General features: G+C 48.3%; 1 protein-coding gene across 1 annotated transcript; it reads right to left on the reverse strand.

Annotated features, from left to right (window-relative positions):
* Positions 1-17,531: 17,531 nt before the first annotated feature.
* Positions 17,532-106,218, reverse strand: SMAD6 (SMAD family member 6). Its single transcript, XM_080678419.1, has 4 exons — positions 104,530-106,218; positions 96,507-96,563; positions 92,801-92,878; positions 17,532-18,494 (listed from the first exon to the last, which is right to left on the reverse strand). Exons 1-4 carry the CDS (start codon positions 105,344-105,346, stop codon positions 17,953-17,955), a joined length of 1,494 nt encoding a protein of 497 aa, XP_080534545.1. The 5' UTR covers positions 105,347-106,218; the 3' UTR covers positions 17,532-17,952.
* Between the last annotated feature and the right edge of the window lie 37,961 nt (positions 106,219-144,179).

The raw sequence follows: 144,179 nt of genomic DNA on the forward strand, positions 1-144,179 counted from the left end.
CAATGTTTCTCTCTCTCTGTCTTTCCCCTCCCTCCCATTCTTTCTCTAATAAAATAAAATAGATTATACTTTTATTTATTTCATAGAGGAAGGGAGAGGAAAGAGAGACAGAAACATCAATGATGAGAGAGAATCATTGATCGGCTGCCTCCTGCACATCCCCTACTGGAGATCAAGCCTACAACCTGGGCATGTGCCCTGACCAGGAATTGAACCATGATCTCTTGGTTCACAGGTCGGCGCTCAACCACTGAGCCACACCAGCCGGGTGAGGATGAGTGTCTAGAAAAGGCACTGCTTAACCCAAAGGAATGTCCAGGATTTCAGACACAGGAAGGCAGGCAACATTGCAGCTGACAAATAACACATAAGGGAGCCCTGAACAAGGCTCTGTGTCTGACTGGCCCTTTCCACTTACTTTCTTTCCATCCCATGCCCTCCATCAAGCCTTTATTCTCTCCTCCTCGGCCATGTCTCACATCTCATCACTGTTCACAGCAGTACCTCCAGTTTTCCACAGCCCTTTCCAGCTCCCGGGTTCGTTTGTTCCTTGCAACGAGTCTGTTGAGCAGGTCTCAGATCCATTTCACAGATGAAGAAACCAAGACCCCACATATGGGGAGAAGGTGGTAGTGAGCCCAATGGCTGCTTCATGCTCCCTCAAACTTCTAAGCCTCCCAGCCACATGTCCAGAGCCAAGGCACAGGCGAAAAGGCGTGAAATGCTGCGGACCCGGGTCTGTGAGGTACGTGGAAGAACCCAGCACCTTGGGTGCGGGAAAGGTAGTGAGGTGGCGCTTAGCACTGGAACAAGAGTCGGACAAACTGGTTGCAGCTCAGTACCACCACTTGCCTGTGTGACCTTGGGCAAATGCTTGACTTCTCTGAACTTTTGCTTCCCATCTGTAAAGCAGGCATCATCCCACTAATACTAAAGCATTGCTGTGACGTGCAACAAGAGAACTGAGGGCGTATTAGCTATCTACTGTTGTGTAACAAGTTACTTTGTCTTTCGAGGGACTACCCCCAAAAACCCATCAGCCCAATCCATCCTGTTTGTCAACACTGCCGTTCAGGGGGCACTCTTCAGCCCCAAAGGGTGCGTGAGCAATGGGCGTGGGGTGGGGTAGATGTCCAAAAGTGCTGCTGACAGGTATTTTGCATGGGAAGTGCAGGAATTGGGGTCACCTCATGCTATTTCTCATAACTTCTCGGTTTGGGGGAAGGCTAAAGGAAATGGCAACCAAATCATGGTCAGAGCTGTCTGGCCGGGGATGACTAAGCCAGCAGTCAGCTAAATGTGGGAGGGCTGCCCGGGGCGCTGTCCCCTGTGAGGAAGGCCCTGACATCTAAGGTGTTCCCTCCCCAGCTGCTGGGTTGTTACTCTTCCTAAACGCCACAAAAGCAGTGTGTTCCCTTCCAGTGGCTATAACTTCACCCTTTCCCCAGTCAACCCCCACTTATATACAGAACTTTCTCCCAGAAGGATTGGGCACAAGAGTGACAGGACTTTTTTTTTTTTTTTTTTTTTTTTTTAATGTAACCAGAATTCCGTTTGAATCCTCTTTTGACCAGACTAGCAAGCATAGTTGGCATGAATGAGGCTAGCCATTCAGGGAATGCTCAGGAACGGTAAGGGAGGAGCCTCAAAGTTTCAAAGTAGGCCTACATAAACTCCACCTCTCTCACCCCGCTCGTGACATCCACACAGGAGGTGGCCCAGGGTAGATGACCTCTTTCGGAGGACAGCCACAATCAATGACCAAGCTGCCTTCCTCAGGTGTGCGGACCAAGAGGAGGTGAAGGAGATGGAGTTGAGAACTTTGACTTGACAAGACCATCCCTGTAGATGGCAGGGAGCAGGGAAGGTCATCAAATACCGTGACTGTCGTCAGCCCATCGTGGATGGGCTGCGTTAAACAGCACGCCGTGATCAGACCGTACGTGATCCAGAAAGCTGAAAACACGACCCAGGTTATTTTCCAGGGCCACAGTGTTGTGGCTGGAATACGCTGAACAGACTGGACAGCCACACCATAACCTGAAAACATGTCAACAGCAGAGGGGCCCCCACCCATAGCCACAGAAGGGGTCAGAGTTCCAAAGCAGTCCATCTGCTTTAAGCAGGCAGGGGCCGTGTCACTGTGAGACAGTCAGGTCAGCTTTCGGCAGGAGTCACAGCAGTGTGGAAACATGGAGTCCTTTACTTGTGCATGTCTCTAAGGGTACGGGTATGGCTACATCTGCTAGGATGACAGGTCCAGGCAGCAATGGGGGAGGGCATATGCCAGTTGGTCTCATAAGAGAATAAACGCCTACAATGGGCACCCATAGGAGTGACCCACACAGTTCAATCAGCAGCCTCAACTCATTCCCACAGATTGTGACCCTATAGAGGGTGTTTTTAGTGTGCCAGCCTGTTTTCCAAGTGGCAGACACAGCAGCCAAGTCATTGGCTATACCCAAGAGACAGTACAAATATAACAAGCTGCATCAAGGGTAGGGTTGGCTAGAGCTGTGAGAACAGCCCTGATTTCTGTCCACTCAGAAAAGTGGCCATGCCCGTTTTTGGTTCTGCAGATCTGACACCAAGGTGGAATAGACACAGCGGCCTAGTGGACACCATCAAGACAAACCCAAGCCAGAGCAGAAAGAGCCCTAATACTAGTCCATTCTTCACCTATGTTTTCCTCTGGGAGGTTGTCTCAGGGAAATTTCCCCAAGAAGATCAAAATCCCTTCCAGCTGCCAGGACTCGCAGTCCTTTTACTGTCATCTCCAATGGATCTAAAGTTGGCATGACAAACTGCCAGAGGACCTGAGCCATCATTCTTCCTTAATGGCACGCCCCTCCCTCTTGTCTCCAAGTGAGCCCGCCGAAGTTCTAGTGACCCCTCAGGTGTCTGCCCACAGCCGTCGTAAATTTCCCTCTAATCATGCTCAGGGTGGGTGTCCATCTTGGTAACTGCTATCTGAAAAACAGTAGCATCTCTGCCGACCCAGGGCAAATCTTCGTGTTAGTTTGCTGCAGGTGAAGAATTGAGGCTGGCCTCTACATTGGTGAGGAAGTCCTCCCACCAAGAGGTGAGTTAGGCCGAAACCGGTTTGGCTCAGTGGATAGAGCATCGGCCTGCGGACTGAAGGGTCCCGGGTTCGATTCTGGTCAGGGGCATGTGCCTTGGTTGCAGGCACCTCCCCGGTGGGAGGTGTGCAGGAGGCAGCTGATTGATGGTTCTCTCTCATCGATGTTTCTAACTCTCTATCCCTCTCTCTTCCTCTCTGTAAAATAATAAATTTTAAAAAAAAGAGGTGAGTTAGCCACCACCAGGGTACCATTTGGACAGCTGTCTTTGAACCTGCTTCCCAGCACTCAGCCTGCAACCACCTCCCCAGCTCCTCCTCATGAAAAGACAAGAGAGCCATTTACTGCCCACTTGGTCATACAGTCTGGTCAACATATTTGCTACCGATTTCCATGGACGTCCCTCAAAATGTCATTATTTGGCCTGTGAGGTCCTCAACATTCCTCTTCCAGAAAGCCCTGTCTCTGTCAGCATTTCATCTGCATCCCCAAAGCTGTCAAGAACTGTGAAGGATCTGAGATTTCACCCAACTGCAAGGTAACAAGCTAGCCTGCCCCGTTCCCTGGAAGCTGGCAGAAGACACAGACTCTGGGACCGAGACAACAGACTTCTCTCACTCATGGCACAGCCAGCAGCATGAGCATCCTGCTGCACTGTTGTTCCTGCAGTGCAAAGAGAGACAGCTGACACCGGTGCACTTGGTGGAGTGCTTTATGGGAGGGAAACCTTAGCTTAGGGAACTCAAATCTTTTATAATAGGCAGTAAACGTGTCTGCCCTTTGCACCAGAGGGAAACACTATCTCTGTCTCCTAAGGCTGTTGGCTACCATATATCCTTGAAGATATAGCCCAGAACACAGGCAGTCAATACTTCTGCTTGCAAGACTTGCCGAGAGGCCCATGGAGAATTGTCTCCCAACATTACAATCGTTCTCATTTGGTCCCTCCATGGTAGAGGACACCATCCCCATTTTACAGATGAGAACACCAAGGCCCAGAGGAAACACATAAAATGCACCAGTTCATACATTGAGGAAAGTGGTGGCAGCAGGATTCAAACCTATGTCCACAGGCTTGCACTTCTCTCCAGAGCTGACCCCTTCATCCTCATTAGCAGCAGCTCAGGCATAAGGCTGATGGAAGAGGTGGGGCAATTTCTCTGTACAAAGTTGGTTTTCAGTGGCTTTGTGGACTTTAGCTCCCCAGTATCTCTTCTTTCCCTAATCACAGCAAATTCAAGGACAGACTCAACTCAAAAGGCTTTGGCTTCTCATAGTCACTTGGGAGCCCACCCCTAAGGCCTAGAAATTATCACAGAAGACTCTGATGACATCATCCACTTGGGCTAGGGCAGTGGTCGGCAAACTCCTTAGTCAACAGAGCCAAATATCAACAGTACAACGATTGAAATTTCTTTTGAGAGCCGAAAACCGACTTCTGCGCATGGGCCACAAAGTTTCAATCACACTGTACGTGCGTGCCCGCACGTGGTATTTTGTGGAAGAGCCACACTCAAGGGGCCAAAGAGCCGCATGTGGCTCGTGAGCCGCAGTTTGCTGACTACTGGGCTAGGGCCAGACCAGCCAGAACCCTCCACCCTTGAGGAGCACCCTGGGAATCTCCAGAATCTGACTCATAACAGGATCCCAAACATGTGGACTGACAATTTCTCACTTTAAACCCCATGTGGCTCAAGCTTGTTCTTCTTCCATGCAAGCTGTGGCAAGAGCTCTCCTTAGCACGGCCGGGTAGGGTGTGTGGCAGGGATCCTGGCTGTGGGCCCAGGTGAGCCAAGTGACCCAGAGGTCAGCTGACCTCAGCTCCCCACTCCGACTTCAGATCCCCAGAGTAAAGAGGGCCCAGGAGCCAACCAGGGCCTGTCACCAAGGCAGATCAGGTGCCACTCGACTTTCTGGAGATCTAATGTGTTTTTGGTTGTGTGTGTTTTCTGATGTGGTTTTGATGCTCATTGATATTATATTTGGGACAGCACAAAGCAGGGGATTCTTAAAGAGTCTAAATAATTGTCATCATGACCATTAATAACAACCATCCTAGTTCCACAGGTAGAGCAGGAAAGGAAAGAAGGAGCAGGGGTGGGGGTGGTGTGGTCATTTTCAAAGGGTCTGCTTCTAATACAATACTTAGAAAACATCAAAATGCTGCCCATTTTATACAACTTAAGGAATCTGGCCAACACTGGAAGAGATTTTTTCTCTACAAAAACTCATGAATAGGTGTTTTTTTTTTTTGGTTACGATGTTAAGGAAAGTGCATCTTGGACTTGCCTGTATGTATGTTTGTGTGTGTTTTTTCTAGGCATCCCTAAAGCTTCATTGTGTCCATTACTCAATTATCCTATATAATAAAGAGCTAATATGCAAATGGTCATCGCGCCCTTACACCCTCGCACCCTCGTGCCCTCATGCCTGGGCCGGAGGACCTGAGGCCGTGCCCACTGCCCTGGTGCCGGGCCAGGGGACCTGAGGCTGTGCCGGGGGGACCTGAGGCTGCGCCCCCCCGCCCAATGCCAGACCAGGGAACCTTGAAGCTGTGCCCCCCACCCTGCGGGACTTGACAGGGGTGGGGCCAGCCGGGTCTGGGTCTAGTGTGATTTTGAGGCACTGCGGGTGGGCGGGGACTTGACTCCGGGTCCCGTGGCACATCCCATACTCTAACAGGAGGGAGATTTTCATATACATTTTACTAATTTTCTTTCATCTCTGACATTTCTATTATAGAGAAAGGGCAAATAGCAATCCTATCTAATAAAAGAGTAATACACAAATTGACTGTCACTCCAAGACACAAGATGGCCACCCCCATGTGGTCAAAGTTAACTGCCCCCATGTGGACACAAGATGGCAGCCACAAGATGGCCTGCAGGGGTGGGTAGTTGTGGGCAGTTAGGAGTGTGACCAGGCCAGCAGAGGAGGGCAGTTGGGGGAGACCAGGACAGCAAGGGAGGGCAGTTGGGGAGACCAGGCCTGCAGGGGAGGGCAGTTGTGGGCGATCAGGCAAGCAGGGAGGGCAGTTACGGGGGACCGGGCTGGCAGAGGAGGGCAGTTGGGGGAGACCAGGACAGCAAGGGAGGGCAGTTGTGGGGGACCAGGCTTGCAGGGGAGGGCAGTTGTAGGCGATCAGGCAAGCAGGGAGGGCAGTTAGGGGGGACCGGGCTGGCAGAGGAGGGCAGTTGGGGGAGACCAGGTCAGCAGGGGAGGGCAGTTGTGGGCGATCAGGCCAGCAGGGAGGGCAGTTAGGGGTGACTGGGCCAGCAGAGGAGGGCAGTTGGGGGAGACCAGGCCACAGGGGAGAGCAGTTGTGGGGGACCAGGCCTGCAGGGGAGGGCAGTTGTGGGCAATCAGGCAAATAGGGAGGGCAGTTAGGGGGGACCAGGCCGGGAAAGGAGGGCAGCTAGGGGAGATCAGGTCAGCAGGGGAGGGCAGTTGGGGGGAACCAGGACTGCAGGGGAGGGCAATAGGAAGGGGGAACCAGGCCTTCAGGGGAGGACAGTGGGAGGGACCCAGGCCTGCAGTGGAGGGCAGTTGGGGGGTGGGCCAGGCCTTCAGGGTAGGACAGTTGGGGGGACCAGGTCTGCAGTGGAGGGCAGTTGGGGGGGGACCAGACCTGCAGGGGAGGGCAGTTGTGGGTGATCAGGGCAGCAGGGAGGGCAGTTAGGTGTGACTGGGCTGGCAGAGGAGGGCAGTTGGGAGGGACCAGGCCTGCAGGGGAGGACAGTTGGGGGGGACCCAGTCCTGCAGGGGAGGGTAGTTGGGAGGACCAGGCCTGCAGGGGAGGACAGTCAAGGGGGACCAGGCCTGCAGGGGAGGACAGTTGTGAGGGACCCAGGCCTGCAGGGAGGGCAGTTGGGGGGAACCAGGCCAGCAGGGAGGGCAGTTAGGGGTGACCAGGTTGGCAGAGGAGAGTAGTTGGGGGAGACCGGGTCTGCAGGAGAGGGCTGTTGTGGCAATCAGGCCAGCAGGGAGGGCAGTTAGGGGAGGGGGGTCCAGGCCTGCAGGGGAGTTCAGTCGGGGGGGACCAGGCCTGCAAGGGAGGACAGTTTAGGGGGGGAATCCAGGCCTGCAGGGAGGGCAGTTGGGGGTGACCAGGCCTGCAGGGGAGTTCAGTTGGGGGGGACCAGGCCTGCAAGGGAGGACAGTTTAGGGGGGGAACCCAGGCCTGCAGGGAGGGCAGTTGGGGTGACCAGGCCTGCAGGGAGGGCAGTTGGTGGCGATCAGGCCTGCAGGGGAGGACAGTTAGGTGCGACCAGACTGGCAGGGTAGGGCAGTTAGGGGTGACCAGGCCGACAGGGGAGGGCAGTTAGGGGCAATCGGGCTGGCTGGGGAGCAGTTAGGCATCGATCAGACTGGCAGGGGATGATCAGGCTAGCAGGCAGAAGCAGTTAGGGGTAATCAGGCAGAGGCAGGCAAGCAGTTGGGAGCCAGCAGTCCTGGATTGTGAGAGGGATGTCCAACCTTCCATTTAGGCCCGATCCCAATGGGTCGGACATCCCTCAAGGGGTCCCAGATTGGAGAGGGTGCAGGCTGGGGCTGAGGGACACCCCCCCCCCCCCGTGCACAAATTTCATGCACTGGGCCTCTAGTTTTAAAATATTACCTCTAATTAATTCCCTTTTTTTAATTTTAATAAATCTTTATTCAGATTATTACAATTGTTTCTCCTTTTTCCCCCCATAGCTCCCCTCCACCCAGTTCCCACCCCACCTTCTGCCCTTACCCCCCCCCCCACTGTCCTCATCCATAGGTGTATGATTTTTGTCCAGTCTCTTCATGAACCCCCCATACCCCTTTCCTCCTGAGAATTATCAGTCCACTCCCTTTCTATGCCTCTGATTCTATTATATTCACCAGATTATTCTGTTCCTCAGGTTTTTAATTCACTTGATTTTTAGGTTCACTTGTTGAGAGATATGTATTTGTTGTTCATAATTTTTCTCTTTACTTTTTTCTTCTTCCTCTTCTTTAAGAATACCTTTCAGCATTTCATATAATACTGGTTTGGTGGTGATGAACTCCTTCAGCTTTTTCTTATCTGTGAAGCTCTTTATCTGCCCTTCAATTCTGAATGATAGCTTTGCTGGGTAGAGTAATCTTGGTTGTAGGTTCTTGCTATTCATCACATTGAAAATTTCTTGCCACTCCCGTCTGGCCTGCATAGTTTCTGTTGAGAAATCAGCTGACAGTCGTATGGGTGCTCCCTTGTAGGTAACTAACTGTTTTTCTCTTGCTGCTTTTAATATTCTCTCTTTGTCTTTTGCTTTTGGCATTTTAATTATGATGTGTCTTGGTGTGGTCCTCTTTGGATTCCTCTTGTTTGGGGTTCTCTGCGCTTCCTGGACTTGTAAGTCTATTTCTTTCACCAGGTGGGGGAAGTTTTCGGTCATTATTTCTTCAAATAGGTTTTCAGTATCTTGCTCTCTCTCTTCTTCTGGCACCCCCATAATTCTGATGTTGGTACGCTTGAAGTTGTCCCAGAGTCTTCTTACACTATCTTCAACTTTTTGGATTTTTTTTTTGCTTTTTGCTTTTTGCTTTTTCGGTTGAGTGTTTTTTGCTTCTTTGTATTTCAATTCTTTGACTTGATTTTTGTGTTCCTCTTGTCTGTTTTTGGGTCTCTGTATAATATTTTTTATTTCAGTCAGTGTATGTTTAATTTCTAGTTGGTCCTTTTTCATATCTTCGAGGGTCTCGTTATATTTATCGGCCTTTTCTAGGATATTCTTAAAAAGCCTTATAACCGTGGTTTTGAATTCTATATCCAGTCGTTTGTTTTCCTCCATTTCTTTCGTTTGTGATCTGATTCTTTGACGCCGCATTTTCACTGCTTCCCTGAGTTGGTAAGGTAGATTTGTGTGTTAGGTTTCCAATATGGCCCAATGGGTCTGCCTCCCCAGTTAACCTGAGGTGGACACTCTTGGTGCACCCCTTTGTGGACTGTGTGTACAGCCTTGTTGTAATTAAGTCTTTATTGTTGCTGGTATCACTGGGAAGAATTGACCACCAGGCCAGTTGGCTGTGAGGATCAGCTGTGTCTATGCTGGGAGAAGTTCGGTGCTGGAGACAGCCTTATAGGATTAGACTTGCCAAATTGCAATAGGCTCTGTGCTCAGCTTGGATGGGGTGGAGTCTCAGTCTTGGCTTCCTGTGAGCCTTGCCCTTGCGCGCACGTGCACGCCTTCAGACCTCTGCCTTCCCGGCTCCCGAGTCTCCGCCCGAGAGTCCAGACTCCCCCCGTAAAAGCGTGGGTCCCCAGGAGCTCGCCCGGAACTAGGGTTCAGTGCAGTCAGAACTGGGGTTCAGTGCGGTAGGGGGCTTCCTTCCCCCTTTCACCAGAGAAAGTCAGCCAGGCTCTCAGCCACCCTTCCTCTCTGCGCGCACAAAGACCCTTTGCCGTACCTCCAATTCTCTGTGAGCTTTTCTCTTTCCTTCTAGTTGTAGAATTTTCACTCAGCCAGCTTCCCTGTGGTTCTGGATGGTGTCCGTTCTGTCTTTTAGTTGTAGTTTTGAAATTGTTGTGCGAGGCAGCAGTTTAGGTGCTTACCTATGCCGCCATCTTGGTTTCTCTCCTAATTCCCTTTTAATGTGCATAAATTTTGTGCACTGGGCTACTAGTAAGAAATACAGTAAAAAGCAAAACTTGTATTTTTTAAATTTCCAATTAATTTGCTGGTTCAAACAAAATTGACCCAAATAAAATAAAATAAAGCTGTTGACAACATATTTTAAATTGAACAGATGCTAGATGTTACCACTAGCCAGGCGCTGTTCAAACTGCTTCACAAATATAAACTCATTTAATTTAATGTTCCTAATTACCTTATTTTTATGCCCATTTTAACAAATGAGGAAACTGAGGCTCAGATGCCTTAAATAACTTGCCCAGGGTCACTTAGCTGAGGGCATAGCCTCCAAAGCCTGTGTGCTCAGCAGCCATCAAAGTCAAGTTCAGAAGTGCTGCCATTAGCAGGATGGGAAGTAGGAACACCAGCTCAGGAACCAGAGAGATCTGGGTAGAATCCTCGTTCTGATACTTAGTTGCTGTGTGACCTAAGGCAACTTGCTTAATTTCTCTGAGTCTCATCTATAAAACAGGGTAAGGATTAAATGAGATGATACAAAGTGCCTAGTATAGTAGTCCCCACTTATCAATAGAGGGTATGTTCTAAGACCCTCAGTGGATGCCTGTAGATAGTATGGAACCCTATATATATTATATTTTTACCTATACATACATACCTATGATCAAGTTTAGTTTATAAATTAGACACAGTAAGAGATTAACAACAATAACTAACAAAGATATAGAACAGTTATAACAATATGTTATAATAAGAGTTGTGTGAATGTGGTCTCTCTCTCACAATAACTTACCGTACTGTACTCACCCTTCTTGTGATGATGTAAGGTGATACAATGCCCAGGTGATGAGATGAAGTGAGGTGAATGATGCAGCATTGCAACCTAACAACCTAACATAGGCTGCTAGTGACCTTCTGACAATACGAAACAAGCACTTTTCGACCTCTCTTTGGCGTCCAAACTGCCAGCGTCGCGACCTTGCACTTTGGGGCTATTATTAAGTAAAATAAGGGCTACTTGAACACAAGCTCTGTGGTACTGCTGCGGTCAATCTGATCACCATGGTGCGGGCAGCGTAGAGCGGAGCCGGAGACTCAGGACAGACAGGTGATTCAAGCCAAATGCGGGACAGAGCAGGACGCGCAAGATTGCAGCACCACTCAACACAGCTTGCCTTTAAACGTATGCATTGTTTACTCTGGAATTTTCTATTTGATATTTCTGGACCATGGTTGACCACAGGTAAGAAGCCACAGTGAAACTGTGAATAAGAGGGACTACTGTATACAAGTTCCCCAATAAATAACTGTTATTATTTTCGCTAAACGAAGAGTTATATTTCTAATGGTTATCCCAGCTTCTCTCAGCAGGTCCAACATGAAAGTGCACTCTAGCTGCCACTCTTGGAACAGACTTTTGGGTGAGGGGCGGGGCCTCTCCAGGGCCCTTAGGCTCTCCCAGAAGGCACCATCTAACCATCTGGGTTAGCTATTTTGTTTTTGAGGGAAAATAGAAGCCCAGAGGAGGAGGGGGCTCCCCCAGGTCATTCAGGTCTCCCATGGTGCTCCAGGGAGTCCAAGGAAGTCACATTAAAAACCACCTCTCTCTTGGGCTCAGCACATGGCCTCCGTCCCAGTCTCATGTTCAGAAATTATGGGCATTTTATCTACACTTTTACAATAGTCAGCAAGGCTGCTGGGCTGTTCCAGCCTGTATCCCTAGTGATGGTCAGCCTAGACTGGACACCCCTTCCCCAGCACCCTCTGCCAACCCCCAATAGGGCCAAGATGACACACAGCTTCCTCTGGTCTATCAGGGCTCCTGGAAGTCAGCAAAGGCCTCAGAATCCCAGGGTGAAGAACTTTAAAACTTTCTCTTCATTTGCCTTTATTGAAAAGCACAGGGAAGCTGGGCTGGCGTGGCTTGTGGTTGAGCATAAGCCTATGAACCAGGAAGTCAAGGTTTGATTCCCAGTCAGGGCATATGCCCGGTTGCAGGCTCAAACCCCAGTGTGGGGCATGCTAAAGGCAGCCGATCAATGATTCTCTCATTGTTGATGTTTCTCTCTCTCTCTCCCTCTCCCTTCCTCTCTGAAATATATATATATAAAATAATAAAAGTGTAATATGCTAATTAGATCAGACGTCCTTCCAGATGTCCTTCCTTCCAGACAAAGCTGCAGGGGGCGCAGCAGAGGCCCCCAGCTGCGGTGGCAGACGGGGGCTGGGGCCAAGGCCCTTGCATGAATTTCGTGCACTGGGCCTCTAATATATATATATATATATATATATATATATATATATATGTATGTATATATATATATGTATATATATATATGTATATATACCCACACACTGGGGCCCAGTGCACGAAATACATGCACTGGGGGTCGGGGGGTCCCTCAGCCCAACCTGCCCCCTCTCACATACTGGGAGCCCTCAGGGGATGTCCTACTGACAGCTTAGGCCTGCTCCCCTTTGTGGGAGGTGACCGGGCTGATCAGGGGAAGGCACCAGCCCCATCACCCTGCTGCTGCAGCCACGGCCAGTCACCACAGCCACCAAGGTGTTTTCATCAACAAGGACTCCAGTCCCTTCACCATGAAAAAATGACAACTTTCTTTAGGCATTTTCAAGATGTGTCTTTCATAGGATATGACATTTCTTTTATTTTTTATTTTTATCCTCACCTGAGGATATGTTTCCATTAACTTTTAGAGAATGTGGAAGAGAAAGGGAAAGACAGAGAGAAACATCAAAGTGAGAGGAACACTTTGATTGGTTGCCTCCTGCATGAGCCCTGACCTGGGCCCTGGCCAGGGAGAAGCCTGCAACCTAGGTCCATGCCCTTGATCAGAATTGAACCCAGACCTTGCGGTCAGCAGGACAAGGCATTACCCACTGAGCCAAACCGGCTAGGGCAGGATATGACATTTCTTAGCCCTCCAGCAGCAGACCTTCGTTTTTTTCTCCAGAAGTGTGGTGGAAAAATTCTAGATCACCTTTTTGGATTCTTATTACCCAAGTTACTAAGAATATTACCAGTGGCATACAGGAAGCTTAGCCAATGAGCAGTCAGAAAAGGTGTTTCCTCTGGCCGAAGCTTTAGGCCTGGACAGAGGACCCCCAGCTCCCTCTGATTGCCGGCTCTGCCCCTGCCCAGGCCTAAAGCCTCTGGCCCAGGCTTTAGGCCTGGGTAGGGGACCCCCAGCTCTCTCCGATCACTGGCTCTGCCCCTGCCCCCTCGGCTCTGATCGCAGGCTTGGCCCTGCCCAGGAGCCCCCTGGCTCAGGCCCTTCCCAGGCTGCTCAGGGCCCACGCGGGGCTTACCTCAGAGTGACCTGGGTGCCAGGATGTTCCTGGGACCCAGGTGCTGGGTGCCTATGTATGCAAATTAACTTCCATCTTTGTTGGGTTAATTTGCATAGTCACTCTGAATGGCTATGGGTGTAGCGGAGGTACAGTCAATTTACATGTTTGTCTATTATTAGGTAAGATATATAGCACATGGAACACAATGAGAATGTACTCAGTACCACAGAACTGTACACTTAAAAATGGTTAAAATGGCTAATTTTATGTTGTGTATATTTTATCACAATAACATAAAAAAGCATAAGGAAGATGAAAAGGTTCTAGAGATGGATGGTGGTGATGGTTGTACAACAAAGCTAATGTACTTAATGCCATTAACCTGTACACTTAAAAATGGTTAAACCAGTTAATTTTATGTTATACTAGAGGCCCAATGCACAAAATTCATGCAAGGGACTCGGCCCTCGCAGCCCTGGCTTCATCTGGAAGGTCGTCCAGGTGGTCATCTGGAAGGTCGTGTGGACGTTCGTTCTGCTGTTTGGTCTAATTAGCATATTATCTCTTTATTATATAGGATGTATTTTACCACAATCAAAACAAAACACACAAGTGACCTGCACCCCTGCCCTAATTGCCTCTCAACTGCTTTGCTTGGGTCACTGCTGGTTTCACAGAAGACTTTGCAGCTTTGCTGAGAGGACAGCTCTGGAAGGAGCCCCAAGTCTTGGGTTTGGCTCCCATCTGCCACGGCCTTGCTGTGTGACGCTGGTTAGCACCCTGCCCTCTCTGGGCCTTAGTTCTGTGAGTAATGGAACTAGATGCACTCTAAGAGCCTTTCCCAGTATGGATGTTCTCTGACTCTGTGTTCTAAATTATCAAAGGGACACCACCCCCAACCAGGAATTCTTGCTACCACACTCTTGAGAGGGTAGAATAAGGCTGCAGAAGATGAGCTCCCAGAGCCCAGGGCCTGAGGATAGGGGAGAGGGTGAGGGTTCTTAGGGCCTGTAAGGAGAAGCCAGCTGGGGGTTGTCATGGAGACACAGATCCTAATAAACACACACACACACACACACTGTGGATGCCTGCTTAGTCCTTTAGCATTTACAAAACACACACCCACATCCATTACATCCATGACCCTTTCATTCCACAAACACGCAGGGGCCCAGGACCACGGGGGCAAATGGTACATGAGACATCGCTGGCTTCCAGGAGACTCCCTGGGAAGAGAAAGGGGCAGCGGTGTGGTCAGTGCTTGGATTGGGCAGGTTGGGGCACAATCTGGAGTAGGGGCAGCTTGGACAAGGACCTGGGAGAGCGAGAGACAGGGAGACAGACTGAGAGACAGAGAAGTCTGGTGTTTGAAGGGGGTTGGCAGGTAGAGCTGGGGCAGGGTCAGATTCCATTAGAGCCACTCTAAGAGGTAGTTCCTTATCCTGAGGGTACAGAGAGTCGTCGGAGAGGTCATGGTCACACAGAAGAGGCACACTGTCGGATTTGAGTGCAGACCACCACTTGGGGTGGAGGAGAGTGACTTGGAGGAGGCAGGAGGGGCAGGAAGGCCCAGTTAAGAAGCCACAGCAGCTGTCGGGGGGACCGGGGCCGGGGGTGGGGGTGGCCCTGGTGTCATAGACTGGGGACATGCCAGTGGATCATGACCCTACTTTCCCCCTGAGGAAACGAAGGACTTCACAGGTAAGGCAATTGCCCAAGTTCATCAGCTTTTCTCACCCTCCTGAGCTGCCTTTCAGGCCCCCAAATGGTGAGCGCTCCTGAACACTTCATACATGCCAGTTAAAGGGGAAATAACGGAGAACACTGCACAGAGGTTCTTGTGAAGAGTAGATGCATAGAAGACCCTTAGCACAGAGGAAGGGCTCACAAACTGTGAGTGTTATTATCGACTTGAAAAGAGAAAAAAATTCAGTGGCTCCTAGCCCCTCCCCAAGTAGCTGGAACAGCCCAGCTCTGCTCAGTGCTCGAGGACCAAGGCCTGGAGGTGCACAACAGCAGAGGGAGTTGTGCCTCCCAGGAGGGCCAGGCGCACGGGTGGCAGAGTGAGGGAGTGAAAGGAGTCTGGGCTGCCAGGGAAACCAGGACAGTTTTCCATGATAAACTGTGGTCCAAGAGGCTTCACTCTAGAAGGAAACGATGTCCTCTGCCTGGTGGGCACCTCTGAGAACCTGGGAGATGGGGAAGGGATGTCACCTCCTGGTCTGCATGAAGTAGACCCTGTGGCAGGAAGCAGGGAACCTGGTCACATCCCAGCATCCATGATCACCTGGCTTGAGATAAGCACTTCCCCACTTCAGGCCTCAGCTTCCTCGTCTATAAAATGGGAGTGTTAAGCTCTGTCCCTCTTGTTCTCGGATGAAGGGGAATTATCACTTCCATGCAGAGGCATTGTGGTGTGACTGGCTGCTTCCTCTAAGGGTAAGGAGTCTTTGTCAGGAGCCTGGCATTAATGGGCACCGTACTTTAGGGAGCCAGACAGGGTACAGGGCTCAGGTGACCCATTCCTGCCTGCAGCCTGGCCCACCTCGGGGAAATCCCTTTAGTTTAGCTCTCATCAGCTCACTGGCCCACTCAGAAACCAGCCCACCTGCCTCCTGAATACCAACTATTCTCACCTTAGCATTTGTGGGCCCCCAGCCTCCCTTCCAGCCCTGGCCCTGTATTGGTAACAGATGGTAGGCACTAATGATGAACCAGGTACGATGTGATGGGCTTAATTCTTCCAATTCACACCTACTTCTCAGGTGGGAATAATTTTATTCTCTGAACACTGAGGCACCTTAAGAAGTCTCTGAAGTCACTGTAAATGGTAGAGCTGGAATTTGAATGCAGGCATGAGTACCTGAAGTCGCCCCTCTCCTGCCTCATCTACACAATGGATGCCTCCTGGTTTCTGCCACTCCTATGGTATTGCCCCTTTGCTCCTGCCCCCGCTGCCACTCCTAGCCTGTCAACTTGCCTGAAGCACGAGTCTCCCTGGGAGGCCTCCGCTCCCTTTCCTCAGCACTCCCAGGGATCTGGCTCCTTATTCAGTCTTGCCTGGGGATCCTGCTGTTTGAGCCCGAGGTGCTTCCACGGACCCCACCCAAGGGAACACCAGCGAGGCAGGCATCCCGGATGAGCATCTTCAGGGCAGTGTTCAGTGAGGTGCCCTGGCATGTTCAGCTGTCAGCAGTAACCAACCAGCCCACAGGTACTCGTGCGCCTTCGTATGGGGACAGGAGTAACAGGGGTGGGGAGTCTACTGGCAAATCACTTCAAGAAACCAAGTGAAATGATACATTTTTTTGGACACAAGTGTCTATGACCCCCACCTCTTGGCACTCACACTCTTTATAGTCTCTTCCACGTTAGCAAGAATGGTTTGTGTGATCAGCAGAATATGCAGGAGTGATGGATTGTCACTTCCGAGATACAGTTGTAAGAGGTGACAGCTTTGCTCTTGGTCTCTTTCGGGTCATGTGCTCTGGGTGGCCAGATGGAGAGGCTTCCACGGTGAGGCACTGAGGCCTCCAGCCAACAACCCCAGGAATAAGCTTGGAAAGGGGTCCTGCAGCCCCCACTACACCTCAGATTACCACCACCTCATGAAACCCGGAACCAGCATCACCCAGCTAAGCTGTCCCACATTCCTAAAGCAGAGACTGTATGAGATAATAAATGTTAGCTGTTTCAAGCTGCAAAGTTTTAGGATAATTTATTTTGCAGCAATAGAGAAGCCACAGGACTTCTCAGAGCATTTACTATGCTGTGTAACTCACCAAGAAAGATATACTGTACAATGGAACACTCCCCTTCTTATCTGGCCAAGGAGGCTTTCCTTTCTGAATTTTCTTCATCAGAGAAAACTGATGTAATATGGCTCTGGTCCTACAGTGAGATGCAACTTCTAATCCAGATCTGCCTCGTGAGTGAGCCATTACCCTTCCAGAACCTCAACTCTTCCCTGTTATGGAGTAAAAAGAAACCACCTGCCTTTGCATAACTCATGAATGTAGCCCCAGATGTGCAGATGCTGAGCTACTTAGAGGTGGGTGGGAGGGCGGCTTGGGGAGGCCCTACGAGGAGCGTAGTTACCCAGGGTTCTACATGGTGGTGAGTGAGCCTAAGGCCCACCACCTGCTTTTCCCCTCACAGTGAGATGCAGTGTTCTTCCAGCTTGTGCATGCTCAGAGACGGGAGGTGTGGGCCTGAGTCTCCACCATCAGACTGGAAGTTCCTCTAGGCCAGAGAAGGAGCCTCCATCATCCGCCTGGGATGGGGCCCAAATACTCCCCACTTTCCCTCCTCCTCCCCATCCTGTGGACACACCACAGCCATGGGTAAGAAGGAACAACAGAACTCCTGTGGCCTTAAGAGTAAACATGCCCTTCCTCCCTTTTTTAGTTTATTCCTTCTACTCTTTATCTGGTAAAGGGATCGGTCAAACTTCAGGATGTCTGATGGGTCAGAAACCCACTAATACCATGCATGTCCCTCTTTGTTAAAAAGAAGACAGTTTAAAAAAAAAAAAAAACCTATAATGCGAATACTTTATTATCAATGAGTGACTGGTATTAGCATTTTGTCTGGGCATTAATATTTCAAAAACCATACACCAAACCCAGGCTTTTCCACCTAGCTCTGCTGTATCATTTTCTTAAAAAAAAAAAAAGAAGAGGGAGGAGGAAAAGAAAGAAAATATATCTGTATTGAAAGAATTATAAGCCAAAGTGCGTCTTTCTTGTTTTGTCCATATACACACATTGCACAATACATAAATAATTACATTGTAAAAATGACTCCATAATTACAAGTATAATATATATTTCCATATAATATATAAAACTTTATATTAAATCTAGGTAGATGATATTTGGGGGGTTTCGTCCGTGGGGGCTGTGTCTCTGGCACTGGCCCTCCTGGCAGTGGGCAGATGTGGCCGGGCCACTCCGCTGCCGCTATCTGTGGTTGTTGAGCAGGATCTCCAGCCAGCAGGGACAGGAGGTGATAAACTGCCGGGAGTAGCAGGGGCCCCAGCCCTTGGCGAAGCTGATGCGGACGCTGTTGGGATCGTAGGGGCCGTCGGCGGCGTCGGGCTCGGGCCCGTGCTGGAGCAGGCCTGAGCGCTCGAAGTCGAACACCTTGATGGAATAGCCAGGCGGCACCTTGCGCACGACGAGGGCGCGGCCGCCGGGTGCGTCCAGCGTCGGGGAGTTGACGAAGATGGGGTGCTCGCCTCGGTTGTAGGCCCACACTCCGTCAGGCTCCTTGCTGAGCAGGATGCCGAAGCCGATCTTGCTGCGTGTCCGTCGCACCGACTCGCTGCGCTGTTCCAGGTTGAGCTGGCCCAGGCAGAAGCCGCTGCCCTGAGGTAGGTCGTAGAAGATGCTGACGGCCTGGTCGTACACCGCGTAGAGGCGGCCCACACGCGTTCGGTGCTCCCAGTATGCCACGCTGCACCAGTGGCTCGGCTTGGTGGCATCCGGAGACATGCTGGCGTCTGCGGGGCAAGCACAGGGCACAGGATGTTAGTTATTCAGGCTAGGGAAGCGGGTGCAGAGGTGGCACTCCTGCCTGGACGGTGGGGGTTGGGTGGTGTTTCTAGCAGTCAACACAGATGTCAGCACATACTGTGTGCCAGGCTGTCCTCGGAAATTTAACACACAGGAGGGCACCCCCTCAACACACACACACACACACACACACACACACACACACACGCAAAGTAAAAACAGAGGTTATGAATGTACAGAGAAAGGCAAGGCACCTACTGTGTGCTAGGTGTTGTGGAAACACAAACATGAACCACATCCAACTCCTGGCCATAAAATTTCTCAAGCTGGCAAGAGGTGGAAAAACACCCACGCACCCAAAGGAGGGACTGGACCTTGAGCGCCTGCAGTGTGCACATGACTTCACTGAGTCCTCCAAACACTCTACTGAGGAGGCCATCTTCTCCTCCTTTTACAGAAGGATCCAAGACTGCAGGCACCAGCAGCCTGTCCACGGCCATGCAGGTAGTGAGTGGCATGGCCAGGATTTGAACCTAGTCAGTCCAAGCCTCCACCTGAACAGAGCAGGGTTAAGTATTAGGGGGCATAATCACCACTCAAGGGGACTCAGGCAGAGGAGGTAGGGTGGGGGAGTTGGCCCCCAGGGACCCTTCTAGCCCAGAATCGTAACTGCCCGACTGCTCCCAGCCTGGCCCTTGGGCAGTGTGCCCAGTTCCCCCAATGCCCGCTACACCCTGCCACTCGAGTTGGCTCTCTGGCAGAAAGTGCCGGTTTTCACCAGAACTGCAGCCATCTCTGAGAAAGAGAAGGTGAAGGTCTCTAAAATGCTAAAGAAAATCACTCCTCAAGGGCTTCAGAGTTTGCCAGCTCTCACAGTTGTGTGCTGTGTCTCTCTGGGCCTCACGTTTCCCCACAGACAACAAAGGGGTGCCCTGTAGGATGACTGGCATCCTTTCTCCCTCCAGCCTGGGGCATCTGTGTGTGTCTAGGTCCGTGGTCGGCAAACTGCGGCTTGCGAGCCACATGCGGCACTTTGGCCCCTTGAGTGTGGCTCTTCCACAAAATACCACGGCCTGGGCGAGTCTATTTTGAAGAAGTGGCGTTAGAAGAAGTTTAAGTTTAAAAAATGTGGCTCTCAAAAGAAATTTCAGTCGTTGTACTGTTGATATTTGGCTCTGTTGACCACTGAGTTTGCCGACCACTGGTCTAGGTGAATTTAAGTTTTCTGAGACCAGACCACACACACACGCTGGAGTCTGCCTTGAAGCGCAGCCCCATGCTCGCTGCTCTCCTGTGTGGGCAGCTTCTCAGATTCAGAAGCCCTTTAACATCTGCTCTTTCCTTTGAGCTCACAGCTCTGAGGAGCAGGTGGGCACCCACGACTGCCTAGTCAGGTGACATGTTCCCACACGGGCCCTGGCTGGGGCTTTCGCTCAGAGGGAGAATTCTGTTGGAGGCCTGATGAGAACACAGCAAAGGCGCTCTATGGCTCCTATTCTCCAAGAGAAACTGATCAAAGTCCAACTAAACCTGAGAGAAAAAACCTGCTAACAACTTCACTGAGGAGCCTGAGTGAGGTCAGCTCTGACAGTCAGCTCAGCCCTACCCACAAGCCCCAGAGCAGCAGGGTGACAGGCCCCCCAATTACTCCTCCTACGTGCGAGGAAGCCCACCTAGCTACCTAGCAGGAAACTGTCTGCCTGAGGGGCCTCCCATAAGCTGACAGCTCTGCTGTGGCCTTGGGCTGGGCACAGCCCCAAAGGGCATGCCCCTCATTCTATGACTGGCTTCAGGTCCCAGCCATAGGTCCCCAGGCCAGCTCCTGAGGAAGCATCATTTTACCTCACATCCTCCATCCAGGACCCTCATGGTTCCAGCTGATTGTCATGTGGGGAAAGAGGCCCTACTCCCTGCCCTCAATGACCTGCCCTTTAGCCAGTGGACAGACAACTCTATCCCATGGTGAATGACCAAGCTGTGGGCACTAGGTCAGTCCCAGCAGGTGGGCAGCCAGGAACACCCAAGCCTTTGCCCCTCTCCATCCATCCACCCACCCATCCATCTGGCACTGGTTGGGAGTTCCCAAGCACCTCCCAGCCTGGCCATCAAACTCCAGCACTGACATTCTCACCAAGGCAAGAGAGTTATTATAGTGCTCTTGGCAGAGAGAGGTGAAGAAGCAAAGAAGCTATGCCTAGAGAACTCTGGGCAATACGACAGGCAATAGGAACCCCTGAGTGCCTTCCATGAGCTAGGCGCCTTCTGCACAACAGCCCTGGTTCACCTCTGTTATCACCCCATTTCACAGGCACAGAAACTGAGGCCCAGGGAGGTGCCCTAACAGGTCGAGGGCACACACTGTTGAGTTCTGTAGCCAGCATCAGTTCCAGGCCATACTCCAGAAGGGAGTACTTCTCCATACTCTGGGCAGACTCCCCCCTAAATCCCATGCACACTGAACAAGTCCCTCCCTTTCCCTAAGCCTCAGTTTCCCTATCTGTAACCATGACTATTCTCATGGTCTATGTGTCCTAGAGGTGCTTACCCACAAGCCTATGAGTCACTCCACCCTACCCCCCAAACAAAGGTCCTTCACTCCCCAAGGACTCCCTGCAGTGTCACCAAGTGAGGATTACTGCTATCCCCCTTTCACAGATAAGGCTCAGAAAAAGCCACCTCTGCCCCAGGGTGTAGCTGCTCCATTGTACAAGAGAAAGAAGCAGGTTCACAGAGTGTGGGGAGTTAGGGTGAGGATAATAGGACTGGGGTGGGGGTGAGGTACTTCCTCTCTCCCATCTCCCATAAGGCTTTCAATCCAAGGCCAGATGGGACTTTCTGTCCCCTTCTCCACCAGCCAACCCAAATGCCCCCTGATCATCTGCAACCCTCTCCCTCCCCACCCCCCCCCCACCCCCGCCCCAAATCAAGACCTGTGTTCGTGGCTTTACCACAGTGCCCCTCACAGGAATGGTGAAATGTGCTTGGGGACAAACCTCACAGAGCTGCCCTAGGGCCCAACCTGCCCCTGCCCCAGATCTCTGGCTCAGGGACACTGCCTGGGCCAGGTCTCACCTCCTACACTCTGGTTGAGCAGACTAGGTGACATCTCATCAGGCTTGGGCTCCTGGCCAAGTCTTCCAAATTCCAGGAGATGGACTGAGGCCTCAGAAAAGCCCTCTCTGACTCCTCCCTCCTGTGCAATGACAGGCTCAGCCCCTCCCTTGGCCTGAGCAGGTGTCACTGCCCCTGGCTAGGCTGGACTCTCCAATGGGAAGGGGTGGGTCTCAGTTCTCTCTGTGTCTGTCCCAAGGCTGCATGTATCCCTACTGTGCTCTTGAAGCCAAGAAAAGGGAAAGAAATAAAATACATCTCAAATGTCGGCACACTGTCCTCACCCCCATCCCCACCCCCGCTACCCCCATCAGAATCCTGCTCAGCAGGTGGGGCCCATGGCCCGGGCCGAAGGGGATGGTGGGCAAGGACTTAAGTTGCAGGTCTGATCTGAGAACAAGCCAATAGGTGAGCCAGCACCATGTTCTGGGGAAATCCCCATTCCCATCCAGCTCTTGGGGACTCGGGGCTCCAGAGCTTGAAGACCCCTTGACAGCATCTTATCCAGGGAGCCCCAATACTTTGGGCTTTCACAAACTAATACACTGTGTAACAGAGAGGTTGGGAATGTCACAGGGTTACCACTGTTTTATTTTGCCACGACATTAAAAATCCCCAAGACCATCTCTACTATCACTAGCACAAAAGAAAGTGTAATTTGCCCGGCCAGCATGGGGAGGTCATGGTTCGATTCCCGGTCAGGCACATTCCGGGGTTGCGGGCTTGATTCCCAGTGTGGGGTGTGCAGGAGGCAATGGGTCAATGATTCTCTCTCATCATTGGTTTTCTATCCGCCTCTCCCTCTCCCTTCCTCTCTGAAATCAATGAAAAAAATATATATTTTTAAAAAGTGTATCTTAACACTAACAAAATTACAGAAGTATAATTTGATACTAAAAAAAAAATCAGGAATTTTAAAGTTAATACATTTAGATCAGCAATTTTCAACCGATGTGCTACAAGGATTTTTAAAACATGCAATACCCGACTATTTAGTCAGGGGCACTGACCTATTTTCCTTTAGATTGTCAAATAAACAAAATGACAATAGCCAACACAACAATAGCCATCCGGTGTGAATGCCCTGTCTTGAACCATATAGGTCATATAATAGAGTTGCATATTATTGATCACATTGCATAATAAGGTCGCATCTGATTGGTTAATTCTTGGTACTAGAAATCTTTATATACAAGTATAGGCACCTGATTTTTTAAAAAACTCACTTTGGAGCAAAAAGGGAAGGTAATTAATTACTACTATTATTTTTTTTTGTAAGTCAATCAAAATTATACCTATTTTGGGTATATTGGGTATATATGTATATTTTTGGTGTGCCGCAGTATTTTAGTAATTGATTTATGTGCGCCATGAGATGAAAAGGGTTGAAAATCACTGCATTTAGATTATAAGAAATTTTCTTATTTCTTTCATCATGGACCAATAAAAACTTAGTCCTAAAACTAGCCGGTGTGAACCACTGATTGAGTCCAATGTCCTTGTGCCCCAAAGATGGTGCTCCTGGGTGCAGGGTGTCTCACCGAAGGACATATGGTAGGGTGTGGCAGACGGGGACTAGAACTTGAAACCCCAGAATTCTAAGCTAATGCTTGTCACATGATCTAAGGTTTCAGAATTGCGATAGACCGCATTGAGGCAGACCTAAACTAAGGCTCTCACCACTGACTACATGTGTGGCTGTGGACAAGCCTCAGTCTCCCCATTTGGAAATAGGCTTATCCATAATTGAGTGCCTCACTTACACAGTCTATCTTTGGGTTTTCTGGAAACTCCCGGCAGCAGATCAATTGGATGCAGAAAGAAGCAGCTGGCTGTTTATTGGTCCCAGCCTGACTCTTCAGAGACCAGGGATCCCTAGGGGTGTTGGGAGTCATGACCCACCCACAGTCACCACCATGGGAGGTTACAATAGGACCGTGGACAGCAATGCCCTTTGCAAACTGTTAAGGTTTAGCTTCCAGCCTGGGTATTCAGAAGCAAAATAATGAAGCAATGAGTAACTAAATGTCTAGAACAAAGGTGTACTGCTGTGGCACTATTTCACTGCACACACGTACATACATACATGTGTGTATTCATATCTCCTGCAGTGTCTGACAGAAGCTGGCACGCTGTCTTTGAGTGAGAAGGCAGGCGCCCCCAAACTGATGCAAAGCCCCATTCCGCCCACCACACCACACTTCCCATCTGCAGCCTGAGCTGCCACTCGGGGTGCAGGGGGACAGTCCCTTGCAGAAGATCTTTTTCTCCTCATGGCTCCAAGGCTGCGGTCTAGCCATCAGCCTAATTAGGAACCAGCTCCTTAATTGCAAATAAATGCTGGGGAGTCAGACTCGAGTGAACAACATCAAAGATGACCGAGCTCTGACCGAAACTCCTGCTCACTACCCCTGCTCAGGGCCTGGCCTAATTCCCAGCCAGACTCTGGGTCCTGGCTGGGACGGTTCCTGGGGGAGGAGGAGAGGAGAGGCGCAGCCTGGTGCTCATCTGCCAGGAGTCCTGTAGTCAGGTGACCTGCCTCCTGACTGATCAGGAAGGTAACCTCCTTCTCCTGGCCTCAGTCTTCCCACCGAAACAGTCAGCTCTAAATTTCTGTGATTTAGTGAATGTTCACAGCAACTCTACTCATAATCACCCAATCTTGGAAAACTGCCCAGATGTCCAACAGAAGAATGGATGCTACAGACTGAACATTTATGTCCCCTTCAAATTCACATGTTGAAATCCTAACCCCAGTGTGATGGCATTTGAAAAGGTGGGGCCTTTGGGAGGTCATAAGGGTCGTGAATGGGATGAGTGCTCTTTTATAGAAGACATGCAGAGAGCTCTCTAACCCTTCAGAATGTGAGGAGCAACAAGAAGAAGCCATCTATGACCTAGAAATGGGCCCCTACTATACACCAAATCTGCTGGCACCTTGACCTTGGACTTCCTAACCTCCAGAACTGTGAGAAATAAATGTGTTACTTAAGCCACCCAATAAATGTGTTACTTAATACCATATTCAATAAATGGTGTTAGGAAATTTGGACAAAACAAACAAACTAGACAACCTTCTCACACCATATACAGGAATAAACTCAAAATGGATTGAAGACTTAAATGTACCACTCACAACTATAAAATGCCTAGAAGAAAACATAGGCAGTAAAATCGCTGACATTTCTCTTGGCAATATTTTTTTCTGATATTATCTCCTCAGGCAAGGGAAACAAAAGAAAAAATAAGCAAACAGACTACATCAAATTAAGAAGTTTTTGCACAGCAAAGGAAACCATGAACATGAAAAGATAGTCTTCCGAATGGAAGAACATATTTGCCAATGATATATCTGATAATGGGTTAATATCCAAAACTTATAAAGAACTCATACAACTCAAATACAACAAAAAACAAACAAACGAACAGAAAGGACCAATCCAATTAAAAAATAGGCAGAGGACCTGAAGAGACACTACTCCAAAGAGGACATACAGATGGACAATAGATATGACAAGACACTCAATGTCACTAATCATCAGAGCAATGCAAATTAAAAACACAATGAGATATTACCTCACACCTGTCAGAATGGCTATCATCAATAAATCAATAAACAACAAGCATTGGTGAGGATGTGGAGAAAAGGGAACCATTGTGCACTGTTGGTGGGAATGCAGACTGGTGCAGCCACTGTGGAAAACAGTATGGAGTTTCCTCAAAAAATTAAATATGGAGCTGCCATATGACCCAGCGTTTCCACTTCTGGATATAGATCTGAAGAAACCCGAAACACCAAATCAGTAGACTATATGCACCCTTATATTCACTGCAGCATTATTTACAACTAGAAGGCTGGTGCATGAAAATTCATGCACTAGAGGGGGGTGTCCCTCAGCCCGGCCTGCCCCCTCTCACAGTCCGGGAGCCCTCAGGGGTGGGAGGTGACCCGGCGATCAGGGGAAGGCGACGCCCCATCACACCTCTGCTGCTGCCACTGCCAGCAGCGCAAGCCTTGGCCTGTCCTGGTTACCTGAGCCTCAGGCAGCCCTGGGCGGCTGGGCAGCTGCCATATGAGGATGCTTGCCTATGCCTTGGGCATCAGCTGGGCAGCTGCCATCCAAGGCTTGCCTGCGCCTTGGGCCGGCCCTGGGTGGCTGGGGAGCTGAGGGGACTGGGGGACTCGGGAGGCAGGCGCGCAGCAGGGCTGAGGGGACTGGGCGCCACCGTCTTTGAGGGTGTGGCAGTCAATTAGCATATTCCCTCCTTATTGGCTGTGGGTGCTGCCATCTTTAAGGGCGGGGCAGTCAATTAGCATATTCCCTCTTTATTAGATAGGGTAGCTAAGATATGTAAACAACCCAATCAACAGACAAGTGGATAAAAAAGTTGTGGTACATATATACAATGCAGCATTGGTCATAAAGAATGAAATTTGCAGTGCCATTTGGTTGAGTGCTGTCCTGTACACAGAAGGAAAGGATGCTGGTCGAGTCCTGGACAGGGCACATACCTAAATTTCAGGTTCAATCCCTGATTGGGGCAGGTACAGAAGGCAAACAATTGTTTCTCTCTCACATCTATGTTTCTCTCTCTCCCTCCCTTCCTCTCTATAAGCATGTCTTTGAGTGAGGATTAAAAAACATAAATAAATCTTACCATCTGTGACAGCATGAATGGACCTAGAGGGTATTATGCTAAGTGAAATGAGACAGAGAATGACAAATGCCATATGATTTCACTTATACGTGGAATCTAAAGAACAAAATAACAAATACAATAGAAACAGACTCACAGATACAGAGATCAGACTGATGACTCTCAGAGGGGAGTGGGGTTGGGGGGCTGGGTAAAAAGGTAAATGGATTAAGAAGTACAAATTGGTATTTACAAAATAGTCATGGGGATGGAAAGTACAGCATAGAGAATGTAGTCAATAATCTATATATATAAAAGCCTAAGCGACCATTACAATCGAACGACTGGAACGACCGGTTGACCAGTCGCTATGACGTGCACTGACCACTGGTAATCAGTGCACTCCCACGGGGGGGCACTGCTCAGCCAGAAGCCAGGCTCACGGCTGGCAAGCACAGCTGTGGCGGCAAGGAGCCTTTCCCGACTCCACAGCAGTGCTACTGAGAGGTGGTAGCAGGCCGGGATGAGTGCGAGCAGTGTGGCGCCTGGCCCCGGCTCAGGCTCCTCCCTGGCCGCCTGCAGCTTGACACACTGCTACATCCCTTGGGGGATGTCGGACTGCCAATTTGGGGATCAGGCCTAAACTGGCAGTTGGACATTCCCTGAGGGGTCCTGGATTGCAAGAGGGTGCAGGCCAGGCTGAAGGACCTCTGCCCCCCCCCCCACTGCTACATGCACGAATCTGTGCACCGGGCCTCTAGTATTGTAATAACTATGTATGGTGCCAGGTGAGTACTTGAATCATCAGGGGACCACTTTGTAAAGTATACGATTGTCTAACCACTATTCTGTACACCTGAAACCAATACAAAATAATATTGAATATAAACTGAAATTGCAAAAGAAAAGTTAAAAAGAAAACGAAACAGTGAAATAAAATAAAACCCCCCACAAAGAACAAGGTACATCCATACAATAGGATGTGACTAACCTATAAAAAGGAACAAACTACTGAAACATATAACAATGCATATCAGAAGCCTAGGTTGCAAACAGCCCACAGAAGTGCTATTTGTTTCCATGTATATGAAATTCTCAAATAGACAAAACTAATCTATCGTGATAGAAATCAGTACAGAGATTACCTCTGTGGAGTAGGGATGATTGGGAAGGAGCATGAGTGGGTGGGGTGATGGAAATGTTTGATATCCTGATTGGTACAATGGGAACTCAGGTATACACACTGTAAAAAATCATGACCTATACACCTAAGAGCTGTGGATTTCATTTAGGTATGAGGCCATGAAAGAATTAAAATTAAAAAAGTAAAATTGTTCTGCCCAGGCCAGCTCCAGTCATGGAGTAGCTCAGCCCGGCTCTGCGGTCGCCCCGGGGACAGCCCTGTTTCCAGGCCGGGCAGGGGTGGCTCAGCTTCCTGGTGGTGCCCACATTCCTGCCACCAGAGGGAGGTGGATGGCTGTGGTGGGCTGGAGGAGACAGGCTCACAATAGGCCCGCTCCCCTAAACTGGAGCCAGCCCCTCCAATGGTTGGCATTCCTTCCTCTTGGCCGCTCTGCCCAGGGAGGGTGCTTTGAGCCCAACATGTAATTTTGTGGGGGTGCTGAGGCACCAAGGGGGCTAAGTGCAGTCTGGGGGAGGCGGGGAGAGCTGAAATCCCAAGAAAAGCCTTTAGCTTCTTCGAATCAGCAGTTTTCTGTCAAAACAAAGGGCAGGAACGTTCCTGTGTGCTCCCCCGTGGGCTGCACGCTCCAAAAGCTTCAGCACACGCGATGCAGCTTGTTTTCCTCTTGATTCCCCCCTTTCCATTTGGCCAGACCGCCGTGGCCTCCGCCATCCTGTGAAGGGAACCTAAGACGAGCCGAGATTGTGTCTGATCCCTTAGACTCCAAGGGAGCGAGACATAAAGGCTCAGAGTATTTGCAGGAGGCCAGCCAGAGTCCTCTTGGTCTCCAGGGTCCTGGCCGTCCACCTCACCCCATGCTCCTCTATGTTCACAGCCTTTGCCGCTGCCTCATACCCGACTTGGGCCACAGTAGCCTCCCTGCCCCTCCCAGGTCTGGATGGAAAGGGTAGGCCCAGCCACACCTCAATGAGCAGGAAGCAAGGGCAGAACAGACCCAGACCCCACTGAGAGCTGAGAAGGAAGATTCAGAGACAGAAGCTCAAAGAGGTTAGTGACTTGCCCTGGATCATCCAGCAAGTTGGTGGCAGAGCCTGAGAGAAACCCAGGGCTGGCTTTTCCAATCCCCTTTTCACAAGCCAGGCTGGGCCCTCCAGTCCCCCTGGAAAACGCCTTTCTTCTGTCCCCCGTCATGCCTGTGGCTTCAAGTTCCAGTCCAACCGGCAGCTTTTTCATCCATGGCTCCTAGGCCTGGGAATAATTACATGGCCCTGCATCTGGTTAACCTAACACCCCTTTAAAAGCCTTGTTTGCCCATTAGATAAGTAGTTTTTGTTATCAAACTTAAGGGGGGAAAAAAGGAATTTCCACTTAACCTTCTTTTGTCATTTTAAGCTGCAGAAATGGCTTCAGGTTTTGCAGTGAGTCCAAAGATGCAGCATTAATTAAAGGCTTTTTTTCTTTGTTAAGGGAGGGCCCTTTATTCACTGGGCTCCGGCAGTAAAAGCAGAGAAAGAATGTACACAGGCCCCATTAATGGTCAACAGCCTTAGACCAAGCCTCTCTGCTGAACTCTTTCCAAAAGCAGGGCCCAGCTGACAGGAGTTTCCTCTTATTTGCTCCCGCCCCCCCCCCCCCACCCCAACCCCCCACCTCAGAGCCAGCACCTTTGGCTCCTAGAGGAAGCCAGGCTTCCAAGAGGAAGTTCCTAATCGGTCATTACATCACGGGCGGTCTGGCCACCACTGCCGCCTACACAGGGTCCACCTTGGGGGCTCTTCCAGCCGCTGGTCACCTGAGGCCAAGGATTTTGCTTACCAGACAGTCAACCAGCCACAAATTTGCTGGTGGCGGGGTTTACCCCCAAGACAGAGAGTAAACAGAAATGCAAAAGTAGAATGTCAGTGAGCAGAGGAGAGGAGGAAGGCCAAAAATGGTGCAGTCCATGTGGCCAGAATTCACTGCAAATGCAAAAACTGAGGCCCAAAGAGCTAAAATGATTTCCCAAGGTCACAGCAGAAATTAGCCATGGCTAGGACCATCGGTTATCTCCTGCACAGGGCTGGATTAATGTGGGCCCAGGAGCCAAACTGCCTGCATATAAAGCTCAGCTCTGCCACTCACCAGCTGTGAAATCTTGGGCAAGTGACTTCACCCCTGGGGCCTCAGTGTCCTAATCTGTAAAATGGGGATGCAATCAGTGCTTACTTCAAGTATGTCTAATAATGCCTGGTTCAAAAAAAAGCACTCCATAAGTAACAGCTACTATTATTTTTACTAATATTATCACCACTGTACACCTACCTCTATATATTATTTGTGTAAATTATTTACTAGATTGATTCAGCTTTTATAGTTTCATAAGGGTATTCATATTAGGTAATAATACCTGCAAAGATAACATGTACCAATGGAGTTGAGAACCAAGGGGAAATTATAACAGTAGTAGTAGTGGTGGTGATAATAAAACCAACCAGCTAATAATAATAATAATAGTAATAATAATAATAAGTCAGCTGACATTTAATAAACCTTTACCAAACACCAGGCAGAGTATGAAGCACTTTAAATGTACCATCACGACACACTACTCATCTTCTCAGTCATTTCCCATTTTAAAATGAAGGAGCTGAGGCCTGAAAGTCACGTTCCACATCCACAGTCCTCAGCTAGGAAGTTGCGAAGCTGGGATTTGAACTCATGTTTATCTGGGCTTAGAGACAGGGACCTTCGCATTACTCCCCTGGGTGCAACCTGTGGTCTGCAAAACCCCAAAGGACCGCAGGGTCAGAGCACAGGGACAGTGCTATAATAACACAGCTATGTCCACTCCACGCCGGCACATGGAGGCTCCATAAAGACTGGACAATAAAAGGGGTCCTTGGGTGTGGCCACTACCCACACTCACTACCCATGCTCGATGGCCCCTACACAGCCCTGCAAACACATACACTTCTTTGGTTTTTCAGTTTCACCTATACACTCCACGCTCCCATCACCCCTCCAAAACACAAGCAGTATCCAAACAAATCCTGTGCTACAATAACGAATGAAGATCTTGGCAGCTAATCCTGGCTGAGTCACTGGAGGGTGGGAGGTTGCTGGGTGCTCTGTGCTCTTCATCAGTTCTCCCTTCCGAACTCCCCAAGCCCATTCTGACAGACCCCAAGGCAGAGGCCAGCAGCTGTGCAGCATGGGAATCCAACTGGCTGGCCTGACTCTGAGCCCACTGTGTCCCCTTTGTGGTGCCTAGTCGGCTCCCTCTGCTATTTTGGGGCGTCCTCAGAGTCCCTGGCCCAGAGGGGCTTAGGAGGGATACAGACAGAAGGACAGTCAGTGGCTACCCAGATGGGCTGTAACTGGCCTTCTGTAGAGAGAGCCTGCAAGCCCTGCTAGAAGGCCTTGTCCTCAGCCTTGGCGCCCTGACCCCAGCCTGCTCGGCCCCATATCTCCAGTGGAACAAAGTGGCAGCCTGGGCCAAGGTGGTAAGGTTCCCACTCTTTTATCTTGTGCCGTATTCAAACAAATCCTGAAAAGATGAACTCATCTTGCAACCTGACACAAAACAAGCATTAGCCCAGGCCCTAATAGGCAGACCTGGCGGAGGAAAAAACCTGGGGCCCCGCTTCCATCAGCATCCATCTCACTCTGGAGCCCTGGCAGGATTGTTCCAGCTTCCCTGGGCCCAGGGACCAGTGGATTTTCTGCGTAGGCCTTGGTGTGTCCTTCTTTTCATTACATACATCTTTCAGAAAGGGTGCAAGAGATAGAAACATCAATGATGAGAGAGAATCACTGATTGGCTGTCTCCTGCACACCCCCTACTGGGGATCGAGCCTACTACCTGGGCATGTGCCCTGACTGGGAATGGAACCATGACCTCCTGGTTTATAGGTCGATGCTCAACCACTGAGCCACATCGGCAGAGCTCAGTGCATCCTTCTTAACACCGCAGGCAGCTACGGCTTCTGAGAGCCACATTGAGGCTGCCAAAGGACTGACCTCCCCCATCACAGCTGATGGATCAGACTCCACACCAGAAGCACTGGCAGGCAGGTGGGAGAATTCTCCTTCCTGTGCGCTGGGAGGGAAGGATGGTGACAAGTGTCTGAGGGAAGAGAAAGTGATAAACAGCTTATAAAATCAGCCCACATTTTTAGAACCAGTTTCAGCAACAAAAGGCTTCACTGAACTTTGCTCCCATTCCGAGTCCTCTTCTGTTTTATCAGAAAGTCAGACTCAGTGTGTTTGTTTGTTTTCCTACCCAGAGACCCTCTGGCCCCAGGGGTTGGGAAAGCCTGGCTTTTCATATTGGGCTGGGAAAGAGAAGTTGATAAAGCTGAGGAGCTTGGTCCCCAGGAAAGAAGCTGCATCGGCAATCTGTGAGAAGGGAAGGGGCTCCAGATCTTCCCTGCCTGGGGGTCTGCACTGCTGATGGCTGAATTCCTGAATTCACTCACAAACCAGGCCCCTGGCTGGTCTTCTGGGTGCTTAGCTGAGTCTGGGTTTTCATCTTAGGCTTTAAGTGCCAAAGTTCACTGATTCAATCCAACTTTGACTTCCCTGCTGACTCCAAGACCACAGAGAACACAACTGGCCCTTTGGGAGTTCAGATGGGGACAGCCCAGGCACGAGGGTCAGGGATGGATCAGGTCGGTGGCAGATAGCAGCGTTGTGCTTCAAGGAACATTCCTGCCCTGCAGGTTCCCAGAGTTAGGACAATTTGGGGCACTTCAATTTTTCTTTTATTTCCCCAATACAATTTGAGTTTCATTAGCAAACCTCCTGCCTCAGACTTCTACTTGGACCCAATATAGAGCCATAAAAGCAAAGTACCTCAAAATTGCCCTCCATCAGCCTGTCTCAATTCTAAGCGACAGGAACCCACCACAGTAGTACACAAACATCCCAGTGGATGACGGGGTGAGGCCCCCACAAATCCCTGGCCTCGTCATCTCCTGTTATCAGGGTCCCTTAGCTCTCTGTGCCTTTAACACCCCACTCTGCGTGTACTTTGTCCATCCCACTGTCTCTGGATCTGTAAGGCTCCCCAAGACCAAAGGCAGCAGAGAGGTGAACTGGTGCAAATCTTCACAGCTCTGTTACTACGGGCAGGCGACTGCATCTCTGAGTGCGGGCAGAAGGGCAGGGGGGGGAGGGGGGAGTGCAACAGGGCTCTTTGTTTAAAAATCATCCAGAATTTCAATGGTGAAAGCGGAGCATTAAATTGAGGGGAGGCCCCTCTGAGCACCGGCCTGAGCGAGCATGTGCTGCCTACCTGGGAAGCAGGCCCTGCTCAGCACTGGTTTCCTCGCACTTCATACTTCACTCAGCGGGATGGCAGAGGTTAGTAAAGGGCCCAAAACAGTAACCAGCACTCAAGGAATATGAGCTTCCTCCCCTGTTCCCCAGTGTTTTCAGAGCTTACTCAACCGACAAGACCCCGATGTCACCTCCTTTGAAGAGCCTTCCCCAGTCCCTGGGTCTGAATCTCCTCTGTGATATTCTCACTGATGCTGTCATCGGGAGGGTGTGTCTCCACCCCACCCACCTGGGAGCAGGCCGGCCTAAGATTAGGCTGCTTTCACCTCTGCCCCTCCTCCCCTGGGACAGGTCGCTGTGCCGCCTGACAAGGGTGCTCTAACAATGGGAAGTCATCAGGTTTTCCCTGTGTTTGAAAAAGGCCCAGCAGCAGTACTGTTCCCATTCCACAGATGACACCACTGATGCTCAGAGGCCAGGACACTGAGGCAGCGAGGGAGAAGCAAAAGTCCCTACTTTGCTGGTCCTCATGATGCAGGCTGGCCTATGGAATACAAGATGAGCTCACTATATGCAAGGTTTGTTTCAGCGGCTCAAAAAAAAAAAAAAAAAAAAACACCACCTAAAGCCTACAGTCATCTCCTCTGGCAATGGAGGTGGATTTCATTTCTCTGTTTTGCTATGTCTACGAGGGTGAAGGGAACAGGGAGCATGTCTCTGAATGGAAAAGCCAAAGAAGAGTGTGGGGGGCTGGCTTTCTTGTTTGCAAAGCTCTCAAAAATACGCCTCATCTAACACTAGCCTGTTGTTACTTACCAACAAGACAGTATCCTGTGACCTTTGAAGTCAAAATACACCTGCTTTATTTACATTAAAGATGCACTTTGGGATAAACAACCCCAATTAAAGTCCCAGAGGTAAAGAAATTCAATTTTAAAATAAACCTTGCATTAAATCATTTCCTTTAAAATATCCTTTTATAACACAAAAGTACATATTCCACGCCAGTGAATGCAGACTTCTCCACGTGGGACTTTCTGAAAGTAAGGGTTGCTTAGATCATTCTTGTGTATTTCTGGAACACACGGGAGTACTTTATAATAACCAGAAAGCTAATATTGACTGGAGAGATCATTAAGCCACAATTAAATACTAATATTTGCTGTAAAGAATGCAGTGACATAAAATTTAAATGTTCCATGCAAAAGTGTTGCAAAATGACCCACGGGCTTGGCAGAAGCTCACCCCTGTGACCCTCGGTGACCCCGTCTCCTGTTTGTGGCTGTGCTACTGTGCACAGTTGAAGCAGCTAAAGCTGCTCGGGCCATCCTCGCCCAAGTTCCAAGATGCCTGAAAAGGGATAGCCTGTTTGATCTGGGAGGGAGGTGCAGAGGAGAAAGGGAGCCCGCCAGTCCATCAAGTCCCTCAGGCTAGTAGAGAGATGCAGACCTGAGCTCCATGCCTCAACCCCAAGTCCAGTTAATGCCTTTCCTGACAGGGTTGAAAAGTCTCGGGTCTACTTACAAAGCAGCATACACCTGGTGTGCATGGGCCAGCAAACATTAGCAGAGATTTGCTAAGTAATGATCCTGTTTATAAAGTTGTTGGAGGTACCCTTTCCAGTTATCCTATGGGAATCCAGCTGCTATTGAGCATCATCCATACATTTAACCCCGAGGACAATCCTAAAAGGCAGATATAATCTTACAAAGGAGGACATGAAGGTGCAGGGAGATTAAGCCCCTTGTCCAAGAACACACAGCCAATTAGGAGGAATGTGAACCCAGAGCAGCCAGGCTCCACAGCCACTCTTCCTTCCATTCCTCCTTGCAAAGTGTGTCCGGGTAGGCACTAAACTTCCAGCCTATACCTAGTCACAGCAGGCAGTCAGTACAGCCCCTCTCCCACGGGTGTGACTCGCACCTCCTCCACAGAGGCTGGCGCCTGCCATGCTGCCCCCCACCCTTTCCTCCTCCCTTCCCAGCAGGCACAAATGGCCCTACAGGCCCCCGGTCTGCATTCCTGGAGCACAGGCCCAAGTTGGGGCCACTAAGGAGGATCCCAAGTAATTCAGCCCATAAATCATGGCCATTGTGAATTTCCCTTTTAGCCACAGGCAAAGTCAAACTTTCCCTTCCCCCACTGTAGTTAACCACTCTTTGTTCACTGTATCTCTCCCAGCTCCGCCTGGCTGGGGGCCAGCTCTCAATTATTAATTAATCTGGGAGGCACAGGTTGCATTCCTGGCCACCTAACCACTTCCTCCTCAGTGGGGAACTCACAGGCCAGGCCCTTTCAGTTACATCAAACATCTCACAACATCCCAGCCCTATCTTGTGGCCATAGCTGCAATAAAGGACACTTAAAACCAGTTTAAAGTAACAGCAGAAAATCCAAATACTCAGAAGCCTCCTTTCCCAAATCCATCCCACAGGGCCAATCCAACATGTGTGCCATTATCATCATAAAACCACAACATGCCTGTTTCTGGAAGTCAGTGAAATGGGGATCCATTCCCCTGACCTGCGCGAGTGTGTGTGTGTGTGTGTGTGTGTGTGTGTGTGTGTGTGTATAGGAAGGGGGTACCTGGTACACCCTCCCCCCTGATACTTCTCACTAGCCACAAAGGGAGACACCAAGATTTAAAACAAAGCTAAGAGGCAAATCCAGAGGCCAGGCGGGGGAGCTCCTGTCTCTAACTTCATGGCTCACTATCCTCACTGGGTGAAGAAAACGACAGGCAGCTGGTGAGCAGAGGGCAAAAGCGAGGCTACGGTTGAGTTCAGGGTTATTAAAGTTGTTGAGGTGTCTTCAGGGGTAGTAAGGAAAAGGATGGACGTGTGAGCCCCTCTATGTCTGGGTCAAGTCTCTGGGAGGCCTTTGCATGGACAAACACCCACAAGAAATATGGGATCAACAGAACTAGGTGACCTGCCATGACGTGAAAGATAGCGCCGTCCCCCCGCCCAACCCCGCCATCTCACTATCCTGGGACCACACTCATGAAATCAGAGCACAATTTTCCTAACATCAGTGCTGAACCCTTGGCTAATATGGGGTAATAAGTAGGATCTTTAATTCCTAATTAGAAGTAATGCTAAAAGGTTGATGTCAGTGCTAGCTGGATGAATGTCAAAGGTAAGATATAACCCAGTGTAGGACAAAAATGATAGAAGGAATTTATCAGATCATAAAAAAGGATAAATGTTTGTTACTGGAAATTGCCATCAAGTATCCCCCACCAGATCCATACACACCCTACCCTATGTAAACCTCACCTGGAGTGTCCACTGAGCCAGTCAAGCCCAGGGACTCAAACTCTTAGGGTAACAGTCCAGGAAAGACCTTACAAATTTCATGCTTTATCTACCCTGCAACAGGTCTACTTTTGATCTGGTAAGACAAATAACTTGTCCCCCAAGTCTTCATATAACACTGACACTCTTGTTTTTATCTTTTAAATATATTTTTTATTCATGTCAGAGAGGCAGGGAGAGGGAGAGACAGAAACATCAATGATGTTTCCTGCACGCCCCTTACTAGGGTCGAGCCCGCAACCTGGCATATGTACCCTGACTGGGAATTGAACCGTTCATAGGTTGACGCTCAACCACTGAGCCACAGGGGCCGGGAAGCACTGAGGCTTTTGGATAAAGCACTCATACTGCCAAGATAAATTATTGTACACATATAATAAAGTACCATTAATTAGGACTCATAAATCCAGACTGTAATAATTCCGAAAGCAGCTGGGTTCAAGTTAAAAAAAGTTTTGATAAACAAATGCAAAATATAAACAAGGTTCAGGAGAACTGTTTATCCTACTAGCACTGTATAAACAATGGGCAAACCAATTACAAATTGCTCTTATCTGTTCACTACAGCAGATCTCCGAATGACCTCTAACAGTTAGCATCATAGTTTACAGTATTTGAAAATCCCAAAACGTGGTTTATGAGACAGTATTCTTCCCAATCATCCACCCAATTCCCCTGAATTGGTGAGGAGTCACCGAGTTGTCAGGGTCCCTTTCAGTGTATCTGGAAAGGAAGCCGCCTGGATGGCTGAACCTCCAGTGTCCCCGGGACCTCCAGGCCCTGCGGTGGCTGACCAGGAAAGACTGGTAGCCCTTGGCTGCTCCAGCACACCAACATGCCACCAAGTTATCTCTATACCCACCTTAAAGAAGCAGCGTTTCCTAGGGCATTTGACCAGGGCACCCAGCCAACTGGGGCATCTCCAAGAGAGAGGCCCCTCAGGCGTCAACTGCAGTAGATGAACTAGGGACGTTTATGGCCTCCTTGGTGATGTACAAATTCGCCAGGCCCCATGTTTTCTCCCATGGAGAAAGCGACACTTACAAATCCAGGGGGTCAATAATGCTTTTGGAGGAGCAGGCAAGGTGAGAGGCCCACAGACAAGCTTGGGGAGTGTGGGGTGGCAGGAAGAGGCCCCAGGCAAGTGGGGAAGCCAACCATCAAGCTGAGAGGGTGTGTTGGTCCTGGCCTGCGAGGGACAGACTGCAAGGCCACAGAGGTGGGCAGTGGGCCAAGCTGGAAATACCGAGGGTTGCTCCAGCTCGAAGAGAAGGCCCTGCCAAGTTGGGGAGGCGGTACTGATGGGGGAATGGCAGGTTCCGGCTGGGCAGGTCCCCAAGGCCACCGAGGCAGGAGCAACCGCCTGAGTCTTGGGGCACGTGGGGGCTGGAGCCATGCCAGGGAGACCCAGAGCCGCCAGTCTCCCCGGGGTGCCTCTGTCCTGGCTCTACCCCGAAGCCTGCCAGCACAAGGACCCCTGAGAAAGGCAGAGCCTCTCCAAGTGGCACTGACCTTGGGCAGGGAGTCAGAAGATTATTCACCCTCCACCTTCTAATTCGTGGGCATTTCAGACATCTTCTGTATTACTAAGATCCACTGGGTGACTGAAGCAGCCTCCGAAGTGCTCCCCAGGCTTGTGTCCCTGGGGGAAGACTCTTCTTGTGAGGCAGGGAAGCCAGGTGTCCTAGCAGATCCTCTTCCTCCCTCCCCTACCAACTCCTTTAGGCTTCAAAAACTGCTATCAGGTAAGACCAACAAAAGCACTGAGGCCAGGCTGGCATGGCTCAGTGGTTGAGCATCGACCCATTAACCTGGAGGTCAGGGCACATGCCCAGGTTGCAGGCTCAATCCCCAGTAGGGGGCAGCTGATCAATGACACTCTCTCATCGTTGATGTTTCTATCTCTCCCTCTCCCTTTCTCTCTGAAATCAATAATAAATAAATAAATAAATAAATACACACACACATGTGTGTGTGTGTGTGTGTGTGAGTGTGTGTGTGTGTGTGTGTGTGTGTGTGTATATATATATATATTTAAAACACTGAGGCTGGGGCTTGTCACATCATGCATCCTGCCACCAGATGGATGTTCTGCCACATACACCACGGGTTTTGTAGTTGACCCACAGTTTGATCAAAAGGATCTTTTCTGTTCATATGGAATCTGAGCATCCACTTGGTTCAACCCTCTCCCTCCTCATGGCTTTTACTATAAAACGGGCACACCGACTCACTCATTTATAAAGACCCACCAAGAACCACAGCTTAGCAGGTCATTCACATCAGAATCTGACCATCTCTACCTTTCCGATGCGCCCCCTCCTGACTGCTCTGACCCAGCCACAAGAACTGCTCTGCCCAGGCCTTGAACACATGGAGCTCCACCCTGAAATGCTGGGAGCAAATTCCCTGAGGGGAAAGAGTGGGTAGGATGTTTTCAAGAACCACTCATTGTGGGTTTGGGGTCCAGCCAACAGAAGTGCCACTGAGATGCAAGAAGAACATTTGTTTAGGAGGCACCTCTCTCATGCTCACTAAATGCCTACTGTGTGCTAAGCACCTCCAAAACCAGGGGATGGAAGATGGAGGGAGAATAATCTTCTGGCCCAGAGGCTGGCCCTGACTCCTTGCTCCAAGTCAGTGACACTTGGAGGGGCTCTGACTTCCTCAGGGGTCCTTAGGCTGACGGGCTTCAGGGTAGCGCCAGGACAGAGGCACCCCGGGAAGACTGGCGGCTCTGGGTCTCCCTGGCATGGCTCCAGCCCCCACGTGCCCATAGGCTTCCTGGAGGAATTTAATCCTGTGGTGAGGGAAGTGCTGGAGGCTGAAGTCAACAGAAACGAACAGAGATGTCAAAGGAAATCAAAGAGAGTCTTATTTTTTTAACCATCATTCCTTCTGGTCAGTTCCAAATTATTTGGTGGGCTATACACATATATTTTCTCCCCCAAACAAAAATCGCCCTCCCTGAGATTTCCAGTCTGAGGGGACTAAAAGAAACAGCATAAATATTCTTTGTAGGGGGCCTATAGGAAATGGGCACTAGCCTGGGCCTGTAGCTAACTGCAAGCCTGTGGAAAGCCCCATTCCCTGTGAGTTCTGAGGGTCATTTCCCTACTCCCATTCAAAAGACTCTGTCACCTGGGGAATCCACCCACCACCCCAGTAGGTCATGTGAATATCTTAGAGTTGAGGGTGAGAGAGGCATGCCACTCTTGGATTGGTAGAAACTGAAAATTATAGGGTGTTGTGGAACATACTCAACAGCAACATCATGTTTATTTCCTAAAGAAACTTAGGGGAATCTAAAAGATTCTTGGGGAATTGCTAAATGTCAGAGCTAAAGATCATTCAGCCCAACCTCCTCCCTTTACAGAAAGGGAAACTAAGGCTCAGGGAGCAGAAATCACTTGCCAGAGCCCAGGGCCAGGCCACACAACTAGGGCTCCCATCTCTTGAGGAATGACTTGGTCCTTGATACCACTGGGCTCAAGGAACAAATAATGCTGATGAGTCTGACCAACATGAATTATTTTTGCAAAAGAGCCTGTTTGTTGGTTCTTGTGGGTAGCAGGGAGAGAGTCCTTCTTCCATCGCGTCGGAACAACTCCCCGCCTCTGCCTGAGAAGTGACCCGCCCCAGCTGGCCAGCACCACCACAGACTCTCAGGCAAAGGATGTGCGTTGCAAAAATGGGGCAAAGTTTCCTATTTTGAAGATAACATTGTAAGACACAGGAAGTCTGCAAGCAGAGCCTGCATTTCCAGAAGGTCTCTGCACACCCATTCGCAACCACGTCCATTGTACAGGGTTTCTAGAGACCCGAGGCTGGGGGTGGGGAGGGAGAGGCGGGGACAATGCTGGGAAGGAGCAGCCCAGGTGAGAGTCCAGAGAGGACTTTCCAGTTCCCCAGACTCACTGGGCCTCCCCCAGGCTGGGCTTCTTTAACAGAAAGAGAAAAGGGTTAAAAGAGCCAGTGATTCCCATTCCCCTACTTTCGGCCCTTGAGTCCAGATTCCCAGGCCCCACCCCTGGAGATTCTGATTCATGGTCCTGGGTGGAGCCCAGGAATCTCTGTTTTTAACAAGATTTAAGAGGCCCCTTTTCTGGCTCTGATATGTCACCATCCCACAAGTGAAGGGTTCAACAGCCTGGCATGTTAGCGAGAGAGTTGGCTTCCTCGAGGGAGGAATGACAGGGGCAGGAAGGAGACCAAACCAAATCGACTTCCTAGAATGAGACGGACGTGGCGGTCCCAGCGCCAGGCCAGGAGACCAGCAGGGAAAGCGACACTCTGGAGCCACCACGGATGGCCCTGCCTCAGTGTGTCTGGGTGTGTTTGAGGACAGGCCTTTTGGACAGTGTGCACCTCTCCATGAGATTTGGAATCAAGGACCTCAGTTCAAATCCCAACTTTGCCACTTTCTAGCTGTGTGTCTCGGAAGAATAGCCTTAGCCACTCTGGGCCTCAGGTTCTCTGTCTGTGGAATGGGATTAAAAGCACCCATAACAAAGAATCGTTGGGCGGGGACTACCCTGCTAATAATAGCTGACATGTCCTGCAAGCTCGCCATTTACTAGGTACATCTAGTTCCCGCAACAACTCTAGGAGGTAGATGTTATTTAATTACTTTTTTTTTACACCCCAGTGACCAGATACTACATAACTTAATAAGTGATCATCCCAACGATTGTCCCATTTTACAGATGAGGAAGAAAACTGAAGCCTCCTGACCAATCCAAGGTCACCCACTGGTGAAGAGGGTGGTACTGGGGCTCTCAAACATTCAGTTTGACTTTTCTGCAGCAGGCAGGGTGGCTCCACAGATGCTGCCTTCCTTCCACAGGCACTGCCTAGAGCAGCCTTGGGCAAACTACAGGCCGTGGGCCGGATCCGGCTGTTCTATCCGGTTCTCTTGCTCTCCCCTCCACTCCTTTACTTTGAATTTATATTAGTTCACACAAACACTCCATCCATGCTTTTGTTCCGGCCATCCGGTCCAGTTTAAGAACCCATTGTGGCCCTCGAGTCAAAAAGTTTGCCCACCCAGAGCTTATGCTGCACACAGCACTGTTCTCCTGGGGTGCCAGACACACACCTCTGCCCTCAGAGCTCCAAGCCCAGGGCAAGAAAGAACACAACTGCAAAAGAGCATTATCAGTAAGGAGCAGGGAGACAAGGAAAGGCAGGCTACCAAACCCACCTGGGGAGGACAGGGGAGTGCCATTACAGAAGGCGTGGAAGGGATGGGGAGGGAAAGTGCTGGTCCCAGAACAGCCTGGGCAAAGGCACAGGGGCAGGAGAAAACAGCGTGCTGCGGCCAGATTACAGAACACGGAAGTGCTCATGGAGAAAGAATAGTCTACAGAGGGTGAATAGGGCCAGACCAGTGGGAGGCAAACCGCGGCTCACGAGCCACATGTGGCTCGTGAGCCGCAATTTGCCGCTCTGTTGACTAATGAGTTTGCTGGCCACTGGGCCAGATCATGCAAGACCTTGGCTATCTGACTGGGTCTGAGCACTTGTGCTGTGTAGTATGCGCAGGGAGCCATGGAAAGGTGCTGGGCAAAAAGGGTCAGGGCCCAACCAGTACTACATTGTTTCATGGGTGCACATTCCAGCTGACCATTAGCTCATTAAGGATAATGGTCCTGCCTACAACTGGGTGTGATTAATACTAAAAGACAAGTGAATCTTAGAAGTGGGAACTCTAGGACAGTGCAAAGCACCCAACACTCAAGATACATATTTTTTTTTGCTAATAACAGGAACAAGACAGGGATATCGGCTTTCACCACTCTTATTCAAGAAAATACTGAAAGTCCTAGCCACAGTGATCAGACAAGAAGAAATAAAAGGCATCCAAATTGGAAAGGAGGAAGTAAAACGGTCATTATTCACACAGGACATGATATTGTACATAGAAAACCCTAAAGACTCCACCAAAAAAACTACTAGATTTAATAAATGAATTTGGCAAAGTAGCAGGATACAAAATTAACATCCAGAAATATATGGCGTTTTTATACACCAATAATGACCTCTTAGAAAGAGAAACTGAAAAAATAATCCTATTTACCATTGCAAAAATAAAAATAAGATACTTAGAAATAAACTTAACCAAGGAGATAAAAGACCTGTACTCAGAAAACTACAGGGCATTGAAAGGATAGAGGAAGATATGAACAAATGGGAGAATATTCAGTGTTCATGGATTGCTAGAATTATCATTAAAATGTCCCTACTACCCAAAGCAATCTATAGATTCAATGCAATCCCTATTAAAATACCAATGGCATATTTTATAGATCTACTCCAAAAGTTTATATGGAACCAAAAAAGACACCTAATAGCCACAGCAATCTTGAGAAAGCATAATTTTATTTTGTTTTGCCCTTATCTTTATTTGTCAAGCCCATTTATAGATTACTCTAGTTTAAAAAAAAAATTACTGAAAAGGTGATCAAAGACCTCACATAGTACAGTGGGACAAGCATCTATAAATACACACCTACCAACAAGTTTACAGTGTTCTTAATTCTGTCTACTGATCTGTCAACTTTTGAAAGCACTGTGTTATAAAGTCCCATTCTTCTGGGGGTTTCTCAAGTTCTCTTTTTATTTCTATTTGTCTTTGCTTTAGATATTTCAAAGCTATGTTGTTAGGTATATGAAAATCCTTGATTATTATATCTTGCTGAACATTTTAGCTTTCATCTATGCCAGGAGTCAGCAAAAGCCAAATTTGGCCCACCACTTGTTCTTGTAAATAAAGTTTTATTGGAACAGTCAAGCTCATTTTTTGTGTGTGCTGTCTGTGGATGCCACAATGGCAGCATTGAGCAGTTTGGACAGAGACTGTACAGCCTGTAAAGCCCCAAATGTTTACTACCTGGCCCTTTATAGAAAAGCCTGACAACCTTGATCTATATAAAATGTGCCTCTTTGTTCCTTTTAATGCTGTTGTGCATTAATAATGCTGGAATTATTTTACCTCCTATTAATATTACTGCACTTGCTTGCTTTTGTTTAGCACTGACTAGTTTATCTCCCCTTCCTCCATCCTCTTTAGTTTCAACTGTCTATGTAATTTTGTTTAGGTGTCTCTCTTCTGGAAATCCAGCATGTAGCTGGATTTATAGAAACACAGCCTAAGAGCTGTTGTCACATTTACTGTCACCAATGTCTGGACTTGCCATATATATTTTTAAATCTACCATGCTTTGTTGATTTTTCATCTTGTTGAGTTTTAGACTAGTTAACTGTACTGATGGGTAAGAAAAAGAGGCTTCTGCTTTATCAGTACATCTTGCATTCTATAGAAAGAGAATATAACTATTACTTGTATAAAGGCATACTACTTTATATTTAATAATAAAAAGGAGAGTTTTAAAGAACCAAGAGCCAAGAATATACAAGGATCTGTATGACGAATTCTTCAGTCAAAAAAGTTCCAGTCACACTTTCCTTCCCACCACCTCCACCCGCAGACACACACAAAGACAACAACTTTATATAAATAGAGTTTATATAACATGGAGTTTGCTTCAAGGAGTGTCCCCGACCTTCTCAGACTAACCAGAAACCAGCCCCTCTGGCCACGGGAAACTGCTCCCTGAGGTCACCAAGCGCGCCCAGGCAGCTGCCCCCCCTTCCTGGCCCCAGCCAGGCCAGCTCCACGTTTACAGAGACCTAATCCCCAGTGCCCAGGCCCATCGCGTTCCACCAGAGGCTCTGTTGTCCTGCCAGCACTTCCTTCACAGCTCGGCGGACATTCCGGCATCCAGGGTGTGTGTGCGGAATGCAGTGCTCGGGGCAAGCCCAGCCAGGGCGCCCTCCAACATAGAGAGGCTGCCCCCGCTCTCCCCGCAGGCCCCACCTCCAGAATTTCCTTTAGCCTTTTCCAGTTATGTCGGGGCCCGGCAAGACCTCCAAGAGACTGGGGATGAGGCCTGAAAGGGGCCCGAATTAAGATGAACCAGTCCCCAGCCTGGGAGTTAGGGTCAGACCCATCCTGAGGGGTTGGATTCCTCTCAGCAGCCATGAGCAGTGTGGCCCTGGGTTCAGGCTCTTCCCTAGCATGTCTCCTGCCATCTCTGGGCCTTTACCCCGCTAAGCTAAACCATTTGCCCACTCTTTCCTGACTCCAGTCCCTGTCGTTCCGGGTGACTCCTCGTTAAGGAAAGGGTGGCTGCAGGAGGTGGGTCCCTAACCAAAAGGGAAAGGGCATTTCCTGCTATGTCTGACATGGGTCAGGGGCACCAGACTCTCTCCTCTCCTGTGCCACCCTGGGTGTCAGAGTTGGCAGTTTGCGAGGTTTTTACAAAAGCATTCCCTGGACACGTGCTATGCTTCATACCAGCCCTTCCGACACCACCCTCTCCATTAGATCCTTACAACAACAGGCAAGGACGACACTATCACCTATGCTTTACAGGTGGGGAAACTGAGGCTCAGGGAGGTCACACAATTTACCCAGGTCACAGAAGCTAGTCTCATGACTCTCGGTGGGGGTCAGCGGTTCCCACTATGCCATAGCTGCCTCCGGTAGACACAAAGCAGAACTTCCCTCCCAACATGAGGGTCAAACTCAAAGCTCCCTGGGAGGAGGAGAAGGTCTCTTCACAGGGAGAAGAAACAGCAAGAATACCCGCAGCGCTCAGTTCGGTCCACAGGACCCAGCTTATATACCTCAAGTCACTCACTCTGTTCCTAATTTGCTGTGTGACTTAGGCAAGTGACTTTCCCACTCTGACCCTCCATTTCCAAAACAAGGGTGTTAGACTGTAAGAAACTCTGGTGTCCCTTCCAGCTCCGTCAGCCCAATTCCACCCATTACTAAACCTGACTAAGTCTCCACTGGAAGATTCTAAAGTGTACGGGACCTCTCCTCCTTGAGGGTATGTGGGATGGAGGGGAGGGCAGACAGAGCAATGGAAAACAAATATTTTCAAGGGATGGGAGTAAACACCGCTGTTGGCATGGCAGAGCCGGTGGAGTTGCTGAACTAGAATCCTGAAACCGTTAAAAATAGGAAAAGAAACGGTACAGTTCACATATTTTGCAAAGCTAAGTTAAATCAACATCTGCAAAAAATATCCCCCTTAAACGGAATAGCAGGATTTCATTAAGTAAATTGCAAGTTGGCAAAAATTCTGAAAGAAAGGGGAAAAGCCACGGGCTGGCCTGTAATTTAAACCCTATTTTAACTGTGACAGCATGACTGCAAAGAGCTCCGTTTCCAAACGAAAGGAAAAAAATAAAACCTAAAAAAAAAAAAAAAAAAAATTTTTTTTAAAGGGCCTCCTGCACTTCTGGGCACGCCCCTCCCCCTAGCTTCCACAGACCCACAATATTTTCAGTAATTATAACGTTACCTAGTTTTCCCATGGATATAACAAATGAGGGACAGAAAGAAGGGGGAGGTGTGGGGAAAAGAGAGGAAAAAGTGAGCACACAGACAAAGTCACCATTGTCACCTCTAATTAGTTTTTTTTTACCAAAATGGCTTGAAGCACAGAACTCTGGGAATCTTTTCCTTCCTCCAGTAGACCTTTCTGTTTAACCCCACTATGGGTTCCCCTCGCTTGAAACCCCATTCTGTGGTGGGAGCCAAGCCCAGTCCTGCCCAGGAATGTGGGAGATTACTCCTAACACCCCCACCCCCACCCCACCAACCCAGTGGTTCTCAACCTTTCTAATGCCGCGACCCTTTAATACAGTTCCTCATGTTGTGGTGACCCCCAACCATAAAATTATTTTCGTTGCTACTTCATAACTGTAATTTTGCTACTGTTAATGAATCGTAATGTAAATATCTGTTTTCCGATGGTCTTAGGCGACCCTGCTAGCGACCCACAGGTTGAGAACCGCTGCTGTAGAGCCTAAGACCATCGGAAAACACAGATATTTACATTACGATTCATTAACAGTAGCAAAATTACAGTTATGAAGTAGCAACGAAAATAATTTTATGGTTGGGGGTCACCACAACATGAGGAACTGTATTAAAGGGTTGCGGCATTAGGAAGGTTGAGAACCACTGCGTAACCTCACCATCCCCACTGCATGGACACCTCCTTAGTCCCTCACTTCCGGCAGGTCTCCTTTCTGAGCCTCAGTTCTTCATCCTTAAAATGGGGTGTTAACAGCAGCACCCTGCCCAGGCAGAGCTGGGAAATCGTTTGTGAGCACCTTGCAAAACACAAGAGCACCCGCAAAGCCCAGGGATGCGCTGTGTGTGGGCTCTTCCACCTGGAGCCCAGGTAGGACCATGACTGCAGGCAATCAGATGGCTGCAGTGGGAACTTCATGGACTGCTAAGTTACTGCGGACATGGCCTTTAACACTTAGAATCCTGCCTTTCATCCTCTACCCAGCATGCCACCTTTCCCCTCTGAAGTTCCCTTGAGGGTCACCCAAGGATGACCTTAGCATAATAATGTCCTCATGGATCATTTACTTGGTTCTTGAAATTTGTTCTCTTAGTTAGCAGGTGGAATACCCACTCCCCTTTCTCCCCCATACAGAATCTTACCGTTAGTCCCAGGATCTAAAATAGGGAAAAGTAGCCCAGCTGATGTGGCTCAATGGTTGAGCATCGACCTATGGACCAGGAGGTCCCAGTTCGATTCCTGATCAGGGCATATGCCCGGGGTTGTGGGCTTGAGCTCGAGTGTGGGGCATGCAGGAGGCAGCCAATCAATAATTCTCTCTCTTCATTGATGTTTCTATCCCTTTGTCCCTCTTCGCTTCCTCTCTAAAATCAATAAAAAAAAAAAAATTTAAAAATAAAATAAGGAAAAGTTCAGCAACTACCCCATCCCTCATGCTTTGTAGCAGCACCTGACAGAGTTTGAAAACCACAGATCCAAGTTGTCTCCTCTCCTCTCCTCCAAAAGGGGAACTGAGGCCCAGGTACAGGGAGTAATCATGGTTTGTTGGTTTCAGGGCAGGTGGGGTCTACCTGGTTCCTCCAGGTAGTGAGCAAACAGGAATGTCTGTCAGATTCCTAGCCTGGTGGTGACTGCGTAACAGACAATGATCCTTAGAGCTGGGCCATGATCCCCACACCCCTAAGGAGCTTCTGAAGAGTAAGGACTGTGCTGAAACTAATAAAGAGAGCTCCTTTCTGCACACAACTGATCTGCCACCAAAATCCATAGATGAACTGAGTAAGTGTACAGTCCTTATAGGCCCAGAGAGGGAAAGGGGCTTGCCTAAGGTCACAGAGCAAGCAAGTGGCAGAAGGGGACTAGGGACAAGAATAAAGCAGCCTATCCCTAGCCCCAAATGAAGTCATACCTCCTTGATGAGGTAAAACTCCCTGTGCCCCCAAACCACAGAGCCATCCCTCCCCCGGCCCCCTGTTCCCCATGCTACTTTTGTAGGGAGCTATAAGGACTCATCTTGTCCCTTGCACTATTGTCTTAAATGGCCTTCTAAGCCCTGAACTGTTTCCTTAAATTGATATGTGCCTTTTCTCTGAGTCTCAGTGAACCCACCTGTAAAATGGGGATTATAACAAACTATACTATACTCCCCTGACACCCCTACTGTTACAAGGATTATGAAAGACACTCTTTGTAAAGTGCCCAACTCTGTGCTGAACAGCTAGTAGGCACTTACTCTGCACCACACTACAATGCCCAGCATAGAGGGCACCCATCTGGTAACATCACTGCAGAGGGATAGAAAATAAAATGGGCACATGCATTATTGAGCCCCTACCAAGTACCACCAGTTGTACAGCACAAGAGGCATGTGGATGAACTGTGTGTGTTGGTGTATAACCAGAAGGGGGTCAGGGAGAAGTGGGTGTGATCTCTGCAAACTACAAACCATGGCCAAGCCTTTCTACAGCCCAACAAGAGCCTGCCCACTCCCAGGCAGTGTCACCTGCAGCCTGGCCAACGCTGACCTTTCTGTAAAAGTTTGAACTCAACCCCTGCCTTCAATGAGAGCACAAGCCAGCAGCCAGCCCACTTAGTAAGAGTGGTGGCGGCTGAGGGTGCCAGGAGAACAGTCAAATAGAGAAAAGGAGGGATGAGAGGTGCCCCCTTGTCTCTGAGGACCAGACAACAGCATCACCCATTTATGAAACATTTACTATATGTGCATAACTCGTTCCTCTGAGGTAGGACTACCATTATCCCTACTTTTCCAGAGCAGGACAAATGAGACCATGACCACCAGTGGTAAGTGTGGCAGGGCTGGCATTTGACCCAGAGCTTGAGCCCCCAACTCCTTCCCCCTCCAAATGCTGCCTTTCAGGGCCTCTGATGGTGAAGGCAGGCAGTGCCAGGAAGCTGGGCCAGGAAATGAAGCCTCAGCATCACCCAACTGGTGCTCCTTCCCTTCCCCACAAATCAAAATAGCGATGAAGCCCCTGTAGAAAAAGAAAAACATCTATACTAATAATCTATACTAATAATAGAGGAATGTGCAAATTGTCTAGGACACCATCACAGCAATGACTGAACAGCAGGCTGCATGGGGCAACCAGGCCAGCAGGGGGGACAGTTAGGGGCAACCAGGCCGGCTGGGAGGAAGGGGCAGTTGGGGGCGACCAGGCCAGCAGGGGGGCAGTTGGGGGCGACCAGGCTGGCAGGGGGGTTAGTGAGGGATGACCAAACGACTGAACAGCAGGCTGCGTGGGGAGACCAGGCCAGCAGGGGGGGCAGTTGGGGGCAAGCAGGCCAGCAGGGGGAGGGTAGTTGGGGGTGACGAGGCCAGCAGGGGGGGGGGGCAGTTAGGGGCAATCAGGCCAGCAGGCAGAGACGGTTAGGGGTGATCAGGCTGGTGGGGGGGGGCAGTTAGGGGCGATCAGGCAGGCAAGCAGGTGAGCAGTTAGGAGCCAGCAGTCCTAGATTGTGAGAGGGATGTCCGACTGCCAGTTTAGGCCTGACCCCCGGGATTGGGCCTAAACCGGCAGGTGGACATCCCCCAAGGGGTCCCGGATTGGAGAGGGTGCAGGCTGGGCTGAGGGGACCCCCCGCCCCATGCACAAATTTTGTACACCGGGCTTCTAGTGTTTTCATAAATTCCTCCTCAAGTTTATGAGGATCTTTGGGGTGGGAGGGCCCGCGTTGTACAAGGCAGGGAGTAAGTACTGGATCCCGTTAACTATCCTATTATGGCAGAGGGCTAGCAGGTCCACATGGTCACTCCTATCCAGGGATCAACATGAGTTCTGGTCCAGTCCCATGTGACTTTGAGCAAGTCACTTCCCTTCTCGGAGCTTCATTACCCTATCTGTAGAATGAAATCTTGAGCTGAGTGACCCCTGATATCTCAAGCCCATGAAGCAGGACCCTGAAAAAAGGCCACCCAGGGATTTGGGAGAGGAGCAAGCATGCTGAGACTACCCTGGCCATACCTGCTTGCCCTTGGTGCATGTGTCAGAGGCCTCCCAAGGAAGCTAAGGCAGGAGGAGGGGAGAGGTGGCAAGATGGTGCCAGAGGGGCAATGCTGAGGTTCTGGGATCAAGGAGCCTCTGGGAATCCTTAAAGACGCCCAACTCACTGAAGGCCCAACTCTACCCAGATCCCGCAGTGGGGATAACTCAGGGCAGGCTGGGGGGTACAAGGCTGTTGGCACTGAGATTGCCTACTCCTACCCTGTGCACACCCTCTTATGGGACTACTCAGCCTCATCACCTTTTGCAGTTCTCAGATCCCAAAAGTGCTGGGAAGATCTGCTCAGGCCTTGGGGCCTTTGTGCCAGGGGTATGGGAGGCTGCAGAAGGTGGAGGGAAGACAAGGGGCTTTGAAACCCAATCCAAACAAGCCATCTCCCTTCTCTAAGGCACAACGACCTCACCTGCCAAATGGCAATAATTACACAACCCTCCGGGCCTGTCTGTTGTAAGAACTCGATAAACAACATACGTAAAGCAGTGTACGTGGTATGTGTTTGGCAAATGCTACTGTCATCCCCCTGCATCTTCTCCTTTGAGTGTCCCTAGTCAGCGGTAAACGTCACCTCCTCCATGAAGCCTTCCCACACTTACGTAGGCAACTTCTGCTGCGATCCCACAGCAATCTGTTCAGCTCGTTAGTATAGATTTCTGAAAATGCCATTTTTCACTAAGTGTCTACTTCCATTAAACTGCGAGCATTCTGAGAAAAGAGGCTTGACTGGTGGAGTGACCTGAGACCATCTACCCTAGTGAAAGAACTCAGAGCAGAGAGGTGATGTAACTTCTAGTAGTGACCAGCAAGCCAGAGGTGCCCTTAACTGACCCACTAGAGTCCCTTGTAGGGCAGAAGAGATCACTGCTCTGGAAATCCCAAGGCCCAGGCAAACTTCCCGGGCCTCAGTTAGTCCAGCTTGAAAATGGGTGATACTACTATTCCTTCCAAGGTTTTCCTAGAACCCAGTGAAAGCTGGGTTGTAAACCGCTTTTATAAAAAGGAACCATTAAACGTAAGGGATTTTTATTATGTTTATAAGCAACTATAATAAAATGTATTCTACACAGCAGCCTCCTATGGAAGGAGCAGGAAGAAAAGCAAGCTGGCCATGAGGAGCCCGGCTGGGGCTCTGGTTGTCAATAAATCACTGTGTGCCCTGGCCATCATCCCAATACACCAAAGGTGGCAGGTTTGATCCCCGGTCAGAGCACATACAAGAATCAACCAATAAATGCATAAGTAAGAGGAACAACAAATCTCTCTCTTCCTCTCTCAAATCAATAAATAAATTTTTTTAAAAAAAGTCACTGTGCGACCTGAGGAAGTCACTGGTGTCTCTGGGACCGTTTCCTCTTCTCAACAAAACAAAGGTTTGAGTGGCTGACGGCCAGAGCCCCACAAGCACTGATACCCATGCCTAGCACTGAGAATGCGGAGGACACAGGCCAGAAGCTCCAGTTCTGATGAGTCTAAACATCTTGATGCGACCACCTGCTCCAGGCGGGTGAGTTCCACAGCCGGAGAGCATGGCTGCTGTACCCTACCCCGGGGCAGGCTCTGCCGTTTGCTTTGACCTTTGACACACAGCTGTCATGTTAGGAAAGCAATGTCGCCCAGGGACTCAGGAGACCCTAGTCTTGGTCTTAGCTCCTGTGGGCCTCCGTTTCCTACTGTGAAAGAGGCAGTGACACGCATGGCATGTCGGGAGGTCTACGGAAGGGTACCGTATGTGTGATCAGCTTGTAAGGGATGGGAGTGGGAGTAGCCATTTCTTGAGCATCTATGTGCCAGATACCAGGTGAACTATCCTTTAATTTCAGGGTCACAATAAGCCAGGCAAGGTAGGTTCGGTGGCTTCCTCAAGGCCAGACTACCCACAGGCCCTGACGTCTGATTCTAGAGCAAAGTGCAGAGCTGAGGTCACCACCATCATCCTCTGACCACCCACAGAACAGAACTCAGCAACTGGCAAAGCATTTTCCCCCAGAGAACCTCAAACACAGGGCCTGTCTCACGCTTACTCTGCAAAGGGCAGGGGCTTGTCAGGCTCTCTGCTTAGAAGAAACTACTGCCCTGGGAGGCCAGTGGCAGGGATCTCTGGGCCACTTGGGGCCAGGCATGTGGAGGGCGCTCGGTCTTCCTTCACCAATTCAGAGCATGACCCAGCTTTCAAATACCAACACCTGCTTTTGTCCGAGGACAATCCCTGACAGCCTGGAAGGGCCAGGAATAAGTGCCCAGGAGTGGTGAATTAACACCCCAGCTCCCTCACCCCTCAGAGGGGACCATGCTGAGGTGAATTACATTGTTTCCCAAAGTTCCCAGCAGGCTTTAGCTCCAAGTGCCCCCAGAGGTAACTGGCTTCATAATGCTCCCTGCACTGGTCTCCCACTCCTTCCCTTCCCTACGCTGGCCCCCTGCTGTTTCCTGAGTCAACCCCCTGTCCCAATAAACTGTGCATCCAACTTTTTGTCTCAGGGTCTGCTTCTAGGAACACCTAGACTAAGAATACCTTGCCTTGGCACCAAACAAATAGTAGCTTACAGTAACTGGTCCCCAGCCCAAGCTCCTAGAGACAGGAGGTGCCACAGAGCAGGGGCTGGGTCTCCTCCCCTGGCCTGGGCACAGGCTGGCTCCCAGGAGGTGCCCGCAAATGGAGCAAAATGAACTTAAGATGCCTCATTCACTGAGGACTCACTGGCCACATGGAACACTCATCCTGTCCTGAGGAGCCCCCAGTCTGGCTGGGAGATGAAACATAAAACAGTTCATGAATATACTCAGAAAAAAGGAGGTATTAGGTACCATGGGTTTTTCCTAGGCATCTAGATAAAAAGGTCATGATTCTTACTGAGAAATGACTGCCCAAGGTTACACAGCTCTTCTGTCTTATGTGTGAAAACAGATTACAAGCCCCTCGAGGGCAGGGTTGAGAGGCCCGTGTCTCCCACAGCAGCTCACAGCAGGCAATCAATAAAGGGCCACTGGTTAATTTTTAAGGAAAGACCTGGAGTCCTGGCTGTGGTGAACCTTGAAGGGAGTGCCTGTGTTGCTTCCCATGTGTACACATTAACCTCGAAGAACAGCACCTGGCCAAGTTTGAAAATGTGCTGCAGACCCATGATCTCCTCTTTCTCACAGATGCCAAACCCAATCTGTCAGCAGGCCTTACCAGCTCCGCTGTCCACACACACAGACCCAGACACGTGTTCTCTAGGACACGGTGTGAAGGCCCCCTTCAGCAGGTATCAATCCAGTCCACTCCCGAACTTACAATTGCCAAGTCCCTAGATCCTAGAGGATTCAATGAGGTAACCACAGCTACCCACCCCCTCTCCGCCTCCCCCAGCACATGGCCCAGCCCCAGGAGGTGCCCAATGGCCACTGTGTCCCTACCCTCTGGATTCCTAGACCCGGAAGAGCAGCTACTCCAGTAATCTTTAACCAGGAAGGTACAACCTTGGCGCCCAGAGAACCTGCTGAATCAGACTGGGCACCAAGCATGTGTGTTGTGTCAAAGTTCTCCCAAGGCTCTCATCCAAGCCCCTTGGGAGAAACTGAGTCTCAGCGAGGGGTGGTGACTAACCCAGGGTTCCAAAGCTAACACCATACCCTGGCAAACACAGCATTTGGAAAAGCACATCGTATACAGGCCTCTCCAGATAGCTTTACAAGGAAACTCCAGTCCAACTGCCTTTTCCTGACATCTCCGGTAAAAGTGAGTTAGGGCACAGCAGGGAAGGGGAAAAACCCGGGGAGGGGCCGCGGTTTGCCCCCTCCCCCCAGGAGCCCTGCCATCTAATGAAGCAAAGAGAACGCTTCAGGTGGCAGTTCAAAAGCTCAAGTTTTAAAGATGAAAGTATGCGATTCAATTAAATGTTTAAGTAGTGTTTTCTCATACTAAATCACTGAAACATTTGTGCATTCCTTGAATTTCTCAGGGCACTGTTCATTTTTATTTATTGTTGTAACCCAATGCCCTTAGCAGCGTGAATGGTGCTATTCGAAGGAAACTTGTTTTGCAACGGGGAAAGTTGTCCCAGGTCTCTTAAAAGGTTCATTATGTACGTGGTAACTCTGTTCTATTAATAATCCCGGACTATATAGGCAGGGCTTACTTTCCATTTAGCATTATATTTTCCACAATTCTGTAAACAGCTCCTCCACACAAACCCTTTTGATATTTAATTACTCCCTGCTTTTTTCCTAACCACTCTTCTCTCTGGGCCTACTCCTTATTTAAAAAAAAAAAAAAAAAAAAAAAAAAAAAAAAGGAAAGAAAGAAAGAAATCACCAAGCACACACATTTTTTCAATTAAGCCATGTTTGGTGCCAAAATATATGGATTGCACTAATAGCCATAAGTAATCTTAAGGTCTTTTCCCCAAAATATTTTGATTATTTTACAAATCCCCCACGGAATGTGCTCTTAGGGTGATTTATGGAGTCTAGGCAGGATCCATCACTCAGGGAGGGGTCTGGCTGCAATGGAGCAAGTTAGGATATGGGGTTAGCTATGTGTGCCCCCCAAATAATGCTAGGGCAAAGGGGAGGGGGACCCAGATGACTTTCAAGACTTTTAGGCCATCTCTGCAGGGGAGAGAAGGGTGAGTTAATGGTTCCTACACAGGACAGATGGCTGCAGTCAGCCCTCTAAGGAAACAGTGGTTGGATCAAAAGTGGCCGCTCCAAAAAACTCCCGATGTCCATTGATCCCCAAGTCACCCACTTCTGCCTTGCATTCTAAGGTCGGGTGTTTTGCTCATCCTCTATCAAAGGTACACTGCTCACTTTTCAAGTTTTAAGAAGTGCATGTGACTAAGGGAAAAACCACGGTGGCCGAGGAAGGCTGACCTGAAATAAGAACTACCAGGAACATTGTTCAGGGGAAGCAGCAATGCTGGTGGGCAGACAGGAGGTGCCGATGGCCCGGTGGGCTCTGTCAACAGCATCTCTATGAAGTCCCTGACCATGAAGCCCCTCAACCCCCCAGGGAACACCCAGCAGATTAGGTCACAGATCTTCAAAGACCAAATGGGGACTGTTTGGCTGGGTCCTGCCTCGGGCAGCTGAGGAGCTGACCAGGGGGCCCAAGTCAAGAACAGACTTATCAGCAGGGGCAGATGAGGCTCTCAAGGGAAGGGCCGATGTGGCAGCAAGGGCCAGGCCTCTGCAGCCAGAATCCCAAGGCCCATCCACACCCCAATGTCTCATGACCTCGGCAAGGCAGGCAACCTCATCAGCCAAGCCTCAGTCTTCCCACTTGCCAACTGGAGTTAAGAATTTCTGTCTTCCTGCCTGGGCCCTCTTATGGAAGATCAACTGGATTGTTCTTTGTAAACTGAAAGTCAGGTCAGAAAGTATTTTGTGTATTGGTATTGTCATGCCAATAACTGACATATTAAATGCCCAAATGCATAGTATCTCTCAGAAAGTAGCTTAAATGTACCCTTCCCTTATTTACACTTTGGAACAAGATTAACCCTCAGAGCCAGTATCTTCAGATTCCAAGAACCCACCCCAACCCCCAACTCTGGGGTACTCAGTTCTTCACACTTAATGCTGGTTAGAATGTCCTGTGAATCTACCCTGGGCGGACTTCCTGGATTCACTAGGGCAGTGGTTGGCAAACTCATTAGTCAACAGAGCCAAATATCAACAGTACAACGATTGAAATTTCTTTTGAGAGCCAAATTTTTAAAATTTAAACTTCTTCTAACGCCACTTCTCCAAAATAGACTCACCCAGGCCGTGGTATTTTGTGGAAGAGCCACACTCAAGGGGCCAAAGAGCCGCATGTGGCTCGTGAGCCACAGTTTGCCGACCACTGCACTAGGGGATCGTCATAACCATTCACATCAGAAGCCAGAAGCCAGCCCTCTCTGCATTACCTGTCAGCTACTGTCAAATTGAACCTGAGCAGTTTAATTATCATACCCAACAAGAGCATGAAATCAGCAAGAGCCAGAAGTGGCAGTCACTGTCTGAGCATCCCACATAGCAAGAGGGTGTCCCAAAATGACATTTTCCCTGAATGAGCCAATAACTTTTTGTAAGCAAGTATGCACAGATCCCAGTCCCCAACACCCCCCCTCCCCCGCCAATACCAGGAACTCCCCCTCCCACCCCAGTGCAAATCCAGAGAGGAACTGGGAGCCTCAGTGTCAGCAGCAGGAACAATAAGCTGAAGTCAGGGTCCTTGAGGATGTGCAACAAAGCTGGATCGCTGGGAAGGGAGACCTTTAACTTCTAGAAACTACACACGTCCCATCCACACATTGTCCCACGTGCTAGGAGAGAGCCCTGGGGTCGTGTGCCTGTTAGGCGGTCCCAGGTTTGTTGAGGCCAGAAAACCCCCAGGCTTGCACGCACATATGTAATAGTGCAGGACTCACCAAAGCTGCACAGCTGCAGCTCCCTTTCTCTCTGCAAGTCCAGTATTTGTCATGCAACCTTCTCTCTCACCTGTATGACAGAGCTTGGGGAGGCCCTGAAGGGGGCAGGCCCAGGCTGGTGAGACCAGTGCCAGCCAGCTCTATCTGCCCCCTCCCCGCAACACCTCCAGCTGATTCACAGGGAGCCACGGCTTCTTATCAGGGCCCGCCAGCCAGGCACCAGCACACATCCCTGCTGGTTGCACCTTCCTCCCAGAGCAGGCCTTTGTCTCTGGCTCCAAACTGGCTGCGGGAAGTGGGGCGCAAGGGAGGGGTGGGGGTGCCACAGGGCCCTGGAGGCACTGCAAGGGGCCTCCTCACCTGATGCCACGGGATACTCACCTAGACAGAGACAAGCAAGGAGGAAAGGAACTTGAGAGGTCATCCAACACCCACCCACTCTGTGGCTGAGCAAGCTGAGGCCCAGAGAGGGAATGGGACTTGTCCAAGGTCACACAGCAAGCTGGAGGTGGAGGCTTGGCTGGAGCCCCAGCTTTCCTATGCTAGGCTGCTCTGTGCCATGAACCCTGAGCAAGTAGCTGCACTTTTCTGGTGCTCAGCATCCTCACCAACAAAATGGATTCAGCACTCAGATCTTGAGGACACAAGTCCAAGATGGGAAAGTGTTCTGACCAAGTAAAAGTGCCCTCCTGGAGTGGGAAGCCCTTCTCTTAACCTAAGCAGAGGGGAAGTTTAAGGAACCAAGTAGAAGGGAACAGAACAGAAGGGAGAAGGAAGCCATCAAGAGCTGTTTTATTGTCAGGCCCAGGAAATGGGTGGGGTGGGGGAGTCAAGATGAGGGGTAGAGGCGTGCCAGGCTAGAGGCTGCAAAAGAAGGGCCTCCTGGGTAAGGGATGGGGTGGAGGGACTGAGACTGGAGCTCAGATTTTGAAAGCAGGATGTTTGGCTGGGGCCTCTCCTCTCAAATAAACAATCCACAATCTTATTCAAAACAGAGGGGTCACTGCTGGTGAAAAGCTGGATCACCTTATTTCCATATCCCCTCCCCAGGGACATGACACCAGCCCTGCTGAGGGGTGGGATGAGAAGCAGTGGCAGGGATCTGGCTGGGAAGCAGCTGTCCTTGGCCCAGAGGTCACCTGGGGGAGCCCCTATCTTGCTGGATGTGTGGGGCCAGAGTCTTGCCAACTGACACCCTCCTGACCAGAGGTACCCAGATTCTTGGCCTGAGAGCCAGAAGGGGGCCCTGAGAACAAAATCTAGTCCCTTAAGAAAAATGAGGCTCAGATAGTGAGGCAACTACCCCGGTCACACAAGAACAGGGTATGAAATCGACACCCAGACTCCCTGTCCAGTGCACTACCAGCATCAACAAGAAGGGTAGAGGATGTACAAACAGCAAAAAGACTCATCCCATTTTCTTGGGTGATCTGGACCACTCCTTCATCACTTCCTTGGAGTCATTTGTCTCATAGAGCATTCATCCTGGGTCCTAGCCAGTATTTATGGAAAAGGGACGCTGTTCTAGGCTCGGGGTGCAGCCAGCTGTGAACAAGACTCAGGCCCTACTTCAAAGCACTCACGTAGACTTCCACTGGTAACAAGCTGCTTTTTGTTATTCAACAATATTCACCACACTTCTGGTCCCCCGAGCACTGCAAGAGCACTGAACCAGATGCCAGGGATGGAGGTGGCTGAAGCAGTGGGGCCCTGCCCACAGCCTCAACTCCCAGGTCCTGGGCTCACACTCCTGTTGCCTTTCAGGTGTCCAGCATCTTCCCCGTCCAAGGAGGCTGGGAAGCAGTGAAGTCTCGGCTCTCCTGCATGTTCCCACATGGCCTGACCCGAGGCAGGCCGAAGAGCATCCACTCAGAAACTGGGAGTGGACTATTTACCAAATGCCTCCCTTCCTCTGGCAGGAAGTCGCTCCCAGCATGGTGGTTTTTATTTTTTTATTTTTTTTTTCAACTCTTTCTGGGCTCGTGGTTTGGAAATAGCCAAGGGTTGTGAGTTACGAGATCCGGGCCCTCTCCTGCACGGCTGCTGGGAGAGAAAACGGATACAGCCTTTCCGGAGGGCACTCTGACCTTAGTGTGCATGGCCTTTGACCTAGCAGTCCCACTTCTAGGAATTTATCCTAAGAAGTAACCAGTGATGCACGAGGAGATGTATGCATGAGGATGCTCACCAAGAAAGCACAAGCGTTTGTGACTGTTAAAACCTAAATGTCTAGGCCAGTGGTCGGCAAACTCATTAGTCAACAGAGCAGCAAACTGCGGTTCATAAGCTGCATGTGGCTCGCGGGCCGCAGTTTGCCAATCACTGGTCTAGGCCCCTGGGGGGCTGGTAAGTAAATATGGCACATCCATGAGATGGCGTAACTAAGAAGACATTAAAAATCACAGAATATTTGTTGAATTGAGGAAATGTTCTCAATATTGCTAAGAGAAAGAAAGGGAGCTACGAACGGTTGTATGTATGTACTTTTAATAATGCCCTTCTTCTCATTTGGCAATACTATCTTACCTAATAATAGACAAACATGTAAATTGACAGTACCTCCGCTATGCCCACAGCCAATCAGAGTGAGTATGCAAATTAGAAGGCCAAAGATGGTGGCTGCCCAGCTGCTCTAGGTGCGGAGTGGCCAGGAGGGGCAGGGCGCCTGCTATGAGAGGGAGGGAGGGCGGGCGGGGTGGGGGGGGAGGAAAGGGGAGGGGGAGAGCACGAAGAGATCTACCGGGGTAGAGTGCTGCAGCGAAGACAAAGATGGCAGACTCCAGCTGGAGTCTGCAGCGAAGCAGTGAAGACGAACCGGCTGGAGTCTGCAGCAAAGACGAAGATGGCAGACTCCGGCCTGAGTATGCAGCAAAGACTAAGAAGGCAGACTCTGGCCAGAGCGAAGGCCTGGATCCCGGGTGCCAGAAGCCAAGGGAAGGAAGGCCTATTGCACGAATCACTTCGTGCAATGGGCCTCTAGTAGTATATATGCATATAGCTGATTTCTACTTCCCACTTTTTTTGTTAAGAAAGAGGATGACAAGAAAATTAATATTCTAAGCTAACTAAAAAATAAAAATGATTTTCTTTCAGGGTGGAAGAGTTAAGGGTAATTTGTTTTTCTTTTGTGCTTTTCTTGTTTTCTAAATGTTCTGCATTCATCATGTATTACTTTTAAAAAAAAAAGAAAGAAGAAATGCTATTGGGGTGGATCTTTACTCCTTCACTAACTGGCGGTATTAACAAGCCTTTTAATGTCTTTGGGAACCTCCTTTACTCATCTCTATGATGAGGACATCAGTGAGATTGACAGCTAGAAAGATAATACCTGCACAGGTGTTAGTGTACATCATCTCATTTCAGTCACAAAAGCCTCTTCAGGTAGATACCCATTTTACGGATGCAGAAACTGACTCCATGCCAGCCCAGAGGTCCCTGGTCAGCATCCACTCCCAACACCAGCCACCCCAAATCAACCTAGTGGGAATGGCTCAGTAGAACCCTGGGAGAAAACTGCCCCACCACAGAGCCACCAACCCTTCTGAAAGCAAACTCTCAGCTGCTACATTCTCACTGCAAACTGCAGGGGACTCTCAAAATCACATGGGAATAAGGCACTGTAGGGTCTCTGGCGAGTAGGTGCATCCACCCATTCACTCAGCCTTCCCTGGGCAGCTACCACATCCAGGTCAGGGGTGATTTATGGAAGTACCAGTTATGACCTGGTTTGGGAACTGAGGCCCAAAGAGAAAAGGTCACACAGCTAGGGTGTGGCCTACCACATGCTGACCCCGTGGAGGGGCAGCCCCTCTGAAATGCCAGACCTCCAGGTGGGGGACATCCAAGGAAAAGACTTCCAGGACCAAGGCTTCAGGCAAGAGCTCAGTAAAAGCACCCAAGCCCAGAAGCGAAGCCAGGTCCCAAGCCAGGGATCCCAGTGGGCAGTCTGAAGCAAAGGCCATGTCCTCCGACCCACAGGGCTTCATAAATAAGGGATACTGACTGTGGCCAAGGTCAGAAATGCCAATGGTGACCCTGAGAGCCAAGAGCTGCATCAGGAGAGGGCAGAGAGCCAGCCAGCCACCCCTTCCCTGGGGGAAGGGTCAACCAGCAAGAGCCCTATGGCCAGGTGCCATTCCTGTGGCTGCCAATTACTGTCCAGGGGCTGGCTGCACTACCCATGGGGCCCCAAGACCACAAACATCAGCGCTGCAGAACCCTGTGCAGGGTCTCACAGCCTGGAGACACCCGGGGGGAGGGGCCTGCCTAAGACACCAGACACACCCTCCTCCAGGGCAGTGCCTCCTAAACCATCTTCAGGGAACTGAGGAAACCCCCGAAAGAACTTGCCCCTTTATTGACAACTACTACAGGGGAACTACAGTAACTTCTCTCCTGCCCCTCCCCCCGCTTCAATTCTGGGGCCCTCACGAAGACCTTTCTGCTAGGGGGTAAAGTTTCCAGGTGCCCCAAGTGGCTTGGAGGGGAACTCTCGAAGGGTGTGACATGGGTGGGATTACAAGGACTTCACCCTTAATGCCCGGAGAAGGGGCGCTTGACCAGGGCCACAGAGGACACTGACACCCTTCGGGGTAGGCTGAGAAAGTGAGGAGCCCCAGGGTCATCACTGTGTGTGTGTCCTGGCTGTGAGCCCAAAGCTGCTCAAGCTGCTCTCAGAATCCCAGGCTAACTGGATAGCAGGATGTGGGGTGCACTGCACAAGGATGGGAGAGAGCCTCTGCTCCCCTGGAAAGTTGTGGGGAAACAGGACCACCTCTCTTAGAATCTGGCCCCCTCCTCTCCCAGAGTCCCCTCATCTCAATTCACAGAGATCTGGGACCTCTACTGATTCTCCCAGCAGGGAACCTAAGTAGCGAGCAGCCTCGCCTGGTACAGGTCCACCCCACCATCCATGCCTCAGGACACTCTTACTGAGGTCCCCAGAGGGACAGGCGGCATTGGAATCTTTTGGGGCACTTGTTCAAAATGTACATTCCTGCCCTAGCCGGTTTGGCTCAGTGGATAGAGCATTAGCCTGTAGTCAGAAGGGTCCCAGGTTTGATTCCAGTCAAAGGAACATGCCCAGGTTGTGGGCTTGATCCCCAGTAGGGAGTGTGCAGGAAGCAGCCGATCAATGATTCTCTCTCATCACTGATGTTTCTATCTCTTTCTCCCTCTCCCTTTCTCTCTGAAATAATTTTTTTTAAAAAATTAAAATTTAAAACTAACAAATCCTAAAATCTAAACTCTCCCTTAATTCTTAAAAAAAAGAAAAAGAAAAAGAAGTACATTCCTTCTGGAATTCCATAGCAGTGATGGGTGCATACCACTGAGAATACACCAAAAAGCACCAAACTATACACTTTAAAATGGTGAATTCTATGTTATGTGAATTTTAGTTCAATTTTAAAATTGCCCTCAAAGTGTACTCTGCTAGGCCCTGCCCTGAAGATTCTGATTCAGGGGACTGAGCATCTGCACTTAATACATGGTTCCTGTCCAGGACTGGAAACCCTCAACCCTGGATCCTGGTTTCCCACAGTACTGGGCCTGAAAGTTACACATCCCCATTTTGCAGATGGGAAAAGTGAGGTCCAGAGCAGGGAAAGGACCCAAAGCTCCTGCAGGATCCTAATGAAATTCTAGTAATCCTTCCCTAAGAGAGTCCCTGTGAGGCAAAGCCCCTTGGCCAGCATGGGGTGGTGTGGACTGACCTTCTAGCAGATGAGATGGGGAGGGGACCCCTTTCTGTCAGACTGCCCTGCACAGGGCAAAGACATCCACCATCGCGCCACCTGGGACCTGAGGAACCAGAAGGCAAAAGGAGATGGAGATTTTTTTATTATTGTTATTTTTTAAATACGAATTATTTCCAGCCGGAAGGCAGAGGGATGAGGGCCATTGGAGGCCTCCGGCCGCCGGCACCCAGCCAGCCTCGTAAATGTCTGGCAGCTGGAGGGAGACTCAGCTCATTGCTATCGAAATGAGCTCGTTACTGCTAATTTCCTTGGCTCACCAACTGATGCATCCAGTGTGTTCCTGAATCTCCAAAGACAAGTTTCCTACGCTACCCTCAAGGGATCTGCCAAGAGTCATGGAGTGTAGGCGGAACTTCAGGGTGGCCTCAGTTTCCCCAACCAAAGTGTGGGCAGAAGAAAAGGGAGCAAAGACAGTTCATTCAACTGTAGCTGAGTAACTGTATGTGGTTCAGGTTAACTTTCCCCACTGGGCCGTTCATTTCTATGGCTGAAAGGGGGATGACAGGACAGTACAATCTCACTGTTGCCACTAAGAATAACCCCCACCATTTATCAAGCACCCACCATGTCCCTGGACACTACGAGGCACTTGGCATATATTATCTCTTTTCATTTACACAACAAACTGGCAAACAGGACATTTTTATCACTCGCCTTTACAGAAACCAAGACTCAGAGAGTTCAAGGAACTTGCCCAGTCGCACAGCGAGTGAAGGGCAAGGCCTTCCTCTAAAGCCAGTACTCTACGTAGCAAGCAGGAAAAAGAGGCCCAGCGTAGCAGGGACGATGCCCACTCTGTAAGCACACACAATCTGGCAGCATGTGTGAAGGCTCCTCCTTCGTGGGAGTTCAGAGAGGAGGGCAAATACCCACTTGCCACCCCAAGCTGGAGTGACCAGAGAAGGTTCCCGGAGGAGCCATCCCATTCATGCCCAGGGCTGCCAAAGCTTAAAGGAGGGAGCGGTTAACGCCACCCACGATGGGTATCCACCTCCCTGGGCCAGGCCCGGGCAGGAAGCAACACAGCCCAGAGGAGTGGTCAGGGAGGACCGAAGGAGCCAGAGTCACTGCCTGCCCCGGGGCAGAGCCCTCCTCCCGGCCTAGGTTCACCTTCCCACCTGGGAGGCCAGGTGTCCAACTGACGAGCTAGTAAGTCAGCCCTGGTCAATCCATAGGCCGGACTAGAACGAAGCCATCAAAAACAATGTTTACGAAGAGTGTTAATGACATGGGGAAATATTTATGTAATGCTGAGGGGGAAAGGCAGGATACAAAATTGTATTTTTTTTAACAGAAATAAAAAATTTAAACAGAGTAAGCCAAAATGTTAACAGTGGTTCTCTCTAGATGGTAGGATTATGGGAGTTTCCTCCTTGCATCTCTCTGCACTTTTCTATGCTTTCCAAATTTCCCATAATGAGCCAGATGCTTCTTTGAGAAACAAAGGCAAATAGGTAGGTGTATTTCACACTAACCAAAATGATACCACTGCTGGAGCCCTCTCTCTCTCCAAGGGTCCTAAGCTCTGCACACCTGCATCCCCAAGCAGCTCCCAGCCGGCCTGCCCTACCAGCTGTGCAGAGAATGAGGGAGCTGCACTGCGAGACAGACAGCCTGGGTAAGGCTCTCTCTCCAAGAGGCCCTAGGAGTGGCAATCTGAGGCCTCGGGAAGATGGACACACAGGCCACATGTTCACTGGCCACCTCTGGTGACTGGAAGGCTACTTGGTTGAACAATCCACACCTGAGTTCTATCTGCAGCCAGATCAGAGCCCTAACTCCCCATAGGTGATACAGGACCAAGAGAGGGATGCCTGTGAATGTAATGCATGGACGAAAATATTCCCAGCATCCACCGTCCATGACCTTGCTCAAAAACGGAGGTGCCCACAAGCTGCCGAAGTGTCTGGCCTACTTCACCATTTCGGCCCATCCAGCGAACCTGTTGTCTGGCCCCCAGGGTAGCCAGCACTCCCACGCCCACCCGGCCCCTTGGAGAGGATTAGTGGTAGGAAGGCTCCGGAGACAAAGCAGAGCTGTTTGTGAACACTGGGAAGCCTGGGGGTGGAACATGGAAAAGTGGTTCCAGTAAGATGTTAGGTGAGAAGGGCAGAAAGGAAAATGTTATCTTCTATGCCACTGCATGGAGACAACGTAAAAATACAACGGAGACAAGATCCTGAAGGACAGAGAGAAAACTGAGCATGGCCGTCAGCATGGAATGAGCCCTTTTTCCTATTTTTCTGAACCTCCTGGATCACTGCGACACTTGTTTCACGCACTGTTTTCATGGCAGTGACATGAACAGATAGATTTATAAAAGTGGCCCGTGTGCCATCACTCTTATCCCATTCTGGTAAGTCCCCTCCACTGCACACATCCATCTGGGCCCTCCACACTCACTCGTGTCCAACTTTCCTTGGCTCCTTGGTACAATCTGTCCCACAAGAATGAGAGCCCCTAGGGCAGGGTCTGTTTTATTTATGTGTCCCAGCCAGTGTAAAGTAGCCTCTCATTGTATATTTTCAACAGAAGTTAATACGAGGCGTTAAAAAACCATTCTCCTTTAAAACAAAACAAAACAAACAAAAAAACCCATTCTCCTTTTGCAAGATGAAAACAGTTCTATGAATGGATGGTGGTGATGGTTGCACAACAATGTGAATGTACTTGATGCCAATGAGCTGTACACTTAGGGTAAAGTGGTAAATTTTATGGTATGTGTATTTTATCACAATTTAAAAAGCAATTCTTTTAATACCCAAAGAACAAGTACCCAGTCTCCCCCCCTCCTCCTCTTCCCCAGCCCCTTGGCCTCCTTCTGGGCCATGGTCCCTTTCAAAAGGCGGGAGGCTTCGCTCCTCACTTCCGTGTTTATCCGGTGGAGTTCTGGGAAGCGGAGAATCAGCCCAGGCTGGCCGAGGCCTGGCTCCAAGGCTCCGGGTTTGCCATAGGGGCCTTTTTCCACCTACCCAGGCCCAGAGCTGGCACTGCACAACATCCTGGCTCATTGCTTTTTTCTTTCCTCAAGTCATTATAAACCTGTTTACCTTTGGGCTGCACAGGGCCTAGGCTCCAGGCAAACAAACATAGATGCCAGCCCAGAAGAGGAACAGCAGGAATGGGGAACTCTACTGGAGACAAGAGGGTAAGGAGGAAAGATAGGATCCCATTCTCACAAAATCCTTCCATTTTTCTCCAATTCAATTCCCATTTTCCAAGCGCCTCCCCATGCCAGGCACCACCTTCAGACATGGAGAAGTACCAAGGTAGCAATGCAGGGGGCCAGCAGGCCCCTCACTCATTCCTGCTAAGGAATGAACCACTATTGCAGAGTTTATGCCATCAGTCAGTGGAGGACAGAGAGGACAGCTTCGCTTGAGGGTCAGAGCAGGCTCAGTGAGGAGGAGACAGGAGCTGGACCTCCAGAAGAGAGCTTAGCGTGTTGGCAGTGTGGGACAGGACCTGGTGCCAGGCTGAACTTGCTCCTGCCATGGAAGGATGCTGAATTGGAGAGGGTGACAAAAGGGCTCCCTGGGAGAAACCAAGATGGCGGCATAGGTAAACACCTAAACTGCAGCCTCGCACAATTTCAAAACTACAACTAAAAGACAGAACGGACATCATCCAGAACCACAGGAAGGCTGGCTGAGTGGAAATTCTACAACTAGAAGGAAAGAGAAAAGCACACTGAGACTCACAGGAGCAGCAGGAGGCAGAGATACTGAGACGCGCGAGGAGAGGACTGGCGGCTGAGTGCGTGGCTGGTTTTCTCAAGTGGGAGGGGGACAAAAGCTCCCAACTGCGCTGAACTCCAGTTCTGGGCGAGACTCTGGGGACCCAGACTCATACAAGGTGAAACTGGACTGTCAGGAGGGAGAAAAGCATGCTGAGACTCAGAGGAACTGCCGAGGGCAGAGGTACCGAGGCACGTGCGAGGAGAAGGCGGGCAACTGAGTACACGGCTGGCTTTCTCAAGTGGGAGGGAGACAAAAGCTCCCGAATGCACTGAACTCCAGTTCCGGGCGAGACTCTGGGGACCCAGACTCATTCGGGGAGAAACTGGACTGTCTGGCGGCAGGCGGAACTCGAGGGTGGCTTTCTCTCAGAGGTGCTTGCAGCGATTACCATGGGACACTGAGACACAGAGGCCTATTAGGGCAGGGCTGACAGGAAACCAATGCTGTCTGCTCCGCCCTGAGACTCTGCCCCATCCAAGCTGAGCACAGAGGCTTTTGCAAGTCTTGTCCCATAAGGGTGTCTCCAGCACAGAAGTTCTCCCAGCATAGACACAGCTGATCCTCACACCAATTGGCCTGGAGGTCAATTCCTCCCAGTGATACCAACAACAATCAAGGCTTAACTACAACAAGACTGTGCACACAGCCCACAAAGGGGTGCACCAAGAGTGTCCACCTCAGGTAACTGGGGAGGATGAGCCACTGGGTCCTATAGGACACCTAGCACACAAAGCCACTCTATCAACTCAGGGAAGCAGCCAAAATGCGGAGACAAAGAAACAGATCACAAATGAAAGAAATGGAGGCAAGCAAATGACTGGATATAGAGTTCAAAACCACGGTTATAAGGTTTTTCAAGAATTTTCTAGAAAAGGCCGATAAATTTAGCAAGAACCTCGAGGATATGAAAAAGGATCAACTAGAAATTAAGCATACACTCACTGACTGAAATAAAAAATATTATACAGAGATCTAACAGCAGACTAGAGGATCGCAAGAATCAAATCAAAGATTTGAAATACAAAGAAGCAAAAAACACTCAACTGGAAAAACAAAAAGAAAAAAGAATCCAAAAATATGAAGATAGTGTAAGGAGCCTCTAAGACAACCTCAAGCGTACCAACATCCGAATTATGGGGGTGCCAGAAGAAGAGAGAGAGCAAGATACTGAAAACCTATTTGAAGAAATAATGACCGAAAACTTCCCCCACCTGGGGAAAGAAATAGACTTACAAGTCCAGGAAGCACAGAGAACCCCAAACAAAAGGAATCCAAAGAGGACCACACCAAGACACATCATAATTAAAATGCCAAGAGCAAAAGACAGAAAGAGAATATTAAAAGCAGCAAGAGAAAAACAGTTAGTTACCTACAAGGGAGCACCCATACGACTGTCAGCTGATTTCTCAACAGAAACTATGCAGGCCAGAAGGGAGTGGCAAGAAATATTCAAAGTGATGAACAGCAAGAACCTACAACCAAGATTACTCTACCCAGCAAAGCTATCATTCAGAATGGAAGGTCAGATAAAGAGTTTCACAGATAAGAAAAAGTTAAAGGAGTTCATCACTGCCAAACCAGTATTATATGAAATGCTGAAAGGTATTCTTTAAGAAGAGGAAGAAGAAGAAAAAGGTAAAGATAAAAATTATGAACAACAAATACATATCTATCAACAAGTGAATCTAAAAATCAAGTGAATAAAAAAATCTGATGAACAGAATAAACTGGTGAATATAACAGAATCAGGGGCATAGAAAGGGAGTGGACTGACAAGTCTCGGGGGGAAAGGGGTGTGGGGGGGTGCGGGAAGAGACTGGACAAAAATCGTACACCTATGGATAAAGACAGTGAGGGGGGATAAGGGCAGAGGGTGGGGTGGGAACGGGGCGGAGGGGAGCTATGAGGGAAAAAAGAGGAACAATTGTAATAATCTGAACAATAAAGATTTATTAAATTGAAAAAAAGGGGGGGAGCTCCCTGCTTCTCCTAGCACCATGGTCGGCAAACTGTGGCTAGCGAGCCACATGCGGCTCTTTGGCCCCTTGAGTGTGGCTCTTCCACAAAATACCACGGCCTGGGCGATTCTGTTTTGAACAAGTGGCGTTAGAAGTTTAAAAAATTTGGCTCTCAAAAGAAATTTCAATCGGTGTACTGTTGATATTTGGCTCTGTTGACTAATGGGTTTGCCGACGACTGTCCTAGCACATTCCTGGGCCCAAGCCAGGGCGTGGGCTCTGCGTACTTTCCAGGTACCAGAGGTTTGCTCTTGGTCTCTGGTGGACTCCTTCCCACATTCGTGAGCAATGAGACCTGGTAGTCTGGGCCAGTGATTCTTGGCCCTAGTTGCATGTTAGATTCACCTGCGGAGCTTTAAAAAACTACTGAGGGGCGGAGGGGGTTGTCCAACAGAGGCTCTCATTTCATCGGTCAGGGTGCTCAGGCATCAGTAATTTTCAAAGCTGCCCAGATGATTCTAACGGACTCTGCTTTTCAGGCAGCACCTTAATGAGGCCCTGGCAGGAACTACCTCCGAAACCTCGTTAGTGCTGTACCCATTGGGGTTGAAAAACAGAAGCTTTAGTGTCTATGAATCCTGATTCTCCACCACTTACAATTAAGTGCCTTAGGTAGGACTATCAGGTAAAATACAAGATGCCCAGTTAAAATCTGAATTTCAGATAAACAGTGAAAAACTTTTTAATGTATATCCCAGATGCTGCATGGGACATACTTAAATTTGTTGTTGTTTATCTGAATTTCAAATATAACTGGAATCCTGTGTTTTTATTTGCTAAATCTGGCAACCCTAGACTTAGGGCTGGTTACTTACCTTCTGAGTCTCAACTTCCCCATCTGTCGCAGGAAAATAACTCAGGTGAGAGAAAGCAGTGAGCTGTTTGGCATAAAGCCGACACTCAGTGGTAGAAGTTACCTTTTCCTTCCTTCCTTCTCAGAACCTCGTTTCAGTAAAGATTTTCTTTTTCTTTTTTTAAAAAACAACAACAACATATGTGTATTTAATATATTTTTATTGATTTCAGAGAGGCATGGAGAGGAAAGAGATAGAAACATCAATGATGAGAGAGAATCATTGATCAGCTGCCTCCTGCATGCCTCACACTGGGGATCGAGCCCACAACCCTGGCATGTGCCCTGACCAGGAATCGAACCATGACCTCCTGGTTCATAGGTCAATGCTCAACCACTGAGCCACGCAGGCTGGGCAAGATTTTACTTTTCATTATGAAAAATTTTAAGTATACACCAAAAATTAATAGTAAAAATAAACTCCTATATAAATCCATGTAGTGGAAGCTGTTACATGCCCCACCCAGGTTCCCTTTAGCCCCAGCCACCAGGAGGTTAGGCTGCCACTGGTTCACAGATGCCCTTTATGGGAGAATTGTCCTGGGTCAGGTGATTATACACCCGCCCTCCCCCACCCCACCACCACCACCAACATGGGAACAAAAGGCTGACCCTTGCCTCAAGGTGTGACCAACTCTGTGGTGCAGTTGACAGCCCCAGAGCTCCCTGTGGATCAGGCTGAGGCTGGACTCCAGCTGAGACCAAATGCTTGCTGCCCCATCCTGCTTCCCTCACTGGCTTCTCCTGCAAACACCCCCTCCCCCCGCCCCAATAAATCACACGCATCCAAATCTGCACCTCAGACTCTGCTTTTAAGAACTCAACCTAATTAAAGTTCACTCATTTAACAATTACATGGATTGCTTCATTTAGCCCCCTGTATGTAGTTATTTGCCTGTTTGTTTGGCTGAAGTACGTACCTCGTATCATTTCCCCCTACATCCTTCATTACACATCTCTAAAAAAATATGGGCAGTTAGGTTTTGACTTCTTTCCCTGATTTTTCCTCCCCAAGGGGAAGGCTTTTGTGGGGGAAAGAGCCATAGCTCCCATCAATGCCAAGGAACAGGGACCAGAGGCCAAGCAGGCGGGCACAAGGCCATCCACTCTGGCTCCAGCCCAGCCCTGGACTATGGCATCGCTTTGGTGGCCAGCAGGCCCTGGTCACCCCAGGTCCCACCTCTTTTGTGTGGATCAAGACGTCTCGGGCCATGTCCCAGCATCCTCTTGGGGATGCTGCCAGGGTCTAAGTTTCTCTCTACCCTTAAAGAGGGGGATGATGTGGGAAGTCCAACCCAGTCATGGCTATCCACTGGCCAAAGGCCCTGCCCGCCCTTCTGCCTGGACCCTGGGCAGTCCCACCAACCAGGAGGCGTAGCTGCAAGGGCCCACCCTCTCCATGCCGAAGAGCCTGCTATGGCAGGAGGTACCACAGATTGAGGAAAAGGGCACACCAACTTGTTATGATAATGAAATACACATAATATAAAAATAACCATTTTGAAGTGTACAGTTCAGTGGCATTAAGTACACTCACAATGTTGTGCAGACCTCCCCACTACCTAGTTCATCGGAAACCCTGTGCTCATCAGTCATTCTTCCCCGTCCACACCCGCTTTTTAGTTCCTTCACTTGCTACCTCTGTGACTCTAGTACATAAGTGAAACCTCTGAGTCTCAGTTTCTTAATCTGTGAAATGGGGTGATAGCTCATAGAGGTGCAGAGGTGCCAGAAAACCAAAGTTAACGAGCACTAAATGCCAAGAGCTGCTCCTGGCTCTATTAAGTAACAGCCACAGGGGCCTCTATGGCCAAGCCGGCTCTTCCCCTCCATCCCTGCTCCTCCCTGGTCATACTCTTCAGGTTCCTGGGTCACCTGCAGTGACTAGGGGGAGAGGAGGCTGCTTCCCCGTCCCAGAAGCACAGCAATGGGAATGAGCACTCATGGCTTCCAGTGTTTTCCCCTAGCCCAGTGGTCGGCAAACTCATTAGTCAGCAGAGCCAAATATCAACAGTACAACGACTGAAATTTCTTTTGAGAGCCAAATTTTTTAAACTAAAACTATGTAGGTAGGTACATTGTTATTAACTTAATTAGGGTACTCCTAAGCTGGCCTTTGCTAAAAACTCAAGGGGCCTAAGAGCCGCAGTTTGCTGACCACTGCCCCCAGCCATGCCCAGACCCTGTTCCAAACCAAAGAGTTACAAAGGCCTTTAAACTCCACACTTGGGGTGAGGTCAGCCAAAACCCGAGCACAGTGCTCTTATACTTTGAAAACAGCCAAACGTGAACTGGCCACTCCTGAGGGTCACAGCTCCCAGCCGCCTCTGGCAGCAGGCACAGATGGCCGCCTCTCCAGCCTCTCTCCACCTCCCTCCTGGCTGTGGCAGTGGTGTCACCTCCCCCGCACCATGCTGTGCTGTCTCTCCCCGTCCAAATCAGGGGTCCTGTACTCCCAATCAGCTGCTGTGCAAGCCCAGGCCAGTGTTGTGCACTCTCAGTTCTGTGAAATGAGAGGGTTCCCTAAGACAGACTCAGCTCTCTTCTAAATCTCCCAGCCTGGAGTTTAGGTGAACATCAGGCTCAGAGCTGGAAGGGACCTCACCACCAGGTCATCTGATCCACTTCTCTCCATTGCCTTCCGTTGTACAGACAGGAAACTGACACCCAAAGCCTTAAGCAACTCACCCAAGATGTCACATCTGACTCGGTAGGATAAATTCACACTTGACTATCTTAGGGAATGGCAGGAGGCAGAAGTGATGTTTCTGAGAGTCAAGGAGAAAAAATTCTCCATTTTGTAACTCTTCCCCTGAAACATGGCACCCACCAATGCAAAGCACCAGAGCCATTAAAATCCCATGCATACAAAAATAAAATAAATCCTATGCATCCAAGGTCAATATATAAAAATTAAGTGTATGTCTATATTCTAGTAAATAACTACTGTATGTTTTCCAACGTACACTAGTACCAAGAAGCATGAACTACACTGGTATAAATGTAGCAATAGTGTGCAAGATCTGTATTCTCTGATGAGAGAAATCAAAGACCTAAATGTATAGAGCCTGTACCATATTCATTGATTGGAAAACTCAATATTGTCAAGATGTCAATTCTGCCCAAACTGATCTACAGATTCAATGCAAACCCAATCAAAATCCCAGCAGGCTTTTTTGTATAAATCCACAGCTGAATCTAAAATTAATATGGAAAGGAAAATGCCTAAAATAACCAAAACAACTTTGAAAAAGAGGACTCATGCTAATGGAGTGAAGCTGCAGTAAGCAAGATAGTGCAGTATTGGTAAAAGGATGGACACATAGACAATAAAACAGAATATAATCCAGAAAGAGAACACAAATGATCAATTAATTTTTGACAAAGAGGCCAACATAACTCAAAAGAGTTGTCTTTTCAACAAATGGTACTAGAACAATTGGACCTCCTTATCTCATATACAAAAATTAACTCAACGTGATCATAAGCCTTAATGTAAAACCTAAAACTATAAAATTTCTAGGGGAAAAATCTTTGTGACCCTAGGTTTGGCAATGTTCTTCATACAACACAAAATGCATGAAAAGAAACAACTAATAAATTGGACTTCAGAAAATTTAAAAACTTTTGTTCTTCAAAAGTCTCCATTACGAAAATGGAAAGACAAACCATGGACTGGGAGAAAATAGTTATAAAATACATCTTTTAAAGGACTGATAGACAGAATATGTAAAGAACTTTCAAAATTCAATAAGAAAGCAACCCAATATAAAAAATGTGCTAAGATCTAAACAGACACTTCACCAAAGATGTACAGTACAGCTGGCAAATAAGTATCTGAAAAGATGTTCAACCTCATTAGTCATTAGGAAAATGTGAATTAAAACCACAATGAAATACCACTACACATCTATTACAATAACCCAAATAAAAATAAACTGGCCCTATCAAATGCTGGTAAGGGGAGTAATGGGGGAGGGGGGATGGGAGATATCGGTAATACTATCAACAATAAAAAATATATTTTTTAAAAATGCTGGTGAGAATATGGAGTAACTGGAACTCTCACACACTGCTGATGAGATTGCAAAATGGTACAATCGCTTTGGAAAATAATTAGGCAGTTTTTATGAAGTTAAGCATACCTTTAACCATATACCCACCTGGCAATCCTACTCCTAGGTATTTACTCAAGTGATTCAAAACTTAGGTTCACTCAAAAACCTAAACACAAATGGTTATAACCAAAAACACTGGAAATAACCTAAACGTTCATCCACGCAACACGGATAAATCTCAAATTATTATTCTGAGGGTTTTTTTTGAAGGGCATAATAAAAGTTACTTGCTGCCCAGCCGGTGTGGCTCAATGGTTGAGCATCGACCTATGAACCTGGAGGTCATGGTTCGATTCCTGGTCAGGGCACATATCCAGGTTGTGGGCTCCATCCCCAGTGTGTGGCATGCAGGAGGCAGCCAATCAATGATTCTTTCTCATCATTGATGATTCTATCTCTCCCTCTCCCTTCTTCTCTGAAATCAATAAACATCTATTTGAAAAAAATAAATAAAAGTTACTTGCTGTATGATTACACTTGTAGGATATTCAAGAAAAGGCAAAACCATCAAGATGGAAATCAGATGGTAGTTACCAGGAGCTGAAGATTGGGGTAAGGGCTGATTATAAAGGGGCACCAAAGAACTTTCTGGGGCAATGGAAATGTTCTTTATCTTGATTATGATAATGGTAACACAACTATCAAAATTCACAAAATGATGCACTTTCAAAAAGTGTTACTGTATATAGATTGTATCTTAGTAAACCAAACAAAACAAACCTTATGCAGCCTCATGAGGACTTGTCTTGTTTCTCCAACCAGTCTGCAAACTCACTGATAGAATGTGAGGGGGATTCAGGCCCAAACAGGTAGAGCGACTTGTCCAAGGACACAAGTTCTGGAGCCAACCCCACCTTTGCCACTTATCAGCTTGGTGCCCCTGGGCAAATTACTTCTCCTCTCCAAGACTCAGTTTTCTCATCTAAAAAACGTGTGTAAGTAACAAAACCTACCTTATTGGGACTGAATGGGCTTCACGAATAAGAAACACAGTGTCCGCCACATGTTTTGCTCTTAAATTTTAGTCATTATTATTACTTCTTTTACTGCTATCGCATTACTGTGAAAGAGCCTGGACTGAGTTGCAGGCTCCAATCCATGTTTTCCTGCACAGGGTGGGCAATGCCAGGCACCAGGGACAGCAGTGTGCCTGAGGGGCACAGGCGGGTCCAGGCCCTGACCAGAAGGCATTGGTTCCGTCTGGTTGGGGCAGCGGATAAACTCAGTGCGGTTAACTCACTGCCAAGGGAGTGGTAGAGAGATGAAAAGTACTGTAAGTTCAGAAAAGAGAGAAGCCACTGTGGACTGTGCAATTCCAGACGGCTTCCTGGAAAGGAAGGCTTTTAATGAGCTCCAAAGGACAGATCAGGTGTAATTAAATCAAAGGAGAGGAGCTATCAGGAAGGCAGGACATCAGAAAATCCCTCTACCCCTGACTTCTCCCCACCCATCCCTGGCAAAAGGCAGTAGGCAGCCCACAGCCTTAGCATTTCCTCCCAAGGAACAGCCCAGGGCCAAGGGAAGGGCTAGGCATGACAGCACCAAGTCAGGCACCATGCGTCAGCCAGGCACCCACATGTGTCCCCACATCTGGACAGGAGGTTCCAGCAGAGGGCTGGCCTGGGATGCTGGGCTTTCACTTTCCCCCCTTTCTTCCCATGGATCTGAATTTGGGTTTGTCTGGGGAGTGTTTTCTTAAGCCCAAGTGTTTTTCCTGCAGCCCCGGCCGCCCCCTCCCTGCCCCTGCTGGCCTTGTCTGGAGTGCCAGCCCAGTGAACCGCTGCCTGACTGGGCCGCCGGCTGCCTTTGATGCGCACCCCTCCCCAGACTTCAATGTCGCTGTGTGCACGGCCCCTTTAATAAGTTATTTCCGTGGAAAACCCTGGTAACTCCGTTGTGAATCAAGCCTATAAACACCTCAAACCCATCAAAGCACCCAAGAAAGGAAGGGGGTGGGCAGGCGAAGAAACTCTTACAGTAACTCACACACTGCTCCCTCGTAAGGGCCGAGGCAGCTTGTTGTCAGAGGGCCCCCTGGGGCTGAGCCAGCCCGCTGAAAAAATGGCACGCCACCCCAACGTCCAGGGATCCAAAGCCCCCAAAGACAATGCCTGTCTGTGTGTCCTGGGGATGATGCAAGAGGAGAGTACCGACCCAACACCCAGCAAGATGCACACCCAGAGAAGCAAACCCGACCGGCTGCTCCCGGGGCCCAGGAATGTCATGTTTTGGCTCCCGGTGAAAGGCCCAGTTTATTGGAAACACGCTTCTTTTCTAATGTTTGGTTTCCTTTCACTCTTTTCTCCTTTTTGTTTTTTCCAGAGTGCACTGCCCAGGGCCTTCAAAAAGGATATGGAGCTAAAATCCTGCCTTGGGGTGAAGGACGGAGGCGGAGTCCAGGAACAGAATTCCTCAGAGTGGCGCACTAGGCACCACCTCCAGGTGGGCAGAGACTCTGGACACTGAGCGTGGAAACCCCAGGTCTAGACTGAGCTCTGCCATTTGGGAGCTGTGGGGCCAAGGACAGGTACTGCCCCTCTCAAGGTCTCAGTAAAATGGGTGGAATGAACCAAGGCGCCCCTAGAACTGTTCCTGACTGAACACTGTGGCCTTGGACAACGGTCCAGCATGGAAAAAAGCTGACCACACGATTAATGGGGAGCCTGGAGATTCCAGTCCCAAGTATACACCCAAGAGAAGTGTGTCCTTATGTCCACAGAAAGGCCTTCCCAGAAATAGTTATTGTAACATCATGGATAGAAGCCAGAAAATGGAAACCACCCAAGCGCCCTTTAGTAGTGAAGTGCATACATTAGAGTAGGAGAACCGTGGTCTGTACACAGAGAATATTACCCAGCAATGAATGAGCCATCACAGGTGTCCCAACAATACGGAGGGGCTTTGCAAACATACAAAAGAGCCCAGAGGACTGGTGTTGCGAGAGGTGGGGTAGGGAATGGTGTGTGTGAGGTGGTCAAAAGGTACAAATTGCCAGGTATAAGGTAAGTTCTGGGGTTATAATCGACACCACGGTGACTATAGTTAACACAGATATATGGTATATACGAAAGTTGTTAAGAGTAGATCCTAAAAGGTCTTATCACAAGAAAAAAATTGTAACTGTGTAGTGATGGCAGTTAACTTATTATTGTAATCATTTTGCAATATACAAGATACCAAATCATGATGTTGTACACCTGAAATTAATACAACGTTATGTCAATTATATCACAAATAAAAGAAAAAATAAGAACACAGTGTATACTTCCATTTGTACCAGGTTCAAAAACAGGAAAATTCACCTATGGTGTTCCAGGTCAGAATAGAGCTTGGCTGCCCAGGGAGGGTGGGGGGCGGGTGTTGGGGAGTGACTGGAAGAAAACCTGAGAGGGGGCTTCTGACAGTGTTCTGTTTCTTGATCTGAGCAGTAGTTACACAAATACATTTGGTATGAAAACATTGTTCACTTGTGATGTTTGTGCTTTCTGCATAGTATACATCAAACATGTCAAACTCAGAGGCTAACACGGGCCAAATAAACAAGGTTTAAGTTTATGCGGGCCGCAAAAAACAAAAGCTTCAATTATCATAGAAACGTAGGTTTATTTCGATAGAGACATGCTGAAAACAAAGAGCTGAAATAAATGAGTAATCGTTAACATAAAATAGAACATTTTAATAAAAATTAATATTTTTTCTTGAACATTAACTTACCAGACACTGAATAACTGCACAAATTAATAAGTGTAACGCAAATAAACCTCTTTTTCTTGTTCTCTGAAAGCAAAGTATTTCCTGTTGCACACACCAAGTCAGTACAAGACTAATGATGTGGCAATCGGCTGCTAAAATATTCGCTGCTAGTATTAGTGGAGAGAAATAGTGGAGGGAAATGAATGCAACACCATTATAGTCATCAGTCACTAGTGAACGTTGTAGTTCGTTATTAATAATTATGTTTAACAGGACATTGTAAAAATTAAGTTACGAAATTTTTATCAAAACATTTCTTACATATTGTTATATTGGCTGGGCCACAAAAATATTCGTTGTGGGCCGCATGCGGCCCGCAGCCCACAAGTTTGACATGCTTGTTGTACATCAAAAAAAAGTTTACATTAAGCAAACAGAACTCTACACTCTGGGGTCATACAAACCTATTCTCTAAGGCTGCAGTCAATCTACCTATCAATCAAAAGGACTTCTGGGGCATGTAGCTGTGGCCCACCACAGAGGAAAGTCCAGTCCTTCCTCAGGTGGCATTCAAGGCCCTCCCTCTAGGCCTCCCTTCTTATGGCCCTGCCAGGATCACGCCCCTTCCTAGAACAACCATTTCGCATCACCTTGCCTTTGCCCAGCAGTTCCCCGGGCCTGGGGTGCCCTTCCCTCTCAGCCTGGTGAAACCCTCCTCCTCCTTCAGTTCTAGCTCTGCTCCCAGCCCACACTTTTCACTTTGGAAACAGCATTCACCTGCCTCTCTCTAGGGTTACATTAGATTCCAAGGTATCTTCTCCTTCATGCCATTCTCTTCCTCATGCTAATACTTGGTTACCAATTCACTTAATTACCACCTACTGAAAACTGGGTGTGTGCCAGGCACTGTGCTATCTACGGTACTTATGGGATCTCCAAAGCATCTGTGAGGTGTTGCCCAGCCCACTTGTCAGAGATGGGGTGAAGTGAGGCTGCAAAATGGAAGCTGTGTGATTTAGACCACAGGTCTGTCTGGCCCCAAAGCCTGGGCTTTTCATCCCTGACGTCTTGAATCCCCAGCATCCCCCTGTCATCTATACCTTTTACTACACACCCTACTACTCCAAGGTCTAGAAGCAGGTCCGGACAGAGCTGAGTGGCTCATTTAATTCTTAGTAAAGCTACTGAGACCCAAGGGAGGTGTCAGGATAACAAGGAGGGCATAAGAGCTCAGGTGGGGCTGGCCAAGCTTCCTAGAGCAATCACAGAGAACCCGCCTTCCTGCGAAGACAAAAACCACATCTCCACGCGCTCACCTTCCGCTGAGTGTCTTTGAGCAATCACTTTTACCACCCTCCAGGCTGAGCTTTCTCACCTGAAAACTGGAAGTACAGCACCAGGCTAGGGCAAGAATCACACATGTAGGGACCTGGTGACCCTCAGAGGGACAGTCCGACGTGACCTCACTGGTGCTCACATACCGCTAAACCCCAGAACACACATCACAGCAGAAGGGACCAGAGCCGGGCAGCTCACAAAGCAGGCTGCTCTAAGATGCCATGTGTGCCTGTACCCAGAAATGACAGAGTACAGGCTGGGGCCCAGGTACAGGAAAGGCTCCTGCCTTGAGGGGAAGACGGCTGGATGCGCTAGGTCCCAGGTTCTAGGTCCATTCAGACCTGTGTTTTCAGCCCTGGCTGCATATTAGAATCACTTGGGGAAATTTTTAAAATCCTGAAGCCCAGTCTTCCCCAAGCACTTCTGGAATGGGGTCTCAGCCATTAAAAAGTCTTCACGGGACTCTGTGCAAAGAGGGCTGAGGATAAATGAGTGAGACTGACTGGCCCATTTACAGATGGAGGAGCTGCGTGGAAACAATGTGAGATCACCAAAAAGACGCGAGATAGAGCCAGGACTGGGACCTGGGTCTCCTGGCCCCCAGGTGTGTCACTCGTTGAGACTTAAGAGGAGCCCCTGGGGTTCTCTCCAGCCTTTGCCCTGTGAGGAAGGGGGCTGGCATCTAAGACACAGCTGAGCAGCCTGGAAGGAGGAGACTGAGTCCGTGTCCATCACAACTGCGCCCTCTCTACCCTCCTCAGCTCCTTTTTCGGGTCAAACAGCAGCAGAGGCTCTGGAGATAGGGCTCCTCCACCTTGAAAAATCAGGGTCTCCTTGAGCCTGAGACAGACAACATGAGCTGAGAGTCAAGGGGTGTGGAGAAGCCGCGGCCTCTCTATGAATCACAAACACAACCCCAACATGCACTGCACACCAGGCCCTGAGCTGGGCGCCACATGGGGAAGACCCTGGCCCTGCCCTCAGAGTCAAGCATCCCCAGCCCCATTCCCAATATCTGCCCTCGGAGAGCAACCTGGAGTCCTTGTTTTGGCAACAGTGTTCCCTCTTCTCCTGTGACCCTGCGGGCAGGCCTGGGTGGGACCTAAAATCTAAGGCCCAGAGCTGACATGTGGTTGGCAGAAAACCACACAGTCGCTGAGTGGAAGGCTGGGCCCAGCACAGAGGCTGAGAAAGGCAGGCTCTCAGTGCCCAACATGAAGCAGCGGACAGAGGGCTGAGGAGGCGAGTAAAGACAGGAAGAGGGGAGACAGTTGGGGACTTCCTGGGGCTCACACACCCTGATGGCTGATGCAGACAGCCTGTCTACAAAGGTGCCTGCTGGATGCCCCATTTCACCCCATTCAGCCCAAAAGGCTGGAACCGGAGTGTGAGCCAGAACAGCTGTACTCTGCCTCCATCCCTCTCCCAACATACCCCACTGATCACATCTGGCTAGCAAAGCCCCTCCCCTTAGCTGCTTCCCAGGGCTGCTGAGGAGCCACAGAGCCCCCTGGCCCAATCCCTTCTGATTTCAGGCCACGTGACTGTGTGACAGAGCCCACCTCTCCCAGCTCTGCCCCGTGCTGGCACAACCCTGAGCACTCAGGGAGATCGAGATGGCTTCTAGGCTCCTACCTCTGAGCTACCCTCTCCTTTTAAGTATCTCTCAGCAGTGATTCACTTTACAGTCTGAGATGGTGGCTTGGATGTCTGCTCCAGACCTGAGACCTATTCTACCCCAGGCTGAGGGTAGAATCCGTCCCTCAGGCCAGGGCAGCCCCTGCTTTGCAGAAGTGCCAGCCCCCAAGGCCTGACTCACTTTGGCTGGGGGTGCCAGGCCCTGACTTTTTTTTTGGGGGGGGGGGTGAGGAAAGGCCTGTGGACACCAGGAATTCTTTCCACAAGGGCAACTGGAAAAGCCATGCATCTCTGCTTCCCTTGGCGGCCAAGGACCACGGAGGGAGAATGTTTAATATAAAAACATCTGACAAAGTACCTTCGGGATATATTTTTTGCATCAAAGAAGAAGCTCTTGGCAACAGCCGCTCTACCCCGACAAGGAAACTTTCAAGCGCAGCTCCCGATTGTTACAGACGCCCAGGAAAGCGTGCCAGCAGAGACAGGAGGAGGGCGAGCCATGGGGCCTGGCAGACAGATGGTTGTGATTAGGCTGGATGCAACCAAGTGCATTTTCTGGAATTTCAGGTCTCCTGAGAAAACCTGCTGGTTCCCCCCATGATGCAGGCCGCCCGAAGTGTAGGGGCCATCTGCCTCCAACTCAGAGTCGAGCAGCCCTGGACAGGAACAGGACTGCCCCCCTCAGCCCAACAGCTCCCTCTCAGAAGCCCACCCACCCACCCACCATCTCACGAGTGATTCCTTTATTCATCCAGCAACCATCCTATGAGCAGAGCTGCTGTGGGGCCTGGTGACAACTGTACATACTGAATCTGGGGTAACCAGGGACACAGAAGCCCCCAAGGAGCCAGAACTGTGTGAGTCCTACATCTTGCAGGGGACATAGAGGCACCATGCCAGACACTAGGGAACCCAACAGGGGCCAGACTAACTAGGTTCTAATCCTAGTCCTACGGATTTCTAGCTGGGTGACCTTGGGCAAGTTATTTAACTTCTCTGGGCCTCAATTACTTCTCCTCTAACATGGCTAATAAAAGTGGTTACTTCAGTTCTGGCTGGTGTGGCTCAGTTGGTTGGGCATCATCCTGGGCACCAAGGTGTTATCGGTTCGATTCCCAGTCAGGGTACATGCCTGGGTTGTTGGCTCCATCCCTGGCAAGGGGCATCGGATGGTGTCTCTCTCTCTCTGCCTTCCTCTCTAAAGATCAATTTTAAAAACCTTAAAAAAAAAAAAAAAAGTAACTACTTCATAAGAGCTGTGTGGAGGATTCCATGAATGAATGTGCGTACGACACGCACTTAGAGAGTATCTGGCACAGAGCTGTGTTAGTTATGATTCTTTAATATGTGCTATGATCTTTCTGTCTTTATCTTTATATGTTCTCTCTCTCTGGATCTCTCAGCAACCATCCTATGAGCAGGATCCTTTGTCCCAGGCAAAAAGTCATTTATTTATTCCACAGTGACCTCTGTCTAGGGAGTAGGCCCTATGCTGGATGCCTGACAAGGTCCAAGGCCCTTTAGGACCAAGTACATCCCAAAGTCTCCCTGGCCCCCGTGACCAGTCCCTCTCATCCAGCCCATTCCAACCAATTCAAGATACGCTCTGTGGATTCACCTTTTCCTGTTCTCCCATCTCGCACATATTAACCTTTCAGCCACAAACAAACTAAGAACACATGGTGGTACTGCACACCTCCCTGCTTCTGCATAAGCTGTTCCTTCGATCTGACAGGCTGTCTAGACCCTGTTGTCTTCTTGCCATTCCCACCCCAACAGAGTCCTCTGCTCTAATTTCTGTGCTGGTGCTCACCATGCCCACAGTTCCACAGCATTTAACACAATCACTCACAATTCTTTGCTTGCTGTCTACTTCCCCATCTAGACCATCAGCTCCTCCAGGGTAAGGTCCAGGCATTCTTCACTTTGTATCACCTGATACTGGCATACAGTTGGTTCTTAATAAATGTTCAATACATGGACCTGTCACCCCAAAGCCTATAGTCAGGAAACATAACAGCCCTGGGGTCCTCTGTCAGAGATCCCAGAGGATGTAAAAGCTGGTGATCTCTGGCGAGTCCGTTTCCCTCTCTGGGCTTTGGATTCTTCATCGGTCCAGGGTACCCCCACTCCATTCCCCAAGCTTTAGTGTTTTAGAAAAGGGGGAAATCCAGGACACCAATCCTCCCCTCCCTCTACATGGTCTTGTCCCAGACATTAGTTTTGCTTTGGGACAATGACGACAAGCTAAGATGCTGTAGGCCAGAAGCCCCAGTTCTCCACACAACCCCTCAGGGCTCAGGACCTGGTACCGCCTAGAACACATGAGCATCAAGGAGCCCCTGAGATCAGTGACCCAATGGCCCCCATGTACAGTTGAGCAAACTGAGATTAGAGAGTGAGGAGCTTACCTGAGATCACAGCAGGGAAACAGGCAAAGCCAAGCCTGGAACCCACTCTGGCTTTGTGGTAAACCCCATAATGCTTCATGGCCAACCAGGTTGCCCAGAACCCCTCCACCACTACCTGTTCCTCCCAGGACTGCTGAAGTCACCTTTGTCACTCCTGCCCTTCACCCCTCACCACCTCTACTCCAACTTTAAACAACCAGCCCAGGAAGAATGGGTCCCTTTGTGAAATAGCAGGAGGTTTTAAGGAGGGACGAAGGCTTTTTCCTTTGGTTGGTCAAAGCTAAAAAACACAAGGCAGAGGCTTGATGCAAGTTCCAAATACTGCTGATTTAGGCTCCTTCTCCCCCACCTCCGCCCTAAGAGGAGGCAAGGAGTCTGAGGCCATTTCTGAATTGGAAGTGGCAAGCTGGTCCTGGCCCAGGAGCTCAGGGTCCACCACCTCTAGACCGAAGCCTGACTTGGGGAGAGAGAGCGGGTATGGGCCATACCCAAGGGTCAGCTCTTAACCCAGGGGGACTGATCTAGGTTCATATCTAATTGTGTCAGGACACCAGATGGCCCAAACTCCAGGCAAAACATCCTTCTTGCCCTCCAAAACCAAACAAAACCCTCTTTTTAGATACAACTTTACCCCCTGCCCACTCACTGGACATACAGCAGCCCTAGGCCCATAGGCAATGAGCACTCTCACGTGTCAGGATTGAGCATGGTCATGCACAGCAATGTTGTCCAGGGTGTGATCAGTCTGTAAAAATTCACCGAGCTGGACACTTACCTGTGCACTCTGGGTATTACAGTTTTTAACAGGTTTACCCAAGCCCTGGCCCCCCCTTGCCTTGTCTCCCATCAACACCTGGTACTTTGCTTTGCAACCCATCTGACATCCTTGGGCTCCTCAACACCAGGCTTGTTATCACACCTCCAGGCCTTTGCACATGCTATTTCTTGGACCTGGAACATCTCCCACACCCAAACCTTGTCTCCTTGGTAGGCTCCTATTCATCCTGTAAAAACCAACTTGGATGTCATCTCTTCCAGGGAGTCTTCCTGGACTACCTCCCCACCACACCAAGTCAATCACTAATCCCTTCTCCCCCTGGACCGTTTCTATACTACTTCTCATTACTGTTGTTTGTCTTTACCTGTCCGTGAGTACCTTGAGGGCAGAGATGACATAATTTGTATCTCTTTGCCCCCAGACCTAACCACAGGGCCTGGCTGCCCCAAAGTCCTACAACAGGAAAAGGCACAGCTGGGACTTGAACCCAGGGCCCTCTGGTGCACAGTCCATGCTCTTCAGTCCACCTTGCTATGGAGGCTCAGCACATACTGACTGAACTGAACTGAGCACTTCGGAGAATGAAGAGCTCAAGGACCTGTTAGATGAAGGCATCTGAGGGGAGCATGCTTGGGCCGTAGAATCAGGAAGCAGCAGGAGACAATACTGCTCGACACTCCTCTCCCAGCTCCTGTAGGCACTAAAGATGAACATCAGACAGCATCGACTCCAAAAGGTACCTGTTTAGGGACCACTGGGAGGAAAGGTGGCAGGTGGGTGGGCAGCATGGAGTCACCTAGGTTGTAAACTGGCTCTGCTTGCTTATGTTTCTGTGTGGCCCTCAGCCACTCTCCTAACCTCTCTGAGCCTCTGTTCCCAAACTCTGTCAACCTACAAAATGTAAGAATCCTAGAGAAGGATCTGTGCCCTCAAGGAACTTACAGTCTGACTGGTGGAGGAAATCCAGCTGAGACCCCACTCTCCACGTGTTCCTGCATAGCTCCCTTCCCCAGGCCTTCTCTTTAAAATGAGGGGCTTTGCCCTTGCTGGTGCAGCTCTAAAGAAACCAGTATGCTGCAAGGACTGAGATCCGGTACACACATCCTAGGTCAGCAAAAGGGACAGCCCAGTCCGCATGTCAGGCAGCTTACAACATGGCTGGCATACAACGGGTGCTTAATAAAGCCCCGGAACTGTTACCCAATAGGCACAAGAATAGGATACCAGCAATAAGTCACTGGATCCTGAAGAAGCCTCCACCACCACCATGGAGTCAGGCAGGTCTAGCTTCTAAAGCAGCCCCACTACTCGGCTTCTCATTAAAGGACCCAGAACTCATTCACTCAGCACCCAGCACCCAGCCTGGCCTGGCTGCTCCTTGTCTCACAGAGCACAAAGCTCCTTGTGTTCTGCTCATTCTGTTTTTCTAGCCTAGAGCACTGAAGAGCTGAGAGAACCTGCCTTCTTCCCTCAACCCTCCTCAGAATGGCCATTCCCACATGGCCCTTCATCCTGTACTTCATTGAGTCGCGGCATATTCTGCCTTTAAATTGCTAAGAAGGGTTGCCTACCAGCCACTTACACCTTAGTATGAATTTAACTAGCTAATCTTGCTTTTCCTCCCGGAACTAAACTGAAATCAAGGAAATAGGAAAGGGGTGGAGATTTTGCAGAGAGGAAGATGGCTGTTAGGGGGAAAGCGCCCCAGGCCCTGAGTTAGGCAAGGAACCCAGAGTGTCAAGGCTCTAGGATTTAAATTTGGAGGTGATGTAGGGAAAGTGGAGCTTATCTGAAGCCTGAGAATCCACAAAGGCGGCACCCCAGGAACAGCTGCGAGCCCCAGAACAACGCTCCCCAACTGGCGCAAGCACACGGGTTCAGAGGAGCTCTACACTCCACCACGGAAAGGTCAGATTTCGCCTGGGATAAGGAGAGAGAGAACTACATAACCAGACACCCAGAGAAGAGAGACCATGGGGAGACAAAGAAGCAGCCCGCATATGAAAGAAAAGCAGGCATCACCAGAAAAGGAAGTAAACGAAATGGAGGCAAGCAACCTTCCAGAAAAAGAATTCAGAGAAATGGTCATAAGGTGGCTGAAAAGAATGGAAGACAAATTCGACAATATGAGCAAGAACCAAGAGGAAATGAAGAAGAACCAAGAAGAAATGAAAAATGACATCGCTGCTGTAAAGAACTCAATAGAAAGCATCAAGAGTAGACTAGAAGAAGCAGAGGACCGCATCAGTGAGCTAGAAGACAAGATGGAAAAAAATACCCAAGAAAAGCAACTTCTAGAAAAAAAAATTAAAAGGCAGGAGGAGAGTCTAAGGGAACTTTGGGACAACACGAAACAAAACAACATCCGCATAATAGGGGTTCCAGAAGGAAAGGAAGCTGAGCAAGGAATAGAAAACCTCTTTGAAGAAATAATGACAGAAAATTTCCCAGATATAGGGAAGAAAAAACCCACACAAATCCAAGAAGCTCACAGAGTCCCAAGTAAAATGAACCCCAAAAGACCGACGCCAAGGCACATTATAATTAAATTGGCAAACACCAACGACAAAGTAAGAATCTTAAAAGCAGCAAGAGAGAGACAGAAAGTTACATACAAAGGAACCCCCATCAGACTAGCAACTGATTTCTCAACAGAAACTCATCAGGCCAGAAGGGAATGGAATGAAATATACAAAGTCATGCAAAGGAAGGGGCTGAATCCAAGAATACTGTACCCAGCAAGGCTGTCAATCAAAATTGAAGGTGAAATCAGGAGCTTCACAGACAAAAAAGGACTAAGGGAATTTATTACCACCAAACCAGCAATGCAAGAAATGCTAAAGGGTCTACTGTAAAAAAAAAAAAAAAAGAAAGAAAGAAACAGGAAGCGAAGAAGTAACACAGGGGTAAAGAATAGGAATGGCGACAAATAAGTACCTATCAATAATAACTTTAAATGTAAATGGATTAAATGCCCCAATCAAAAGACATAGGGTAACAGATTGGATAAGAAAACACGACCCATATATCTGCTGTCTACAAGAAACCCACCTCAGAAAAAAAGACGCACACAGACTGAGGGTGAAGGGATGGAAAAAGGTTTTCCAGGCAAATGGAACTGAAAAAAAAGCTGGGGTAGCAATACTTATTTCTGACAAATTAGATCTCAAACTGAAGGACATAACAAGAGATAAGGAAGGCCATTTCATAATACTAAAGGGAGCAATCCAACAAGAAGAAATAACTCTGGTAAACATATATGCACCCAATACAGGAGCACCCAAATACATAAAAAAACTCCTGGAGGATATTAAGGGAGACATTGACAGCAATACAATCATAGTAGGAGACTTTAATACCCCACTATCACCATTGGACAAATCCTCTAAACAAAACATCAGCAAAGAAACATCAATCCTAAATGACTCACTAGACCAGATGGAATTAATTGACATCTTCAGAACATTTCACCCCAAAGCCACAGAATATACATTCTTCTCAAGCGCACATGGGTCATTTTCAAAGATAGACCATATGTTGGGACATAGGCAAAGTCTCTTCAAATTCAAGAAGATAGAAATCATATCAAGCATCTTCTCAGACCACAGTGGCATAAAACTGGAAATCAACTACAATAAAAACAACCCAAAGAAATCAAACACATGGAGACTAAACAGCATGCTATTAAACCATGACTGGGTTACCAGAGAGATCAAAGAAGAAATAAAAAACATCATGACAACAAATGACAATGAAAACACTACAATCCAAAATCTATGGGACACAGCGAAAGCAGTCTTGAGAGGGAAGTTCATAGCTCTACAAGCCTACTGCAAAAAACAAGAAACAGGGGTAATAAATTACCTAACCCAACAACTCAAAGAGTTAGAAAAAGAGCAACAAGAAAAGCCCAGTGTAAGCAGAAGGAAGGAAATAATAAAGATCAGAGCACAGATAAACGACATAGAGACCAAAGAAACAATACAAAAGATCAACAAAACCAAGAGCTGGTTCTTTGAAAGGATAAACAAGATTGATGAACCTCTAGCCAGGCTCACCAAGAAGCAAAGGGAGAGGACCCAAATAAACAAGATCAGAAATGAAAGAGGTGAAATAACAACAGATCCCGCCGAAATACAAAGGATTGTTAAAAAATACTATGAACAACTCTATTCCAACAAACTGGACAACCTGGAGGAAATGGACATATTCCTAGAAAAATATAACCTTCCAAAACTCAATCAGGAAGAATCTAAACAGCTCAACATGCCAGTAACTATGGAAGAAATTGAAGCAGTCATCAAAGAGCTTCCGGCAAACAAAAGCCCGGGGCCAGACGGCTTCACAGGAGAGTTCTACCAAACATTCAAGGAAGAACTAAAACCTATCCTCCTCAGACTATTCCAAAAAATTCAAGAGGAAGGAACACTTCCCAGCTCCTTCTATGAAGCCAGCATCACCCTAATACAAAAACCAGATAAAGACAACACAATGAAGGAGAATTACAGGCCAATATCCCTCATGAATGTAGATGCCAAAATCCTCAATAAAATTCTAGCAAATAGGATCCAGCAGTACATCAGAAAGATCATACACCATGACCAAGTAGGATTTATCCCAGGAATGCAAGGATGGTTCAATATCCGCAAATCAATAAATGTGATACATCACATAAACAAATTGAGAGATAAAAATCACATAGTCATATCAATTGATGCAGAAAAAGCATTTGACAAAATCCAACACCCTTTCTTGATAAAAACTCTCAACAAGGTGGGAATAGAAGGATCATACCTCAACATAATAAAAGCTATATATGATAAACCCACAGCTAACATCATACTCAATGGGCAAAAACTAAAACCATTTCCCCTAAGAACAGGAACAAGACAGGGATGCCCACTCTCACCACTCCTGTTTGACATAGTACTGGAAGTATTAGCCACTGCAATTAGACAAGAAGAAGAAATAAAAGGCATCCAAATTGGAAAAGAAGAAGTAAAGCTGTCCTTATTTGCAGATGACATGATATTGTACATAAAAAACCCGAAAGACTCCATCAAAAAACTAACAGACTTAATAAATGAATTCGGCAATGTAGCAGGATACAAAATTAACACCAAGAAATCTATGGCATTTCTATACACCAACAATGAACTTACAGAAAGAGAGACTAAAAAAGCAATCCCATTTTCCATCGCACCAAAAAAATTAAGATACTTAGGAATAAACCTAACCAAGGAGGTAAAAGACCTATATGCGGAAAACTACAGGACACTGAAAAAAGAGATAGAGGAAGATGTAAACAGATGGAAGAACATACCATGTTCATGGATTGGTAGAATCAACATCATTAAAATGTCCATACTACCCAAAGCAATCTATAGATTCAATGCACTCCCCATTAAAATACCAACGGCGTATTTCACAGACCTAGAAAGAACTCTCCAAAAATTCATCTGGAATAAAAAAAGACCCCGAATAGCCACAGCAATCCTGAGAAAGAAGAATAAAGTAGGAGGGATCTCAATACCAGATTTCAAGCTGTATTACAAAGCCACTGTCATCAAAACAGCCTGGTACTGGCACAAGAACAGACATATAGATCAATGGAACAGAATAGAGAATCCAGATATCGACCCAAACCAATATGCGCATTTAATATTTGACAAAGGAGGCATGAGCATACAATGGAGTCAAGACAGTCTCTTTAATAAATGGTGTTGGGAAAATTGGACAGATACATGCAAAAAAATGAAACTAGATCACCAACTTACACCATACACAAAAATAAACTCAAAATGGGTACAGGACTTAAATATAAGACGGGAAACCATAAAAATACTGGAGGAATCCACAGGCAGCAAAATCTCAGACATATGCCAAAAGAACTTTTTCAGTGATACTGCCCCTAGGGTAATGGAAGCCAAACAGAAAATAAACAAATGGGACTACATCAAAATAAAAAGCTTTTGCACAGCAAAAGAAACCATCAACAAAACAACAAGAAACCCCACTGTATGGGAGAACATATTTGCAAATGGTATCACTGATAAAGGTTTAATTTCCAACATCTACAGGCAGCTTATACAACTTAATAAAAGGAAGATAAATGATCCAATAAAAAAATGGGCAACGGACCTAAATAGAAGCTTTTCGAAAGAAGACAGAAGGAAGGCCAAGAGACACATGAAAACATGCTCAAAGTCACTAATTATCCGAGAGATGCAAATCAAAACAACAATGCGATACCATCTCACACCTGTCAGAATGGCTATCATCAACAAATCAACAAACGACAAGTGTTGGCGAGGATGCGGAGAAAAAGGAACCCTCGTGCACTGCTGGTGGGAATGCAGACTGGTGCAGCCACTGTGGAGAACAGTATGGAGTTTCCTCAAAAAACTGAAAATGGAACTCCCATTTGACCCAGTAATCCCACTCCTAGGAATATATCCTAAGAAACCAGAAACACCAATCAGAAAGGATATATGCACCCCTATGTTCATAGCAGCACAATTTACAATAGCTAAGATTTGGAAACAGCCTAAATGCCCATCAGCAGATGACTGGATCAGAAAACTATGGTACATCTACACAATGGAATACTATGCTGCCGTAAAAAAGAAGGAATTACTACCATTTGTAGGCACTTGGATGGAATTAGAGAACATTATGCTAAGTGAAATAAGCCAGTCAATGAAAGAAAAATACCACATGATCCCACTCATTTGGGGATAATGAAAAACATTATAAACTGATGAACAAAAAGATAGTTACAGAGGCAGTAAAGCATCAAACAGACTGTCAAATTACAGTGGTAAGGTTAGGGAGAGGTGGGGGAAATAAGAGATCAACTGAAGGACTTATATGCATGTATATAAGAGTAACCAACGGATGCAAAACATTGGGGGGTGAGGGCATATATGGGAGTGGGGTGGGGGTCGGGGGCAATGATAAGATATGTACACATATAATACCTTAATAAAAATTTGAAAAAAGAAAAAAAAATAAAAAAAAAAAAAAAAAAAAAAAAAAAAAATAAATTTGGAGGTGATGTAGATATGAGATGAGAATGTTGTATCAACCATTCAGCAGAGAGCTAAAACAAGACAGTCTCCCGTCTGCCACCCCTGCCCTGCCCACCCCCCACTGATGGGTTCCTGCCTGCCCGGCTGTGACTGGGCCTCAAAATTCCCACCATTCCTTCTAAAGTGGCCTCAACAACAGGACAGGAAAGTGAAGCGGAGACCTTGGACTGGATAAAAATAGACAGCCCCAACCCAGGCGCTGGGATGGTCATTGTGCAAGACAAACAAGGGCAGGTCCATCGTGGGGCTGCAAACACCCTACTCCAGCAGGACACCCATCCCAAGGCACTGAGAAGGCGCAGGCTCTCAGGACAAAGGGAGACAGAGTGGGCTGGGCAGCTGAGGGGGCGGAGGCAGCTCTCTGGGTGGTCTGCAAGGTTTGCCTGGTGGTGACATTGAAGAGCACAGAGTCAGGGCCTCTAGCCAGCTCCTCACCCCTATCCTTGGTACTTAAATTGGGACTGGCTGCCCCCAGGCTCCTTTGATCACTCTATATTGCCCCCCTGCCCCCCCACCCCCGCCACCCCGTGTGTCTCCCAGTAGGGGATGGGAACCCTTGCTGTAGAATTCTAGGCAGGCACTCAGGATGGGAGAGCTGGGCAGTCACGGTGAATTTTAAGGAGGGACGACTTACATTCACTTACAAATTTGTGAATTTGGGCAGCTGGCCCAACACTGAGCCTCTGTTTCCTCACCTATAAAATAGGGAGAATCGCATATGAGTCTCTGAGTTGTGACAGAGTCAAAGAGATGAAGAATGATCAGCACTTAGCAAAGTGCTAAGTAGTGAGTGTCAATAAATGTCAACAGTTGTCACCAACAGCAGTATTATCTGTCCTTGAATATCAGACACCTTGTCCCTGGCCCTGGCCCACACATTCTTCCCCTCACCTTTCTCACCTCACCTCCCACCCTGCCCTTGGGCATAACCCTGAATTCCATCTTTGCAGGATGACTCCTGCCTTCATCATCCAGAGACAAGCACAGCTCTGGGCCTTTTCCCAACCTGAGCCTGTCCTCCTTCAGGGTGACAGCCACCACAGCCCCAAGTCTGTGAGCTCCCTGGAGGCAGGGCAGTGTCAGGCCATTAGTCCTCAGACTCTCACAGCACAAGTAAACTGGAAAAGCTGAACAGTGAAGTGAAACCCTGGAGCAGGAGGAGACCCATGTGGTCCCTGGAAGGGGACTGGATGACCACAATGGGGAACCAGACAAAAGCCCACCAGACCCCATTTAATCATTCCCCCATCAGCTATCCCAAACTTCCTCCCCAATTCCATCACCCCTTAGAATTACAAAGCCAATGGATGCCAAATTTTCTCATGAGAACCATAAAGTCCTGGCCCACAGGAGAGAATAGCAGGGGCCTTCTCAGTGGCCAGGACCAAAAACTGCTCTGGGATAACTAACAGGGACCCACTGGACCCCAAAGGCAGCCAAACACAATGGCCCCAGGGTCTCCAAAGATCCCCCAGCTTCCAGAGGCGCTCTCTCCTGGAAACCAGATGGGTGAGAGGCCTCAAGCAGGTGCTATGGAGTCTGCTCCTTCCTGCCTGAGCCACACACCAGGCCCACTCTGGGAAGACAGAGATCAAGAGACTATGACTGTTCGGCCACATTGGTTCAGTGGTGGAGCACTGACCTATGAACCAAGAGATCACGGTTTGATTCCTGTCAGAACACATGCTGGAGTTGCGGGCCTGATCCCCAGTAGGAGGCCTGCAGGAGGCAGCCAATTAATGATTCTTATTGATGTTTCTATCTCTCTCTCCCTCTCCCTTACTTTCTGAAATCAAACAAAATATATTTTTTTAAAAGAGACTATGACTATGAATACACCGTGAACTGTAACACATTTTCACACAATGGAGTTTCCACCATTAATGATAGAGGGTAGGGGGATGTCAAAAAATTACCTATCCATCCAACCAATGCTAAAGTGATCCACTAAATTAAGCACACTCTGAAGATTGTCAGGGATACAGAAGCATGGATTCAGACATACTTTTAATCCTCTTCTTCAGAATTATATGTAGCTTTCATCCCCAGTCACAGAGGAAAAAAGATGGATTTATCTCTCCCCCCTCCTCCACTCCCTAACATCCAAAATGTTTACTCCTTGTGTTCATCTGGTTAGGTCTTTCAGGAAAAGGCAGTATAACCAAATCGGGCCAAAAGGCAGAGAAGAAAACAAAGTGACCCAGTCAGAGGGACCACCAGAAACCAAAAGGCAAGTAAGATCCAGAAGACCTAGACCCCAGTACCAGCTGTGCCGTGAGTCCCACAAATGTGACCCTCCACAAGTCACTTCCTGCTCCAGCTTCCAGTTTCTTTATCCTTGAAACAGATGTAGTCTTGTGATCTACCATGGTTGTGATGGAACAGAGAATGGATGGGAAAGGATCTGCAGATGGGAAGTGGCCAGGCAGCCAGCTTCGTGTAGAGTCATGGGGAGAATGCGGCAAGAATGACAGACAGAACTTTGTGTAAATTCAGTTTATCAGAGGTACATGCAGAAAAGTGGCGGGGGTGGGGGGGAGAGACAAGACAGAACAGTGGTTCGGAGCACATTGACAAATGGTTCTGCTCTTATGTGCCCCTGGCCAAATTCCTTTACTGCTATTCTGAGATGATACAGGTAAAGGGCCCAAGGACAGGCCATGGCCCAAAGTAAACACTTAATAGCTCTGGTCACTGTGGTTGCTATTATGACTTGGGCGTGGGGAAGAGGAAAGACAGCTCAGATGCAGACAGAAGCCCTCAAGCCAAGATCTGGCCATGCAGCTCCAGCCTGGGGGGCTGTCACCTCATGGAGCACAGGGCCAGGCCACAAGGCCCAGCTGTCCTCATAGCGCACCACCTGCCATTTTCCCAAAGGGTCCCACAGACCTTGGCACCCAAGTCCCTCCTGGCCCTCTATGCCCCCAAGTCACCACCAACCTCTTATTTCTTATGGAAAGCTTGATTCACATATTCTTGGAATGTCCCTATGGCCAACTCTTAATTGCAAAGGGGTGGGAGCTCCAAACTAGTGTTCTCTCTGCAAACGAGCCCAGCATCCACTGCTCAAGGAAGGACAGGGAAACCACTGGCCTCTGGCAAACGCCCTCCTTACCAGACCCTCCTGAAAGCTTGTTCCACCCACTCCATTTCCCCCTCTTCTGACACTTCACATAGTTCCTTCCCCAGAGTGGGGACGGCAGGAGAAACCCATGAAGAGAAATGTATACAAACACATCCATTTGCTGCCTCACAGCAGCTGGGAGAACAAGATCCCTTGCTAAAATGAGAGATGAAGAGCTGTACTGGGCTTTACTCACTTCCACAGGACAAGGGAGAGACAATGGGATAAAACGTGGATCGACAGACATTTTAGGTTACCATCTTTAGGTCTCATTCTTAACCCCAAGAACACCAGTGATGAAGAGATGGGCAGTCTTCCCATCTAAGGGTTGGGAGGAAAGGGGGAAAGAAAAGGAGTGGGAATATCAAAAGGGCCTCCATCCAGCACCACTCCCACCTGTCCCCCTCTGTAAAGTTCAACACAACAGCAGCGTGCAAAGAAAAAAATGCCAACCTGAGAATTCACCCGGAGCAGTGATGAGGGAGTTGGTGGCCTCCGTTTCAGTGTAAGACAATGTGGAATCAGATAGATCTACGGGAGGAAAGAGAAAGAAAACTTAGTTGGCTCTGGGGTGTGCCTCCCATTTTGGCTTTCTCATGCATCTGTATGCACGTGTGTGCACGCAAGTGCTTGCAAAGGGCAGGGTGTCCCTCCCAACTGATGCCACTCTGTAACCCTGTCCCATACTTGTGCAAGACCAGGCCAGCCAGCCCTGGAATTCTTCTGGAAAATGCCAACTACTGCAGCCCTGGCACCTGAAAAAGTTGCAACTGCTCTGACCACAGAAATAACCCAAGTTCTGGGGACTGAGCAAGTAGCAACTTGGAGCCTCCCTGGGTACGGTTAAATTAAGCCCCTAAACAATTCATAGTTGCTATACTTAATTACAACCATTAAAATTCTTGAAGTTGTTCCTTCTTGCTTCCTTCCTTCCTTCCTTCCTTCCTCTCGCTGGAGCTGGGGAAACTGTTTTAACAAGTTACCAGCCATCCCCCTCTGTCCCGCTTACACCCCTCTAATTAAGGGCTCAAGCATTTGCTCCCAGATTAAGTTTTTTTCCTCTCCCCTCCTCCACTCCCTAACATTCCAACCTGCTCACAGAGCGACTTTCAATGCCTGGACTGTGTTTTTTTTTAAGGTGTTCATTTTTGTGTGAGTAGTTTTAAGTACTTCATATGGCGTGCATTATTTGTTTTCCCCTGTCTCAGTGCTGTTAGATGGGAAAAGGAAAATCTTTTGCACTTTTTTTTTTTTTTTTTTTAACACTGAGCTGCTAGCTTAATAAACCAATGCCTTTTGGGGCAGGCAGACTTGGAAAATTTTTCCTGGGCCTGTGCCTACTGCTACCAGTGATGGGGTATTGGTCCCTGTTAAGGGACAGGCCTGTCCAGGAGTCGGAAGAGGCATGTCCTGTGAGGTCTGCAGCACTTTCATCATCTCACCCAGCACAACCTACGTCTGGTTCAGCTGGTCCCACCTGGCTCAAGAGAGGCACCCAAGCTAGGGATTCCTAAGGACAAACCATTAGCCTAGGCCCTCGCTAGCTAGGATTCCATTCGATCCTGCAGGATTATTTTTTTTCCTTTTACCACATGGCTTGGGAGAGCGGGAAGATGAAACATTAACCAATTTGGCCTCTTTTTTTTTTATTTCCCACTTGCCAGATGCTGACTGGGTGTTCTGAGTTTTATTTTGTTTTTGGAATCATGTGATCACAGAGGCTTAGAAGTGAACTGACTTTTTGTTTATGAAAAAGCAACAATGCAAGGAAAAGAAAATAATACAAAAAATAACTCGGGCTGTTTATCAGGGCATGAAAAAGTTATCTGCTGGTAAAATGTATTTGGAGAAAAATAAGGACAGATGGAAAAATCTCTTAAAAAAAAATAACCTCAATGCCTCAGTGGGATCTTCTTAAAAGATTGTTCCTTTTAATACTTGATGTTCCCAAAGTGTGCAGCACCCCGAGTCTCGTTATCACAGGCTAAACCCCATTTCTCAGTGAACCACTGTGGAACTAACACAAGACAGCTTTGTGAGGTTCCCAGGAGTGACAACAACAGGCAGTTTCTACCTTTTACAGCTAGTAAGTCCCCATAATGCACTCTGCAAACCCTCACATCTGGTGCTTCTAAGTGAGGCCCTAGAAGTCTGAAGGGTCTTCGGGCTGTTGTAGAAAAAGAACACTCCCCATCTCCATCACGGCTCCACCCCAAGGACAGACCCCGCTAGAAGTCGGAACCCCCAGATTCAAGTCACACCTCCACTCTTAGCAAAATCAGGGGTCACCAACTTTTTCTACAAAGGGCCCAGTATATATTTTAGTATGTATTTTCAGACCTGCAAGCCATACAATCTCTGCTGCAACTATTCACCTCTGCTACTGCAGTGTGGAAGCAGCCGCAGACAATGTGGAAACGGGTGAGTGAGGCTGTGTTCCAGAACTTTATTACAAACACTGAAACTGGAATTTCATACGATTTTCACATGTCATGAAATGTTATTCTTCTTTTGATTTTTTTAACCATCTAAGAAAGTAAAAACCATTCTTAGCTCGCAAGCCATACAAAAACAGATGGTGAGCTGTTGTTTGCAGACTCCTGAGCTATATGACCACCAGCAAGTGTCACTTCCTCTCCTTAGGCCTCAGTTGTCCCATTCGTAAAATAACCAGGACACCTGTTGACTTCCAAATGGTCACTCTGCAGGGCTAAGTGGTGTCCTTCATCACAGGCTAACCCACAATTCCTCAGGGCAATGATCCTTGACATTCAAACTGAGTTTACTACTTTACTAAGAACATTTGAGGGTGTGTTTTTTCTCTAATGAAACTAGGGGCCTTCTAAGTGACTAGTGCAATTATGTTAACTTAGGAAATGCTGAGACAAGCCTGTGAGGGAAGAAGGGGGAACCGGTGAGCTGAAAAGGGGGCGGCGCTGGGTTGATGCTCATTAGCTGGGGGGCCCTCCCTATCCTTCACTTTATTTCCCCATCTATGAAGTGACAGAGTCCAACCAGATGACCTTTCCAGTTCCCCAGAAAACTAAATAAAGCTCCTCCATCCATGGGATGACCATATGTCAAGAAAAACAATGAAGAACTTGCTATCGTTAACCCTCTGACTCACACACCATCATGGGACACCCTCCGTCCTCCTGGACAGAGGAGGTCAAACTCCTGGAGGGACCTGGTGGGCACTTGTGACTCCACAGGAGGGCCTGGAAGGAAAACGGGGCTGGATGTCTGAGAGCCGATGACACTTAGAAGGGACCTCCCAGATAATGCTGACACACGCTATTGAGAAGAGCCTTTACCAAAAACAAAACAAAACACACTTTTTGTGGTCACTTGGTGGAATGTGTTAGCATCACTGCCACGCCATCTGACTTTTAAAGCCTAACCAAGTCCCATGGGAACTGTCTGGGTCACAAAGCTGTTCTCCTGGTACTATTAAGGCCAAATTAACTCACCGCACCACTAGCACTCTCCACTGGAGGAAACAGGAGGGCCAGGAAACAAGCCATCTCTACTTTTAAAACCACACACATTTACACAGAAGACAAGCTGCTCATCTAGCCCCAAGGTTTGCAGAGAACACATTCTACCTCTGAATGGGACCTGTCTAAAATGACGTGACCACCGTGCCAGGGGCTTTATGTACCAATGCAAATGCTTTCTTCAACGTTCCAACTGTTGTTCCTGCCCAGGTAAACTTTTTGGCTTCTAAAGGGGAAAAACCTACAGCTCCTCTCAACAGTGACTTCTTGCTCAACCTATTTGTCATAGTAACAATGAATACACACTAAAGGAGAATAATCTAAGACTGGGGGAGGGAGAGAAAGGAAAAGAGACAAATACCAAACCACCTCCAATGAGATGCTTAAGTCCAAACCCATTCATCTCCCACAGGCCCATTTTTAAAGGTCACAGAGAGGTTAATGATGAGCGGAGGAATTTCAAGATGTAAATAGCCCACTGGAGAGGCTGTCTGCTTCGGCCCCACTGAGGGTATATTTGTAATACTTCACCCCATTTCAGAAGCAGCCAGGCCAGTTTCCCCCCGCCCCTCCAGCCCTTGGGCTCGCAGGCTGGGCACTGGAATGAAGGGGCACCCGGGACAGACACACCTCCCCCAGGGTCGGAAGGAGGACACACTTACCCAGTGGCTTGTACTCGTCGCGAGGAGACAGCCGAGAGTAGGGGGGTGGTGGTGATTCTGGAAGACAGGAGACAGCATGTCACTGCCAGGGTGGGAGAGGTCACACTGGGGATTCTTCTACAAGCTTTTGATTATTGATTCCCTCCTGTAATAAACCCAGCTCACAGGAAACCCTCCTTTTCTCCCATCACCTCTGCTGCCCAAATCCACTGGATCATCATTGCTCAGCAGTAAGGCCCAGGCACAGGGTCCAGACCTGGGGTCAATCCCTGCTCTGCCACCTTAGGCTGTGCGATCTTGGGCAGGTTACTTCACTTCTCTGAGCCTGTTTCCTCGGCTCTAAAATGGTGACACTAGCCCTGGCCACACTAGTGTGGCTCAGTTGGTTAGGCACGGTCCTGTGCACCAAAAGGTTGCTGGTTCATTTCCCAGTCAGGGCACATGCCCGGGTTGCAGGATCGATCCCCAGTAGGAGGCATGCAGGAGGCAGCCAATTGATGTTTCTCTCTCCCTCTCCCTTCCTCTCTCTCTAAAAGAAAAAAAAAGAAAAAGAAAAAAAAATCAACCAATAAGAAAACATTTCTTAAGAATAAAAATAAATAAAACGGTGACAATAATCATATGGACCTCCCAGGTTTGCCAGGTGGGTGAAAGAAGATAATGTATATAAAATGCTTAGCACAGCTCTTGGTACTGTGAAAAAATACCTCCACAAACACTTAACTGTTATTATTATAATGAGAAACACAGGTGCAGGGGAAAGCCAGAGCCAGGGTTGTGTGATAAAATACCAGATGCTCAGGTAAATTTGAATTTTGGATTTCCGTGGCATAGCTTTTGGTCTAAGTATGTCCCTCACAATATTTGGGACATACTTATACTAAAAAGGTATGTGTTGTTCACCTGAAATTCAAACTTAACTGGCATTCTGTATTTTTATTTGCTAAATTTGGCAACTCTAATCAGAATTGAGTCTGAGTGCAGAGACTCAGACTCAAGCTCGTTTCCCAACAAGCTGCATTAGAAGTAGCATTCTTTGCGGCAAGGAGGGCAAGATTGGTTGGAACCCGAGAAGCCAAACCCAGTTACCTAGATGTGAGACCTTAAACCAGTCACTGCCAGCCCTCGGCCTCAGTCCCCCCACTTTGCAAAGGGGTGGGACACAAGCTCTCTACTGCCTTCCAGCTCAGGCTCTGTGTGATTCCTTATTGTCTACGGTATTTTTCTTTTGGTTTCCTTTCATTTGCCTAAAATACTCCTCCTTAAAAACATATACTTTGTCTTCAGAAGAATTCCTTAGCCTCTTGCTTTAGGGGAAGTAACAATTTGCTAAACTAAGTAACAATTTGCATGAATGAAATGACCCTTCATTTTCCCTAAATGAAACTAAACACCATCAAATCGCAAACTAAAACAAACTCTCAGTGGTAGTAAAGTGGTAATAACTATTATTAGGCAGGTATCAGTAACGACACAAGGGGTAATAAGTGTTTTTCGTCATTATAATAAGGCACAATTAGCTGTAGGAGCATTTGTTTTGCTCCATACACCCTATGCAGCTTCAGCTCTTCCCCACCCTGGCTTTTCAAGCCAGAAATTATTTCAACAAAGTGAAGGCTCTGAGGTCTAGAAACAGGGAATCTTTTGTGGACAGTATTTAGGGAGAAGGAAAAGTGAATCATGGAGTAGCTACTGGGAGAGAAGCAAACGTCTGCTGAAAGCCTACCCTGTGCCTCCATGCCAGGCATTTTCAGTTTCATTTATTGTATTTTATTCTCTCGGACCTTAGGTACAGAGTTGCTCATCGGGCACTTGTTTTTATTTTATCCTTTCTCAGAGACAAAATGGTCAATATTCCCATTTTACAGAGGAGAAGACTGGCTTGCCCAGTGTCCCCCAGCCAATCATGGTAAAAGTAAGATTTGAGCCCAGGCTGACTCTGCTCTACACCCCAACGAGACAGGTAATCAAAAGGCACCCCATCTTCCACCCCTTCACCCCAGCTAAGTCACATCATCCGCAAAGTACTCAGTAAGCGTCTGTGGACTAAGACAACAGCTATGGGGATAATGGTCAAGTTGGGGGCACCAGTGGACAAAGGTGTGGATAAAGAGGACTGAAGGGCCAAAGTGATCACGGGAGACCCCAACCAGAACTCCAGGAGGGGAGTTATTTGCCTTCAGTAGGAGTCACCTTACCTACTGGTCCTCAGGACTTGGAGGGGTAGAGACCAGACCTGAGTGATAGCCAGCCTCTCAGGACAAGAGTCAAAACACAGGCAGGGCTCGAGCTCCCCGGGGAAGGAGACAGGAGGCTGGTGCTCCCACTGGACAGAAGACTGGGGCCTGGACAGTGGAAGTGACTCCCTCAGGGCCAGACAGGGAGCTGGTTGTAGAGCCAGAACCAGAAGCCAGGTCTACTGACCCCCAGCCTCAGGCCCTTTCCACACTATCCCACTAACTTATCACAAGGACTGCAATTACTGTGCTAGGGTTCCTTTGGCAAAAATCTGAAAGGCTGAGGCCCAGGCCACACAAGGAGGGAGGCTCTGTACAGCTGACCCCCAGAGATGTCCCCAAAAGTGAAACGTGGCAGCAGTGGGCAGTGGTGGGAGTCAAGCCACTGTCAGTCATCAACCTCAGTGTCTCTTGCAGGAGCCACCTGCCACCCATGGCCACACCTGAGCTGGCAGGGTTCTAATGACATGAGTGAGACAGAAAGCATCTACAAACCTGAAATGTCAGACACACCAGCTAGCAGGGAACTGCAAAAATCCCGGGAAAGACTTTCCCAGGCCCCCATTTGCACCAGCAAAGCAGTTTGCACCGAACTGTAACAACTGTGGGGATGGAAGCTAGTTACTCACTTCTATACCAGGCAAGTGAAAAAGTATGAAGGGCTATAGACTTCACCCCCCAGCAGGAGGAATTAGAATGTCAGAGGTTTGCCTTACTCAACTTCTTGGAGTTCACCCAACTCAACTTCTTTTAAATGATGGGGCAACTGAGATCCAGCAAGATAAAGGACCAGCCCAAGGCCACAGAGAAAAGTACAAGTTCCTCTTTCAATTAAACAAAAGGGGAGGCCAGTTGGGGACCAGTATCAAGTTACCTTTTCTTGAAAAATTGAATTATCATCCACACACTCTTAAGATTCACTCTTTTGAAGTATACAAGTTAGTGGTTTTTAATATATTCAGAGTTGTGAGACCAACACCACTACCTAATTATAGAACATTTTCATCACCCCCAAACTCCAAATGCCAGGCAATCAAAATAATCTACTTCCTCTCTTTAGGGATTTTGCCTATTCTGGCCATTCCACACAAATGTATACATGTATGACCTTTGTGTCTTGGCTTTGTTCACTTAGGATTATGTGTTCAAGGTTCATTCATGTTGTAGCATATCATTCTTTTTTATGGCTGAATGATATTCCATTGTATGACATTCCATTGTATATATCATGTTTTGTTCATCCATTCATCAGCTCATGGACATTTAGGTTGTTTCCACTTTTGGGCTATTATGAATAATGCTATGAACAATACTGGGTAACCTTTTCAAAAAATACATTTTTTTATTGATTTCAGAGAGGAAGGGAGAGACAGAAACATCACTGACAAGAGAGAATCATTGATCAGCTGCCTCCTGCACGCCCCCTACTGGGGATGGAGCCCGAAACCCTAGCATGTGCCCTGACTGGGAATCAAACTGTGACCTCCTGGTTCATAGGACTGAACCACTGAGCCACACCGGCCAGGCCTGGGTAACCTTTAACTGGCACCTCCACTTCCATATATCCAGGCCCCACGGATCTGGGAGAATGGAGCTCCAGGACATTCAATCAGGTGAGCAAGGTGGGCACTCAGGTCAGACACTTGATATATAAAACAAAAGGTTAGATAAGAAAGGTGTGAGCTGCCCTCAGACCCTCTGTTCACTCCCTTCTCAGAAGCTTAGTGCTTGCAAAAGTTGTGTTATTTAAAAATAGTAACTTTAAGAGTCCTGCAGACCCATATGAAAGAAATGAACATGGAGGAGGGAGGGAGAAAATGGGCAAGAGAGAAAAGGAGAGGGAGAAGGAGAAAGAGAGGCAGAAAGATCAGAAACTCCAGTTCCCTCAGACATCTAGCCTCAGGCATCAACTTCAGGAATCTCCTCCAACTTCCTCCAGAAGTGAGAGAGCAGTCAGCCAGGGGCCGCAAGTACCGGAAGACGAATGCTCAACTCAGCTCAGCCCAGACTGCCTCAGGTTAGTCCCCAGAGGATACCTGGCCTTTGGATATCTATCTAATTCTAAAGCCAGAAGAGTTCACAGCCTCTCTCAGTGGCTGGTCAAGTTTCCGTTTGGGGCACTCCTTTCCACCCCTCATCCTTGCAGCTCAGCCTCTTGCTTAGGAAAGGCTCCATAGACCTCCCTGGGCCGCCCAGCTTCCACCTTACCAAGTGGTGGCTGAGGATGGGGAGGTAGCCTCCCGGGGGCCTGTCCTCCTCCCCCAGAAGCCTTAGGCTCAACCCCAAGCCCCAGGGTGGGAGACACAAAAAGGGAGCTCCTGGCACTTTAAGGCCGGCGGAGCCTAATTGCCCAGATTCCCCCGGCAGCCAGATAAACAGCGCGGCCGGCTGGCGCCAGCAAGAGGCAAACTGCACATTATCACCCCTTCCTCACCTCCAAGGAGGAGCTCCAAGGAGCAGGGCGGGCAGGCCAGCGGGGTGGGGCGGGGGCTTGGAAGCCCAACTTGAAATTGATCTCATTTCAAAGGGATAATGCCAGGCCAAATAAAAGGAAAACTTTCTAGCCCATTCTAATTCCTATAGTCCTGGCCTGGGAACCCTGTGTTTTCCTAGGCGGCCTCCTACAGTCGTTTAGAAGTTCTCTCTCTCACTCTGTCTCTTTCCCTGGCGCAATTTGGATAATAGTAATTTACTGAATATAATTACAGAAAAAAAAAAGTGGTGAAGCAAAGAGCAGGAGATTTATTCCAAAGTTAATGGATACTTTCAGGAGAAAGGAGCTCTATAAACACAGGTTGGAACTGTGATTAAAGTATTTCTCCACATTTCCGTCCACATAGGCACCAAGCTCAGTGAACTGGCTTTTCCCTGGACAGAAAGACACACAAAAGACACACAAGAGGGAGGGAGTGCTAGGGATTGACTCACATGGGGGATGGGGAAGCACCAGAGCTGGGCAGAGGGAACCCACTTTCTGAGACAAGCCATGAGGGAGGGGGCAGGACAGGGGAGGTAGGCCAGTGTCACCTGAAATCTGCCCGTCAGACCTCAGGGCTTCTGTCTACCCTTACCACTTTACAGATGGGAAGACATCCAAAGAGGAGAACTGGCCCCAATGCGCCAAAGCAAGTTACGGATGGAACAGGGTTTGCTCTGAGCAGCAAGGGTCTGCACTGCCCAGAAAGGGACTTCCTGTCACTGGGGATCCCAGTTTGGATTAGGGGGCACTGACGTGACTGGCACCAGGTGGGTGCCCCTCAGTTGGCCTGTTGGGTGTTCCAGTATACTCTCTAGCTGTCTGTCTGTCTGTCTGTCTGTCTGCCCCAGTGCCCCAGCCCTCTCCCCAGAGCCCGGGAAGGAGCAGTCTCCTTATCAGGACTCGCACGACTGAGCTCCAGCTATGCACCCGCCCAGCTCTGGGAGCCAGGCTGGCGGCCAGCTGGTGGGGGTGGGGTGGGCAGCAAAGGGTTCCCCAGTTCTCAGTCCCAGTCTCCTCGGCCCATGCCATTAGGCAGGGGAATGAAGCAACAGGGTCCACCTGAAACTCTTCCAAGACCATCAGTCCTCCCAAAAGCCCCCAGGATGGCTTAAAAGGGGGGGGGGGGGGCCCTTGGGTTGGGGAAGAGAAAGAATAGACATAGCCCCTGCAATAGTGCCTCCTTATGGGAGCAGGAAGGGAGTCAAATGCCAGTGCTTAGTCTAGAATTAGATGTGGAGAATATTCCTGGAGCCACCCCTACTGACCAGTAGGGACGAGGAGGGTAGGTTACTCATCCAAGGTCAAGTCCTGTTACTGGCCAAGCAGAGCCTAGGACCCAGTCTGTGGTTAAGCACCATCCCACTGCAGTTTGTTTCTCAATGGGTACCTGCCCAAATCCACCAAACTCAAATCAACACTCAAGATGACTTCTCAGACAAGGAGTAGGGACAACCCACCCATCATCCTTGGTAAGAGTGGGTCCTATCTGTTGTCTCCAGCTTTTTCACTCCCCACCTTCCCACCCACACACCTCAGCTTGCCTGGCTGGCATCTTGACTCTCAGCTGCCCCTCTCCTCCTACTCAATGCCCACCTCGCCTTACCCACTCTCCAAGGCCTGCTCCAGGTTAGAACTATGGAACTCCTGGAGGTGACCCTGTTACATACACACCCCATAGTGCTCTGATAGTTCACACCCCCTGACCTGGCCCTTCTTCCCCCATCTCCACCCCAACTCCCCTGGAAGACTGTATTTCTTGAGGGCAAGGATCCTACTCATATTTCCACTCTCTCTGCTACTGCATCCAGCATGGTGCCTGGCACAAAATAAGTGCTCAACAAATATTTGCTGGCAGACTGACATGGTGAGAGAAAATACCTGCCAGGACTTTCTAAAATAGCTGAGTGGGCCCCACCAATTATCTCCCACTAAACAGTAATGACCAGAGAGGGACAGGGTAACCACAGATAGGGACCCCTTCCCAGAGGCAGAGAGGAGAGAGGCTAGTAGAAAGGAGGAAGCCACTTCCAGGGGATGCTGTGAGGAAGAGGAACAAGGGGCACAGAAAGCCGTGGGCCACAGGTCAGGGACAGTCAAAGCTCCTCAATCAGGCCTGGAATGACAACCCATGTGGGCAGCAGGGCAGCCAGGTCAATGCTGCCTTTCCCCACCAACCCCCTTCAGTAAACCACCACTGAGGCACCTTCCTTTCCCCTCCAGCCTCTACCCCCATGCACACTCACAGGCCCACCCCTCCCTTTCACATTGGGAGTCAGGAGACCTGTGATCTGACCCTCTATGGACCCTCAGGCTGGGTGCTCACTCGCTCCAGAGGGACCAGACTGGAGAAACTCAGAGCCCTCCAACATCCAACAGCCTATTAACTCTCTGATAGGCACACCCCTGCAGAACCTCCAAAGCCACCTAAAATGCATACACCTCAAAGATGCTACAGTTTAAAATATGTGTTCCTGCAAGCTTTCTGACCTGCTAAGAACCTCCACCTGTCCTCACCTCTGCTGAAGCACCCAGGGCATCCTCAGGTAAGCTGGGCTGGGGGTGGTATGTGTGTGCAGGAAGTCCCAGGAAGAGAACAAAGACAGGGAGCACTCCTCAGATGTAATAAAATACCTGGCTTCTTCACCTACTCATAAATGCCCCCAGGACCCTCAACTGGACACAAAAGCTGGACACAGAATTGAGAATGATGATGAGAGCCCTCACATTAAACACCCAAGGGATTCTGGGAGCCATCAGGTCGAGAGGGTGGTATCCACTTTGAGAGGGGTTATCCTGAAAAAGCTTTGCTCCAAAGTATACAAAGGAACAAGTGGGACAATTTACAAACACTTTGACTCAAGCCACGAATTGTCTACACCCAATTTCACAACATATACTTGCACTTGGTTGTAAGAAAGTACAGTTTAGGTATAGGCGTATGCACACAAATGCTGCAGCCTGAGCACAGATTGGGGGTAAATGAGGGGCCGCTTCGCAATCTTTGGCTTCTCCTAGGGCCTACCTTCTCCCTGTAAAGTTGGAGCCTGAAGCTACATAAAGAAAACTCCACTGTGACCCTTTTTAAGTTTGCTGGTGCCTTGAAGTTGCCATTTGATGTGTGTGCCCAGATCCCCTTCCCAGCAGGACCAGGGTGAGGCGCCTCCACTGAAGCTCCCACCACCCAGGGCACCCACGGGAGCACCGCAGCTCTGCCCACCCGAGGTGTCCGATATAAATAGGCCACGGAAGGGGACCGGAGGGGGACCCCGAGCCCAAGCCCGTCCCTCGCCCGGCGCAGCGCGCTCACCTGGCCCGCAGAGCCGGCTGAAGTGGTAGGGATTGCAGCACACCGTGGGGCCGTCGGCGGCGGCAGCGAAGCTGTGGCAGCCGCACAGGGGCTTCAGCTCCACAGCGTGCTGCAGGTCAGGCCAGCGGAAGAGGCGGCCGAGCAGCAGCTGCGGTGGCGCAGGCTGGCCGCCCAGGCGGAGGTCGGCGCGCGGCACCAGCACGCAGCCACCCGGCACGCCACCGCGGGACTCCACCGCCTCCAGCAGCGTGTCCAGGGAGCGCTCCTTGAGCCGCTTCAGGAGCGAGTACGTGACCGTCTTGAGTTCCTGCTCCAACAGCAGCAGCCGGGAGCGGGCTTCGCGACTCCGCCCGCCGCCCACCGGCTCCAGGGCCGCCCCGGCCAAGGGGTCGCTGGCGTCCCGGGGCGCACCCGCAGCGTCCCGCTCCGAGAAGAGACAGCAAGTCACCGTCTCACAGTCACTTTCGGGCAGCCAGCCCGGGCCTCCCGGTTCCGCCACGTCCAGCGGGAAACCGCCAGCGCCGGCCCCCGGCTCCGACATGGGCCTCGGGGGGCCCCCAGCGCGCCGGCGCCTCACCGCACCCTGGGCGCCTCGCTGTCCTACCGCGTCCCGGGGCCGCCGCGGGGCTACCGGGCGGACTTCCGAGCGGCCGCAGCCTCCGCCTTCTCGTGCCCGCGGGGCCGGCTCAGCTTGGCTGCCCAAGCTCCCATCCTCGTCGCCGCCGCCGCCGCCGCCGCCGCCGCCTTCCTCCCGGTCGGGGACCACACGACTTCGCCAAAGTCGCCGCACCAGCCCCGAGCGTTTGGACCTGAACATACGATATCCTTTGGCGCCGGGGGTGGGAGGGAGGCGGTCTCCGGTTACCGCGGGTCCGTTCCCTCAGCGAGGCGCCGGCTGCGCGGGCCGCAGCCCCACATGAAGCACCGCCGCCGGGCGCCGTGCAGACCGCGCACAGCCTGTCGTCGAAGGGGCGCCGCAGGGCTGCAACATGAGGGAGCTCGCCGGGGTGGGCCGGCGAGGAACACGCGCACGCCGAGCCGAAGTCTGCGCCCGGCCAGCGGCTACATGGACCCCGGTGGCCGGGTTGCTCAGCAACTCCAGCCCCGGAGCTTGAGGGGGACCGCAGGCGGCGCGCCGCCAAAAAGTCCCCGCATGGGCCGGCGAGCCTTCAAAAGTTGCGCGGCTGGTCCATGAGCACAAAGCGCTCGCGCCGAACCCCCCAAATGTGCCTGGGAAGCCCTGCCTGTAAAACCCAAGCGCTTAACTACATGGGCTTTTCCTGCAGGATCCGAAAGGTAGGCTTGTTGATACTCTCAGTTTTCGTCTTACTCCCTGCAAAAAGAAAAAAAATGGAAGAAAAAGAAACCCCAAACAAACCCAAAATCCCTGGAATTGCATGCACGAAAGGCCAACTCCGTCTCAGGTCCCAGGCGCTAGATGCACTTAGAGTTTCTCCCAAACGCGAGTGTCAACACATGAGTGGAAACTGTAAAAATCCCAAAGAGCTGCTGGGAATCCTTAATTAAAAATGCAATCCACCGAGGCAGAGGTCGCAGCCCACCCCACACGGCGCTCGGACGCCCCGGGCGCCGCGGCTGCAGAGGTCGCTCCCCCTCCCCGCTCCACAAAAAGTGCCTCCCGGTGGCCCAGCGGTCCCGGCGAAGTCCAGCGAGGCAGCGCCCGGCGACTCTTTCTCTCGGCTCGGCTCCCTCGCTCGCTCCCCCGCTCGGCTCTCTCTCTCTTTTTTGTTCTCCTCAAACGCACACTGAGGGCCCCCGGAGGAGCGCCGCGGAGTCATTGGCTGCCTCCCATCATATGCCAGTCTAGACACTTTGGCGGCTCCGCGGCGCTGATTGTTGCGCAAACAAGGTTTCAAGTTTCTTAACTCTTAAAGGAGAACACGTCCCATTGCAAGGCCCGCGGCTCCGAGGGGCCGGCTCCCGGGGCGGGCCGAACCCCGGCCCCCGCCCCGTGCTCGCCCCGGCACCCCCGCCCCGGGCCTGACTGCCCCCACCGCCTGCTCTCTGGCTCGCGTTGTGCCGCGGGCACGGATGCGAGCGAGCACACGCGCGCGCGCACACACACAACACACGGTTACACAAACCACGGGCGGGTGGCGCGAGGGCTCCACGAACCCACTGAGTCTCGGACGCAAACGGGGCGCTTTGCCTCTCTCTGGCTGGGGCACAAATTTACAAACACACATTGCAAGTTAGAGTTGATGCAAACTCCATCACAAGGAATGCTAATAAAAATGGGTGTGCGTGTGAGCCTTATTGGCTTGCGTCTCTTAGGAACAGGGGGTGCTGGTTTGGTGGGGTAGTGGGATCTTCCGTGATGGCCGAGGTTTCCACATCCCCTGAGCAAAGTCAGGGGTCGCTGTACTGGGCCAAACGGGGTGCCGTGCTGAGGGTGGGGTAGAGGCGGGAGCGTCTCCGTCGGCCGAGCTCCTCTCGGTAGCCACAGCCCTCCCTCGGAGCCAGCACTCCCGGGCCCCCTCAGGGCAGATGCTTCCTCCTCCCCCTTCCCCAGTTTACTCTCTGCACCCCGGAGAGGGGTGTGGGTAGAGGTCGTGCTTTCTCCAGCGACATTTCACCACTGAAACGGGAACGGCCTTGGGGACGGGGTCCTGCAGGGTCAGGGACGAGCTTGGGGGCGCGGTGGCGTCCACGGGCCCGGCGCGGGAAGGGTTAAGACCGCTCCAGGCCCTGGAGCCGGCGCGGCGGGGTACCTCCTCGGGCGCGCTCGCTCGTCCGTGGGTGGCAAAAGTTCAAGCTTGTAAAGTCCGGATTGGTCCCGCGCGGAGGGAAAAAAGGCCTGGTTCCCCCTCCCCCTCCGGGCGCGGCGCCGATTGGCCCGACCGCGGGACGGGCACCGCCCTCTCTCCGGAGCACGGCGGCTCCGCCCCTTTCCGGGCAGGAGCCGGAGGCCGGCCCCTCACTGAATGAAAGAAATTCCGCTACTCCCATTGGCCCGGGGCTGGGCGCCTTCGGGGCTCCCGCTTGGGGGTTTCCCTTCCGGGTGCCCACGCGTAGAGCTGGCCCTGCGAGTATGCGTCTGTGCGAGCACCCGACCCGGCGCCTGTGTACACTGGGGCAAGAGGGGGATTTGCAGGAAGGGCTCAGAACCATTTGCCGAGCTTTACCTGGAGCCAGGTACTTTTCGCACCGCGCTCCCTGGTAGAGGCAGTTGCTCTCCCGAATGGAGCACGGGACTGAGAGGCTCCCCACCCTCATCCCCTACTGCTTTGGCCAAATCAAAATAGTTGTCTTGGCCTCAGTTTCTTGTTTGTAAAATGGGGATGAAGCCTGCCTTGCGTTCTTCACAGACACATATAGATCCTAGGAGATAGTGCATTTTAAGTACACAAATCGCAAGTGATCAGCAGGATGAATTTTTCACAAGTGAACACAATACCTGTGTAACCAGTACCCAGAAGACAAGGTAATGGGGAAGGGGGCGCACCCCAGAAGCCCCTTTAAGTGACTTCCCGTCCTCAGGGAAATTGATGCATCTTAAAATAAAAGGAGAAACTCAATGTAATGTAAAGTATTTTTCTTATCAGGGTGTTTGCTATTTTGGCTGTTGATCACAATAATAATAGCTCATTGTAGAGAGTCATTACTATGGGCAAGGCAATGTTGGAAGCATTACAAAGATTTTAGTCATTTAATTCTCACAACAACCCTGATTAGGTACTATTATCTCTATTTTACAGATGAGGAAACTGAGGCACAGGAACTTGCCCTTTCAGTTTGTTGTTGAAATGAAAATAGTGTTGAGAGTGCTAAAATGATAAAACCAGAGGGGCATAATAAACTAGTATGGATGCTCACCCCCAACAGCTAGAAAGTGGTATGTAGGTCAGAGCACATCCTTTGGGGCAGTCATTTTTCAAAATGTGATCCATTGGGCCTGCTGAATCAGTGTTATGGGGTAAGGCCCCCGACTCCATACAACACAACTTTGGAGGTAAGTATAATTGTTACCACCAGTTTTCAGATAAGAACACTGAGGCGCAAAGGCATTAAGTAACTTGCCCAAGCTTGTAGTTAGTGGCAGAGGCGTAATTTGAACCCAGCCAGTTTGGAGGAAAGGGTATGTGTGTGTGTAATGAGAAGCAAAGGAAATGGGACAGCAGGCAGGAGGTGGGTGATCAGCTTCCACAAATGCTCAGCACCTACCCCTGGGGGCAAATCTGTGAACTATGGCTCCGTCCCCATAGCTCCCTGAGATACTATGGCATCCCTTTTTGCAGGGTTCCTGAGGGACTGCTCTGAGGGATGTCAGGTGGAGTCTGAAGCAGTGGCCTTCCTGGGGGAGCAGCCTTCTTCCCTGGGCAGTAACTGGGATCAAGTATGGCTTCAGCTCTTGCTCACCCAGAGATGTGGAATGGGGGGGGCGGGGGGGCGGGGAGGGGGCAGCTGGATGAGCCTGAAGAGTGCTGAACCCAGAGTCATCCAGGCCTAACTAAGTTCAGTACTGAGCCTACTTAACCTATCTCAGCTCTGAAGCCTTGGGGTACTCCTCTGTGAAATGAGAATAGAAATCATGCTGGAGGTGGTTACCAAAATTAGGACAGCCTTATAGGAAGACTGCTTCTGAGGGGAGATAGCATCAGGGAGGGAAGAGTAGTGACAGTCGAAGGTCCTTGGATTCCCAGGGCCCATCCAGCCTAGCACAGGCTGCATTATGACCACTAGAGGGTGTGTGCAGCAGGGGCCCAGAAGGGCAGGGCTTCTGACCTACAGCTTAACAGAACCCTCCTAGAGAACAAGCTCCAATTCCCCGGGGGTGTAGGAGAGGTGGAAGGTGGGGTCCCAGCTGCTGCTCCTCAGGTGCCTGTAGCAAGTCACCAACAAAATAAATCACAAAGAAGTATCTCTAACCCCTCAGATTCAAATCCACACCCTTCCCATTATCCCAGTTTTCTCCCAAAGCATCCTGTGCTTCCCCTTTACAGTGCTTCTCATGATTCAGAACCATACAACTCCTTGTCATTCTCCTCTGCTTCTAGAAAGCAAGCCCCGAGAGACGCTGAAACTCTCAGGCACAGGCCACCCACAGCAGCACTAAGGAAGCAGAGTCAGAAGCAGGCCATTTGATGCCATTCTGTCTGTACCCTCAAAGAAGCTAACTCAAATAAGACAGCACCTGACCTGTTCCCCCCACCCCAGTCACTAGCACAGTGCCTGTCACATAATGGGCACTCAGTAGATATTTGTTGTGTGGTTGAATTGAAATCCCTCACTTCACCAAGCTCCATGCTCATTATCATCCTGTACCAAACACTTACATGCACTATCTCATCAAATCCCCCCATCAACATAATAAAGAAGTTATTCTTACTAGATCAGATTTTTTAGAGAAGGAAACAGAGAGGTTAAGGAATTCATCTCTGGTCACACAGCCAATAGTTGGCAGAGTTGGTACTTGAACCCAGGGCTGCTTGAGTATACATCTTATTGCCTGTTCCTAGAAAAGAAAATGTGGTTCTTTGCCCTTGGGAAGTTCCCACTTTAGCTGGGAAGATAAAAGGCATGACACAGAAACTTACAAGGCAGCACTTACTTCCTGGTGGGGAGAGGCAGGCTCTAGGGGCCACGGTTATGAACTGAGTTATCACAGAGGGAGTGGGGGCCACCTCTCACTACAGTCAAATGGATGGGCAGGGAGACTGATTCATCCTAACCCACTTTACAGGAGACTGGCGAATAAACAAGGACCCGACTCATTAATTCTTGTGGTAAATAACTATAGCCCCAACTGGCTAAGTTGGCCCCTTTGGAAGGTAAATCTACTTGGCCAACATGGCCCAAAATGGGGGAGTTGGGAGACCCTTGGGTGGTAAGACTACCCTTCTGAGACTTTGGTGAATGCTATGGACCCTCTCGCTCTCTCTTGAAACATGCATATGTGCATGAATGGAACTTTATGTTCAATTCACTCAGCAAATACTTATTGAGCTCCTATTGTATGACAGGCTGTATTCTAGGTGCTAGGAATCCTGCAGTAAGCAAACACAAAAATCCCTGCGCTCCAGTGGGTCTAGTGGGAGGTCAGACAGACCATAAACAAAGTAATCAGGTATAAAGTATTTTGGAAGGTCAAGGTCCAAAGATTGAAAATAAAGCAGAGAGGGGAGAGAGGAATGTTAGGAGAGGGTATGTGTGGTTCAGGGAAAGCGGGCAGGGAATGCTTCCCTGAGAAGGTGACATTTGAGCAAGGTCTTGACAGTGATGAGCGAATCACTATGACGCTATCTGGAGAATGTTCCAGGCACAGAGAACAGCAAGGGTCCTGAGGTGGAAGCATGCCCAGCATGTTCCAAAACTAACAAAGATGTGATGATATGGAAGAAATACTGGAGGGCAGATGGTAGATTCATACTGGACATTGTTGGGTCTTTGGCTTGTCCTCTGAGTGGGCTGGGGAGCCCCTGAAGGTTCCTGGCCTGGGGCATGATCCTCTCTGTTTTAATTGGCTCCCTCTTGTGGTCGTGTGAAGAATAGACCACAGAGGGCCAGTGGAGCAGGGCCCTGGTAGGAAGGAGGCTGTTGCTGTGGTCCAGGGCAGGCCCTACTGGGCTGGGGAGAAGTGAACGTATTTGAAGATAGAACCAGCATGATTTGCTGTTACATATCCGAGAGTGTGAGAGAACATCTGAACAGTATGCACCTGTTATTGATGCTTATTCACTTAATTTTTAAAATCAACTCACCACATGTATTTAGCCTTATCGTAAGCAGTGATCTCCATAAAGTCACAAATGTGCTAGTTATACTTATCACTTTAAAATAAATATAGAAAATATGTTTACCTTTGCATCACCTGAAATTATCCTAGGAACCACCAGGATACATGAAATGTTGGGAATACTGGTTTAACCAATCCCTAATCTCACCCACTTTTAGGCTTGTTTATTTTTTTACTTTTTACTACTTTCCCCCAGAGAGAATTACCATTACCATACCCTCTCTGAATTGACTTCTGGTTCACTATTGCCACTCCACAGAGCCTGTGCTTGGGCAATACAGAGGACTGGTTCTGAACCATTACTTTGTTAAACCCAACAGACCTGTGTTCAAATGCTGCTTAGCCACCTCTTAGCTTTATGGACTTGGGCAACTTCCTTCACCTCCTACAATAATCCCCAATAGTGCACTATTATTATTCCCATGTTGTAGATTACAGAGTTGGAGCCTGAGACTTAACTGGTAATAATAATATTAGGACATTGTTTTGAAGATTAAAATGCTTAGCACAGTGTCTGGCATCTAATAAGTGCTCAATAAATGGTAGCTATTATTGGTTATATGAAATGCAGTCCATCATTAATTACCAGTTTAAGCCACTAAACTAACCCTGGAAACTACTTAATATGTAGGAGACTCAATTTCCTCATCTATAAAATGTGCCTGTTTGACCAAGGTGGGAGTTAAATGAGTAAAGTTCTGACACACTGTAGGACTCAGCAGCTCATTGTGGGAAGTGACCTGGAGAAGGAAAGTGGGCTAGGTAAGGGAACCAACAGAAACTTCCCTCCCAATTGCTACTGGTCACACCTCCTGGGCTGCACTTAACCCTCTAGTATCTATGTAACCTTTCAGGAGTGCAGGGCACAATGGGGCAGAGAGGAGCAGCCTGGGTAGATTCTAGGACCAGGAAAGGAGAATGGCTTGTCCAAGATCACAGGGTCAATTGGAGGGAGCAGCAAATTGAGCAGAGTTTTGCTGACTCCCAGGGCTCCTTGCCCCTTATCGCAGTACTTAAGGCTTCTCACCCCCAGCTGAGCAGTGCAGGTAGTGCAGGAGATAAGAGGACAGGCTCTGGGGTCAGACTGTCTAGGGGCTCTGCCCCTTACACAGTAGCCTTGGTCACTGTACATATCCTTTCTGAATTTCAGTTTCCCTATCTGCAAAATAGGCTTAATAATAACAGTACCTACCTCATAGGGTCTTTGAGAGTATTGATTGAAATCAAAATGTGAAGCATTTAAAGTTGCTGTTGTCATTCTGCTGTGATGCCACAGGAGAGGACAACACCCAATGATCAGATAAATAGAGAGGGCTGGAAGCAGTAGCACAAAGGTCAAGGTGAGAGCTGTGGATTTGCTACAGTGAAACAATTACCTGCACCCTTCTCAAGCTGGGCGGGGTCGGGGGTGGCTCTTGAAGTCAAAGGATTTTTCTAGAGAACTAATTTTACTAATATGTTGGGAAATTTATTTGTATATTATATTTATAATATGTTTCATTTGTAATATTAAAGCTAACCCAGATATATTAGGGAATATAATGCAAAGTTCCTATGAGTTTTGGACAGAAATGGGAGACTTCTAAAGAATGCCACCATTGTTGTGAGTAGCATCAGACCACAACCCCAGACCTGACCTGACCACTCCCCATTCCCCTGCCCTGGAAGAGGCTCACGCTCCTCCACCTCGGGGTAATACAGGAGCTCTCATTTAAGAGATGATGCCCAGGGATGTGGCTCATCTTGGTGCTTGGTTATGTTTCTATGGGGCACTTGCTACTGGCCAAAGGCATTTAGTGCAGGGAACCCTGCTTTTCCGCCTTCGCACATGCTGGTCCATTCACCTAGAATGCCCTTCCTTCTTTTCCTCTAAGAAACATTTTTTTCTCTCTTTTCCCAAGGGCAGCCCCAAGTCTGTCTTCCTTGCACTGTCCTGGCATTTATACATTTCTCCCCTCCTTCCCAGGGCTGGAAATGATGAGTCTGCCTCTGAGAGCCCCTAGAGCACAGCCTGAGTGCTCCTCAGGTCTGAACCCCTGGCCCAGCACCCAGGAGGGACTCGGAAATTGTTTGGGGAGAGAGATTTTAATATTTGATAAATAGGGCCAGATTGGTCTCCCTATAGAAGTTGTACCAGGGACAGGAAGTTCCTGTCCCTGCAGCAACACCCACACCTGTTGATGCTGCAATTCCACTTAATAAATACATACACCATACAGATGTGCTTACACAGGAGTGACATAGTGTCTTTATACCGTTAAATAATGCACATCTTAAAGAGTGGGAGTTATGCTCCAGAATGTTACTTTATAATAAAAGGAAAGAAACTAGAAACCACCTTTATCAATAGAGGACCTAGTTAAATAAATTATGCTAGATCATCCAACTATTGAGACTGAGGCAGCCCTCAGTATCAAAAGATGAGAATACTAAGTGGCTAACAACACTGTATATAGTATGCTACAATTTGTGTAAATTTTTTACAAAGCATATATGCTTGCATATGCATAAAATGTCTTTGTAAAGATACACTGGAAACTGGGAAAGATAATTGTCTGTTGGGGTGGGACCAAGTTGCTGGAAGCCAGATCAGAGGGAGATTAACCATTCAGCCCATACTTTGGGTTTTTTGTTTGCTTGATTGTTTGTTTTAATCATTCTATTAAGTAGGTAATACTTGCACCTTATACAAAGTCCAAACAGGACCAAAGGGTTAGTAAAAAGAAGCCTCCGTTTCTCTCCTGCCTCCAGCCTTCTTGATGTGTACTCTTCGGTACATTCTGAAGTTTTGCAACATCGGCTGAATTAGCCATTCAAAAGAAATCAAATTTAAAAATAAAAAATATATTCTTAAAATAGTAAACATTTGTTGAAGAAAGGAATAAATCAACAAAAGACTAGTTGATGAATAATTACATACATGAAACATTTCAATCACCTGCAAGCAGGACCTAAGTGACAAATGAAATGACAAAAACAAGAAGAGATGGAAGAACTGACGACAACTGGAGAGTGCATCCTGTCTCGTCTTGTTCTTGGCTTCCTGTGTGAATATCTTCTCTTCCGAGCCAGACCAAGGCAGGCTTTATGCTCTTGTTTACTTCCCAGAGCGAGGCGTACAGAGGTATGCGATAAACATTTCTTGCCTTAATCCCCACTAGCACTAGCCATGCTCTGGGAAGGGCCTTCCAGAACCCATGACTGCATGCTGGGCTGCATCATGACTTCCGTGGGCTTTAGACCGTTTTGGCTACATGGGTCCCCTCTTCCATTAAAAAATACATAATTTTTTTACAAGTGTATTGGCATAAAGATCAGTGTAATCCAGGCTGAGTTTCTCGTTATTATTCGTTTTTTTCTTCTGGTTTCAAATAAAATTGAAACATTTCATAGGCCCCCTAGAATTATCGTGAGCCCTAGGTACTACTGTGTCTGCTGTGTCTAATGGATAAGTCTGCCCTGGGCTATGCCCTGGGCCTGTGACCTGGGCTTGGCTGGTGTTCAATAAATAGGAGCAGCCTGGCCAGGGAAATGCATGAGGGCTTTATCCGGCTCCAGCAATTCCCACTGGGGCTCTGAAGGCAATCACAAGGCTTCCCAAGCTGTTTCCTCCCTGCTGAAATGCAGTGTTGCAGTAAGGATTAGAAATAACGTAAGGTGCTTAACAAATCCCTAATAATATCGGTTGATTTGTCCCCAGGATGGAGGAAGCACCCTGGAGGTGGGCCAGGGATGTGGCTGGTGTTGATGACACTGACCACAGCCAGGAGACCTCCCCTCAGAAGGAGAGGGGAAGGAAAGTGGTGGTGGTGGAAGGCAGTCCCCAGGCTTCTCTTGGTATAAGTGTGGAGCAGATAAAGAAAGGTTAAGAGTCAGGACACTGCTCAGGGGTTCTTGGCCTTGACTGTTAGAATCTCCTAGGACAGTGGTCGGCAAACTGCGGCTCTGTTGACTAATGAGTTTGCCAACCACTGGGATAGGGGCTTAATCACAGGAACAACAACAGCCTGTAATTATTGGAATCGAGAGTCTAGGGAGGATCCAAGATGGCGGCATAGGTAAACACCTAAACTGCTGCCTCGCACAACAATTTCAAAACTATAACTAAAAGACAAAACGTCTATCACCCAGAACCACGGGAAAGCTGGCTGAGTGGAAGTTCTACAACTAGAAGGAAAGAGAAAAGAGCATTGAGACGTGCACAAGCGCTGAAAAGCTGAGGTACTGAGGCACGCGTATCGGGCTGGCGGCGGGCGACTGGGAGCGCTGCTTTTTTCATCCCGAAGGGAGACAAGTTCCCGATTACTCCGAACTCCAGTTTCTGGGGAGACGCTGGGGACCCAAACTCCCACGGGGAGAAGCTGGACTGTCTGCCATCAGGTCGGAAAGTGAGGGTGGCTTGCTTGCAGGGCTGCGCGCAGGAATAATTGTTTACTGCGCTGGGGTGCTGGACGCGGGGATGCGGTCGGAGACGCAGAGCTGGCTAACTGGCAGCCATCGCTGTTTGCCATGCCCTAGCCTAGTGACGCCCTGAGACCCCGCCCTGCACAACCTCCAAACCCACCCAAGCTCCAAGAAGCAGCTTTAGCATATGAATGGCCTGCCCTATCGCAGCTTAACATAGCAAACTTGCAGCCCCGGTCAGATAGCTCCAAAACCTCCAAACCCCAAGCAAAGAGGAGAAAACTGTAGTTCTCGCTGTAGCTCCTGCTGGGTGGCCTCAGACAGTAGCTGACCTGCACCCCATTGGAGAACCAGAAGCCAGTGTACCTAGTGGTCAGTGTGAGACACCAGATTTCAACTCCTCACATCCATAAGTGACACATTCAAGAGGCAGACTCAGTGAGCACCAAAGCCCCACTGAAACAAGTCCTGCACCATAAGCGTGTCTCCAGCGCAGCAGTTCTTCCATTATAGACACAACGGGTCCTCACAGCCAATTGGCCTGGAGGTCAATTCCTCCCAGTGTACCAACAGCAATCAAGGCTTAACTACACCAAGACTTTGCACTTAGCCCACAAAGGGGTATACCAAGAGCGTCCACCTCAGGTGATTGGGGAGGCTGAGCTACTGGCCCCTATAGGTCACCTACCACACAAAGCCACTCCATCAACACAGGGAAGCAGCAAAATGCAGAGACAAAGAAACATGTCACGAATGAAAGAAATGGAGGAAAGCAAACTACTGGACGACATAGAGTTCAGAACCACATTTATAAGGTTACTCAAGAATCTTCTAAAAACTGCCGAGAAACTTGATGAGTCCTCCGAGGAGCTTAGTGAGACCTTCAAGGACCTTAATGAGAATGCCAAAAAAATGGAAAAGGACCAGTCAGAAATTAAGCATACACTGTCTAAAATAAAGAATATACAGAAATTCAACTGTAGATCAAAGGACCCCAAGAATCAAACCAAAGATCTGAAATATGAGGAAACAAAAAACACCCAACCAGAAAAACAAAAAGAAAAAAGAATCCAAAAATATGAAGATAGTGTAAGGAACCTCTGGGACAACTTTAAGCGTACCAACATCAGAATTATGGGGGTGCCAGAAGAAGAGAGCAAAATATTGAAAACCTATTAGAAGAAATAATGACAGAAAACTTTCCCTACCTGGTGAAAGAAATAGACTTACAAGTCCAAGAAGCACACAGAACCCCATGCAAGAGGAATCCAAAGAGGACCAGACCAAGACACATCATAATTAAAATGCCAAGGGCAAAAGACAAAGAGAGAATCTTGAAAGCAGCAAGAGAAAAACAGTTAGTTACCTACAAGGGAGTACCCATACGACTCTCAGCTGATTTCTCAGCAGAAACTATGCAGGCCAGAAGGGAGTGGCAAGAAATATTCAAAGTGATGAACAGCAAGAACCTACAACCAAGATTACTCTACCCAGCAAAGCTATCATTCAGAGTTGAAGGTCAGATAAAGAGCTTCACAGACAAGAAAAAGCTAAAGGAGTTCATCACCACCAAACCAGTATTACATGAAATGCTGAAAGGTATTCTTTAAGAAGAGGAAGAAGAAGAAAAAGGTAAAGATAAAAATTATTAACAACCAAATGACATCAAATACATACCTACCAACAAGTGAATCTAAAAATCAAGTGAATAAAAAATCTGAAGAACAGAATGGGCTGGTGAATATAATAGAATCAGGGACATAGAAAGGGAGTGGACTGACAATTCTCAGGGGGAAGGGGGTGTGAGGGGTTCGGGAAGAGATTGGACAAAAATCTTACACCTATGGATGAAGACAGTGGCAGGGGGTAAGGGCATGGGGTGGGGTGGGGTGGGGAATCAGGTGGAGGGGAGCTATGGGGGGGGGGGAAGAGGAACACCTGTAATAATCTGAACAATAAAGATTTATTTTAAAAAAAAAGAGAGAGAGAGAGTCTAGGTCAGTGGTCAGCAAACTCATTAGTCAACAGAGTGGCAAACCGCAGCTCGCGAGCTGCATGTGGCTCGCGAGCCGCAGTTTGCCGACCACTGTCCTAGGAGTTTGAAAAGTACTAAAACTCAATTCTCAGTCAAGACCAATTATAATTCAGAATATCTGCTATGGGCTGGTATATTGGTGTTTTTTTTAAGCTCCCCCAAGTGATCCTAATATGGGCAAGGCTAAACATCCCCATGGCTATTCCTATGGATGGAGGGGTGAGCTGGAGAATAACCTGTTTTGTCCATCAGACAACTTTTCACCCTGACAACATCTAAGACCACAAACTCTCAATGGTTGCCAGGGGAGGATTGGAAATAGGGCAAATATCACTTGTAGAGGGGTCTGTCCAAGGCTCCTAACCCAAAAGAGTATTATTTTTCTTAAAATTAGCCTCCCAAATTGCACAGCTTCAAACTGTACCAGCTTGGATCCACCCCTGTGGGTGCCACTCTCAGCCCAGAACCTTACTGGATCCTGAGATAAAGGGACCAGATGGCCTCTAAGGTTTATACCCTCACCTAAGGGGGCAATAATGAAGATGATATAGGACCTACTCCAGCAAGAGTGGGCTGCAGGCCCGCAGCCTGAAGATCTGGATGCAGTTAACCTGTCCTCCTGGGCTATCCCAGACCCACTAAACCAGAGATTCTTATGCACAGGAACATTTTTGAGTTAAGAGAGGACCCATGTTTTATGTCTTGGTTAGGAAGGGGGATTATGCAATCCTATATAATAAAAGGCTATTATGCAAATCGACCAAATGGTGGCATGACTGGTCGCTATGACACGCACTGACCACCAGGGGACAGATGCTCAATGCAGGAGCTTCCCCCTGGTGGTCAGAGTGCTCCCATAGAGAGAGTGCTGCTCAGCCAAAAGACGGGCTTACAGCTGGTGAGCGCAGCGGCAGTGATGGGAGCCTCTTCCGCCTCCGCAGCAGCGCTAAGGATGTCCAACTGCCGGCTTAGTCAGGCCTAAGCCGGCAGTTGGACATCCCCTGAGGGCTCCTGGACTGCAAGAGGGCACAGGCCAGGCTGAGGGACCCCCCACCCCGAGTGCACAATTTTCATGCACCGGGCCTCTAGTATACACATAAGTCAATAGTCATCAAGGTTTACATTTAAAATGTATACTTTATGTATCTGATTCAAAAACAAATTAAAACAGCCCTAGCCAGTTTGGTTCAGTGGATAGAGCGTCAGCCTGCAGACCTAAGCATCCCGGGTTTGATTCCAGTCAAGGGCATGTACCTTGGTTTCAGGCTCCTCCCCAGCCTGGGCCCTGGTCAGGGCTCATGGAGGAGACAACCAATCAATGTGTTTCTCTCACATCGATATTTCTCTCTGTCTTTCCCTCTCACTTCCACTGTCTCTAAAAATCAATGGAAAAATATCCTCAGGTGAGGATAAAAAAAAAAAAAATAATGAAAACGAAACAAAAGAGAACCAACCTACCATGTGTCTGGAACTTGAAGGAGAATCAATGGAGGCTGCCTGGAAGAGGGGCTCTTTGAGCTGGGCCTAGACAGGGAAAGGAGCAGAGAACAGGGCAGAGAGAGTTGGGAGGCCCAGGGGGAAGAGACAGACATGGCAGTGGGGAGGCAGGGGGTATGGAGAGAAGGTTGCTTCTGAAGCCTCATCAGGCCACTACCTCACTCCCACCCAGGAACAGGGTGTCCCCAGAGGCCCGCAGGCTGCTGTGGTCAGCATAGGTAGCCCATGTAAACTCCCCACTTGCTTCCAAGTGCATCCAGGACATTCTCCCCAACAAGACGGCATTGTTTGGGGTTCCAATGCAGGGCAAGAAAAACAGAGAGCCCAATTGTCCCTGTCATAATGGGTATATAATTTATAATAATGTCAGCTATTAAAGGATTTTTAGTAATTAACTGACAGTGGTGTGCTATTTCACTGCATTTTTGCCTATTATAATGATCTTGAACTTTGTGAGACGGTTTTGAACTTGCTCAAAAAAAAAAAAGCCCTGAATACAAAGAAAGGCAAGATCATTCCAAATGAGGGGTAAGAGAGGTTGGACAAAATGAGACTGTTTTCCTAGGAAGAGGGGTGAGCTGTGCCGAACCAGGGAAATCTGAGGCCCACTGTCTTCCCAGGGAGCTGCACAACCAGTAAACCACCTGCCAGGCCAGAGTGATGAGTAAAGCTGTTTCATAATGGTGTGTTAAGGTGCATTTTTTTTTTAATATCGTTTGCATGATATACAGCTAGGAATATTTTTCTCTTCCCCAAATAAGTATACTTCCACTCTCATTTTTCTTAAAACACATGACTCTCTTGGTATATCTTTTGTTCTTTTGATTTTTAATAGAGACATAGGTATAGAAGTTTTTTTCCTCTTTTTTAATTTCACTAAGAAATAAAAAAAGCCAGCACAAACCCAATGGTAAACAGTTACAGACACTGAGTGCTGAAGAGGCATTAGGGAGTGGTGGGGTCTGTGGCAAGTTAGTGAACTCAGGCCCAATGTAAGCAAGGCATCAGTTACTTCACTCCAGACAATCAGGACTACAGAGACTGTTAAGTGCCTATGGCAACCTCAGTTCTCGCCTATGGCAACCTCAGTTCTCCCCCTTTCTCTTTAATAGCAGAATGATGATATATTTTCAGCTGGGCAAATTTTGTTTGTTTGTTTTTTGCTAATCCTCACCTGAGGCTATTTTTTCCATTGCTTTTCAAAGAGAGTGAAAAGGAGGGAGGGAGGGAGGGAGGGAGGGAGAGAGAGAGAGAGAAACTTCAATGTGAGAGACATATACCAATTGGTTACCTCCCACATGCGCCCTGACTGAGGCCAGGATTGAACCTGCAACCCAAGTATGTGCCCTTGACCAGGAATCAACCCTGAGACCCTTCAGTCCTCAGGCTGATGTTCTAACCACCAAGCAACACTGGCCAGGGTGCCCCTAATGACCTTTTTTAATCTACCACCCTAGGCCTGGACTGCCTATTTATCTTCTGGATCCTTTTTTTTTTTTTTTAAAGCATCTATTTAAAGCATTTATTTAAGCTACTGTTACTAGTATTTGGTGTTTTTCTGTTATCATCTGCTCAACTTGATCTTAATTAATACAACTGGGCTCACTATCACCAGATTATCCAACTTTTTATACAGATTTGCTCACCAGCAAATGTCATTAATGTCATAAATGTTGGAAACCTTATAAAAAGATTTAAAGTACTGAACAGGCCAAACAAACCACATCTGAGGCGCACCCAGCCCAAGCACCTGTCTGGCCTATTCCATCGATGGCAGTTATTGGGACTGTTGACAAGCGGCCAGTCCTACTGGGAACATAGTAGGATTCTATGTACTTTTCTACCCGCCCACCCCCAACTCAAGCGTGGCCACGTGACTTGCTCTGGTCCATGAAATATGAGCAGAAGTGATGTGAAGCACTCCTGGACAGGTGATTTAAGAAACAGTGTTGGGTTTGCAACATACTCTTTTCCCTGCTGCTGTTATTATGGAAGCACATAAACATGGTGGTTCTTTCATCTAGATCTTTGAGTGATTGTGAAGAACAGAGCAACCTGATAACCCACCAACTAAACAAGAAATAAAGACGAATGTAAAGCCATGAGCCTTGAGGATGTCTGTTACCACATTACCTAGCCTGTCCTGACAGGCCTGCCATCTGCACCCTGAATATTGATCAGTGGAACTTTACAAAGCCTTCCTTCAGCCTTTTTCTCTGGAGTAAAATTTCTCCATGTTTCTAGCCCTCTGACTCATTCTTTCTTTCATTCATACATTCACACATCAAACCCATGCAGGGCGCTTGTATGAGTTAAGTCAAATCACTGCTATCTGGGAGCTCATGGCCTTCTTCTGATTAGACTGTTTCTCTTTCTGATATCCCATTGGACCCTTCCTAACCTCCCTCACATCCAACCCAGCAGGAGAAAGGAAAAAAGAGAGAAGGATGAAATCCTTTGAGGGCAGCCTCTAAGGATTAGGATTTGCATCAAGGTTTGTTTCTTTTACATAATTCAACCCTTACCTCCTCCAGTAAGAAAACCAAGGTTCAGAGAGATTAACTAACCTGCCCCAAGTCACACAGTTGGCAAGCAGCAGGCCTATGCCCTACAACTACCTTATACCACCTGCCTCCATGGAAGTCTCTTTACTGTGGTCAGAGCCACCACCAGAAGCCATCTCTGGCTACAGGGCAGCCTAGCAGAGGGTCCATCTCCCATTTTTGATTCTTTCATCACAGGTCAGAAAAGCATTTAAAACTCTGCACTGAATTTGATGCAGTCTATTCAAGCCCATGGTCAGCAGGAGGGCTTGGTCAGTGGGAGTCTGTGGGAGCCAAGAATGCTTGCCCATGGGCTTGGAGATGGTGGATGGCAGTTGTGCCCATTAGGAAGCTGTGGGCTACAAGTAGTCTAACTCAAAGTGGTTCAAAAATAAGAACATTTATTACTTCATTAAAAAAATAACTTATAGCCCTAACCGGTTTGGCTCAGTGGATAGAGCGTCAGCCTGCGGACTGAAGGGTCCCCGGTTCGATTCCGGTCAAGGGCAGGTACCTTGGTTGCGGGCACATCCCCAGTAGGGGGTGTGCAAGAGGCAGCTGATCGATGTTCCTCTCTCATTGATGTTTCTAGCTCTCTATCCCTCTCCCTTCCTCTCTGTAAAAAAATCAATAAAATATACCTTTTTAAAAAATTAAAAAATAACATAGGTAGGACAGGTTCTTGGAGAAGTTCCACAAAGTCCTTAAGGACCCAGTTCTTTCTGTCTCTGCTTATCCATCCTCAGCGGGTCGGTGTTGCCTTAGGCTGGTTTTCCTCACAGGTGCAAAATGGCTGCTTCAGTTTCAGGCATCAAATCAAACACAATAAGAACACCGTTCCTGCTGTCTACTTCCTAAGAGTAAAGAATCTTTGCTCAGAAACTCCCCAGCAGATGTGCTCTCAAATCTCATTTGCCAGAACAGGGTCACTGATTGACTTAAGCTAAGGAAATGTCATTTGTTAGGGGCTAGGTATCATCTGTTCATCCCTGCCCTTCTCCACCCTCTCTGTGTCCTATGAGGCTGTCGTGTACCTATAGCAATAGGTCACCTTGCTCTCTAACTTCAGGTTGGACTCAGCCAATGGGGGAGATCAGAAAGTGTGCCCAGAACAGAAAGAGGGAGCAGTCAGGGTATTGATTTCCCTGTGTCCTCCTTGCTGGGTTGCCATGGGTTATCTGCATTTTCTGCTGTAGGCCAGAGTTCCTGTATGGCAGCCAGACTCTCCATACATACCCGCTCTTGGTTCTGGTTCCTGCTCCCTCCCTTGGAGCCTCCTCAGATCTATGGGGTAATAGTTCCCCACCACTACTAGCCCCAAGCTACTCCACCACCCCTCCTGAAATGCCCAAACTCTTCGTGCACCTTTATAAGTAGTCCTTTATCCACCCTTCTCAATTGCCCAGTCTGAATGTGCTATTCTCTACCCTTTCCCAGACCTGACTGATATACCAGGCTGGGGATAAAGCTCCCTTTGCGGTCTTGAATCACTGTCTCCTGGGCCTCTTTCCAGAAGGTCCCTTTAGCACTTAACCCTCAGTTTGTCCCAAATACCATGAATCTCTCTACTCCCCCTCCCCACATGCTGACTTCCCCATCTCTGTCAATAGCATCACCAACCATTCAGCATCTCAGGATCAAAACTTGGGTGTCAGCTTCCACATTCCCATTGCCCTGCCCTCAACTCAATCCAGAACAAGTTTCATTGATTCCACCTCTACTCTCTCTATTCCATTCCTCACCCCATACCCAAGTCTAGGACTTCATCTCTGCTTATCTGCCTCATGACAGCAACCTCCGAAATGATTCCCCTGCCTCTGAGTCATGCCATGCTGCCTCCATGCTGCCACAGGAAAATCCTTAACCACAGCTCTGATCATGATCTTAGTCTCCTGCTCAAGTACCTCCTCCTATTGCCAGCAAAGTAATGCCTTAATCTCACATCAAAGCCCTCCACATTCAGGCCCCTACCCTGCTACCCAGGTTCACTTCGTACTACACATAAACCCTCTGGCTATGCAGGTTATATCAGCTATTTCTGGGTTAAAAATATCACCCCAAGTCTCAGTAGCTTAAAACAACAACATAGTATTTATTGCTAACAAGTCTAAGGTCAGCCAAAAGTTCTGCTGATCTGAACCAGTCTCAGCAGACCTTGACTTGGCTCACTCACATGTCTACAAGCAGCTAACAAGTTAACTGGGGTTGGGTGGTCTAGAATGGCCTCACATGTCTGGTGGTTGTCTGACTGTTGGCTGGGTGAAAGACGGATCACATGTCACTAATCATCTGGCAGACTAGTCTGGTGATGTATTGGTTATTTATTGCTGTGTAACAAATTACAGAGCTAAAAACAACAAACTTATTTTCTCAGTTTCTGTGGGTCAGGTATCCAAGTGCCATTTAGTTGGGTATCTTTGGATCAGAGCCTCTCACATGGCGCAAAGAACTGACTAGGCTTCAGTCATCTCAAGGCTCAGGTGGGGGAGGATCTGCTTCTAAAGATCACTCGTGTGGCTTTTGGCAGATCACAGGTGCTCACTGGCTGTGGACCAGAGACATCATCTCTATGCCACATGGGCCTCTCCATAGGCCACTCACAGCATGGCAATTGGAGTTCCTCAAAGGTTGCCAGGGGAGAGAGAGAGAGAGAGAGAGAGAGAGAGAGAGAGAGAGAGAGAGAGAGAGAGAGAGAGGGAGATCACAAAGTCTTTTCATAACTTAATATCAGAAGTGCCAGCCCATGTCCTTTGTTGTATTCTATTCGTTAGAAGCAAAGCACTAGGTCCAAGCCAACACTCAGCAGGAGAGGATTACATAGGATGTTAATCCCAGAAGGTGGGGATCATTGGGGCCATTTTAGAGGCTGCCTGTCACACCTGGGCTTGGTCACACACTGGCAGCAGGGTTCTAAGAAGAGCATTGGTGAGTGTAGAATTGTGCAATGCCTCTTAAGGCCCAGGCTCAGAACTTGCATATGTTTGGCAAAAGCAAGCTATAGGGCCAAATGCAGATTCAAGGGATGGGGAAATAGATTCCATCCCTTAATCCGAAGAGCTGCCCAGTTACCTTGTAAAGAGGATACTGGAAAGGGTGGAGAATCATGTCCATTTTTTGCAAAGACCCACAGTGTTTCCCACTTGTCCCCCCAAATGCCTTGTGCTTTCTAGCCTAAGGGCCTTTGGGTACACAGTTCCCGCTTCCTGTGTGTTCTGGCTCCATCTCTGCCTGTTATCCTGCCAGTCTTCAGGGACCAACTCACATCCTTTTTTGCTGCTATAACAAATTACTACACTTAGTTTTCCTTTTGTTGCTGTCACAAATTACCACGAATTTCATGGCTTGAAACAATTCAAATTGTATTACCTTATAGTTCTGAAAGTCTGAAGTCCAAAGTGGGTGTCACTGGGCTAAAGTGAGAGCACTGGCAGGGCTGCATACCTTCCTGGAGGCTCTAAGGAAAAGCCATTTCCTTGCCTTTTCCAGCTTCTAGAGGCAGCCTGTAAGCCTCAACTCATGGCTCCTTCATCCATCTTCAACGTCAGGAATGGCTGGTAGAGTCCTTCTCACTCATCACTCTGACTGACTCTCTCAGCCTCCTTCTTCCACTTATAAACTTAAGGACCCTTATGATTAGTTTGGGCCACCCAGATAATCCAGGATAATCTCCCATCTCAAGGTCGACTGATTAGCAACCTTAATTCCCAGTAATCTAACATAACTACAGGTTCCAGGAACTAGGACATGGACATCTTGGGAGAGGGTTATTATTCTGTCTTTCACACTCACACCCCCACCACCATCCTATCCAATAAAAGGCTAATATGCAGATAGACCGAACGGCGCAACAACTGAACAACCAAACAACCGGTCACTATGACGTGTGCTGATTACCAGGGGGCGCGTGCAGAACATGGTAGGCGTTGGCAGCGGCGGGATGGTGGAGCAGGTGAGCGGGGATGCCAGACCAAGGCATGGCGCTGGTTGCTGTCATCGGGGCGAGCCTCTGGTGGTTACTGAAAATTCTTTGCTCCCACGCGCCACAGTCCCTCCTGGCGCTCGCACCTGCTGCTGGTGCTAGCCCCAATTGCTCTGCGCCAGCGGGGCTGGCATCAGCACGTGGGAGTGGCAGCAGAGGGAGTGGAGGCTGCCAGCAGACAGGGGACTGGGGGCCACGGTGGGAGGGGCCAGGCAGGGGTGCAGAGGATGGGCTGAGACCCACCCCTGAGCCCACCACAGCCTCATGGCCCACAGTTCCTTTCAAGGTGCACGAATTCGTGCATTGAGCCCCTAGTGAATAATAATGGCAGCAGCATTTGCTGAGCACTCACTATGTGCCTGTCAGTGTGCCTAGTGTTTGTTCCTTTCCCAAAATGGTCTCATCTATTCTTCACAACCCTATGAGAAGGTTCTATTAGTGTTCTCATTTTGCAGACTCAAAGTGGTTAAGCAATCTCCCGAGGCCACCCAGCAAATAAGTGCTGGGTTTTGGAATTTGAACTCAAGTCTGCCCAACTCTGAAGCCAAAGTCCCAACCACTTGCTCATGCTGCCTCCTATGAAGTCATCTCATCCCTTCAACTAGATGTCACCCCTCCCCTGTGTTCCCAGAGCTAAGTGATTGGGCCTCCCTTTTAAGAAATACTCTTCTGAAGTCTCAATTTTGGGCAGGCCACCTCCCCAAGTCAGCTGAAAAAGTATGAATAGTAATTTGTTAATGGAAATCTACTGTGTGCCAGACCCTTCACATACATCTCTCACACCTACTTCTAAAGCAGATGCTATTCTTTCTAGAGGAGGAAACTGAGGCTCAGAAAGGTGAAGTTCAGGCTCAGCACTCATTAGCATCAGTCCTGGGAGTTGAACCCAAGTCAAATCAAATTCCAAAGCCAGCTCTTTCTCTTTGCTAGGCTTTCTCTGAAGTTGTAAGCAGGGTAGGAATATTTACATTAGTACCTAACTTTAAGCTGGCAATGTAGCACAGTAGTTCAAATGGAGCTTCTGAAGTCTTATTGCTAGGGTTCAAATCCAAGCCATCCCATTTTCTGCCTATGTGAGTTAGGCAAGTTACTTAATCCATATTTGTCTCAATTTCTTCATCTGTAAAATGGGTATAATAATAGCACCTAACTCAGAAGGGATGCTGTGAAGATTAAATGAGCTAGTATATATGCCAGGCTGGTGTGGCTCAGTGGTTGAGTGTCAAGCTATGAACCAAGAGGTCACGGTTCGATTCCTGGTCAGGGTACATGCTGAGGTTGTGGGCTAGATCCCCAGTGTGGGGTGTGCGGGAGGTAGCCGGTCAATGATTCTCTCGCATCAATGATGTTTCTATCTCTCTCTCCCTCTCCTTTCCTCTCTGAAATAAATTTTTTAAAATATATTTTTTAAAATTAGCTAATATTTTTAACATGTTTTCGACAGTGATCGCTACACAGTAAGTACTCTATAAATGTTTGCTATTATTGTGGGTTGGTCTAGTCAGCTGAAGATCATTCAGGGTCTCTGCCCCAAAGTCTGGCCATGTCATTTGGCCTCTGCTCCAGCCTTCTTGTCATCTCTCTCCTGTAAAACTACATTAACCCAGACTACCTAAATGGAAGGTTATCTAGGAGAGCAAAAAAGATAAATGTTGAGAAAAGGCTTTGTAAACTCTAGAGTAAAGTGCCCATGATGGCTATTAATGACGGTTATGAAGTGCTTGACAACCAGGCGTAAAAACCATAGACTCCTTGCAGGATCCAGTGTGGGCCTTTTCAGTGTGGGCCCCAGGGAAACAGAGGGCCAGCAGCTGTCATAGTTCCTCCTCCTCTCCCATCTCCACACCCACCCCCGCCCCATCCATCCTGGGGTGGCCCTGGCTGCAGGAATGCGATGGTATCTCAGCAAACAGACAGTTTGTTCCCAGAGGAGCCAGGGCCGCCCCCAGGAGGCCCCACTCTCCCAGCCACAGTAAACACAAGGGTCTGTCCTCTTTATCAGCTCGGCTCAGCAGCAGCGGAGACAGTCTGCCCGCTGGAGAGTCTCTGTGGAGCGATAAGCTGCTGGGCCCCTTGTTGGCTGCCCTCCTGGGGCTGCAGCAGAGCTGCTCCAGAATAGGAATCTGGGGCTGGCCTGGCTTGGAACCTAAACACCTCTTCCAGGGGCTGGGGGCTGTGGGTGGGGGCTGGCTGCCTGTGCTGAGGATGTGGCCACTCCACTGAAAAAAAGCAAAAGCCCAGATTTGTGCCAAGGGGCCAGGGCACACAGTCTGCAAAGCTCCCAGTTGCTCTCAAAGACTTGTGAATCCTTTAGTTACATTACTTTGCAAGATATCTTATCATCATCATCTTTACAGACCGTATATATGGATGATCATGATCGTCCTCCCTTCAACGAATGAGTGCACATAAAGCACTTTACATTGGGCCTGGCAAGGGCTCAGTGATGGTTAACTTGTGGTAGGTTCAGGGTAGTAACATCCTTGTCATTATTTTAGTGGCACAGCTGACACAGTCCCTTAAAATAATAACAGCTAACTTTGTTTTTTGTTTTTTTGGGGGGGAGGGTCAAGCCCATTATGTCCTCAGTTTCTCAACTGACTGGAGGTGGGGAACACTGGTGTGCACAGTGTTCACATTTGACTGAGGAGGAAACTGAAGGGCACAGAGAGATGAAATGCTTTGTCCAAGGCTGCACAGCCAGGACATAACACAGCTGAGACCAGCCCTCAGACTCAAAGTCTGATGCATCCTTTTCTACCTAGGCCACTGACTGCCCTCGGCCAACCACCATGGAGCCTGGGCTGGGTCACTGGTCCATGTCCTGGATCATCTCAGGGGTGAGGCAGGGGCAGATTAATATCCTGGGGGTTAAGAACTGGCTAACAGCTCCTCCACAGCACCCTAGTAAACAGCAGTGAATGGAACTCAAAATAACCAGAGGCCACTGTGAGCCTGCAGGATGAGCACTTGGTTGGGAGTCCAACAGCCCTGGGCTCCAGTCCTAACTCTGCTGTTTTTAAGCTGGTGACCTGGGGCTGGGCACTTATCCTCTCTGGGCTTGGCCCCAAGATCTTTATTTCCTTCTCTGTAAAATGTCACCACCATTGCCTTTGCTAGCTTCTCTGAGAGTTGCTAGGTGAATTAAAAACCCCTAGTTAGGAGCTCCTGAGTAAATCTTCCCCTCCTGATTAGCTGAGTTTCAAACCCCTGGCCATCACTCAGTGCCCAGCTCATATGCCTCCTCTTCCAGGGAGCCCTCTCTGGTCTCTCAGCTGAGCACAACCGCAGCCTCCCTGAAGCTGTCACATCTCTCCTAGGGTACCCTTTCCCTTGCATGGGGTCAAAGTTCAGGACTAACTCCTCATGGCATCCCCAGATCCCGGCACAGAGTCCAGCACACATTAAGCGCTTAATAAAGTGAATGAATTAATTATGAGTGGAAAAAAAATTAATGAAATGGCCATTCTGTCCCCCTCCTCTGTCTACAAGACTCAGAGAGCATGCCTCCTCCTCCCCTTTGGGCAGCTCACACCAGCAAAGACCCCTGAGTGTCAAGTCTTCCTGAATATAGCTTCTTGGCTTTGCCACCCCCTATTCTCAGCTCCAGATCTTGGTGTGCTCCCCAAGGCCCCCAGGATTCTATGCTGACTCCTTGGACTGGTCTTCGAGGCCCTTCCCAGACAGGCCTCAATGCCTGCTCCACCTCTTCTCTGGCCCCTGGTCCTGAGAGTGCTCTGTTCCTGGATCTTGCTATCTGTCCTCCTAGACTCACAACAACATCTCTACTCAGCCTATCATCAAAGGGACTTCTGCTGCCTCCTCCCTTCTAAATGTGCGCGTGCAGTAGACACACACACACACACACAGTAGACACAGTAGACACTCTCTCCTAGCCAAGGGACCTCCAGTTCTGATGAATGGCCTTTAGTTCTCATGAATGGGTCTACCATCACTTAATCCAACAAAGCAATGGGGCTCCTGACTCTCCCTCCCCCATATCAACAGGCTCTGCTTCTCGGAGTACCAGTGGGAAAGGATGGGCACTGAGCTGGAATTTCACATAGAATAGCCCCCAAAATGTCTGAGGTTTTCTCTAGGTCACGTCTTCCTCCCTGTGCCCAGTGACGTGTTCCTGCCTCCACATCGCCTTCAGATTACCACATCCCGGAGTGCGCCTTCCGTCCACGCTGCAGCCGCGGCCCTCTGGCTACCTCCCCAGGCATGGCCATGGCCTTGCTGCCATCCGCCCCTGAACACCCACCCTACCACCTCCATATTTACCAATACTTACTGAGTGTATACTCTGTGCCAGGTATTGTTTAGGCACTGGGACATAGCAGTAAACACAGCAAGCATGGTCCCTTCCCTCATGGAACTTTCATTCTAATGAAGGAAATGAGAAAAACAGACAAAACAAATAAGCAAAATATATAGCATTTTAATTTAGTTTTATTATAGGTAAATACTATGATTGAAAATAAGAGTTTGGGCTAAAATTAAAGCCGGGATGGGCTTGGGGATTGTGGATAGAGCTACTATTTATTATTATGGGGTGGCCAAGTAGGCCCGCTTGAGAGGTGACATTTGTTCAAACAGCTGAAAGAGGCAAGGGGGTGGGTCTTGGGGATCCTGAGGGAAGAGCATTCCAAGCCGAGGAAATAGCCAATGCAAAGGCGCCTCTTTAAATTAATGTTCGGTCCTCTGTGCAGCCACAGTTTTCATCCCTTTATGTGTCCCTTAGCAGAATTCAAGAGTGAAAGAGAGGAAGTTGTTCACTTGGCTACCTGTCCTGCTATATCAGGAGCTCCTTGGAGCAAGGACCCTATGATGGTCAGCTTCATAGTCACCCCATACCCCACCCTGACATGTCCAGACACTCACACACCCAGACCCACATGCCCAGACATACACACCCACACTTGCACAGAGACCCACACACTGTGGCCAATAGAGAGGCCTCAGTTATTGTCTACTGAGATGAACTGAATGAAGAGTAAATAATAATTAAGTGCGCCCAGCCTGTCTAGTTTACAAAGGTCTCCCTTGTGCCTACTCTTTGAGCTTAAGAACTGGGTGGTTATTAAAGTGAGGCTCCGAGAGACCAAGGTGAGCAGGCTGGTAATTGGTATTTGCAATACTGGAACCCAATTCTTTTGATTACCATCCAGTATATGTTTTCATTTTTTAAAAATGTAGGTCAGATGTGAACATATACAAAATTCAAAGTGTCCCTCTGACCCCTGCCCTAGGCACCCAGCTGTCTCCCTGAAATCTGAGCACACAGTTTATTCCAATTTACTTAAATGGAGACTTGGGCTCCTCGCTCTCTGTGAAGAGAATCTGCCTGGCATATACATCTGACAGGATGAAAACAGGCGGGAGCCCTGACTCTGGAAACACCTCCTCTTTGCTCCTAGAGGCTAGGCTGTCTGGAGCCAGGCTTGGCATCCACTTGGTTTCCCCCAAACCACAAGCCTCTTGGAGCCATGACATGGTCACTGCATGTCCCACATCATAGTCCCTGGGGAAGATTCAGTCCTCATGAGGAAAAGGAGAAGTGGGCAGGGGCAGGGAGGGGCTTGCAAGGGGGAGGCTGAGCACTGTGGAGGAAGTCACACTGGGCTGGAGTGTCGTTAAGGTGAGAAACCCATTTAATGGCCTTTTGTTCTTCCCCAACACATAAGTGTTTTACAGATAATGAACTGTGAGCTCCCCGTGAAAAGGACGGTGTTGGAGTCACTGGATGACTACCCCACCACACCCAGCACAGTGCCCCAAGCACACTCAGCTGTGACTGTGTGGTAGTAGTGCCAGCCTTTCCTTCCCTAGGAGCAGATGAAAATGAGTCAGCCATGGGCCTGCTGTCAGGAGCTTGCCGTCTAGGGGAGCACACACATACACACACACCACTGGGACAGTGCTCAGGGAGCCTGGGGGAACCCAAGGATGGTTCCTGGAGTGAGTGAAGAAGAGAGAACAAGAAATACACAGGACCCCAGGCAGAGGGGATGACATATGCAAAGAGCCAGGGATGCTTAAGAAATGTTAAGGGGAACTTTGGTCTTGGGTGGCAGAGACCAAACAGGAAGAGTCAATGGGGGTCAGAAGTGAAGGGCTGGGATGTCATTGGGGTGGGGGTGGGGGGCTTTATCTTATAAGTGGAGATTTTCAAGCAGGGTTATGGCAGGATCCAGTTTGTGTTTATCTGGATCTCTCACAGACTGTGAGCCCAGTAGAGAATGGGTTGGAGGCAGGAAATTCTAGAGGTTCCCAGGGCATGTATCAAGGCCTGACTAGTCAAGCAGAGAGAAATGTATTTGTAATACTTACTAGAGGCCCGGTGCAGGAAATTCCTGCATGGGTAGGGTCCCTAGGCCTGGCCAGTGATCAGGGCCAATCTGTGGGGCAACCAGCAGGGTGATGGGGTGGGGGGAGGGGTGGCCGCTGGCACCCACCTTGGCTGGCCTGGCACCGCCCGCTCACCGGGCACAACCCCCGCCTCCCAGCCACTGCCACCATTTGGGGCCTGCGGGCTGGGGGCAGCTCCTGCATTGAGCATCTGCCCCCTGGAGGTCAGTGCGCATCATAGTGACTGGTCGTTCCGCCGGTTGTTCCACCATTTGGTTGATTTGCGTATTAGGCTTTTATTATATAAGATTTCTTAAATAGGGTGATGGAGACACAGTGTTTATATTTTTTATGTAAGTTCATAATGGAAATGAAATTTTAAATAAGATATGTCCGTGAATATAAGCTCCAAGAGGGTGAAGATAACAATGATAACAGCTAATACCGACGCTTATTATGCACTTAATAATAGTGCTTAATAGGCACTCTTCCTAGGACTTTAGAAGTACACATTCATTTAATCCTCACAACCCTGTGAGGTAGGTGTTTTACTTCCAAATTATAGGTGAGGACACCGAAGTACAGAGAAGTTCAGTGTCTTGCCCAAGGTCACCCAGTCAGTAGGATGGAAGGCTGCGATTCAGGACTTGTACTGCCACTTGGGTCCTGTTCACTACCACATCCCCAGCACCTGGCACAGCCACGACTACAGTGTGTTTTCATTGAATGAATGAAGCCCTGAGAGGTTCAGCAAGTTCCCTTAGGCCAAACAGCCCTTCAAGATTAGGATCCAGGGAAGCCTGGTTGGCAGGCTCCTGGTCCAGTGCTCCTTCCCCAACCGGCCGCACCCTTCCTCCCTCTCGATCCTCTCACTGTCTCCATTCCCAGCTGTCCCCAGCCACTATGCCGACAGCCGCAGCCTGACTCAGCCAGACCAGCAGAGCCAGGCTGGTGGCCACACACGCGTGACCTGGCTGAAACCACACAGTACGGGGAGGCGGGACCTGTGGTGGGGTGGGGTCAGCTGTCCTTGAGCTGTGCCTGATCTCGCTGTCCTGTCCTTCGAAAACTGTGGGAGACCTACAAGAGTTGGGGCGAGGAGTTCTCTCCACTGCTAAGTGCCTGGGAGGCCTAGGGAGATGTCTACCCACCCCCATTCTTGTCCTCTAGCAAAGCTTTCAGTGGTTTCCCAATACACAGACCAGCGCCAGCAGGATCCAATGAAAACTTGTCAGAAATGCAAATTCTTGAGCCCCATCTCCGACCCACTGATTTAGGAACTCAGGAGGCAGCGTCCAGCAATCTGGTTTAACCAGCCCTCCAAGTGATTATGATGCATGCTCAAATTTGAGAACCACTGCTGTAATCTGTAATTTCCCCGATTCTAGCCTAAAGCACAACTGCCATCTTTCTTGTGTCCAAAATATCATACATGGCTCCATACTGTCATAGAATCAAGCCCTAGCCCTTCTCCTGTCATCCAAGGCTATATATTTCACAGAGGAAGAGAGATAGAAACATCAATGATGAAAGAGAATCATTGATCGGCTGCCTCCAGCATGCCCCACACCAGGGATCAAACCGTGACCTCCTGGTTCATAGGTTGACACTCAACCACTGAGCCACACTGGCCGGGCCATCCAAAGCTTCCAAGCAGTGGAGGGGGCTAACGAACCTGGATGAGGTCTGGCCATGCAGTGGGGGCAGGAAGCTGCCTCAACCCATCCATATCTTTGCCTTCCTAGCTCCATCCCTTGCCACACTCCCCATGTTTATTCCTGATCTCCATGCTCTTTCCCACCTCACAGCCCTGCTATTTCCTTTGCTAGAAAAGTAGAAGCAGCAAACATTGCTAGCCCTTACTAATGTGCCAGGCACTATCTAAACACTTCACAGATATTTACTCATATAATCCTCTTCACAGCCGTTTACGTAGATACTATTATTATCCCTATTGTGCCGATGAGCAAGCTGAGGCATAGAGAGAAGGCCTCACAATACTAGCAGAGCTGGGATTCAACTCTTACTCTCTGAGTGTCTTACCCCATCCTTCACCATCCAGCATAAAGTCCCTCCCTATGCATACCACCCCTTACCCTCTGTGGTTTGGTTTTTTTAAATGGCTCATTGATTTTTAGAGAGAGAGGAAGGGAAAGACAGAGAAAAAGAGAGAGAGAACACATCAATTGGGCTAAACATCAATTGGCTAACTCTTGCATGCCCCCAACCAGGGATCAAGCCCACAACCTGCAACACAGGTATGTGCCCTTGACCGGGAACTGAACCAGCAATCTCCTCATACACAGGACAATGCCCAACCAACTGAGCGAGCCACACCAGCCAGGGCACCCTCTGTAGTTTTCATCAGAGCATTTGTGTCCCTCTGACATTTTGAATTTCTTTGTTGATCTTTATTATCTGAGTTGTCCATCAGATTTTAGCCTCTGTGAAGACAGGACTCAATCTTGTCCCTAGCTCCCAGCACAGGGCCTGCCAAACAGTAGGGACTCAATAAACGTTTGTTGAATGACTGACTGAAGGAACAGGAATGTGGAGGTGAGCTGGTGCAACTCAGCTCAAGCCTCACTAGATCTCTATACTTTCCTGAACCCCCAAGCCCAAGAGAAAGGACTCCTCCCTCCTGCTTTTTGCTCCCCATCCTATCACTGTACTTGTTAGCCCATCCAAGTGTGTCTCCTCTCTAGATGTTCACCACCTAAAGATAGCAACCATGCCATGGTCATATTAAAACTAAGTATATTAGTTTTAACACATTCTTCAGCATTTATGTCATGCACTCTTTTAAGCATTTCACATGAACACTTTTAATCTAACAGCCTTGTGAGGTGTGTACCTACCACTGTTTCCATTTTACAGATTAGGAGACTGAGGCAGAGAAAGGTTAAGGGTTTTGTCCACAGTCATAAACCTAGCAAAGGGCAAATCCAGGATTTGGATTCAGGCCCTCCAGATTCCAAAGTCAATGCTCTTTCCCATGCAGCAGCTGGTAGGGCTGCTCCCCACTGGGGCCCTAGGTGGGGCTGAAGCCTGGATCAAGCTCTGGCCTCCTCATGGACTGGCCAGCATATGTTCCTGGTTATACAGAGGCCTGTGGTGCCTCAGGGCCAGCCACGGAGCAGTTGTCCCCCTGAATCTACTGGGGCTTCTAGTGAGGGGAGAGCGCTGGCAGCCAGTAGCTTCTGGGATATACCAGTTTCCTGTTGCTGCCATGACAAATTGCCACAAACTTAGTGACTTAAAATAACACAAATTAATTATCTTACAGTCCTGTAGGTCAGAAGTCTGACAAGGGTCTCTCAAATCAGGTGTTGGCAGAACTGTGTTCCTCTGAGCATGAGGGAGAGCTTGTTCCCTTGTCCTTTCCAGCTTCTAGAGTTGCATGGGTCATGTCTGTAAATCTTGGAAGTACATCTTTCCACCCCATAATCTTAAGGGACATTTCAAAGAAGCAAGGTGCCATGGCACCAACACAACACTACAGGCACATATACGTGCACATGCACGTGCACATGCACGTGCACGTGCACACACATGGGCGCGCGCATACACACACACGCACACGCAAACACACGCACACGCACACGCACACGCACACTGCCACTCTCCTCAGAGGCCCAGAAAAGCCTGTAGTCCAGCTGCAGCTGACTCCATTTTTCCTTTCCAATATGGATGCTTTTTATTTCTTTTTCTTGCCTGACGGCACTAGCTAGAACCTCTAGTAAAATGTTGAATAGAAAGAGTGGGTAGCCCTGTTCTGTTTCTGATGTTAGGAAGAAAGCATTTAGTCTTTCATCATTAAGGTGGTAGCTGTGGACTTTCCATAGTCACCCTTATAAGGCTAAGTTCCCTTCTATTCCTACTTATTGCGAGTTTTTATTAGGCATGAATGTTGGATTTTGTCAAATGCTTTTTCTGCACTTACTGAAATGATTATACGGTTATTTACTTTTAGTCTGTTAATACGATGAATTACATTCATTCCCGGGATAAACCCCACTTGCTATAATGCATTATCCTTTCCATATAGTGCTAAATTTGCTAAACTTTTGCTATTAATTTTAGTATCTATGTTTATGAGGGATTTGGTCCGTAGTTTTCTTATGTCTTTGACTGGTTTTAGTATGACAATATGCCAGCCTAATGAATGGGTTAGGAAGTATGTCCTCCTACTCTTCAATTTTCTAGAAGATTTGGTGTGTAATGGTATGCTTTCTTCCTTAAATGTCCGATAGAATTCTTCTGTAAAGTCTTGTGGGCTTAGAGTGTTCTTCGTGGGAAAGCTTTTCACTACAAATTTAATGTCTTTAATAGATATTGGCTATTCAGGTTCTTTATTCTTTTGTTGAGTGAGTTTTGGAAATTTGTGTCTTTCAAGGAATTTGTTGACTTCATCAAGTGTATTGGCACATCTTGTATACAATATTCCCTTATTATTCTTCTAATACCCATAGAAAATGTAGAGATGCTCATTCTGAGTACTGGTAATTTTTCATCTATTATTTTTCTGTTTTTGATCTTTATTATTTTCCTCCTACTTACTTTGGGTTTCATTTGCTCTTCTCTTTTAGTTCTTTAAGGTAGACACTGAGGTAATAGATTGAAGGAATTTTCTTTTTCATATAGGCAGTTTATTAATTTTTCCTCTACATGCTGCTTTAGATGCATTCCACAAATTTTGATATGTTGTGTTTTCATTTACATTCAGTTCAAAATACTTTTTCATTTACCTTGGATTTCTTCTTTGACCCATGGTTTATTCGGAAGAATGTTGCTTAGTCTCTAAATATTTGGGGATTTCCGGATATCTTTCTATTGTTAATTTCTAATTACTTTTATTGTGATAAGAGAACATACTTGGTATGCCTTGAATCATTTTAAATTCATTGAGACTTTTTAATGGCCCAGAGTGTGACGTGTCCTGATAAATGTCCTGTATGCACTTGAAAACAATGTACATTCTGTAGTTACTGGATATAGTGTTCTAGAAATGTCAATTAGGTCAAGTTGGATGATAGTGCTTTTGAAATCTGTCATTCCATATCACTGATTTTATGTTTATTTATTTATTATAAATTATCAAGAGAAGAGTGTCAACATCTGTCTATAATTGTGGATTTGTCTATTTCACCATGCAGTTTAATACTTTCTGCTTCTGGCATTTTGAAGTGTGGTTATTAGGTATATAAACATTTAAGATTCTTATGTTACTTTGAGGAATTAACCTCTTTATCATTATGAAATTAATTCCTTTATCACTGATATTGTTTTGCTCTGATATCTACTTTATCTAATATTAACATAGCCACTTTAGCTTTTGATTGGTATTAGTATGGTATTCCTTTTTCTATCCTTTTACTTTTAACCTATTTTTTCCTTATATTTAAAGTGGGTATTTTAGCCCTAGCTGGTTTGGCTCAGTGGATAGAGCACTGGCCTGTGGACTGGAGGGTCCCAGGTTCAATTCCAGTCAAGGGCACATGCCCAGTAAAAAACTATCAATTAAAATTTAAAAAATAAATAAAGTGGGTTTTTTATAGGTGGCATAGGTCTTGCTGTGTTGTTTTTTTTTTTTTTTCTTTAAACAGTGAAAATTTATGTTTAAATTGAATAATGAAAATAGTTTGGATGATAAAAGTAGTTTAGGGGTCTTGCTATTTTATCCAATTTGATCATCTCTGGAGTTTTTTTTAACTTTAAAAAAATATATATTTTTATTGATTTCAGAGAGGAAGGGAGAGGAAGAGAGATAGAAACATCAATGATGAGAGAGAATCATTGATCGGCTGCCTCCTACACTCCCCCTACTGGCGTTCAAGCCCACAACCCAGCCATGTGCCCTGACCAGGAATCAAACCATGACCTCCTGATTCCCCATTGAGCCACACCAGCCGGACTAATCTTTGGCTTTTAATTGGGGTGTTCATATGTTTTTAAATATATTGATTTCAGAGAGGAAGGGAGAGGGAGTGAGAGAGAGAGAAACATCAGTGATGAGAGAGAATCATTGATTGGCTGCCTCCTGCACACCCCCTACTGGGAATCCAGCCTGCAACCTGGGTATGTGCCCTTGACCAGAATCGAACCCAGGACCCTTCAGTCCTCAGGCTAATGGTCTATCCACTGAGCCAAACCAGCTAGGGCGGGGTGTTCACATTTAATGTGACTATTGATAGGGTTGGATTCAAATGTATCATTTTGCTATCTGTTTTCTGGTTGTCCCATCTGTCATTTGTTTCCTTTTTCACCTTTTTCTGACTTAAAAAAAATTAACTGAGTACTTTCTTATGATTCTATTTTATCTCCTTTGTTAGCCTATTGGCTATAACTCTTTGTGTGTGTATGTTGTTTAGTGGGTTCTTTAGTATGCCTCTTTAAGTTATTATAGTCTACCTTCAAATGATACTATAACACTTAAGAGAGTACAAGAATCTTATAATAGTACTAGAGGCCCAGTGCCCAAATTTGTGCATGGGTGGGGTCCCTCCGCCTGGCCAGAGATTGAGGCCTATCGGGGGTCAGCTGGCTGGGGGGAGGGGCCATGGGAGGTGGGCTGGCCAGCTGGGGGGAGGGGCCACAGGAGGCTGGCCAACTGGCTGGGGCTAGGGAGGGGCTGTGGGAAATTGGCCAGCCGGCCCTACCCCTGATCAGGGTCATTGGGGGGCCAGCCAGCCGGGGGGAAGGGGCTGCAGGAGGTTGGCTGGCTGGGAGGAGGGGCCACGGAAGGTTGGCTGTGGGAGCACACTGACCACCAGGGGGCAGCTCCTGCATTAAGCGTCTGCCCCCTGTGGTCGGTGTGCGTCATAGTGACTGGTCGACCGTTCGTTCCGGTCATTCGGTCGTAACAGTCGCTTAGGCTTTTATATATATAGATTCTTACATTTGTCTCCTCACAGCCTTTGTGCTATTATTGTCAGACATTTTACATTTGTAACCCTTGTAATAAATTCAACAATACATTGTTATTATTTTTTCTCTTACCAATCAATTATATTGTAAATATATTAAGTAATAAGAAAATAGTCTTAACGTTATCAATGTAGTTACCATTTCCATTGCTCTTTATCCTTTGTGCAGACTAGGTTTCCATTGGGCATCATTTTCCTTCTGCTTGAATTTACATTTTACTTCGGCTTGAATTTTCTTCTTGAATTCTGCAAGAATTGAAAAATTCTTGTAGGGCAGATATGCTAGTGATGAATTCTTTCCACTTTCCCTATGTTAAAAAAAAAAAGTATTTCCTTCATTTTTATTTTTGAAGGAGGCTTTTGATGGTTAAAGATTTTACACTTTTTTCTTTTGATACTTTGAGAATGTTCCAGTCTTCTATGTTTCATTTTTTTACAATGAGAGATCTGCTGCCATCCTTAGTTGTGTTTGTCAAAATGTAATGTGTCTTTTCCCCTCTGGCTACTTATACATTTGTTTCTTAACCACGAGTTTTAAGCAATTTGGTTAGGGTGTGCTTTGGTTTAGTTTTCTTTATGTTTCTTTGTTGGACTTTGTTGCAATTCTCAGATCTGTAGGTTTCTAGTGTTCATCAAATTTGGAAATTTTTCAGCCATATTTCTATTTTTGTTTTGTTTTTTTAATCCTCACCCAAGGATATTGTTTTACATTGATTTTTAGAGACAGTGAAAAGGAGGGGGGTGTAGAGAGACACACTGAGAGAGATGGGGTGGGGAGGCAGGGGCAGATGCAGGGGAGAGAATGGGGGGGGTAGAGAGAGAGAGAGAGGTGAGAGAGATACATCAATTGGTTGACTCCTGCATGAACTCCGACCAGGGTGAGGATCGAGCCTGTAACTGAGGTACATGCCCTTCACTAGAATCAAACCTGCAACCCTTCAGTCCTCTGGCCAACGTTCTAACCACTGAGCCAAATTGGCCAGGGCCAGCCATTATTTCTTTAAATCTTCTCAATCTCTCTCTCTCTTTTCTTTTTTTTTAAATAAATCTTTATTGTTCAGATTATTACAAGTGTTCCTCGTTTTTTTCCCCCCATAGCTCCCCTCCACCTGATTCCCCACCCCACCCCATGCCCTTTCCCCCCGCCACTGTCTTCATCCATAGGTGTAAGATTTTTGTCCAATCTCTTCCCGCACCCCTCACACCCCCTTCCCCCTGAGAATTGTCAGTCCACTCCCTTTCTATGTCCCTGATTCTATTATATTCACCAGTCCATACTGTTCTTCAGATTTTTTATTCACTTGATTTTTAGATTCACTTGTTGGTAGGTATGTATTTGATGTCATTTGGTTGTTCATAATTTTTATCTTTACCTTTTTCTTCTTCTTCCTCTTCTTAAAGAATACCCTTCAGCATTTCATATAATACTGGTTTGGTGGTGATGAACTCCTTTAGCTTTTTCTTGTCTGTGAAGCTCTTTATCTGACCTTCAACTCTGAATGATAGCTTTGCTGGGTAGAGTAGTCTTGGTCGTAGGTTCTTGCTGTTCATCTCTTTGAATATTTCTTGCCACTCCCTTCTGGCCTGCATAGTTTCTGCCGAGAAATCAGCTGACAGTCGTATGGGTACTCCCTTGTAGGTAACTAACTGTTTTTCTCTTGCTGCTTTCAAGATTCTCTCTTTGTCTTTTGCCCTTGGCATTTTAATTATGATGTGTCTTGGTCTGGTCCTCTTTGGATTCCTCTTGTATGGGGTTCTGTGCACTTCCTGAACTTGTAAGTCTATTTTTTTCACCAGGTAGGGAAAGTTTTCTGTCATTATTTCTTCTAATAGGTTTTCAATATTTTGCTCTCTCTCTTCTTCTGGCACCCCAAAAATTCGGATGTTGGTACGCTTAAAGTTGTCCCAGAGGTTCCTTACACTATCTTCATATTTTTGGATTCTTTTTTCTTTTTGTTTTTCTGGTTGGGTGTTTTTTGTTTCCTCATATTTCAGATCTTTGGTTTGATTCTTGGGGTCCTTTGATCTACAGTTGAATTTCTGTATATTCTTTATTTTAGACAGTGTATGCTTAATTTCTGACTGGTCCTTTTCCATTTTTTTGGCATTCTCATTAAGGTCCTTGAAGGTCTCACTAAGCTCCTCGGAGGTCTCATCAAGTTTCTTGGCAGTTTTTAGAAGATTCTTGAGTAACCTTATAAATGTGGTTCTGAACTCTATGTCGTCCAGTAGTTTGCTTTCCTCCATTTCTTTCATTCGTGACATGTTTCTTTGTCTCCGCATTTTGATTGCTTCCCTGTGTTGATGGAGTGGCTTCGTGTGGTAGGTGACCTATAGGGGCCAGTAGCTCAGCCTCCCCAATCACCTGAGGTGGACACTCTTGGTACACCCCTTTGTGGGCTGACTACAAAGTCTTGGTGTAGTTAAGCCTTAATTGCTGTTGGTACACTGGGAGGAATTGACCTCCAGGCCAATTGGCTGTGAGGACCCGCTGTGTCTATAATGGAAGAACTGCTGCGCTGGAGACACGCTTATGGTGCAGGACTTGTTTCAGTGGGGCTTTGGTGCTTACTGAGTCTGCCTCTTGAATGTGTCACTTATGGATGTGAGGAGTTGAAATCTGGTGTCTCACACTGACCACTAGGTACACTGGCTTCTGGTTCTCCAATGGGGTGCAGGTCAGCTACTGTCTGAGGCCACCCAGCAGGAGCTACAGCGAGAACTACAGTTTTCTCCTCTTTGCTTGGGGTTTGGAGGTTTTGGAGCTGTCTGACAGGGGCTGCAAGTTTGCTATGTTAAGCTGCGATAGGGCATGCCATTCATATGCTAAAGCTGCTGCTTGGAGCTTGGGTGGGTTTGTAGGTTGTGCGGGGTGGGGTCTCAGGGCGTCACTAGGCTAGGGCGTGGCAAACAGCGATGGCTGACAGTTAGCCGGCTCTGTGTCTCCGACTGCGTCCCCGCGTCCCGCGCCCCAGCACAGTAAACAATTATTCCTGCGCGCAGCTCTGCAAACAAGCCACCCTCACTTTCTGACCCGATGGCAGACAGTCCAGCTTCTCCCCGTAGGAGTTTGGGTCCCCTACATCTCCCCAGAAACTGGATTTCAGAGTAATTGGGAGCTTGTCTCCCTTCGGGTTGAAAAAAGCAACGCCTGCCACCAGCCCCGATTGCGCACCTCTGTACCTCAGCTTTTCAGCGCTTGTGCACGTCTCGATGCTCTTTTCTCTTTCCTTCTAGTTGTAGAACTTCCACTCAACCAGCTTTCCCGTGGTTCTGGGTGATAGACGTTTTGTCTTTTAGTTGTATTTTTGAAATTGTTGTGCGAGGCAGCAGTTTAGGTGTTTACCTATGCCGCCATCTTGGTTCCTCTCTCTCTTTCTCTCTTTTCCTTCAGTAATTCCAGTTACATGTATTTGGCCTCTTGAAGTTGTCCCACAGTTCACTGATGCTCTGTTCATTTTTCTCAATGCTTTTTTCAAAATGCTGTGTTTCATTTTGGGCAGTTTCATTAGTTATGTCTTCAAATTCATATTCTTCCGTAACATTCAATCAATCATTAATTCTATTCAGTATATTTTTCATCTTAGACATTGTGATTTTCATCTGTAGAAGTTTGATTTGGATCTTTTTTTATGTCTTCTATGTCTCTACTTAACATGTTCAATCTTTAGCTTCTTGAACTTATGGTATACAATTTAATAGCTATTTTTATACCCTTTATTCATTATGTGTTAATGACCCTCTCTTTAATAAGTGTTGCATTTTTGTTTTCCTTTTTATGCCTAGTAATTTTTTCTTAGATGCTAAGCATTGTGACCTGTTGGATAAAATCTTTTTATATTTCTAAAATTATTCTTGAGATTAGTTCTAGGACATGGTTAAGCTACTTGGAAAAAGTATGATCCTTTCAGGTTTTGATCTTAAGCTTTAACAAGCAAAATAAGAGTCACATTTAGTCTAGGGTTAAGCGTCCCCGCTACTGACATGAGACCTTTCATAGTGCTCTAACTATGAAAGCTATGTATGATGTTTTACACTCTGGTTATTTGGAACAGAGACTAATCTGAGCCCTATAGAGCCACAGGTACTATTCTTTCTAATCTTTTGGGGTTCTTTCCTGGCCTTAGGAGTTTTTCTCATATATATGTGCTAATCAGTACTCAGCTAAATACTAGAGGGAACTCTGACTTTCCTGATGTGGTTCTCTACTATCCCGTGAATTCTAGCTACTCTGGCTTCCTTGGACTCCCAGCTTCATCTTCTCAACTCCAGATGACTGCTGGGCTCTTCCTAAGTCACTCACTGTCCTTTGCTGTGGCCTGGAAATATCCTCCAGGAAGTAATCTGAGGCAATTATAATTCATCTCATTTGTTTTTCATCACTGTCCTCCAATGCCTGATGTCCAATGTCATTGTTTCTTATATTTTGTCCAGTTTTTTCAGTTGTTTTTAGGTGGCAGGGTAAATCCAGTTCCTGGTACTCGAAAGTATCAATAATGAGAATTTTAAATTCACAACAAATACTGTACATTTAAAATAGCATTTTAAAATATTAATTACAACCCTAACCAGTTTGGCTCAGTGGATAGAGCATTGGCCTGTGAACCAAAGCGTCCCGGATTCAATTCCGGTCAAGGACATGTACCTTGGTTGCAGGCTCCTCTCTGGCCCGGGCCCTGGTCGGGGCTCATGCAGGAGGCAACCAATTGATTGTTTCTCTCACATGGATGTTTCTCTTTGTCTTTTCCCCTCTCTTCTACTCTCCCTAAAAAATTCAATGGAAAAATATCCTCGGGTGAGGATTAACAAAAAAACAAAAACACACAAACAAACAACAAATATATATATATGTATATATATATATTACACATCTATCTGACCAAAGATGTGCAAAACCTATACAGTGAGAACTATAAAACATTGTTAAAAGGAAATTAATGAAACATGAAGATATACCATCTTCATGTATCAGACGACTCAATATTGCTAAGATGTCAATTCTGTTCAAAATGACATCTATATTCAATGCAATCCCAGTCAATATTCCAGCAGGCATTTTTTGTTGAAATTGACAAGCTGAATCTAAAATCCACATGGGAATGCAAAGAACCTAAAATAGCCAAAATGAAAATCGAAGTTGGAGAACTTACACCACCTG

This window comes from Plecotus auritus (assembly GCF_963455305.1).
Source record: "Plecotus auritus genome assembly, chromosome: 1".
Lineage (NCBI taxonomy): Eukaryota > Metazoa > Chordata > Mammalia > Chiroptera > Vespertilionidae > Plecotus > Plecotus auritus.

Bases quoted from the DNA above. Each gene is read 5' to 3' on its own strand.
- SMAD6 (XM_080678419.1), bottom strand. From the start codon at position 105,346: ATGTTCAGGTCCAAACGCTCGGGGCTGGTGCGGCGACTTTGGCGAAGT. The intron at 96,564-104,529 runs GTGAGCGCGCTG...CCTGTCTTCCAG, and splicing joins CAGCCGGCTCTGCGGGCCAG to AATCACCACCACCCCCCTAC. The intron at 92,879-96,506 runs GTAAGTGTGTCC...TTCCTCCCGTAG, and splicing joins CGACGAGTACAAGCCACTGG to ATCTATCTGATTCCACATTG.